General features: G+C 44.1%; 1 protein-coding gene, 1 long non-coding RNA gene and 1 other non-coding gene across 3 annotated transcripts; 1 reads left to right on the forward strand and 2 right to left on the reverse strand.

The window, feature by feature from the left end:
- Positions 1 to 10,166: 10,166 nt before the first annotated feature.
- LOC143804276 (calpain-8-like) lies at positions 10,167 to 93,800 on the reverse strand. Its single transcript, XM_077282211.1, has 21 exons — positions 93,507 to 93,800; positions 61,871 to 61,940; positions 55,755 to 55,873; positions 51,894 to 52,027; positions 51,387 to 51,555; positions 50,701 to 50,784; positions 50,323 to 50,408; positions 49,954 to 50,028; positions 41,273 to 41,433; positions 39,808 to 39,983; positions 38,828 to 38,839; positions 32,154 to 32,365; positions 31,245 to 31,281; positions 30,679 to 30,744; positions 30,493 to 30,550; positions 30,289 to 30,353; positions 14,949 to 15,017; positions 14,278 to 14,356; positions 13,780 to 13,896; positions 12,200 to 12,258; positions 10,167 to 10,792 (listed from the first exon to the last, which is right to left on the reverse strand). The coding sequence occupies exons 1-21, from the start codon at positions 93,741 to 93,743 to the stop codon at positions 10,769 to 10,771; spliced, it is 2,109 nt and encodes a 702-aa protein (XP_077138326.1). The 5' UTR covers positions 93,744 to 93,800; the 3' UTR covers positions 10,167 to 10,768.
- On the forward strand, positions 85,670 to 91,388 carry LOC143809050 (uncharacterized). The gene is made up of 3 exons (XR_013222046.1): positions 85,670 to 86,053; positions 86,222 to 86,333; positions 91,202 to 91,388. It is a non-coding gene; the product is annotated as an uncharacterized LOC143809050 (long non-coding RNA).
- Positions 93,801 to 130,570: 36,770 nt separating the features above from the next.
- TRNAS-GCU (transfer RNA serine (anticodon GCU)) lies at positions 130,571 to 130,652 on the reverse strand. The gene has a single exon. It is a non-coding gene; the product is annotated as a tRNA-Ser (tRNA).
- Positions 130,653 to 144,179: the final 13,527 nt, after the last annotated feature.

Genomic DNA, 144,179 nt, shown 5'->3' on the forward strand with positions numbered 1-144,179 from the left:
GGATACCGTCCGATACTTGGTGTTCCATTGACTTGTATTGGTATCGGGTATCGGTATCGGATTAGATCCGATACTTTGCCGGTATCGGCCGATACTTTCCGATACCGATACTTTCAAGTATTAGACGGTATCGCTCAACACTATCTGCCATACTTACCGACAAGGTGGACAGATTTTAACTTATTTGGCTCCCATGGGCGGAGTATGCTTGCCATACTCCCTTCGCTATTCCGGTATCTCGGCTGTCCAACTCTAGTCCTCAGGCTTCTAATTAAATTACCCAATTAGGTAAGGATTTAACATAATCTTTCCTCGGGTCTCCCATACCTTCCCTTCCCCCCAGACCCTCGACTCCCACCTTGATGTTTTTTTTTTCTTTCTTTCTCTCTGTTGTTCCTGTGTTAAGATTACTGTTAGTTTTCTGGAACATAATTGAAGGACAGTTACCCCTTCTTTATGGTGTAATGTAATTGACGAAAATATCATTGTTCCTTCTTTTTTCTGTACTGTATTTGTGAATTTCAATAAAAATGTATTGTTCAAAAAAAATAAAAATAAATAAAATCCAGAAAAATCACATAGTATAAATTATATAATTTTTTTTGCATTGAGAAATAAGTATTTGATCCCCTACCAACCATTAAGAGTTCTGGCTGCTATAGACCAGTTAGACGCTCCTAATCAACTCGTTACCTGCATTAAAGACAGCCGTCTTACATAGTCACGGTTATAAAAGACTCCTGTCCACAGACTCAATTAATCAGTCAGACTCTAACCTCTACAACATGGGCAAGACCAAAGAGGTTTCTAAGGATGTCAGGGACAAGATCATAGACCTGCACAGGGCTGGAATGGGCTACAAAACCATAAGTAAGACACTGGGTGAGAAGGAGACAACTGCTGGTGCAATAGTAAGAAAATGGAAGAAATACAAAATGACTGTCAATCGACATCGATCCGGGGCACCATGTAAAATTTCACCTCATGGGGTATCGTTGATCATGAGAAAGGTGAGAGATCAGCCTAAAACTACATGGGGGGAACTTGCTAATGATCTCAAAGCAGCTAGGACCACAGTCAATAAGAAAACCATTGGTAACACATTACGCAGTAAAGGTTTAAAATCCTGCATTGCCCGCAAGGTTCCCCTGCTCAAGAACGCACATGTGCAGCCTGTCTGAAGTTTTCCAATGAACACATGGATGATACTGTGAGTGATTGGGAGAAGGTGCTGTGGTCAGATGAGACAATTGAAATCTTTGGCATTAACTCAACTTGCCAAGTTTGGAGGAAGAGAAATGCTGCCTATGACACAAAGAACACCATCCCTACTGTCAAGCATGGAGGTGGAAACATTATGTTTTGGATGTTTTTCTCTGCTAAGGGCACAGGACTACTTTATCGCATCAATATGAGAATGGTTGGAGCCATGTACTGTAAAATCCTGAATGACAACCTCCTTCCCTCTGCCAGCACATTAAAAATGGGTCTTGGTTGGGTCTTCCAGCAAGACAATGACCCAAAACATACAGCCAAGGCAACAAAGGAGTGGCTCAAAAAGTAGCACATTAAGGTCATGGAGTGGCCTAGCCAGTCTCCAGACCTTAATCCCATAGAAAACTTATGGAAGGAGTTGAAGCTCCAAGTTGCCAAGCGACAGCCTCAAAATCTTAATGATTTAGAGATGATCTGCAAAAAGGAGTGGACCAAAATTCCTCCTGACATGTGCGCAAACTTCATCGTCAACTACAAAAAACGTCTGACTACTGTGCTTGCCAACAAGGGTTTTGCCACCAATTACTAAGTCTTGTTTGCCAGAGGGATCAAATACTTATTTCTCACTACAAAATGCAAGTAAGTGTATGCAATGTGATTTTCTGGATTTTATTTTTGATATTCTATCTCTCAATGTTAAAATTAACCTACCCTTACAAATTATAGACTGTTCATGTCTTTGTCAGTGGGCAAAGTTACAAAATCAGCAAGGGATCAAATACTTATTTCCCCCACTGTATATATTTATTGTTGGCTTTCAGAAAATGTAGCATTACAAAGTGTTAATTGACATTACTAGTCTGTCATTGTAATGTATAGACAAGCCGGGTCCTCCAAATTTAGAGATGTTTTTTGGAGTCATTCCCAAAGTATATGGAGCTTGAGGCATATAAGTCACTTTTAGGGCAAATTGAGACTGAATTGTAATTAGTAAATGTCTAACATTGTGAATTTCTGCTTCATTTTAATGCTCTCAGAAGTAGGGTTGAGCGACCTTTACTTTTATAGGATCGGGTCGGGTTTCACGAAACACAACTTTTTCAAAAGTCGGGTCGAGTGAAATCGGCCGATCCTATAAAAAAGTCGGGGTCGGGGTCGGCCGAAACTCGAAACCCAATGCAGTGCATTGGGTTTCCAATGGTTCCCAGGGTCTGAAGGAGCGGAAACTCTCCTACAGGCCCTGGGATCCATATTTAAGTGTAAAATAAAGAATTAAAATAAAAAATATCGCTATACTTACCCTCTGACGGGCCCTGGTACTAACCGGGAACCTTCCTTCCTTAGAATCAGCCTTCCAGGACCTTGCGGTGACGTCGCGGCTTGTGATTGGTCGCGCGGCCGCCCATGTGACCGCTCGCGCGACCAATCACAAGCCGCGACGTCACCGTGACGTCACCGAAGGTCCTGGAAGGGCTGATTCTTAGGAAGGAAGGCTGCCGGAAAGAAGCAGGGCGTGTCCGAGGGTGAGTATATACCTAATAGGAATATACTCACCCTCGGCTTCGTTCCGGCAGCCTTCCTTCCTAAGAATCAGCCCTTCCAGGACCTTCGGTGACGTCACGATGACGTCGCGGCTTGTGATTGGTCGCGCGAGCGGTCACATGGGCGGCCGCGCGACCAATCACAAGCCGCGACGTCACCGCAAGGTCCTGGAAGGCTGATTCTAAGGAAGGAAGGTTCCCGGTTAGTACCAGGGCCCGTCAGAGGGTAAGTATAGCGATATTTTTTATTTTAATTCTTTATTTTACACTTAAATCTGAATTCCGATACCAATTCCCGATATCTTAAACATATCGGGAATCGGTATCGGAATTCCGATTCCAGATTCAGAAGATCGCCGACTTCATGGCCAACCCCACACAGGGGTCGGGTTTCATGAAACCCGACTTTGCCAAAAGTCGGCGACTTCTGAAAATTGCCGACCCGTTTCGCTCAACCCTACTCAGAAGCATTTCCAATTTGTCATCCACTTCTGACTCATCCTTTCAGAAAATGTCACATGTGAATATCAGTTGACAATTTGTCTGCAAGACATTTAGACTTTAATTTCTGTTTAGTTTAATCTTTAATTGCCCTATTCCCATGATAAACACTGAAGACAAGAAGAAAATAATAGTCTTACGCCCTTAACAACCAGAGGTATTTTTGTTTTTGTGTTTTCGTTGTTTGCTCCCCTTCTTCCCAGAGCCATAACTTTTTTGACTATGTGAGGGCTTGTTTTTTGCAGGATAAGTTGTACTTTTGCGCGACACCATTGGCTTTCACATATCGTGTACTGGAAAACGGGAAAAAAATTCCAAGTGCGGTGAAATTGCAAAAATAAAACAATGCAATTCCACAGTTGTTTTTGTTTTGCTTTTTAACATGTTCACTAAACGCTAAAACTGACCTGCCATTATGATTCTCCAGGTCATTACCAGTTCATAGACACCAAACATGTCTAGGTTCTATTTTATTTAAGTGGTGAAAAATAAATCCAAACTTTGGTTAAAAAAAGTGCCATTTTCCGAGACCTGTAGCGTCTCCATTTTTCATGATGTGGGGCTGGGTAAGGGCCTTTTTTTTTGCACGCCGAGCTGAAGTTTTTATTGATACCATTTTGGTGTAGATACGATCTTTTGATCACCTGTTATTGCATTTTATTGCAATGTAGTGGTGACCAAAAAAATGTAATTCTGACGCTTTGAATTTTTTTCTCGTTATGCTGGGTTAAGTCTTTTTTTATATTGATCGGGCGATTCTGAATGCAGCAATACCAAATATGTGTATATTTGATTTTTTTATTCTTTTATTTTGAAGGTGGCGAAAGGGGGGTGTGATTTGAACTCTTACAGTATATTTTTTTAGTTTTTTAATATTTTTAAAAACTTTTTTTTTTACTTTTTACATGCTTCAAAAGTCTCAATCAGAGACTAGAAGCTGCACTACTTTGATCGGCCCTGCTACATACAGGTGATAATCAGATCGCCTGTGTGTAGCAAAACTGCTCACTTGCTATGACAGCGGGCTATGACAACCATAGAGGTTTGCTGGAGACCTCTGGTTGTCATGTCCACCCATCGGTGACCCGCGATCACATGACAGGGTCACCGATGGGCGGAATTTCCGGTGCTCTTCTGGAAAGCGCGAGTTAAATGTCGTTGTCAGAGATTGACAGCGGCATTCAACTAGTTAACAGTGATCGCGATTTTCACCCATGGCTGTTAGAGGCACATGTCAGCTGATCAAAACAGCTGACATGTGCCGGGAAAGATGTGGGTTACCGCCGGAGCCCATATCAAAGGGAGGGGGTCCGACATGAATGTACTATTACGCCCAACGTCTGATAGGGGTTAAAGACATATTGGTTGTTTAACAATGTACCACCCTCCATCATCTCCATGGAGCCAAGATGAAGTATAGAAACAAGTAGTAGATAGCCTGATAAAAAAAGAACCCCAGCGATCATCCGTGATCTGTGGTTCAAATTCCTAGCAGCGCTATCACAGAGGAAATAAAGAATTACACAATGCTCCTTGACGTTAAAGAGAACCTGAAAAAAGCTTGATGCTGCCTGAACCCTGGGGCCCATGAACAGATACTGGCTGCATCAATACCTCTGTGTATGTCTTACTCGGAAATGCTACAAAGTTTCAGACAAAACATGGTTTGCAAATCCGGCGGGGAACAGTACGTCTTAGATGAATATCATAGAATCATAGAATGTTAGCGTTGTAAGGGATCTCCAGGGTCATTGTATCCAACCCCCTGCTCAAAGCAGGAGTCACTAAACCATCTCAGACAGATGTCGGGCCAGCCTCTGTTTGAAGGCTTCCATTGAAGGAGAACTCACCACCTCTCGTGGCAGCCTATGTCAGTCGATGGGAGAAGCCAATGGCGACAGATACAACTCCATCCAACAGCATCGCACATTGTATTGCACAGAGACTGCGCTTGTCTCCTGGTGTGCAAGAGTAGACAAAAATGTAGTTGCTTTTATGACACTTAAGGTACCTTCACACTAAGCGACGCTGCAGCGATACAGACAACGATGCCGATCGCTGCAGCGTCGCTGTTTAGTCGCTGTGTGGTCGCTGGAGAGCTGTCACACAGACGGCTCTCCAGCGACCAACGATGCCGAAGTCCCCTGGTAACCAGGGTAAACATCGGGTTACTAAGCGCAGGGCCGCGCTTAGTAACCCGATGTTTACCCTGGTTACCAGCGTAAATGTAAAAAAAACAAACAGTACATACTCACCGTCTGATGTCTGTCACACGTCCCTCGCCGTCTCCTTCCCGCACTGACTGACTGCTGGCCGTAAAGTAAAAGCAGAGCGCAGCGGTGACGTCACCGCTGTGCTCTGTACGGCCGGCACTCACAGTCAGTGCGGGAAGGAGACGGCGAGGGACGTGTGACAGACAGCAGAAGGTGAGTATGTACTGTTTGGTTTTTTTACATTTACGCTGGCAACCAGGGTAAACATCGGGTTACTAAGTGCGGCCCTGCGCTTAGTAACCCGATGTTTACCCTGGTTACCACTGTAAAACATCGCTGGCATCGTTGCTTTGGCTGTCAAACACGACGATACACGCCGATCTGACGACCAAATAAAGTTCTGAACTTTCAGCAACGACCAGCGATATCACAGCAGGATCCTGATCGCTGCTGCGTGTCAAACACCGATATCGCTATCCAGGACGCTGCAACGTCACGGATCGCTATCGTTATCGTTGCAAAGTCGTTTAGTGTGAAGGTACCTTTACACGACATTAAAGGAGAAGACACTGACAGACAGCAAAATTATTTTTACAATTGGGCTTTAGTTAAAATTTTGTCTTCTATAGCTTCTGCGTTGCATTATCTATTGCTGGCTGCAGAATAATTAACTGAGAGTCCGTGAGCGATCTTAGTCATAGTTATTAAGGTTGAAGGAAGACTGTAAGTCCATCTAGTTCAACCCATAGCCTAACCTAACATGCCCTAACATGTTGATCCAGAGGAAGGCAAAAAAAACCCATGTGGCAAAGAGTAACTCCACCATGGGGAAAAAAATTCCTTCCCGACTCCACATACGGCAATCAGACTAGTTCCCTGGATCAACGCCTTATCAAGGAATCTAATATATATACCCTGTAATATTATACTTTTCCAGAAAGGTATCCAGTCCCCTCTTAAATTTAAGTAATGAATCACTCATTACAACATCATATGGCAGAGAGTTCCATAGTCTCACTGCTCTTACAGTAAAGAATCCGCGTCTGTTATTATGCTTAAACCTTCTTTCCTCCAGACGTAGAGGATGCCCCCTTGTCCCTGTCTCAGGTCTATGATTAAAAAGCTCATCAGAAAGGTCTTTGTACTGTCCCCTCATATATTTATACATTAACATAAGATCACCCCTTAGCCTTCGTTTTTCCAAACTAAACAGCCCCAAGTGTAATAACCTATCTTGGTATTGCAGACCCCCCAGTCCTCTAATAACCTTGGTCGCTCTTCTCTGCACCCGCTCTAGTTCAGCTATGTCTTTCTTATACACCGGAGACCAGAACTGTGCACAGTATTCTAAGTGTGGTCGCACTAGTGACTTGTATAGAGGTAAAATTATGTTCTCCTCATGAGCATCTATGCCTCTTTTACTGCATCCCATTATTTTATTTGCCTCAGTAGCAGCTGTATGACACTGGCCACTGAATATGAGTTTGTCATCCACCCATACACCCAGGTCCTTTTCATTGAAGGTTTTACCCAGAGTTTTAGAATTAAGCACATAGTTATACATCTTATTACTTCTACCCAAGTGCATGACCTTACATTTATCCCCATTAAAGCTCTTGTTCTGATGGGATAGTTTACAACCCTTATCTCTCTTCTGACTGTCCTGACTTATTGCCATAAAGTTCAACTCAACTTTCGCCTTGCGATTTATCAGCTGAAAGGATCTCAGAAGTAGGAAGATAAGAGCTACAAAAACTCTCGTCAGAATGAGCTCCCTAAGGGTACCGTCACACAGTGCCATTTTCATCGCTACGACGGTACGATTCGTGACGTTCTAGCGATATCCATACGATATCGTTGTGTCTGACACGCAGCAGCGATCAGGGACCCTGCTGAGAATCGTACGTCGTAGCAGATCGTTTGGAACTTTCTTTCGTCGCTTGATCACCCGCTGACATCGCTGGATCGTTGTGTGTGACACCGATCCAGCGATGTGTTCGCTTGTAACCAGGGTAAACATCGGGTAACTAAGCGCAGGGCCGCGCTTAGTAACCCGATGTTTACCCTGGTTACCAGCGTAAACGTAAAAAAAACAAACAGTACATACTCACATTCCGGTGTCTGTCTTCCGGCGTCTCAGCTTCTCTGCACTGTGAGCGCCGGCCAGCCGGAAAGCGAGCACAGCGGTGACGTCTGACGTCACCGCTCTGCTTTCCGGCTATGGTGCTTACACAGTGGAGAGAAGCAGAACGCCGGGGGACAGACACCGGAATGTGAGTATGTACTGTTTGTTTTTTTTACGTTTACGCTGGTAACCAGGGTAAACATCGGCTCTGCGCTTAGTAACCCGATGTTTACCCTGGTTACCCGGGGACTTCGGCATCGCTCCAGCGCCGTGATTGCACACTGTGACTGCAGTCTACGACGCTGGAGCGATAATCTTACGACGCTGCGACGTCACGAATCGTGCCGTCGTAGCGATCAAAATTGCACTGTTTGACAGTACCCTAAGGAATGATTCTGCAGCCACAGAGAGTGGAACACAGAGACTATAGAAGGCAGACTGTGCAAACTTTTTAATAAAAACCAATTGTAAAAAATTATTTAAAAAAAATCTATATATATAATTGTCTAAGGGTCACTTCCGCCTGTCTGTCCTGTCTTTCTGTCTGTCTGTCTGTCACGGATATTCATTGGTCGTGGCCTCTGTCTGTCATGGAATCCAAGTCACTGATTGGTCGTGGCAAAACAGCCTCGACCAATCAGCGACGGGCACAGTCCGGAAGAAAATGGGCGCTCCTTCCTCCCCACAGTCAGTGCCCGCTCCGTACTCCCCTCCGGTCACAGCACCCGCTCCGTACTCCCCTCCGGTGTCAGCGCCCGCTCCGTACTCCTCTCCGGTCACAGTGCCCGCTCCGTACTCCCCTCCGGTCACAGCACCCGCTCCGTACTCCCCTCCGGTCACAGCGCCCGCTCCGTACTCCCCTCCGGTCACAGCACCCGCTCCGTACTCCCCTCCGGTCACAGCGCCTGCTCCGTACTCCCCTCCGGTCAGCGCTCACACAGGGTTAATGGCAGCGTTGACCGCGGTGTAACACACTCGGTTAACGCTGCTATTAACCCTGTGTGACCAACTTTTTACTATTGATGCTTTCTATGCAGCATGAATAGCAAAAATATCTAATGTTAAAAATAATAAAAAAAATAAATAATAGTTACATACTCACCGTCCGGTGGCCCCCCGGAGCGAAGCAGCCGGTTACCGATGCTCCTCGCGACGCCCCGGTGACCGCTGCATGCAGTGCGGTCTCACAAGATGATGACGTGCGGTCTCGCGAGACCGCTACATCATCAGCTCGCGAGACCGCAATGCAATCTTCAGACCGGAGAGCGCGAGGAGCATCGGTAACCGGACGCTTCGATCTGGAGGCTCCAGAAGGTGAGTATGTAACTATTTTTTATTTTAATTATTTTTTTTTTACAGGGACATGGTGCATACTATGTGACTGGCCAATATACTACGTGACTGGGCAGTATACTACGTGGCTCTGTGCTGTATACTACGTGACTGGGCAATATACTATGTGGCTGGGCAATATACTATGTGGCTGGGCAATATACTACGTGACTGGGCAATATACTACGTCACTGGGCAATATACTACGTCGCTGGGCAATATACTATGTGGCTGGGCAATATACTACGTGGCTAGGCAATATACTATGTGGCTGGGCAATATACTATGTGGCTAGGCAATATACTACGTGGCTGGGCAATATACTACGTGACTGTGCAATATACTACGTGGGCTGTGCAATATACTACGTGGGCTGCGCAATATACTACGTGGGCTGCGCAATATACAACGGGCTGTGCAATATACTACGTGGGCTGTGCAATATACTACGTGGGCTGCGCAATATACAACGTGGGCTGGGCAATGTACAACGTGGGCTGGGCAATATACTACGTGGGCTGCGCAATATACAACGTGGGTTGCGCAATATATAACGTGAGCTGCGCAATATACTACATGGGCTGCGCAATATACAACATGCGCTGCGCAATGTACTATGTGGACTGGGCAATATACTACGTGGGCTGCGCAATATACTACGTGGGCTGGGCAATATACTACATGGGCTGGGCAATATACAACGTGGGCTGCGCAATATACAACGTGGGCTGGGCAATATACTATGTGGGCTGCGCAATATACAACGTGGGCTGCGCAATATACAATGTGAGCTGCGCAATATACTACGTGGGCTGCGCAATATACAACGTGCGCTGCGCAATGTACTATGTGGACTGGGCAATATACTACATGGGCTGCGCAATATACACCGTGTACTGTGTGGGCTGTGCAATGTACTATGTGGGCTGCGCAATGTACTGCGTGGGCTGTGCTATACACTACGCATACATATTCTAGAACACCCGATGCGTTAGAATCGGGCCACCATCTAGTAAATAAATAAACACATTTACAGTAAGTAAAAGTGCCCTGGAAGCAGGCGATATCCTTGAAAAATTAAAATCGTTCTGAACAAACAGTTACATTTTAAAAAATGAAAAAACTTAAAGGGCATCTGCCAGAGGCAGCATGAATCGGAGCCTGGCTACACAATGGCAGCCCGGTATTAAATGTTTAATTATTACTTAAGAGATACATATAATTTGCACATGTCGAGTTGGCTTGATATCGAGGCAATTTATTTATTGGTGAATGTGGGATTGTGATTGCTCATATTTTTTGGTTACAGAATTCTTAAAGGCGTTTCTAACTACACGGAGCTTACAATTTATTTATACACAGCCTGGTAAAAAAATATGGCAGCATAGTAATTTCCATTCTTTGTGTTACAACTCGAGCTGGCCTCCCACTGTAAACACCTTATTTCATCAATAACTTTATACAGGTTAAAAGTTTTATTTTTATTATATCTGAATCTCAATTCTTGACTTCAAAGACAGATTTATACAGATCTGTCTTCAATATGCTCCTGAGCTCCCCCTAGTGGTAATTGAAAATAACCAACATTTTATAATTTACTTTTTTTTTTAAATACTATACATTTTTGTTTAGTGCACCCTAAATACTCATTATCAGACTATGCAGATATTATTGAATCATCTGAACGGTTCCTCAGAGTTTGTCACCCAATTAGTAGTTGGCACAGCAATACCATCATTGCAACAGCTTACATTACCCAGAACAGCCCTATAAAATACATTTTTATTTGTAAAATATTAAACATAATGAGGGTGAATCATTGTCATCAGTGCCTTCATCTTCTAGACTAGCGTAGCGGACAGCCACTGTAAAATAAAATAAAAAAATAATAATAAATCCAAAATCAACAAAAAGAAAAAATGTATATAAGAACCTCAAAAATTCTGTAAAGGCTATGCTCAACCGGAAAAGTGATCAATTATCCACAGGATAGGTAATAGCTTACTGATCAATGGTGGTCTAACTGTTGGAAACACCATCGAAATGAAAACAGGGTTGCAAAATATCCCATTAGAATGGAGTTCCATTCATTATGTATGAGACTGCACTTGCCTATGTCCAGCATTCCCATAGGTATATCAGTGTTTGTTGGTGTCCCAGAGGTCGAATCTCTAGCAATTTTAAAGTTATCATTTGTCTTGTTATAAAGAGGTTTCCCATAATATCATAGTTAGGTCCAAAAGGGAAAACATAAATAATAAACTCTTACACATGCTCAACAACAAGTGGGGGAGCTAACAGCCAAGAGACCAACCAAAGGGAAAGAGGACACTCCAAATATTGAATCCTTACACCGAAAGAATGAACATGAGTACAAGTCCAAATTAATTAAAAAGATACAAGTTTATTACATATTTTGTTACGCACAAAAAAATATTTGAAATGTAGTATCAAAGTTATTACATGTTCAGCAAGGAAAATCAAGGTAGACCAAAACAGTGTGGCATCCCAAAACTATCACAATTGTATAATATAAAGTGCTTAGTAGTCAATGGGAGAAAACACCAGGATAGGGTGGTAAGTGCACCGCCCCCTGACGAAGCCAACGCAAAACGTACGTTGGGGCTGCAGGATGTGGATCCTGCTATACCACAAAAATGGGTAAGGAACCCAGGGTTTGGGAGGCCTTTATATTGATGGGCTATCTGAATGCAGGCTTATAGGACTTTCTTATTAGCTGCACTTACCACCCAATCCTGGTGTTTTCTCCCATTGACTACTAAGCACTAAGCACTTTATTTTATACGATTGTGATATTTTTGGGATGCCACACTGTTTTGGTCTCTCTTGATTTTCCTTGTTGAACATGTAATAAATTTGATACTATGTCTCATATATTTTTAGTGTGTAACAAAATATGTAATAAACTTTTGTCTTTTTAATTACTTTGGACTTGTACTCCATGTTCATTCTTTGGGTGTAGGGAAGCGCTCAGTTGTCAGTTTCCCTCAGTCCCATAGATCTGGTAAAAGCAGTCAAGTGTTCATCTTAGAAGTCGATTTCAGGTCCATGGAGTTGGCAGAGACAGATAAGTGCTCTACTTAGATGTCTCCCTCAGGCCATGGAGCTGGCAAAAAAAACAGATTAGTGTTCTACTTGGCAGTCTCCCTCAGTCCCATAGACTATGAATGTCTCAGCAGTGTATATGCAATCTCATGAGCGGTGGTTCAGGGCAATAATGTTCTTAATAGGAAAAGAAATCATCGATGTACCTCCGGTAGGGAAAGTTCAATTCTTCCACGATGTTCCTTATCCAACAAAATAAACATTTCTGCAAAGAATAATAAAATGTACAAATTAAAATGGTGTATTTTTAAATTATTCACATCATCTACCAGTTTATCCCATTAAAAACACAGCAACATTTTTCATTTTTGACTTTGAATTGTGACGGTTGATATAGATTTACGATCTTATTATGCAGGACATGATTTACTTTTTTTTTAACCATATTGGGTACACTTTTTTTTTTTTTACAGAATTTTTTTTTTTTCTTAAATGCATGTTCTCTCTTTCCATGCCCATCCATTTAGTCTTTGGTAGCTGCAAATCTATCAAATCAATTCTGTTTTTTTCCCCTATCACATCCTACAATCTCACAGACGCAAAGAGAACATACGGTTTTAGGGTATGTGCACACGTCCGGATTACTTGCAGAAATTTCCTGAAGAAAACCGGAAATTTTCTGCAAGAAATCCGCATTTTTTTTGCGTTTTTTTTCCCATTTTTTTCGCGTTTTTTTTAGCATTCTGCAAGCGTAATTAGCTTGCAGAATGCTAAAGTTTTCCAAGCGATCTGTAGCATCGCTTGGAAAACTGACTGACAGGTTGGTCACACTTGTCAAACATAGCGTTTGACAAGTGTGACCATCTTTTTACTATAGATGCTGCCTATGCCGCATCTATAGTAAAAGATAGAATGTTTTAAAATAATAAAAAAAATAAAAAAATGGTTATACTCACCCAGACATCTCCTCAGCGGCGTCCGTTCCTCTTCCTATAGCTGGTGTGTGCGTGCAGGACCTTCCATGACGTCGCGGTCATGTGAGCGGTCATATGACCGCTCACGACCAATCACAAGACAGTGACGTCATCACAGGTCCTTCACTGCACACCAGCTATAGGAACCGAAGCGGCAGCGTGCAGCGGAGAGGCGGGAAGACATCGAAGGTGAGTATAGGACTATTTTTTATTTTAATTCTTTTATTTTTTACCAATTATATGGTGCCCAGTCCGTGGAGGAGAGTCTCCTCTCCTCCACCCTGGGTACCAACCGCATATAATCTGCTTACTTCCCGCATGGTGTGCACAGCCCCGTGCGGGAAGTAAGCAGATCAATGGCCTCCTAGGTGTGCGGAATCCCCGCAATTCCGCATTTTTAATGAACATGTTGCTTTTTTTTCCGCGATGCGATTTTTTCGCGGAAAAAAATGCAACATTTGCACAAGAAATGCGGAATACACTGGAAATAATAGGAGGCATATGTTAGCGTTTTTTTCACGTTTTAATAGCGAAAAAACGCGAAAAAAACACGAAAAATACTGAAGGTGTGCACATGGCCTTACAGTAGATTTTATTTTAGTGACTGAGGAGGTTCCTAAACACATGAGCAGGGCCTGATATGAGTAGTGCACTGCAACATATGGTCATATTTTGCAAGGGGCAGACAAATATTTTAAAGCCATACATTTTAAGGTGTAGCTTACCGGATGGCGCCGTCTAAATAAAATCGGCTCCCAAGATTTATATCCAATATTGAGTCGATTGAGTATGAGCTGTAGAACTACACTTACTGAATAAGGTTTCCAGACGTATCATGCATGATATGAAAGAGTCAAAGTTGATAGTCAGGTCACTGGAGGCGTAGCGATGGGCAATGCTATGCTGGATAGTATTGTTCAGGCTAAAACCTGAGAAGATAAACGTAAGGTAAATAGAGAGTCAAATACTCCTATCTAGTTATAGGAAAACCAAAATTACATTTATTTAATCTTTTACCTATAAACATTGATTAACTTCAATGTCTGAAGTCCCAACACCTGAACTCATACTATAGGTCTCTATCTGCTTAAAGGAAAAAAATGGTGATGAGTGCATATGGGTGCTACAGAAGGAATGTAGCACTACATGTGGCCATTCAAAGGACTGGGACCATCATATCTACTATTGTCAGTTGCTCCACACTGTGTGACCTTTAACCAGTCATCAAGAATTATGTAAATAGTCATCTACTGGTCTGGTGAATGTAAGATTAAAATATGTATATATATTTATTAGAGAAAAAAAATCACCTCCATCCTGTAAAGCGCCCCTCATTTCGTGGGCGTCCATTGTTCCTGATTTATCATTGTCAGCTTTTACAAAAATGTCCTATTGGATACAGAAAATTAAATTAGAGCTTCAACTTCCCTAAAACCTAACAGACATATTTTGATAAGCCCCACTCATTTAAAGTCTAATTTGTGGGATATTTAGGCGTTCTAGCTAATGTAGGTGACCACGCGAGTCATTTTTTAGTGACTTAATGTCATGACATTATGACAACCCCCTTTAATAGATTAATTAATTATTTAGTTAACCCCTGGATCAGTTTATCAGGGTGGATCTGACAATAACATTTGAAAACTCTTGAAGGATAAACATAGAGTGCATAAAAAAATGCCCGACTGTAAAACATGGATATGCTAGGTTTGCCCAATGGCTCTAGTACTGGTTGACTCATCCACATAGCTATGTAGTTCGCATGTAGCTGCTGCTTCGGGGCAATGGAAGTTAAGGCAAACTTTTAATTATTACTTATGTAATTTCGATTCGACTATGTGGGAGGTTAATTTCCAGAACTATGGACAGCCCCTTTATGTGATACTTATTACAGCCTTCCAGCTTCTCTTTCAAACTATTGGCTATATTAATTGAACATTAATCATGGAATAGGGAATTTGCGTTGAGGAATTGGCCGTACCATGTATTTCTGTATCTTCATCCACAGAGTTTTGAATTCTACAAGATTCAGAGTTCCGGTTCCGTCCATCTGGTCAGGTTTTAGTTAAGAATACAATTTATAAATGCTTCTTTATTTTTATATTGACAATAAATAATACTGCCATATTGAAAGGAAAGGAATGCCTACAGAGGGTGAAATAAATATTGAACACGTCACCAATTTTCTAAGTAAATATATTTCTAAAGGTGCTACTGACATATAATTCTCAGATGTCGGTAACAACCCATGTAATCGACACAGACAAAGAAATCAGACCACAGATTCCACAAATTAAGATATATGTAATGAGAGATAACACAGAAAAAGTATTGAACACTGTGGAGACAAGAGAGGTCAGTGGGTGCTCTAGTCCGCTAGCCGAAACCGCATGGACCAGGCATCATCCCACTGAACGCCCGCTCTCCTTTTACCGTGGGCGTAACGCTACTCACAACACACGGTGAGGGTAAAACAGTGTGGCAATGCTTTATTGAACCACAGAATTGGCAAATAACACATAGAACAGTCCCAGGAAAATATCCAAGATGGTGCACATTACAGAGTCTCAACCTTCTGCTGACTCTTCGGGATAAGATCAGCTATGACTTCAGAGCTTCCAGGGCTGACTACCCCACCTGTGGCATGCACACAGAGAGGAGATAATGACAAGCTTAGGAAGATGACAGGCCATTGAGGTGCAAGGCCAGTTAACCGGAGGGTCACAACCCAGCTTCTCCGAACATCTCTCTGGAGCCAGGCAACCGGCGGGTCCCATTCCCATACCCCACAAATGTATCAATGGCACTAAGGCAACCGGTGGGTCCAAATCATGACTACCCCAAATGTATCCATGTATTCACAATGCTCAATGGAGCTGATCTGTATTCTTCCAGCCAGGGCCGTGGTCCCCTAAACTGGCATCCTGTAGAATGACAAATCTGTGTCCCTCGTGATGGAGCCATAATGTCTTGGCTGCTATCCTGTAGTGAATCTCTGGTTCTTTGGATGTATCTCTGTATCTAGAGGTATATCTAGACTTGTTATAGTTAACAACTGTCCTTCATCCAGCATTCACAGGTAAAGATGAAGAATGGTGATTAGACCAACTCGCACGGTTTGATTATGTAATCTATTTGCATAGTTTTTCCTCCTCTGTTTTGCAAGTCAACAAACTAGCTGACCTGGACAATGTGTAATCAACTTATCAGCAAACATCATTATTCAATGATCCTGAATGAAAACAGAGTCAACATTTCAGACTCTTGACCAACTGAAGAAAAAAACGCATAAATTCAAAAGTCAACATATACACTATCGTTCAAAAGTTTAGGGTCGCTTAGAAATTTCCTTATTTTTTAAAGAAAAGCACAGTTTTTTCCAATAAAGCTGATATTAAATTATTCAGAAATACACTCTATACATTGTTATTGTTGTAAATTACTATTCTAGCTGCAAACGTCTGGTTTGTAATGCAATATCTTCATAGGTGTATAGAGGCCCATTTCCAATAACCAAAACTCCAGTGTTCTTATGGTACTTTGTTTGCTAACTGTGCAAGAAGGCTAATGGATGATTAGAATACCCTGGAAAACCCTTGTGCAAGTATGTTAGTGCAGCGCCCCCACTGCCGCAGGGCCGAGGGGTACCCGGTACCGGGCCTCTGAGTCTCTGCTTCTGGGGTTGTCACGGCGGCTAGGCCCCGGTCCGTGACCCTGCCGTGGGGCGCACAGTGAATGATAGGTGTGGATGTTGGTGGTGCAGTTGTGGGGGTGCAGGTCGCGGTAAATAACGAGGACACCAGGTTGCAGTCTCTTTACCTCTTTACTGGAGATCTCTGAGTCCTCAGTCCAGAATACGGTTCACCAGGCTGCGCAAGTCCGACCGGTCCAATGGCACCTCCAGAGTTCTCCTCACAGGTGGAAATCAGTGCCCTCCTTCTAGCGCTGTGTGTTGTAGTCCTTCCCTGCTGTGCTCACGGAAAGTACCCCACAACGGTTGTGTCTGTTTCTTAAGTTCCCTCACAACTCGATTACTTGATGTTCTTCTCGTATTCCATCCCACCCTGTTATTCAGGTTGGAACGGCACCCGTTTGTCAGGTAGGCCTGGAGTTCTTCCGGGACCCTAGAGACGCCCCTCTCCCGCAATTGCCCCCCAAGACTTCATAGGTGATATGTGTTAGACAGCCCGCCTTAAACTGACTGCCCTGCCGCTGTTTGGAGTATGGCTTGAAGCTGTATGCTATTCCACTCCCTCGGCGTTCCGGCCACCGGTAGTGCGCCTCAGTAGGATGTTGCTCCGGTCTTACAGCATGACCCCTACTGGTATTCTCCTTTCGCTTGATCTCGTTTCTCACTCAGCACAATCTATCTCGCTTCTAGTCCTTTCTTAGGGCACCGCCGCTATGCTGAGCAGGCACGGTCCCGTTACGTTCTTTCCAATGCCAAGCCTCTGTCAGGATCCCACCCCTGACAGAGGCCCTACTGTCTCTTCCTCCACAACACCCTCTGCCACAAGGTGTTGCTTCGCTCAATCCAGTCAGCTTTCTCCTCTCACTTCCTGCCTGACCCCCAGTTTACCCACTATGGTGGGGAGTGGCCTAATGAATAGAACCCTTAGCTCCCCCCGGAGGCCCAGCTGTGAAACATATTGGTGTCTGTGATACCTGCTCAGAGGAACTCCTTCAGTGCCATCGAACGCACCATGGCTCCCCATAGTGGCGGATCCACAGTACTGCAACGACCAGGACTCTAGGGCGCTGCACTCCCCCCTGGTTAAACACAGTACTCCGGGACTGGGAAGAAAACAACAATACAGGTTAGCAAAAAGACATACAATTTTGTTGAGTGCAAAACAATAAGTATACTTGAACAGGCTTCCCTTTATGGGAGGTGAGGACACTTTTAACGTTACAAACATAATTAAATATCATAGCAACACAGGCTCCAATTAACTCTCATTACCCAACCGGGTATTCTACTAAGTGCAAATTTTGTGAACAATAATTTAACATTGCCTTTAAGGATTCACACTCTAAATCCACTAAAGACCTTCCTATAATCACATTATAAGGTATTCTAACTTTTCATTCGCCTTCTTTGGAATCTGCAGGACCGCCTGTCCTATCGGCGCCAGACCTACTGCCTCTCCTTTCTGTTACAGGACCGCCCCGTTCAGCCAGGGCCTACTGCCTTTTCAACTTCTATACACAGTATAGAACATAACTTTACTTTCAATTTGAGAACACTGAGCCGGCTCTACTTGGCTCCTATAAGGACTCGCTCCCTAACCCCTACGGGTTCACTCTCTGTCCTTAGTAATGAACTAACTTTCTATGGGGACTCAGGGTTTACCTTCTATCCTCACCTTCGTTATTACTTCCTTTCTTTCAACTATGCAGGACTCTAATTCTTCCCCTACGGGCTCTCTGCATCTTTCCTTTTAAAGAACATTATCTAGGTTTCACATTTCAAACAGATTAAACACACATAACTTTTCTTTATGCATAACAGTTACATTTCTTCCAGAGCATCATCATATTACGGTTCTAAAACAGTATCACTTTCAAGTTTAGGTCACACATCCCCCTTAAGAGGGGATCAAGTCTTTCTGAGGTAGCTCGTCTTCTCAGCCTACCAGTCTTTGCTCAGCAAAGGTTCCAGAACGGTATCTTCGCAAAGAGTCTTTAAGTAAAACCAGTAGAAAGCGCCTTTAAGAAGGTGCAAACTATTTACACGAAAGTTTGGATCATGCACTGTTCATGATTTCTCAGTTTGTAAAACTTATGCAAAAACTGGTAGGAAAAACAAACAATAGGGATCCCGGGTCAACTAAGGGATCCATAAAGAGTTAACCCTGAACGGGTTTTAGCAGCAAAATAGCAAGGAAATAAACAGTTAACTATTTACAGTTTCAGGTTTCCGAGGCTTAGTTGGACGGCTTCCAGGGCTGCACCTGGCACTTAACCCTTCTTGGCCTGGGCAAAGTGAGGTCCAGGGTTACACCCAGTGCTGGACAAACGCCGTTAATCCGTCTTTCATGTACGATTAAATCATGCGCAGCGATGGAGGTCTGCGCAGCTTGAGTATGGGCATCTGCTGCAGCAGAGGTAGCGGCTGCTGCAAGATCAGTCACTGGAACGGAGTCAGCAGCTGTGGTACTAGCAGTCACTGGAGTGGTGTCGGTCGTCAGGGCAGGGTGGCTCTTCCTACCTGCTTCAGATGCGGTTCCTCCGGTGCTGGTCTGCTCCGTCTCCGCTGGGGTCTGGAACGCTGGCTGCGGGGCCTTGTGCTGCGACGCTGTCATCTCTGCTTGCAGCACCTCGCTTTCCGGCAGGGCCTTGCTTTCTGGCTTCGGAGCGCTGGAACTCCTTTCTTGCTCCGGACCAGACGAGGCTGCCGACAGACGTCTGGCGAGGCTCCCGATGATGGTCTTCTTCCACCCGGCCTCAGTGCTCAGCTGCATCCGCCGGGGTTGATGGATCAGCCCGTCCGCTCCGGTCTGCAGGAGGTCAGCGTCAACTGTGGAGGTCTGGCTGCGGTGCCTCTCCGGGTAGCTGGGGGAATCCTCGGCTCCGACCCCACGCTCCGGCTCCGGGCGGCTGGCCATGGCGGCCTCCATGTTGCTCGCTCCTTCTTCCTGGTCCTTTTCCCGCTCTCTTCTTCGTGGGCGGTTTCGTTTTCGTTGTCTCTGCCCACCATTAAGGATCAGGAGGCGGATCTCGGCTGCTGACGGACACGTCCTCAAGGGGCCGAGATATTTAGACTGGGCGGCCATTGTCTTTCGCGCTCTTCAGCTTGTTCACGCCCACTTCCACGCCCTTCTTCTTCTCCTGCGCTCTCCTTAGCGCTGTAATGGCGGTGGTTTTGGCGGGAACTTCTGGCGGCAAGTGGCAACACACAGTCCTTGTAATAAAGCACAGTCCAAGCACGATAAATCACAGTTCCAAGGCACACATGACCTGATTCTTCAGGCTTAAGTACATCCTGTTCGTGACGCCAAGTTGCAGCGCCCCCACTGCCGCAGGGCCGAGGGGTACCCGGTACCGGGCCTCTGAGTCTCTGCTTCTGGGGTTGTCACGGCGGCTAGGCCCCGGTCCGTGACCCTGCCGTGGGGCGCACAGTGAATGATAGGTGTGGATGTTGGTGGTGCAGTTGTGGGGGTGCAGGTCGCGGTAAATAACGAGGACACCAGGTTGCAGTCTCTTTACCTCTTTACTGGAGATCTCTGAGTCCTCAGTCCAGAATACGGTTCACCAGGCTGCGCAAGTCCGACCGGTCCAATGGCACCTCCAGAGTTCTCCTCACAGGTGGAAATCAGTGCCCTCCTTCTAGCGCTGTGTGTTGTAGTCCTTCCCTGCTGTGCTCACGGAAAGTACCCCACAACGGTTGTGTCTGTTTCTTAAGTTCCCTCACAACTCGATTACTTGATGTTCTTCTCGTATTCCATCCCACCCTGTTATTCAGGTTGGAACGGCACCCGTTTGTCAGGTAGGCCTGGAGTTCTTCCGGGACCCTAGAGACGCCCCTCTCCCGCAATTGCCCCCCAAGACTTCATAGGTGATATGTGTTAGACAGCCCGCCTTAAACTGACTGCCCTGCCGCTGTTTGGAGTATGGCTTGAAGCTGTATGCTATTCCACTCCCTCGGCGTTCCGGCCACCGGTAGTGCGCCTCAGTAGGATGTTGCTCCGGTCTTACAGCATGACCCCTACTGGTATTCTCCTTTCGCTTGATCTCGTTTCTCACTCAGCACAATCTATCTCGCTTCTAGTCCTTTCTTAGGGCACCGCCGCTATGCTGAGCAGGCACGGTCCCGTTACGTTCTTTCCAATGCCAAGCCTCTGTCAGGATCCCACCCCTGACAGAGGCCCTACTGTCTCTTCCTCCACAACACCCTCTGCCACAAGGTGTTGCTTCGCTCAATCCAGTCAGCTTTCTCCTCTCACTTCCTGCCTGACCCCCAGTTTACCCACTATGGTGGGGAGTGGCCTAATGAATAGAACCCTTAGCTCCCCCCGGAGGCCCAGCTGTGAAACATATTGGTGTCTGTGATACCTGCTCAGAGGAACTCCTTCAGTGCCATCGAACGCACCATGGCTCCCCATAGTGGCGGATCCACAGTACTGCAACGACCAGGACTCTGGGGCGCTGCACTAGCACAGCTGAAAACACTTTGGCTGATTAGAGAAGTTATAAACCTGACCTTCCTTTGAGCTAGTTGAGAATCTGGAGCATTACATTTGTTGGTTCCATTAAACTCTCAAAATGACCAGAAAAAAAAGAAATTTCATGTGAAACTCGACAGTCTATTCTTGTTCTTAGAAATGAAGGCTATTCCATGGGAGAAATTGCCAAGAAATTGAAGATTTCCTACAACGGTGTGTACTACTCCCTTCAGAGGAGAGCACAAACAGGCTCTAACCAGAGTAGAAAGAGAAGTGTGAGGCCCCATTGCACAACTGAGCAACAAGACAAGTACATTAGAGTCTGTAGTTTGAGAAATTGACGCCTTACAGGTCCTCAACTGGCAGCTTCATTAAACAGTACACGCAAAACGCCAGTGTCAACGTCTACAGGAAAGAGGCGACTCCGGGATGCTGGCCTTCAGGGCAGAGTGGCAAAGAAAAAGCCATATCTGAGACTGGCTAATAAAAGGAAAAGTTTAATATGGGCAAAACAGCATTGGACAGAGGAAGATTGGAAAAAAGTGTAATGGACAGATGAATCCAAGAAGAACATTTGTGAGACGCAGAACAACTGAAAAGATGCTGGAAGAGTGTCTGACGCTACCTGTCAAGCATGGTGGAGGTCAGTGTCGGACAGGAGTGCCAAGGGCCCACCAGTAACAGCGAGTTTGAGGGCCCACTTTTCACCTGCATACAAATATTACACTACCCTCGCTCACAAATTTACCTATATCTCTATATACTAATAAACTAGGTCATTTGGTTAATGAATGATGAGATGCTGCTTTTTTCTGCACAGAGTAAATCATGTGAATTATGCCAAGTACTACCCATATAGTGGGGTGGGGGCCCGTATCTGCACAGAATTCCCCTGTTCCCCTATGGGCCAGTCCGAGCCTGGTGGAGGTAATGTGATGGTCTGGGGTTGCTTTGGTGCTGGTAAAGTGTGAGATTTGTACAAGGTAAAAGGGATTTTGAATAAGGAAGGCTATCACTCCATTTTGCATTTCCATGCCCATACCCTGCAGACAGCGCTTGATTGGAGCCAATTTCATCCTACAACAGGACAATGACTCTAAGCACACCTCCAAATTATGCAAGAACTATTTAGGGAAGAAGCCGGCAGCTGGTATTCTATCTGTAATGGAGTGGCCAGCGCAGTCACCAGATCTCAGCCCCATTGAGCTGTTGTGGGAGCAGCTTGACCGTATGGTGCAAAAGGTGCCCATCAAGTCAAACCAACTGTGATGCTGTAAGAATCAGGCTGCACTCAGATGTCATCCGAGTGCAGTCCCATTTGAGAGAGTGGATTCAAACAGGGACAACGGAGAGTGGACCCACTGGACCGTGACGACGAACCCCTCTCGGACGAGCTGACCAGGTGGACCGCCCCCTATACAGGGAGCGTTAGGGGCAGGCCCGTGAGGGACTATCGCCACGGAAGCTGGAGGGTCGACTGAGATAAGAAGGGTACACTGCAGGAACACAGGGACCGAAGGAAACAGCGGAGGAAACAGAGGGAATGGCAAGGAACTACTGAGACGAGGGAGAAGATGGGAATACTACAGAGACACGGAGGCTGACGAGACAATATGGAGACACAGAGGCTGACGGGAGCAAGGAAATGGTAAAGGAGCCGGGCAGGTACCGCAGAGAAACAGGAACTGAAGGAACAAAGCAGGAACACAGGAAAATCAGGCAGGTACTGCAGAGGAAGGAGGAGTCCCAAGGTCAGAAAGCTAGGAATGCACAGAGACCACAGGTGACCAGAAGCACTTGTAAACACAAATGATCATCAGGCACAGAGGAGCAGCAGGAAGCAGCTTATATACCAGCATGAGAGCTACTTCCGGGTTACAGTCCTCCAGGATGACGGAGAGGACAGGAAGGAGTGCCAACAGAGGAATCAGATGTGCGCACGCGCAGAGCTGAATGCGCCGTGCGCGCGCACCCGGCGAGCTGCAGAAGCCGGGGGCGAGCGCTGCATGACAGTACCCCCGTCTTTACGCCCCTCCTTTTTAAGACTTGAAAGAAACCGGGACAAAATGCGAGGGGCCTGAATGTTCTCACGAGGCTCCAGGACCTCTCCTCAGGACCAAAACCTTTCCAGTCAACCAAAAACAAAGTTCTCCCTCTAAGTTTTTTCATGGCTAAAATGTCCCTAACTTCAAAGACATCATCCTCGGAAACAGGCGAAGGAGAACAAAGGTTAGAAGAATGAAACTGATTAAAAACTACGGGTTTAAGGAGAGACACATGAAAAGAATTAGAAATACGCAGAGAGGCAGGCAACTTAAGTTTGTAAGAAACGTCATTAATACGAGACAAAACTTCGAATGGACCGATATAGCGAGGACCCAGCTTATGTGAAGGAATTTTGAGACGGATAAATTTAGAAGAAACCCAAACCTTGTCCCCAGGATGGAATATAGGAGAATCGAGGCGTCTTTTGTCCGCATGTCTCTTCATCCTGACTTGAGCCAACTCAAGGGCAGACTTGGTCTCCTGCCAGACCCTGGAGAACTCTCTAGACAGAAGATCAGCCGCTGGTACAGTAGAGACAGGAGGAACCGGAAGAGGAAGACCAGGATGTTGACCGTAGACGATAAAAAATGGAGATTTGTTAGTAGCTTCGCTGGAATGGTTATTGTAAGAAAACTCAGCCCATGGCAGCAAGTCAGACCAATCATTCTGATGGGAATTGGAAAAATGACGGAGATAAGTTACCAAGGTCTGATTAGTACGTTCCACCTGGCCATTGGACTGCGGATGGTAGGCTGAAGAAAAGTCAAGCGAAATGTTCATAGATTTGCAGAGGGATTTCCAGAAGCGGGCGGTGAATTGAACACCTCGGTCAGAAACAATATGTAAAGGAAGACCATGAAGACAAAAAATATGGTGAACAAAAATCTTTGCCAATTCGGGAGCAGAAGGCAAACCAGGTAGTGCAATGAAATGAGCCATCTTGGAGAAACGATCCATGACCACGAAGATGACGGTACAACCAGATGAAGAAGGCAGGTCAGTGATGAAGTCCATCGATAAATGTTGCCACGGAGTGGAGGGTACCGGTAAAGGATGCAAAAGCCCGGAAGGTAGTTGCCTGGGAATTTTATTCTTGGCACAGGAGGGACAAGAGGCGACAAAACTTTGGACGTCCTTGGACAACGTAGGCCACCAGTAATAGCGAGAGATCAGACGGAGGGTTTTTTTGAGACCAACATGTCCAGCTAATTTGGAGGCATGACCCCAAAGTAAGACGCGTTCTCTGTTCTCTTCAGCAACTAAGGTCTTACCCGGAGGCAACGAGGAAAGAGAGAGAGGAGCAACTGTGATGACTCTTGCAGGATCGATGATGTGCGCAGGTTCTTCCTCCATATCCACCGCCTGGAATGACCTAGACAGAGCATCGGCTCTGGAGTTTTTATCTCCTGGCAGGAAACGAAGTTCAAAGTCAAACCTGGCGAAAAACAAGGCCCACCTGGCCTGCCGAGGATTTAGTCTTTGCGCAGAGCGGATATATGCCAGATTCTTGTGATCTGTGTAAATTACAAAACGATGTAAAGCCCCCTCCAAGAGGTACCGCCACTCCTCCAATGCCAACCTGATTGCCAAAAGTTCTTTATCACCGATAGAATAATTCTTTTCAGAGGAGGAGAAGATCTTAGAGAAAAAACCACAGGGCACAAGACGACCAGAAGAGGATTTCTGCGAGAGCACAGCTCCAGCTCCAATTGCAGAAGCATCTACTTCAAGGATGAAGGGTCTATTGGCCACAGGACGATGAAGAATAGGAGCGGAGGCGAAGGCCTGCTTGATGGACCGGAAAGCCTCTTCGGCCTCAGACGACCATAGATGAGGATTGGCACCCTTCCGAATCATGGAGGAGATTGGAGCAGAAAGGGAGGAAAAGTGAGGGATAAACTGCCGATAGTAGTTAGCAAATCCAAGAAATCGCTGAATTGCTTTCACTCCAAGAGGACGTGGCCAGTTGAGCACGGCAGAAACTTTTCCTGGATCCATACACAAACCAGCGTCGGAAATGATGAAACCCAAGAAGGGAAGAGATGACTGTTCGAAGACACATTTTTCCAGTTTTGCGTACAGCCGATTCTCTCTCAAATGCTGAAGTACTTGCCGTACATCTCTTCTGTGAGTAGACAGATCTGGAGAGAACACAAGGATATCGTCCAAGTACACTACAACACAGGTGTAAAGTAGATCCCGAAAAACATCATTTACAAACTCCTGGAAGACTGCGGGTGCGTTGCATAAACCGAATGGCATAACCAAATATTCATAATGACCATCTCTGGTATTAAACGCAGTCTTCCACTCGTCACCGGAACGGATACGGACCAAATTATAAGCTCCTCTGAGATCCAATTTGGTAAAGATTCGTGCTCCACGTAGACGATCAAAGAGTTCAGGTATGAGAGGAAGTGGGTACTTGTTCTTGATCGTGATAGTGTTGAGACCCCGATAGTCTATACATGGGCGAAGAGAACCGTCCTTCTTCTTGACGAAGAAGAACCCAGCTCCTGCAGGTGAGGAGGACTTTCGAATGAAGCCTCTGGCCAGATTCTCTTGGATATATTCGGACATGGCTTGAGTTTCGGTAGGAGACAATGGGTAAATACGTCCTCGAGGTGGAGTAGAACCAGGAACAAGGTCTATCGGGCAGTCATAAGAGCGGTGCGGCGGCAAGATCTCCGCCTCCTTCTTGTTAAAGACATCCGAGAAGGCGCAATAGGCTGGAGGAATTCCCGTGGATTCCGAAGCAGACCGAAAGGAGGACGCAGGCTTGACAGGAAGCAGGCACCTGTTCAGACAAGACTGTCCCCACCGTAGAACATCTCCAGTGCGCCAGTCCAGAGTGGGTTCGTGATCTCTCAGCCAAGGAAGACCCAAAAGGAAAGAATGAGACAATGAAGGTAAAACATAAAAGGCCAGTTTCTCACGATGAAGAGCTCCAATCTGAAGTTCAACTTCCTCCGTAACTAAGTTGACGGTCTCCCGCAAAGGCTGACCATCGACGGAAGCTATTTGTCTAGGAGTTTCCAAGGGTCTAACAGGTATCCCAAGCCTGTTTACAACCTCAAGCTGAACAAAGTTCCCAGCCGCTCCTGAATCAACATAAGCCTCCAGAGAAAAGTGACGGGAACCTAAATGTAGAATAACAGACAAAACCAGAGGTGGAGAGGAGTCATAACCACCTAGGAAGGCCTCTCTTACCTGTCCTAGGCGGAGGCGTTTCCCGACCTCTGAGGACAGGCGTGTAAGAGATGAGAGGCACTACCGCAGTAAAAACAGAGACCTTGTGCGAGTCTCTCCTTGCGGCGCTGCTCGGAAGACTCATAGCGATCGACCTGCATGGGTTCAGGAGAAGATGAAGAAACCACCGGGGCTGTTTGAGAAAAAGAAGTCCCTCGAGCAATAGTGGTCTGGCGAAGAGGTCTCTTTTCTCTGGCAAGCTCGCGAGTGCGCTCCTGAAAGCGCAGATCAATGCGTATGGCCAAGGAGATAAGATCATCCAAAGAGGTGGGAGTGTCCCGTACTGCCAGCTCATCCTTAATCCGTGAAGACAAACCACGCCAAAACGCTCCAACCAAAGCCTCATTATTCCACCCAAGGTCTGAAGACAAAGTCCGGAAACGGATGGCGTACTGAGCTACAGAGAGAGTGGCCTGGCTAAGGTTAAAGAGGGACTCTGTGGTAGAGACCAGACGTCCAGGTTCATCAAAAACCTTGCGGAAGGTATCCAGGAACGGATTGAGTTGGGAGACCAAAGGATCATTACGCTCCCAGAGGGGATTAACCCACGCCAAAGCCTCACCCTCCAAATGGGATACTATAAAAACAACCTTAGCTCGATCGGTGGGATAAAGTAGCGGAGACAATTCAAAATGCAACTGGCATTGAATAAGAAAGCCGCGGCATGCTTTAGGATCCCCACCATACCGAGGAGGTCTAGCAAGTCGGGGCGAGGGTTGTGGCGCTGAGACAGGAGTGGAGACAGAGGCCACATTCTGGAGGGCGAGAAGCCGATCATTAATAGAGGCCAAAAAATTCGAAATATGGGACTGAGTGTCCCATTGTAGACCTAGCTCCAGCTGAAGGGCAACCAACTGCGGAGCAATACCAGGATCAGAAGGCTGTAAAGCCGCTAGGCGAGACTCCATATTTTTTAAAAACGACATGATCCTAGTTTGGTTTTCACGCAAAAAGAGTAAGTCTTTTTGAGTAGCGGAAGCTCCAGCGGGGTCCATGGCCTGATGATACTGTGATGCTGTAAGAATCAGGCTGCACTCAGATGTCATCCGAGTGCAGTCCCATTTGAGAGAGTGGATTCAAACAGGGACAACGGAGAGTGGACCCACTGGACCGTGACGACGAACCCCTCTCGGACGAGCTGACCAGGTGGACCGCCCCCTATACAGGGAGCGTTAGGGGCAGGCCCGTGAGGGACTATCGCCACGGAAGCTGGAGGGTCGACTGAGATAAGAAGGGTACACTGCAGGAACACAGGGACCGAAGGAAACAGCGGAGGAAACAGAGGGAATGGCAAGGAACTACTGAGACGAGGGAGAAGATGGGAATACTACAGAGACACGGAGGCTGACGAGACAATATGGAGACACAGAGGCTGACGGGAGCAAGGAAATGGTAAAGGAGCCGGGCAGGTACCGCAGAGAAACAGGAACTGAAGGAACAAAGCAGGAACACAGGAAAATCAGGCAGGTACTGCAGAGGAAGGAGGAGTCCCAAGGTCAGAAAGCTAGGAATGCACAGAGACCACAGGTGACCAGAAGCACTTGTAAACACAAATGATCATCAGGCACAGAGGAGCAGCAGGAAGCAGCTTATATACCAGCATGAGAGCTACTTCCGGGTTACAGTCCTCCAGGATGACGGAGAGGACAGGAAGGAGTGCCAACAGAGGAATCAGATGTGCGCACGCGCAGAGCTGAATGCGCCGTGCGCGCGCACCCGGCGAGCTGCAGAAGCCGGGGGCGAGCGCTGCATGACACCAACTTGTGGGATGGGCTTCTGGAAGCATGGGGGGAAATTTCTCCAGATTACCTCCACAAATTAACTGCTAGAATGCCAAAGGTCTGCAATGCTGGAATTGCTGCAAAGGAGCATTCTGTGACGAAAGCAAAGTTTGAAGGAGAAAATTATTATTTCAAATAAAAATCTTTTATTCGAACCTTGTCAATGTCTGAACTAGATTTTACATGTATTTGGCAATTCATTTGATTAATAAAAGTATGAGTTTTCATGGAAAACACAAAATTGTCTGGGTGACCCTAAACTTTTGAACGGTAGTGTATATAACAGTCTATTCCTCCTGGCTTGCTGGAAATAGACATCTGGGTTATTAAGATAAAATGCTGTGTCATCAGAAACACTCTTACTAAAATTGAACTAATACTTCGTACAAAAGCCTTTGTTAGCGATGACAGCTTCAAGATGCCTCCTATATGGAGAAACTAGTTGCAGGTATTGCTCCAGTATGATTTTGGCCTATTCCTCCACACAAACATTCTTCATATCCTGAAGGTCCCGTGTGCTCCGTCTATGAACTCTGACCTTTAGTTCCCTCCATACATTTTCTATTGGCTTCAGGTCTGGTGATCAGCAGGGTCATTCTAGCAGCTTTCTTTCTCTGAAACCAATTGAGAGATTCCTTGGTTTTGTGTCTGGGATCATTGTCTTCGTGAAATGTCCACCCTTTTTTCATCTTCATTATCCTGGTAGATGGCAACAAATGTTTATCAATAATATCTGAGTATATTTGTCCATTCATCCTTCCTTCAATCATATGACATTTGCCAGCACTGTATGCTGAAAAACAGCCCCAAACCATGATGTTCCCACGTGCTAACTACAATGTTAGTGTGGTGTTTATGGGGTGATATGCATTGCCTTTTGGCATCCAAGCATGTTGTGTATTATGGCATCCAAAGAGTTCAATTTTGGTCTCACCTGACCAGGCTACATTCTTCCAGTATGTCACAGGCTTGTCTAAATGTTGTTAAGAAAACTTTAAACTTGCTTGAACATGCTTTTTTGCTAAACAATGGAGTCTTCCATGGTGAGCATACAAGACCTGGAGGTTGAGTGCATTGTTTATTGTTTTGTGTTTTTTAAACAATTGTATCTGCTGATTCCAGTTCTTTCTGAAGCTCTCCGCAGGAGGTCCTTGGCTCTTGGACAACTCTTCTCATAATTATTTTCTCTTCTTGGTCTGAAGTCTTGTTGCGAGCACCTGTTCATGGCCGTTTTATGTGGAAATTATGTTCTTTCCATTTTGGCCCCAACAGTGCTCACTAGAACCCTTCAGAACTTTAGAAATTCTTCTGTAACCAATCTGTGGATTGGATGGGTTGTTACCAACATCTGGTGAGAACTTCATGTCGAAAGCGCCATTCGAAATATATTTACTTAGAAAATTGGTGAAGTTTTCAGTTTTCACTACTTATTTCACCCACTGTATGTAATCAATAGTTTTATTGATCCAGTGGATAGAAAAAAAAATTAAAGGGGATTTCCACAATAGAATATAATATTGAGAGAAGCAAGAAAGTTGCTCACGAAAAGTAAGAAAGAAATGCTTGAAAGTTTATTTTCAAAGGATTAAAAACTCCACATGTTTAGCACAAAAAACTCTTATGCATTTCTGGCACTAGGGTGCCCGACTAACACATGATGTGAAAGACCCTTTTGGTTTTTCCTGGAAATAAGCCACTGTAAATCGGGCCGATCGCTCCTGTGTATGAGAGCATCGGGAGGCATATGTGCGTGCCGAAGAATTTGTTGAGAAGACAGCTGTCTAATCTGTACAGGGGTCTTTACTCTCTTCTGCTCCCATTTTTCTCATGTCTATAGGTTTGAAAAAACAAATGGGCAGAGAGTGTGGAACAAAATGTGACTGTGGGATCCGACTACACAGGTTTTTTGTTTGTAGTCTGTAACCATGGAAACTCATGAGTCAGCAGTAGAAGAGGTCAGCATTGGAATATTTTTTTTCCCCTAAAGACCAGGCACAAATCCAGAGCTGACTGTGCACTAATAAGTTCTAGTTTTATCTTTAGTATACAATCTTTGCTTCCGCTGTTCCGTAAAGGATACATCCATGAGGGAGATCATCTCCCTGCATGTACCTAGGGTAAACCCAGTGGATTTCAAGTCTGTTCCTTTAAAACAAAATGTTTTAATGTATTAAAGAACACTTGGTAACACTTCCAAAAGTGACTGAGATCCCCCCACCCCACCTTAAAGAAAAAGGTCTATAAACCCCTCTCCTTCCGACCTCCTCTTATTTTCAGCACTTACTCTTGGACAGAAGTCTGTTTAGGATAGCCTGAATATCCTTCGCTGTGACTTCACCTTTCTGCAACAGAAAACAGGAATTAGTAAATTGTGCATAAGAAAATGTAAACTCTTAAAGGGTCGGTGAGCCTAATATCATCTGTTTATATTGGCGCACTATTATTAAGGGATTTAGAGGAATTTTCTTACATCTCCCGCCAGTTTGTGGAAGATGTTCTTGAAGTCATGGTTGATGTCCTTATCTGATACTTTAGGCTGAGAACAGAGAAGATAAAAACTTTAAGTTAACTTCTTAAACTGCGATTTTGGCAAAGTATCATATACACGAGGGCCTTTAAGGCAGCAAATGGATCCCCTTTGAAAAATGGACACATTGGTTATTGGTTGACTTGTTCCACCCACTGGTTTTGCATGCCCTGTTGATTGACAGCGCTGACTTGCATCAGTTTTTTCTGAAGACAGTGCTCACTCCAGGCAAGTCAGTGCCATCAATCACCAGTGAGGGGGCGGGACATGCAAAATCAGTGGGTGGGACCATGCGCTAAGCCTCTTGACCACACCCAGGAGGCACCAAGCAGCATAATTAGCATATTCTATTGATCTTCAGCTTCTGTAGATCAGAGCCAGGACACGAAAAATGGGATTTTTATAGGATCTTTATCCCTTTCAAGACTTTTTAAATAGTTTATCCTGTTTGCTTGGGCAGACATGCTCCCTTTAAAAAAAATAAAGTATAAAGCTGAACCGTATCTCACCTCATAGGGATCAGCTTTTGCCACATCACCAATTTCCCTGGTAGAAGCAAAATAGAAGATAAAATGACAAAGGTTGCAAAATAAATACGCGTGAGCAGCCGATACAAGTGTGCGTGGAACATTAGGTGGCGGTCTAATGCAAATGGCCGGCAGGATGGCAAAACATGGCTGCTGTCTACCAAAAACAGCCCCATATCTATCAATAGGTTGCGCATGGTACGGAAGTTCAGTCCTACCCACTTTACAGAGAATGTGTCATCAGTAGAGAGGAAGCTATCATTTCGTAGGACCCTGGTTGAGCGGCCGCGTCAGAGGGGCCCTGAGAACCTTCTCCTGCCTCCTCAGATTTGTAGGGCTTACTAATCAGGAGAGGGGACAGGGATGTCGGCAGGCAGAAGACGGGTCACAGGCAGATCGCTGAACAAGGGTTTAGTCAAACAATTCGTTCATCTCTAGTGATCAGAAAATGACCAATTGTTTAAATCAGGTTTTTATTTTACATGCAATTTTTTTGTTTAATTTTTGGCAATTTTTTTTTTTTATATCACTGTTTGTATTGAAAAAAAATAATAATAATTTTTGCAATTTTCACGCACGCCACTGAGGGTTATATTAGGCTCAAACTTCCTGTGCTTTCAGGAAGAGGTTTCAGCATGCTCATTATCATCAGAGGCAGGATTACAATGAGGCAAACACCTCTATAAACAGCTGATAACAGGATAGTTTTCATATGATCGTCTGCAGCCGGCCTTACCCAGGCGATTTTCTATTTTCTCCTTTTCTTCTCTAGATCCTATGGACAGGTGTCACCCTGTTTCTCTTTAACGCAATTGGACCCCTAAATGTGATTCCTAATTTATCCATAAAGCTGAAGGATCTACACAGGACACGTGCAGTCACCATACGTACAAAGATTTGGCGGCTTTCTCCGAAAAGATTCTCAGGCAGAAATCCCCAGGTTTAAATTGCTCGAAGGTGGATGGTACAACCAGATAATCTCCAACAGGTAACTTCATACGTTTAGAAACTTCCCTCGTGTTGATGAAAGTGTCGGAGCGGCCGGCTGACGGGGTTTTCTGGAAAAATTCTCTGTTGACATGGACATCTGTTTGGTTTTGTAACTATATGACAAAAGACAAAAGATGTGACCACCTATCTCTTTATAGAGCTCCAAATCCCTTACTATAGTAATATACTGTGTCTGCAGCCACCACTAGGGGGAGCTCCCTGCATACAGAGATACATGATAAGATCCTGTCTGCAGCCACCACTAGGGGGAGCTCCCTGTATATAGAGATACATGATAAGATCCTGTCAGCAGTCACCACTAGGGGGAGCTCCCTGTATACACAAATACATGATAAGATCCTGTCTGCAGTCACCACTAGGGGGAGCTCACTGTATACAGAGATACATGATAAGATTCTGTCTGCAGTCACCACTAGGGGGAGCTCCCTGTATACAGAGATACATGATAAGATCCTGTCTGCAGCCACCACTAGGGGGAGCTCCCTGTATACAGAGATACATGATAAGATTCTGTCTGCAGCCACCACTAGGGGGAGCTCCCTGTATACAGAGATACATGATAAGATTCTGTCTACAGCCACCACTATTGAGAGCTCCCTGTGTACAGAGATACATGATAAGATCCTGTCTGCAGCCACCACTAGGGGGAGCTCCCTGCATACAGAGATACATGATAAGATCCTGTCTGCAGCCACCACTAGCGGGAGCTCCCTGTATACAGAAATACATGATAAGATCCTGTCTGCAGTCACCACTAGGGGGAGCTTCCTGTATACAGAGATACATGATAAGATCCTGTCTGCAGCCACCACTAGGGAGAGCTCCCTGTATACAGAGATACATGATAAGATCCTGTCTGCAGCCACCACTAGGGGGAGCCCCCTGTATACAGAGATACATGATAAGATTCTGTCTACAGTCACCACTAGGGGGAGCTCCCTGTATACAGAGATACATGATAAGATCCTGTCTGCAGCCACCACTAGGGGGAGCTCCCTGTATACAGAGATACATGATAAGATCCTGTCTGCAGCCACCACTAGGGGGAGCTCCCTGTATACAGAGATACATGATAAGATTCTGTCTGCAGCCACCACTAGGGGGAGCTCCCTGTATACAGAGATACATGATAAGATCCTGTCTGCAGCCACCACTAGCGGGAGCTCCCTGTATACAGAAATACATGATAAGATCCTGTCTGCAGTCACCACTAGGGGGAGCTTCCTGTATACAGAGATACATGATAAGATCCTGTCTGCAGCCACCACTAGGGAGAGCTCCCTGTATACAGAGATACATGATAAGATCCTGTCTGCAGCCACCACTAGGGGGAGCTCCCTGCATACAGAGATACATGATAAGATCCTGTCTGCAGCCACCACTAGGGGGAGCTCCCTGTATATAGAGATACATGATAAGATCCTGTCAGCAGTCACCACTAGGGGGAGCTCCCTGTATACACAAATACATGATAAGATCCTGTCTGCAGTCACCACTAGGGGGAGCTCACTGTATACAGAGATACATGATAAGATTCTGTCTGCAGTCACCACTAGGGGGAGCTCCCTGTATACAGAGATACATGATAAGATCCTGTCTGCAGCCACCACTAGGGGGAGCTCCCTGTATACAGAGATACATGATAAGATTCTGTCTGCAGCCACCACTAGGGGGAGCTCCCTGTATACAGAGATACATGATAAGATTCTGTCTACAGCCACCACTATTGAGAGCTCCCTGTGTACAGAGATACATGATAAGATCCTGTCTGCAGCCACCACTAGGGGGAGCTCCCTGCATACAGAGATACATAATAAGATCCTGTCTGCAGCCACCACTAGCGGGAGCTCCCTGTATACAGAAATACATGATAAGATCCTGTCTGCAGTCACCACTAGGGGGAGCTTCCTGTATACAGAGATACATGATAAGATCCTGTCTGCAGCCACCACTAGGGAGAGCTCCCTGTATACAGAGATACATGATAAGATTCTGTCTACAGTCACCACTAGGGGGAGCTCCCTGTATACAGAGATACATGATAAGATCCTGTCTGCAGCCACCACTAGGGGGAGCTCCCTGTATACAGACATATATGATAATACTCTGTCTGCAGTCACCACTAGGGGGGAGCTCCCTGTATACAGAGATACATGATAAGATTCTGTCTGCAGCCACCACTAGGGGGAGCTCCCTGTATACAGAGATATATGATAATATTCTGTCTGCATTGACCACTAGGGGGAGCTCCCTGTATACAGAGATACATGATATGATCCTGTCTGCAGTCACCACTAGGGGGGAGCTCCCTGTATACAGAGATACATGATAAGATTCTGTCTGCAGTCACCACTAGGGGGAGCTCCCTGTATACAGAGATACATGATAAGATCCTGTCTGCAGCCACCACTAGGGGGAGCTCCCTGTATACAGAGATACATGATAATGTTCTGTCTGAAGCCACCACTAGGGGGAGCTCCCTGTATACAGAGATACATGATAAGATCCTGTCTGCAGCCACCACTAGGGGGAGCTCCCTGTATACAGAGATACATGATAAGATCCTGTCTGCAGTGACCACTAGGGGGAGCTCCCTGTATACAGAGATACATGATAAGACCCTGTCTGCAGCCACCACTAGGGGGAGCTCTCTGTATACAAAGATACATGATAAGATCCTGTCTGCAGCCACCAGTAGGGGGAGCTCCCTGTATACAGAGATACATGGTAAGATCCTGTCTGCAGCCACCACTAGGGGGAGCTCCCTGTATACAGAGATATATGATACGATTCTGTCTGCAGTCACCACTAGGTGGAGCTCCCTGTATACAGAGATACATGATAAGATCCTGTCTGCAGTGACCACTAGGGGGATGTTGTGAAATTGGATTTTGGGCTCCCCCGGTGGCCACTGGTGGAATTGAACTTGTGTGCATCATCCCCTCTGTTCACCTGTTCCCATCAGGATGTGGGAGTCGCTATTTAACCTTGCTCCTCTGTCACTTCCATGCCGGTCAACATTGTAATCAGAAGCCTTTCTGTGCATGTTCCTGCTACCAGACAACTTCCAGCTAAGTCGGACTTTTGTCCTTGTTTGTTTTTTGCATTTTGTTCCAGTTCACAGCTGCAGTTTCGTTTCTGTGTCTGGAAAGCTCTTGTGATCTGAAATTGCCACTCTGATGTTATGAGTTAATACTAGAGTCTTAAAGTAATTTCAGGATGGTGTATTGATAGGGTTTTCAGCTGACCATGAAAGTGCCCTTTCTGTCTTCCTGCTATCTAGTAAGCGGACCTCGATTTTGCTAAACCTATTTTCATACTACGTTTGTCATTTTCATCTTAAATCACCGCCAATATATGTGGGGGCCTCTGTCTGCCTTTCGGGGAAATTTCTCTAGAGGTGAGCCAGGACTATATTTTCCTCTGCCAGGATTAGTTAGTCCTCCGGCCGGCGCTGGGCGTCTAGGGATAAAACGCAGGCTACGCTACCCGGCTACTGTTAGTTGTGCGGCAGGTTTAGTTCATGGTCAGTTTAAGTTTCCATCCTTCCAAGAGCTAGTTCCTATGTATGCTGGGCTATGTTCTCTTGCCATTGAGAACCATAACAGGGGGAGCTCCCTGTATACAGAGATACATGATAAGACCCTGTCTGCAGCCACCACTAGGGGGAGCTCCCTGTATACAAAGATACATGATAAGATCCTGTCTGCAGCCACCAGTAGGGGGAGCTCCCTGTATACAGAGATACATGGTATGATCCTGTCTGCAGCCACCACTAGGGGGAGCTCCCTGTATACAGAGATATATGATACGATTCTGTCTGCAGTCACCACTAGGTGGAGCTCCCTGTATACAGAGATACATGATAAGGTTCTCTCTGCAGTCACCACTAGGGGGAGCTCCCTGTATACAGAGATACATGATAAGATCCTCTCTGCAGCCACCACTCGGGGGAGCTCCCTGTATACAGAGATACATGATAATGTTCTGTCTGCAGCCACCACTAGGGGGAGCTCCCTGTATACAGAGATACATGATAAGATCCTGCCTGCAGTCACCACTAGGTGGAGATCCCTGTATACAGAGATACATGATAAGGTCCTCTCTGCAGTCACCACTAGGGGGAGCTCCCTGTATACAGAGATATATGATAAGATCCTCTCTGCAGCCACCACTAGGGGGAGCTCCCTGTATACAGAGGTACATGATAAGATCCTGTCTGCAGCCACCACTAGGGGGAGCTCCCTGTATACAGAGATACATGATAAGATCCTGTCTGCAGCCACCACTAGGGGGAGCTCCCTGTATACAGAGATACATGATAAGATCCTCTCTGCAGCCACCACTCGGGGGAGCTCCCTGTATACAGTGATACATGATAATGTTCTGTCTGCAGCCACCACTAGGGGGAGCTCCCTGTATACAGAGATACATGATAAGATCCTCTCTGCAGCCACCACTCGGGGGAGCTCCCTGTATACAGTGATACATGATAATGTTCTCTCTGCAGTCACCACTAGGGGGAGCTCCCTGTATACAGAGATACATGATAAGATCCTCTCTGCAGCCACCACTCGGGGGAGCTCCCTGTATACAGTGATACATGATAATGTTCTGTCTGCAGCCACCACTAGGGGGAGCTCCCTGTATACAGAGATACATGATAAGATCCTGTCTGCAGTCACCACTAGGGGGAGCTCCCTGTATACAGAGATACATGATAAGATCCTGTCTGCAGCCACCACTAGGGGGAGCTCCCTGTATACAGAGATACATGATAAGGTCCTGTCTGCAGCCACCACTAAGGGGAGCTCCCTGTATACAGAGATACATAAGATCCTGTCTGCAGCCACCACTAGGGGGAGCTCCCTGTATACAGAGATACATGATAAGATTCTGTCTGCAGTCACCACTAGGGGGAGCTCCCTGTATACAGATATACATGGTAAGATCCTGTCTGCAGCCACCACTAAGGGGAGCTCCCTGTATACAGAGATATATAAGATCCTGTCTGCAGCCACCACTAGGGGGAGCTCCCTGTATACAGAGATACATGATAAGATTCTGTCTGCAGCCACCACTAGGGGGAGCTCCCTGTATACAGAGATACATGATAAGATCCTGTCTGCAGTCACCACTAGGGGGAGCTCCCTGTATACAGAGATACATGATAAGATCCTGCCTGCAGTCACCACTAGGGGGAGCGCCCTGTATACAGAGATACATGATAAGATCCTGTCTACAGTCACCACTAGGGGGAGCTCCCTGTATACAGAGATACATGATAAGATTCTGACTGCAGCCACCACTAGGGGGAGCTCCCTGTATACAGAGATACATGATAAGATCCTGTCTGCAGTCACCACTAGGGGGAGCTCCCTGTATACAGAGATACATGATAAGGTCCTCTCTGCAGTCACCACTAGGGGGAGCTCCCTGTATACAGAGATACATGATAAGGTCCTCTCTGCAGTCACCACTAGGGGGAGCTCCCTGTATACAGAGATACATGATAAGATCCTGTCTGCAGCCACCACTAGGGGGAGCTCCCTGTATACAGAGATACATGATAAGATTCTGACTGCAGCCACCACTAGGGGGAGCTCCCTGTATACAGAGATACATGATAAGATCCTGCCTGCAGTCACCACTAGGGGGAGCTCCCTGTATACAGAGATACATGATAAGGTCCTCTCTGCAGTCACCACTAGGGGGAGCTCCCTGTATACAGAGATATATGATAAGATCCTGTCTGCAGCCACCACTCGGGGGAGCTCCCTGTATACAGAGATATATGATAAGATTCTGTCTGCAGTCACCACTAGGGGGAGCTCCCTGTATACAGAGATACATGATAAGATTCTGTCTGCAGCCACCACTAGGGGGAGCTCCCTGTATACAGAGATACATGATAAGATTCTGTCTGCAGCCACCACTAGGGGGAGCGCCCTGTATACAGAGAAACATGATAAGATCATGTCTCCTACCACCACTATGGGGAGATTAGGACTTTGCGGATTTGGATTGCTGCTGTCAATATGCATTGAGCTCCCCTAATTGTGGCTGCTGGAGGTCTGGTTCTATCATTTATATCTATGACTGTGTAAAGAAAAGCGTGGATTTGGAGCTGCAGTACCAACCACCACCATATGTACAGAGCTGTGCAAGAAGATGAGGCAGCCCTTTCAGTCAAGACTGTTAGGGACCCCATCAATCTGATAGTAATGTACCAATTTTATTTAAGCCCCCACAAAATCCCTTTAGAAACCTTATTAACATTTAAAGAAATTCTAAGTGATTAGAGATTTTCTCTTTACGGACGGAGCACGTCTTACGGCTGCATATATAGCACTAGCCACGGTCTATGAAGAACATTGGCACCATTTCTGAAACAGGATTTTGCACCATCTCTTACAACTTCTATAATATAGAATTATTTCATGGACCAAATCAGCAGGTTTTTTTTATATAATAAAACAATAATGCAAAAGTCCTCCACCAATGAGTATCACAAATGACCCAACATCCAGATTGAGTAACGGAAATCACATTACCTCTTTGGGAACCTGCAAAACAAAAATGTAATTTTTAGAATATTAATTTAGTATTAATTAACATTAAATGTATAAATTATATAAATAAATAAATATAATAATCTTCATTAAAAAAAATCTCTACAAATTTGCTGTGGTACAGTCTGTGCAACTCCTCCACATTGCTGATTGTCCTGCTGCTTGTGACTCCTACCTTACTCTATTCAAAGAGATATGGGAAGGGAGGGAAGGAATTTCTAGACAGCAAATTAAACTTTTAGGGGCCCCTTTCTTCAGCTAGATGAAGGTCCTGTTAGTAGGGCCGATACGGCATATCCTGTGGATAAACCAAAAAATATCCAAGACAACTAAACCCTTCATGGCAATCACTAACATATATGCTTTAAGACAGTGCTCCCCACTCTGGTCCTCAAGAGCCACCAACAGGTCATGTATTCAGGATTTCCATAGTATTGCACAGGTAATGCAATTATCACCTCGGCAATACTAAGGAAATCCTGAAAATATGACCTGTTGTGGCTATCGAGGACTGGAGTTGGGGAACACTGCTTCAAAACAATCACCATTTCAGGGAACATAACTGGTGATGCCATTTGGCTGATGCACTTGGACATGATCTGTGTCTCAACTGACAGAGGAGCTTTATCGTAACCATACATGCCGGAGATGTTGTAGACAGGCTGTGATAGGATAAGGAATAAATCTACTTAGCTGACTGTGCATGGAGAACTAAGGCTGGAGAAAAAAGTTTTTTGTGCTCAGTCAATGATAAGATGTATTTCTTCTCCTGTCACAGCCCTTCTCTGGTAGCTCACTTGTACATGAGCTAACAGAGCTCCTCTGTCAGTGGAGACACAGGTCTCAGTAGCTGTGTTGCTTCAGACTGTAGCCTGTCATGATAGATGAATAGATGGGATGTCATTTAAATGATGTGACAGGGTGATTTTATTACATCCTTTAATTTACCAGATTTTACTTACCCTGTACAAGGCATAGCCTATAGACAGCAAGTCCTCTCCTAATTTTCTCTGACGTCTCCGATTCTTCTGCATTAGGCCAACAATTACTGTGCAGCAAGGTTCATGTGAAGCTCCATCATGGTCATCATCTGGTTCTTCAAGCTTAATATGAAACTGGGGGTTTGTCCAAAACGTGGCTGTACATTAAGAAATTGTGAATAATTTATACTCATGATTCATTTGTGTCATGTAATTTCTAATTAAAAAATGCACTAATCTGCTGGTTCAGTCACTGTGCACATGTATTACATTACTGATCCTGAGTTACATCCTGTATTATACCCCAGAGCTGCACTCACTATTCTGCTGGTGCAGTCACTGTGTACATACATTACATTACTGATCCTGAGTTACATCCTGTATTATACTCCAGAGCTGCACTCACTATTCTGCTGGTGCAGTCACTGTGTACATACATTACATTACTGATCCTGAGTTACATCCTGTATTATACTCCAGAGCTGCACTCACTATTCTGCTGGTGCAGTCACTGTGTACATACAGTACATTACTGATCCTGAGTTACATCCCGTATTATACCCCAGAGCTGCACTCACTATTCTGCTGGTGCAGTCACTGTGTACATATATTACATTACTGATCCTGAGTTACGTCCTGTATTATACCCCAGAGCTGCACTCACTGTTCTGCTGGTGCAGTCACTGTGTACATACATTACTGACCTGAGTTACATCCTGTATTATACCCCAGAGCTGCACTCACTATTCTGCTGGTGCAGTCACTGTGTACATACATTACATTACTGATCCTGAGTTACATCCTGTATTATACCCCAGAGCTGCACTCACTGTTCTGCTGGTGCAGTCACTGTGTACATACATTACTGATCCTGAGTTACATCCTGTATTATACCCCAGAGCTGCACTCACTATTCTGCTGGTGCAGTCACTGTGTACATACATTACATTACTGATCCTGAGTTACATCCTGTATTATACCCCAGAGCTGCACTCACTATTCTGCTGGTGCAGTCACTGTGTACACACATTACATTACTGATCCTGAGTTACGTCCTGTATTATACCCCAGAGCTGCACTCACTATTCTGCTGGTGCAGTCACTGTGTACATACATTACATTACTGATCCTGAGTTACATCCTGTATTATACTCCAGAGCTGCACTCACTATTCTGCTGGTGCAGTCACTGTGTACATACATTACATTACTGATCCTGAGTTACATCCTGTATTATACCTCAGAGCTGCGCTCACTATTCTGCTGGTGCAGTCGCTGTGTACATACATTACTGATCCTGAGTTACATCCTGTATTATACCCCAGAGCTGCACTCACTATTCTGCTGGTGCAGTCACTGTCTACATACATTACATTACTGATCCTGAGTTACACTCTGTATTATACCCCAGAGCTGCACTCCCTGATCACCTGTAGGACATATGTTACCTGGGTAATTCTGACATCCGCCTGCTGTAGACCCCCGGATCCAGCTACCGTTGAATAGCGTTATATTCCACTTCTGCTGATCATTACCAGTCAGGGTGTCAGGAGTTAAGTTACAGATCTCCAGACGAGAATATTGCACCACCCAATCTGTATACGCCATCCTGCAACCGTGACAGACAGAATCACACTCAGATTAATTGGAGCTAAAGCGATCCTAGCTCAAGTTGCTGTCAATGTAAGAGACTCACAGCATATATAATCATTATGCACATAAATCATATAAGTGATGCAGTGAACGTTCCGTATATTCAACGTATAGGTTCCTAAATGGATACCAAAAGGAGTTCCAAGCAAATGGGAGAAATAAATCAGCAAGACAGAGACCGGTTCCAGAGCCAAAGCCGACTATGATTTTACATATGCTGTTATGAGGGCCCCCCCTACTGGACACTTTTGTTTCTTTATCTTTTTTGGCTCAAATATTTTAACGATTTTCAATAAAGTCTAGTGCTTTTAATACTCATGATTCGCTTCTTGGAACTACGTTTTTGGTAAGTCCGCTATTGGTAGTATATTGTCTGAAGTGCCATACCTGTTGAGATACAGTACAGACCAAAAGTTTGGACACACCTTCTCATTTAAAGATTTTTCAGTATTTTCATGACTATGAAAATTGTAAATTCACACTGAAGGCATCAAAACTATGAATTATCACATGTGGAATTATATACTTAACAAAAAACTGTGAAACAACTGAAATTATGTCTTACATTCTAGGTTCTTCAAAGTAGCCACCTTTTGCTTTGATGACTGCTTTGCACACTCTTGGCATTCTCTTGATGAGCTTCAAGAGGTAGTCACCGGGAATGGTCTTCCAACAATCTTGAAGGAGTTCCCAGAGATGCTTAGCACTTCTTGGCCCTTTTGCCTTCACTCTGCGGTCCAGCTCACCCCAAACCATCTCGATTGGGTTCAGGTCTGGTGACTGTGGAGGCCAGGTCATCTGGGATAGCACCCCATCACTCTCGTTCTTGGTCAAATAGCCCTTACACAGCCTGGAGGTGTGTTTGGGGTCATTGTCCTGTTGAAAAATAAATTATGGTCCAACTAAACGCAAACCAGATGGAATAGCATGCCGCTGCAAGATGCTGTGGTAGCCATGCTGGTTCAGTATGCATTCAATGTTGAATAAATCCCCAACAGTGTCACCAGCAAAGCACCCCCACACCATCACACCTCCTCCTCCATGCTTCACGGTGGGAACCAGGCATGTAGAGTCCATCCGTTCACCTTTTCTGCGTCACACAAAGACACGGTGGTTGGAACCAAAGATCTCAAATTTGGACTCATCAGACCAAAGCACAGTTTTCCACTGGTCTAATGTCCATTCCTTGTGTTCTTTAGCCCAAACAAGTCTCTTCTGCTTGTTGCCTGTCCTTAGCAGTGGTTTCCTAGCAGCTATTTTACCATGAAGGCCTGCTGCACAAAGTCTCGGATAAACTTATCCTAGAAGCAGAGGTGACTCTTGGTCTTCCTTTCCTGGGGCGGTCCTCATGTGATCCAGTTTCTTTGTAGCCCTTGATGGTTTTGATGCACTTGGAGACACTTTCAAAGTTTTCCCAATTTTTCGGACTGACTGACCTTCATTTCTTAAAGTAATGATGACCACTCGCTTTTCTTTACTTAGCTGCTTTTTTCTTGCCATAATACAAATTCTAACAGTCTATTCAGTAGGACTATCAGCTGTGTATCCACCAGACTTCTGCGCAACACAACTGATGGTCCCAACCCCATTTATAAGGCAAGAAATCCCACTTATTAAACCTGACAAGGCACACCTGTGAAGTGAAAACCATTCCCGGTGACTACCTCTTGAAGCTCATCAAGAGAATGCCAAGAGTGTGCAAAGCAGTCATCAAAGCAAAAGGTGGCTACTTTGAAGAACCGAGAATATAAGACATATTTTCAGTTGTTTCACACATTTTTGTTTAGTATATAATTTCCCATGTGTTAATTCATAGTTTTGATGCCTTCAGTGTGAATGTACAATTTTCATAGTCATGAAAATACAGAAAAATCTTTAAATGAGAAGGTGTGTCCAAACTTTTGGTCTGTACTGTACATAGGGACATATCTTGATGTAACTAGCTCACATTTTAACGCAGTGACATTCCCAGACTAAGGCTTGGTGATCACGCATGTGCCGGTTCATGCATGTAGTAGTCAAATTATTGCAATTCTTGCCTCCACCAAGTCTTGTTTTGCAAATTTAGCATATAACGTGAACTGGGTCATCCTTTGCGGTCCCAAAAAAGGCCCAGGCTACGCAACCCTTGCCACCCCTGCGAGCTGCAGACTAGTGACCGGTGCTGAGCACAGCCACAGTTGTGGCTGAGGATGCAGTGCTTGTTGTGGTTGCATCACTCCATATTTGTGCAGCAATCTGCAACGTAACCTCCTTGTTTACCTCCTCCTTAATCTCCACTGCTAAGCAACTCAGCTGCGTGCCTCTGGGTTCACACCAAGTAGAATCTACAACCTCATTGTCATCCTCTCTGTTCTCCTACTCCTTGCCCTTAGAGTCACCCTCCTCCTCTTCCCGCCTTGATGCCACAGTACAGTCTGCATGCTCCTCTGGTATCTGAGTCTCACCAGGATCACCTCCACCCCCGGTGGTTAACATCTGGCGATGATGGTCTGGATTCTGCTCAGGCCTTACTTCATCCAGCCCCAGATCCAACTTGAAAAAAATTTGTGCATCAATGCAGGTACTTTCCTCCTCTGGATTCTGTGAAACTTTGGATCAGACCTCTGATGGCCATGGAATAGAATGTGTGAACAGCTCTGCAGAATGGCCCATCTGTGGTTCCCCACAGTCAATTGGGCATTTGGAAATTTGAGGCATGGGGAGAAACAAGGGTGATTGGGGTGCCACCTCTGAGGATTGTACAGTGTGTGATGTTAAGGTGGAGAGGCTACATGATGCAGCGCTGGCCATCTACTGGAGCCCATGCTCTTTCTGACTCTCATCTACAAGGCGTACCGCTTTGCGACAAAGAAAGGAGTCAAGTAGCCCATCCAGTAACAGTTGTTGTTAGTGGTCTTTGCATAGGACAAGACGGTGTTTGTTTAGTTGAGCTTTCATTAACATTAATACTTAACCTACATAAACGTCGAACACCAAGACTTTTCTCCCTTCCACCACGACCTCGCTTTTTCCCCACTCATGTTGTATGTACCCTTCCCCTCTTTAACCAGCTGTTTCACAACCTTAGGCCAACACCTGTCAGTCACCTGTCACTAAATGAACAATCACTATTTATTTTCTCAGATAGTGTGACTGCACAACACTCTTAGATGTAACAATTAGGGCTAACGATTTTGATGAGCAAATTGGGCATTCTGATTCCTCAATGCAACACAGTTTTAGCCCAAATGATTTGGATGTGAAGCGATGGCCATGGATTAATGACTAATGGACCAATGCCAATAGAGCACCGGCATTTTCCCATGGTCTTGAGGTCACCGCAGTTCAGCCCGGCCTCAATGATATCACTGCTGGTGAAGGATGCTGCACTCTCAGCATCTCGTTCACCAGTGGTTTTCAGCCGGTACGCTCGCATCTTGGCAACGTCTAGGTTGAAAACTATTTAGCCTCCAAACATGGATTACAGCGTGGGACACAACGACGGACAGGTATGGTATATTGTTGGTTTATTATTTTACTTTTATTACAGGAGATCGAGGGCGTCGGGGAATTAGGTGTTGCAGTAAGTATGGTTTAATTTAGAACATTAAAGGTGTCTGTGTAATTTTTTCAAATAAAGGAATTTATTCTGGCTGTGTCTTTATTTAGCATATAACTATAGGATTAGTAATGGATAGGTGTCTTATAGACGCCTCTCTATTACTAAGCCGTGGGCTTGTTGTCACCTGACATTACAGAGGTGACATCAACCCCACAAATATTACCCCACCTGCCACCGCTACAGGGCAAGTGGGAAGAGCTGGGCAAAGCGCCAAAATTGGTGCATCTAATAGATGCTCCTTTTCTGGGCAGCTGCAGACTGCTGTTTTTAGGCTGAGGGGGGGCCTATAACAATGGCCCCTTACCAGCCTGAGAATAGCAGCCCCCAGCTGTGAGCTTTAGCAAGGCTGGTTGTCAAAAATGGAAGGGACCCCACGTTGTTTTTATGCAAATAATTTAAAAACCAGCATGGGGACCCCTCTATTCTTGATAAGCAACCTTGCAGCAGCTGACAGCTGAGGGTTGCAGCCCCCAGCTGTGAGTTTTATCTGGTTGGTTCAAGAAAATAGGGGGTCACCAACATTGGGTTTTTCATTCATTTATTACCTTAGATCACAGCCGGCTGCTATGAAATACCTCGATCATCCGCACCTACTGTCACTGTTATTAGTGGCAGCAGGTGTCGGATGATGGGGGTAAGAGTCCCAAAAGCCCCCACCTGCTGTCATTCGGACTTTAATATAACGCTCATCATTCTCCTCTGCTCACCGGCAGAGCAGGGGAGAATGATGACAGCCGGCTTCAGAGCACCAGCCGCCGGGGAACAGCGCTTACTGTAGCGCTTCTTCCCCGGCGGCCGTCCTGTTATAATCTGGTGACCTTGGAGCCGCATGGACTTTCTCTGGAGTAGGTGGAACCTATACTGACCGCAATCCCTAAACTGACACCGCAACTAGAAGTAGCCGTGGGGTGTGCCTAACACATCCTAGACACCTCGACACAGCCGGAGGACTAAATACCCCTATAGATGGAAATGGGAATTCTATCTTGCCTCAGAGCAGACCCCCAAAGGATAGGCAGCCCCCCACAAATATTGATGGTGAGTATAAGAGGAAAAACACACACAGGCAGAAAAACAGGATTTAGCAAAAGAGGCCACTCTAGCTAAATAAAAAAGGATAGGACAGAATACTAAGCGGTCAGTATTAAAACCCTAAAAAATATCCACAGCAGATAATACAAAATTCCACCATCTAACTAAAGACATGGAATGTATATCTGCATCTCCAGAGAATCCAACTAGACTGAATAAATCCAAACACAGTCAAAGTTGGACTAAGAAAAACAATAAATAGCACTGAATTGTAAGCACACTACATGTGTGCTGCAGAAACAAAACCAGAGACTTATCTTTGCTGATTTTGGCAGCAGGGCAGGAGGAACCAGACAGAGATGTAAACCCTCCAAGAACAATGGACAACTGGCAATGACTAATGAATCCTGCACACCTAAATAGCCCAGTCAGAGCTACAATCAGCAGAAACACCTGCCCAGGGCTGCAATTCAGGGACAACTGCATTACCACCAACAACCACCGGAGGGAACCCAAGAGCAGAATTCACAACACCGTCCGTGTCGTACTACTGATGCATCACACAGTTGTCACACGTCTGCCACACGTAGTACACACACGGACACTGGGACACGAATATCTCCGGTACCGGAAATAAACGGACGTGTGAAAGCGGCCTAAGTGTCTCCCCTTGAGTGATTTATCTGGAAAGGTAACAGGTTATTTTTTTACTTCTGACCTGAGCTTTTAATCTCGCTTGGCTAATGATGCGATATACTGTAATGCTATTTACGGAGTATTCTCTGATTACTGACTGATATAAGAGGCATTAAATTGCACTAACTTTTAATAATTAATGGTGTATAAAGAAACTAATTACCAGGATTTTATTCCCAATTAAGAATCCCCTCCCCCCCTTTCAATTCTCCTTTTTTGTTTTATTTGTTTCTTGTTACTTTTTCTTTGGTTTTCAGGTGTTCTTTGGTATAAACCATAATGACCGTTACCCCCCTGTGTGGGGAAATCGTTAAGCACTGAAGTCTATTTTCCATGTTGTCAAAATTTCAATAAAACAATTTTGAAACTAACCTGTATATAATTGTAACAAACCCTCAGCTGTGAGAAAATTTAGGTCTCTACCAGTTTTCAGCCTAATGGATCGGAATTGAAACACAGAGGCCCCAAATCACCATTTCCAGTGACTTTCCTTGTGTTGTCTTATGATATTCGCTGCTGTTTTCTCGGTGATTTTTTTTTTGTCCTTTATCTTTGTTTGCGCCTTTATGGAACAGAAAGTCTCATAACCCTTTAAAATGTTGCACGTTAGTCTTCAATTGAGCAAAAATAAGAGATCTGGTGCTTCTTTAGACTACTGGGGCAAAACTGTGCAAAAGTTTTGCTACATTTCGTACAGTCGCAAATGAATTAGGCTAAAACATGTTGATAAGGGAACCATATCCACAGCGTCAAAAAGAACAAAAAGCAAATAAAGTTAATTTTAAAGATGGCATAAATTAAATAATGAAGAAGCTGCACATGAAAGACTCACAATTAGGCCGGCGTCACACTCGGCGTAAGACAATACAGTCCGTATTTTACGGCCGTAATACGGAGAAAAGTTCCCAAAATATTGATCCGTAGTCAGGGTGTGTCAGCGCATGGCATCCTCCGTATGTAATCCGTATGGCATCCGTACTGCGAGATTTTCTCGCAGGCTTGCAAAACCGACATCTAATGGATTTATGTGCTCAAATGTTCGGGAAAACATATATACAGTATATATATATATATATATATATGTCATTGAGACACACATACCGTATATATATATTCTGTATTTATATTTAATTCAGCGCGATGTATGTGAAAAACCGGTAATTCAATTGCCGGCTTTTCATTTCTCCTTCACAAACCCGACAGGATATGAGACATGATTACATACAGTAAACCAGCTCATATCCCCTTTTTTTGCATATTCCACACTACTAATGTTAGTAGTGTGTATGTGCAAAATTTGGGCGCTGTAGCTTGTAAAATAAAGGGTTAAATCGCGGAAAAAATTGGCGTGGGCTCCCGCGCAATTTTCTCCGCCAGAATGGTAAAGCCAGTGACTGAGGGCAGATATTAATAGCCAGGAGAGGGTCCATGGTTATTGGCCCCCCCGTGGCTAAAAACATCTGCCCCCAGCCACCCCAGAAAAGGCACATCTGGAAGATGCGCCTATTCTGGCACTTGGCCACTCTCTTCCCACTCCCTGTAGCGGTGGGATATGGGGTAATGAAGGGTTAATGCCACCTTGCTATTGTAAGGTGACATTAAGCCAGATTAATAATGGAGAGGCGTCAATTATGTCACCTATCCATTATTAATTCAATTGTATGAAAGGGTTAATAAAACACACACACATGATTTAAAAGTATTTTAATGAAATAAACACAGCGGAGTAATCCATCTGAAGGGGTTAAAATAATTTACAAGCAGGAGCCCTGCTAATGCAGCTGTGCTCGTGCTTGTAAGCCCCGGCGAATGAATGAAATGTAGGTCAATGACCTGTAGTTACCTTCAGTTGCGGTGATGCGCCCCTGCTGGATGTTCTCATGAACTGCAGCCTGGGAACTTTTTCCCACGCTCCAGGTCATATGAGGACATCCACCAGGGGGCGCATCACCGCGACTGAAGGAAATGTAGGTCATTGACCTACATTTCCTTCATTCTCCGGGGAATTACAAGCACGAGCACAGCTGCATTAGCAGGGCTCCTGCTTGTAAATTATTTTAACCCCTTCAGATGGATTACCTCGTGGGACGTGACAGTTCAGCTGAGGGTATGTATCTTGTGCGTTTATTATTTTGCCAAGCGAGGGTTTCCTAATGGATTGAGAGAACAATAAATTATTAAAACAACCGCTGTGTTTATTTCATTAAAATACTTTTAAATCATGTGTGTGTGTGTGTTTTTTAACCCTTTCAAACAATTGGATTAATAATGGATAGGTGACATAATTGATGCCTCTCCATTATTAATCTGGCTTAATGTCACCTTACAATAGCAAGGTGACATTAACCCTTCATTACCCCATATCCCACCGCTACAGGGAGTGGGAAGAGAGTGGCCAAGTGCCAGAATAGGCGCATCTTCCAGATGTGCCTTTTCTGGGGTGGCTGGGGGCAGATGTTTTTAGCCTCGGGGGGGCCAATAACCATGGACCCTCTCCTGGCTATTAATATCTGCCCTCAGTCACTGGCTTTACCGCTCTGGCGGAGAAAATTGCGCGGGAGCCCACGCCAATTTTTTCCGCCATTTAACCCTTTATTTTAGCAGCTACAGCGCCCAAATTTTGCACATACACACTACTAACATTAGTAGTGTGGAATATGCAAAAAAAAGGGGATATGAGATGGTTTGCTGTATGTAAACCATGTCTCATATCCTGTCGGGTTTGTGAAGGAGAAATGAAAAGCCGGCAATTGAATTAGCGGCTTTTCACTAACACCGCTGCGTATTTCTCGCAAGTCACACTGCTGGTCCGTGTGGAATCCGTATTTTTCTCGCCCCCATAGACTTTCCTTGGCGATTTTTTTGCGCAATACGCTGACAAACGCAGCATGCTGCGATTTTGTACGGCCGTAGAAAGCCGTATAATACTGAACCGTAATATACGGCTGATAGGAGCAGCCCCATTGAGAATAATTGTGCCGTATGTAATGCGAGTTTTACGGACGTAGTTTCTGCGCTCTTACATCCATAAAACTCGCCAGTGTGACGCCGGCCTTAGAGCCATTTTTACACCGGAAAAAGGTGCAAACACAGTGATGCATCGGGGGACGGGGCTAATGTTTATTAGAAAGTTGCAATTCTCACCAAAATTCTCCATCTTCTGCCCTCTTGTCCAGAGCTGCTCTTACTTCTGGATCAACGGAATTCCACTCTGGGGAGCTAGAAAAATGAAGAAAAAAAAATGGATATTTTTAATGTTTTCTTATTTCAAATATTCCTTTTCCTCTATATCAGAGATGTTAGTTATTAAATTATTCAGCTAATCTGTAATTCTTGATAAAATATCTGTCTTGCGTTGATTCACACTGCTTGCATCAGCTGCTTGGAATTTTCTAAAATAAAGACTTGTCAATCCTGCAGTACCTACAGTGCACCACAAGGTGGCAGTCACACCTTACATTATTTTCCTATGAGCTATGTGTTCTATAAACTATATATGAATTTATTACATACTCATCACTCCAGGCTCCCGTCCATTCCACTTCTCCCCATGGATTCCTCACTCTGATCAGCTGCACTGTTTTTCCCCGGTATTGAACCTAAAGTATAGAGAGAATGGTAAATGTTATATATGAGGATCCTGTAAAATATAGGATTAAAGATGGAGTATAGTTTGGAATGACTACGTGTCTGTAATATGTCTGTCTCGAACAAGTCACTAAGTAATGCAAACCTACATGATCGCTATATGCTGCCATACTGAGTCTGTGCATGCAGCAATGAGACATGCATCCGTAATTTCCCCAGGGATCAATAAAGTGTATCGTATCGTATAAAGAGTCCCTATAACAGAATAATACATAAAAAAATTATTATTTGTCTGTACATTACCTCCTCAGCTCCGGTCACTGAATATGCATGTCCTTTAACCAGTTTCCTGCTTGTAATGCCTTCAGTTTCATAAGCATTTGTAATCTATTTGGAAAAAAAATTGTACATTTCAAAAAATATAGTTTAAAAAATGTAAAAAATAAAAGATTTTATTAGCTGCTTATTATTTTTTTTTTCAATTGGGGTATCTGAGCTGACAATTACATTACAAACTGCAGCTCACAGTTTGTCCATGTGAGGGCACCAATGCTGTGATTATTAGATTGTGGCTGCATTTTTCACTTTGACCACATGAGGGAGACAATGACCCATCCTAACTTCTTCATAGACCTGTATGATGGCTGCAGTTTTATAGTTTGTCCAGTTGCAGGAGCCAATGAAGCAAAGTTGTATTGACTTTATATAGGTTGTAATTCCAAGCTTTTCCACAAGAGGGCGGTAATGAGCGGCTATTTGAATAATAACTGCAGGTCATACTAGAACTAGTCATTAAAGGGCCAGATATTGAGTTACATGTTAACCACCTCCACTAGGTGGTAGTAGAGAGACATTTTATTTCCTTCTTGAAGAGAGCTAATTTGCATATTTTTTTCCCAAGATCCACTGCCTGCATAACTTTAGCTGGATCTGCTTAGTGAGAACCAACACCTCCTAAACCTATTATACATGATATATTTCCTTCTTACATCAATTGAGCATCCGAGCAAAGATTCCGCCTTAAGGGCTTTCTTAATAATCTGGTAAAGGTCTGCAGGAGCCTTCTTCAAGTCGTATTGCTCAGAGATTCCTCCAGTGAAGTCTTCCATACCCTCGATTGTGCTGCCTCCTGTCAGAGCTTCATATGAACCGTTCAACCTGTCAGCACAAGTCAAGAATAGAATTAATGGAAATGAGTAGAGCAATTTTTTTTTATTATTATTATTTTACCCTCCTGTGTTTTAATTTCAGGTTGCAGTACCTCCAATTCCCCACTAGATGTAGCCATTGAGCTAAATTAAATTCCAGCTTTTTGCAGCCACCACTAGGGGGAGCTAAATGCATGTTAAAATCATAAATTTGTCTTTAGTAAGCTCATAAGCTCCCCCTACTGGTGGCCACAGGCAGCCACAATTTTACCATTTTCTTCTATGGCTGTAAGAAGAATATCCCATATCTGCACTGGTTGTAATTGGTGGCATGATTATAGAACTTACTTGGCGTAGGCCTTCTCCAGTAGCGCACTCCAGAACTCATCCCCTTCTGCTGAGTGGACAAACACCAGTTGTCCATCTTTTGTGGGCAGTCGATCATCCACGACAACATCCAGCCACTCGCCGTACTGCCAGAACTAAAATCGTGGAGGAAATGAGAACAGAATCTTAAATCTTCATCCATGCTTTATTCATCTTATATAAAACTATCCACTTCCGCGGTTCTATTTTCACATTCACATCCACAGCTGCATTCAAAATTCTGCCCCATTTACATCAGCTTTCAGGCTATAGGGTCTGACGTTCTCTGCTGCACCCTGGGGGTCCCTGACTATGCAGCCCGGCCACAGAGACCTTAGGCCTTAGCCTTGAGGTTCAGTATGTGCAAGAAATAAAAAGCAGCCTAAAGGAGATTGAGTGAGCTCAACAGGATGGTCTGTGGTCATTACTGTACTATCGTCAAACACAGTGGCGTAACTACAAAGTTATGGGCCCCGGTGCGAACTTCCAAATGGGGCCCCCCCCCTACCCCCCCCCCACCTTCCCCCGCCCCCACAACCCCCCCCACCTTCCCCTGCCCTGCTTCCCCTAGATACGCCTCGGACTGTTGCAGGAATCTCCTGCACTGCAACATGGTTTTGGGTGCCAGCACAGCCCGCACAGTGGTATATCCAGCACAGCCCGCACAGTGGTATATCCAGCACAGCCCGCACAGTGGTATATCCAGCACAGACCGCACAGTGGTATATCCAGCACAGACCGCACAGTGGTATATCCAGCACAGCCCGCACAGTGGTATATCCAGCACAGCCCGCACAGTGGTATATCCAGCACAGCCCGCACATTGGTATATCCAGCACAGACCGCACAGTGGTATATCCAGCACAGCCCACACATTGGTATATCCAGCACAGACCGCACAGTGGTATGTCCAGCACAGCCCTCACAGTGGTATATCCAGCACAGCCCGCACAGGGGTATATACAGCACAGCCCGCACAGGGGTATATACAGCACAGCCCGCACAGGGGTATATACAGCACAGCCAGCACAGGGGGTATATAGAGCACAGCCCTCACAGTGGTATATCCAGCACAGACCGCACAGTGGTATATCCAGCACAGACCGCACAGTGGTATATCCAGCACAGCCCTCACAGTGGTATATCCAGCACAGCCCGCACAGGGGTATATACAGCACAGCCCGCACAGGGGTATATACAGCACAGCCCGCACAGGGGTATATACAGCACAGCCAGCACAGGGGGTATATAGAGCACAGCCCTCACAGTGGTATATCCAGCACAGACCGCACAGTGGTATATCCAGCACAGCCCGCACAGTGGTATATACAGCAGAGCCCGCACAGTGGTATATCCAGCACAGCCCTCACAGTGGTATATCCAGCACAGACCGCACAGTGGTATATACAGCACAGCCCGCACAGGGGTATATCCAGCACAGCCCGCACAGTGGTATATCCAGCACAGCCCGCACAGTGGTATATCCAGCACAGCCCTCACAGTGGTATATCCAGCACAGACCGCACAGTGGTATATACAGCACAGCCCGCACAGGGGTATATACAGCACAGCCCTCACAGTGGTATATAGAGCACAGCCCGCACAGTGTTATATACAGCAGAGCCCGCACAGGGGTATATCCAGCACAGACCGCACAGTGGTATATCCAGCACAGACCGCACAGTGGTATATCCAGCACAGACCGCACAGTGGTATATCCAGCACAGCCCTCACAGTGGTATATCCAGCACAGCCCGCACAGGGGTATATACAGCACAGCCCGCACAGGGGTATATACAGCACAGCCCGCACAGGGGTATATACAGCACAGCCCGCACAGGGGTATATACAGCACAGCCAGCACAGGGGGTATATAGAGCACAGCCCTCACAGTGGTATATCCAGCACAGCCCGCACAGTGGTATATCCAGCACAGACCGCACAGTGGTATATCCAGCACAGACCGCACAGTGGTATATCCAGCACAGACCGCACAGTGGTATATCCAGCACAGCCCTCACAGTGGTATATCCAGCACAGACCGCACAGTGGTATATCCAGCACAGACCGCACAGTGGTATATCCAGCACAGACCGCACAGTGGTATATCCAGCACAGACCGCACAGTGGTATATCCAGCACAGACCGCACAGTGGTATATCCAGCACAGACCGCACAGTGGTATATCCAGCACAGCCCGCACAGTGGTATATACAGCAGAGCCCGCACAGGGATTTATACAGCAGAGCCCGCACAGGGATATATACAGCACAGCCCCCACAGGGGTATATACAGCAGAGCCCGCACAGGGATATATAGAGCACAGCCCACATCTCATCCCCCCCCCCCCGATAATGGCCCCACAGTCCGGTTAAAAAGAAAAAAAAAAAAAAACTCTCCTCACCTTTCCTTTTGCCCGCGCTGCGGCTGCAGTCTGCCCAGGACACTGCAGGTGCGCGATGATATGACGTCATCGCGCACCCGCAGTGTACTGTCAGAGGCAGAGCGGGGAATGATGGGAGAGGAAGCGTCAGGTGACGCTCTCTCCTCCCATCATTGCATTGAACTATACCGGTGTCATAGACGCCGGTATAGTTAAATGCGGCGGCGGCGGCGGCACTGGGGGGGGTTCCGGGGGAGGAACAGTGCAGCGGCCCACTACTGGCATCGGCTCTTCTGGCATTTGCCAGAAGTGCCCGATGGCCAGCCTGGCCCTGCTCAGACCTGCCGGCCCGGGGCCCCTGACCTGCGGGGCCCGGTCGCAATGGCGACCGCTGCGACCGCGGTAGTTACGCCCCTGGTCAGACATATTCTGCCTGAAGTAATATCAGACCTCACAATAAGGTTTGCCCGCCAGGCAGACCATCTCTCATGTGCAAAGATTAGCCAGCATTACTGTGAATCATTGAATTCCTTGACTGCCACTAGGTGGAGCAGGTGAGCTTAGGCTGGTTTCACATTTGCGTTTTTTGCGGCTGCGTTTTAGCGCAAAAAACTCATGCGGTTTTTTTGCATGCATTTTGCCGCGTTTGTCGACGCATGCGTCTTTTCTATGCTTGCATTTGGTTGCAGAAATGCAACATGTAGTAATTTCTAGAGGCGTTTTTTTGCCGCAAAAAAAAAGCATGCTTTTTTTGCGGCAAAAAAACGTATTGCTGTCTATGTACACGAATGCGTTTTTAAGCACATGCGTTTGTTTGCGTTTAAAACGCATGCATTTTTATAGAAAAAAACAAGAATACACACTGCTGAGCCACCCCCCACCATCAAGGTGATAAAGGGATCCAAACCCTAACCCTACCCCTAACCCTAGGGATCCTAACCCTACCCCTACCCCTAACCCTAGGGATCCTAACCCTACCCCTAACCCTAGGGACCCTAACCCTAACCCTAGGGATCCTAACCCTAACCCTACCCCTTACCCTAGGGTTCCTAACCCTAACCCTAGCTATTTCTATTTATAGTGGGTTTTCTTGTTGATTTTGATGATTGGCAGCTGTCACACACTTCTCAGCATGCGTTTCAAAAACGCAAACGCAGGAAAAAACGCATGTAAACGCGGCAAAACGCCGTGTTTTTTTACAGCATGCAAAAACGCATGCGTCTAAAAAACGCAGCGTTTGCACGCGTTTACATGCGTTTTTTCACCACCTGCGTTTGCGTTTACAACGCTGCGTTTTTAAACGCAAATGTGAAACTAGCCTTACTGAATACAGAGTTATAATTGGTAGCAATGACTGATCAGTATGCAGTGAGCTCCCCCTAGTGGTTGTTGTTATTGAAGAGCAATTCGAGATGTAGTGCAAGACCTTTAGAAAATCTTCTTGAGCATGACCCTGTTACCTGGAAGTGAAAGATGCCGGTGTAGCCCTTTTGAAAACTTTGGTTCTCTGGAACAACTCTTGCCAAGATGTCCGGGTCCAAAGTGAGGCAGGCAACGGCAGCCAGGAGCCAGCAGTCCCCTGTATAGTGTAGACATAGTATTTAATGTATTATGACCACATTCTCAATGCCAGGAAGGTGCATAAAGCTGCAAACATTTACGTGAATCTGTTACATAGAGCCAAGTGGTGGTACAGGATCGGAAAAGCTTCTTTATCCTATACAATCCCTTTTAAAGGGGTTGTCCTCGTTCAGAAAATCCCAACTCCCCAGGCGCAGTTCCTTATTGAAAAACAAATCGCACTTTACACACGATCCCAGGATCCCCCAGTGAGTCTCCGCCACTGCTCTCGATGTCTTGTATTAGCTGTAGCACGGACGTCACCTGAACAGCATGGCAGTCAATCACTGAGCTCAGCGGCTCCATCTACACGGGCAGAGCTTCTAAACTCAGTGATTGACTGCAGTGTTGTCAGCGTAACAGCTGCACCGCAGCCAACACCAGACACCTACACTCACCAGTGGACCTGGGGATGGTGAGTAATGCACGGTTTATTTATTCATAACAAATTACAACAAATAATCAGTATTTTGTGAAAAGGGACAAGCCCTTTAAGTACGGTACTTAATTGAAGATGAACTGGAAGCTGCTTTGGTGCCAGCTGGTCCCTGGACCATAGTTGCCAATAGTCCAGAGTTTGCCAGGACGGTCACAATTCGAGGATATGCTCTAGATAAAAGAAGACAGAGTGATTTATACAAACCATGCCCACAAGTAGGGTGTTCCTATATGGACCCAGGGGATGGGATGGAAAAGAATGTTGGCTAATGCTTGAGAATGCTGGAGAACCTTTGAAAATGCTGGAGAACCTTTGAAAATGCTGGAGAACCTTTGAGAATGCTGGAGAACATTTGAGAATACTGGAGAACCTTGGGGAGTGCTGGAGAACCTTGGAGAATGCTGGAGAACCTTGGAGAATGCTGGAGAACATTTGAGAATGCTGGAGAACCTTGGAGAATGCTGGAGAACCTTGGAGAATGCTGGAGAACCTTGGAGAATGCTGGAGAACCTTGGAGAATGCTGGAGAACCTTGGGGAGTGCTGGAGAACCTTGGAGAATGCTGGAGAACCTTGGGGAGTGCTGGAGAACCTTGGGGAGTGCTGGAGAACCTTGGAGAATGCTGGAGAACCTTGGAGAATGCTGGAGAACCTTGGAGAATGTTTCTCAAACCAAGAAAAATTCTCAGGATGAAGTGACTCTGGTGACAAATTTTAGGCCAAACATAGTTTGGATCTTCACATCATGTCTCTAATCCCGTAATAAATGATCTCTCATGTGTGATCTTTATTGATACATCCCATCTACTAAGTTCCCCCATGCTGATTGTTGTCCGTGCATTAGCAGTCCGTGTTCGGACTTATCGGGGGACGTCTGAATGAGCCTTTAGAGACCATTCCTTTCCCACAAAATACACCAAGACTCCAACAGTGTCTCTTTTTATTTTACTATTGAACCACCATTCAGAAGCAAAGTCTGGTTCTCATTAGTTGATATTCTTTTAATTTAACCTGAAAATTACTTTTGTTGTCACGTTCAAGTTATTTCAGCGACCACTGTGCATTTTTCTTACTTTAACAGAAGGTCCTGTTATGGTAAATATTTATACTTTGCTTTGATTATTATTATCTACCAATATATCTTTGCTAATTCTGTATTTTAGCTTTGTAAGTGTTACTCATAAAACCAATAACACAGGGTGTTCTCTCTGATATAGAGGTGTCTTTGTGTTAAACATTTCTTTTGTCTCTGAAAGTATAGTAACCTGGGTAGAAGCGGTTTGAAAATAATTTGACAGAATCCATAATTTATGATTTTGTTTTTCCCAACTAAAATATCTTCTCTCTTAGGTAATGTAATGTAAGAAGCCATTCCCACTTTCTTATCGCTGTAGTTGTAATAAAGACTTGTGACTGGGGATCTGAGAACCAGACAAGAATTGTATCTCAACCGAAATTAGCCCTCTAATGTTTTACATATGAACAGTGGGTACGGAAAGTATTCAGACCCCTTTACAGTTTTCACTTTTTGTTTCATGGCAGCCATTTGGTAAATTCAAAACAGTACATTTTTTTCTCATTAATGTTCACTCTGCACCCCATCTTGACTGAAAAAACAAGATATGTAGACATTTTTGCAAATGTATTAAAAAAGAAAAACTGAAATATCACATGGCCATAAGTATTCAGACCCTTTGCTCAGACACTCATATTTAAGTCACATGCTGTCCATTTCCTTGTGATCCTCCTTGAGATGGTTCTACTCCTTCATTGGAGTCCAGCTGTGTGTAATTAAACTGATAGGATTTGATTTGGAAAGGCGCATACCTGTCTATATAAGACCTCACAGCTCACAGTGCAAGTCAGACCAAATGAGAATCATGAGGTCAAAGGAACTGGCCAAGTAATTGTGGCAAAGCACAGATCTGGCCAAGCTTACAACAGAATTTCTGCAGTACTCAAGGTCCCGAAGAGCACGGTGGCCTCCATAATCCTTAAATGGAAGAAGTTTGGGACCACCAGAAGTCTTCCTAGACCTGGCCGTCCAGCCAAACTGAGCAATCGTGGGAGAAGAGCCTTGGTGAGAGAGGTAAAGAAGAACCCCAAGATCACTGTGCTCTAGAGATGCAGTAGGGAGATGGGAGAAAGTTCCACTAACCCAGCTATCACTGCAGCCCTCCACCAGTCGGGCCTTTATGGCCCGACAGAAGCCTCTCCCCAGTGCAAGACATATGAAAGCCCGGATAGAGTTTACTAAAAACCACATGAAGGACTCCCAGACTATGAGAAATAAGATTCTCTGGTCTGATGAGACGAAGATAGACCTTTTTGGTGATAATTCTAAGCGGTATGTGTGGAGAAAACCAGGCACTGCTCATCACCTGCCCAAAACTGAAACGTGGTGGCAGCATCATGCTATGGGGGTGTTTTTCAGCTGCAGGGACAAGATGACTGGTTGTCATTGAAGGAAACATGAATGTGGCCAAGTACAGAGATATCCCGGATGAAAACCTCTTCTAGAGTGCTCTGGACCTCAGACTTGGCCGAAGGTTCACCTTCCAACAAGACAACGACCCTAAGCACACAGCAAAAATAACAAAGGAGTGGCTTTAGAACAACTCTGTGACCATTCTTGACTGGCCCAGCCAGAGCCCTGACCTAAACCCAACTGAGCTTCTCTGGAGAGACATGAAAATGGCTGTCCACCAACGTTCACCATCCAACCTGAGGGCCGGCAGTGGTAGAGTGGTGCCACAGGAGACATGGTCCCTTCCACAGGAAGCCGGCGGTGGCAGAAGTGGGACAATGCTGCAGTCCTGGGGTATCCCAGCGGTGCGATGCTGCGGGTCTGGTGTCGGCGGTGAGGCAGAGCATGGAGCAGTGTCTCTTCCTCAGGATGCCGGCGGCAGATATGTGGCAACGCCGCAGCCCAGTGTCCATGGCGAGCAGAGCCGAGAGCATCACCGATGTCTCGGCGCCCATCTTTCTGAGGCCGCGCGTGTGCAGATTGAGATCTGGGAGGCTCTCGGCTTCAGGAAAATGGCCGCCAAGATATCAATCTGTGCACGTACTGCCTCCAGCGGCCCACAGCTTCAGGAAGATGGCCACAGGGAAACCAACGATGCACTCTGCATCACCCACCGCCGACACCGAGCCTCAGCATCGCCACACCTCTGCCGTCGCCAATTCCCTGAGGATGGGACGCTGCTACACCACTGCCGCAACCCCCCGTTAAACCTGCATTTGGACTATAAGATGCACCCCCCATTTGTTTTTGGGGTAAAAAGTGTGTCTTATAGTCCAAAAAATGTGGTATAATATATATATATATATATATATATATATATATATATATATATATATATATATATATATACACATATATATATATATATATATATATACATATAACCTTGTGTCACTAATCAACATGTAAGTGCTACACGACAGCTAATCTCCTGAATGGTATTATACACCTTTATTAAACAAGAGGAGATTCTCCACCTCACTTCATCAGTGTTTGATTTGTGACTAACTCGGCTCTTGCTCCTTCCCCTGCAATGTCAGAGAAGAAAGTTGGAACAGTACATGTGCATTATATAATAAATAGACCTATATATGACAGAGGCACGGGGGTGCAGAGGTAAGAGTCACACTGGGGCACTGTTGCTTAAAATATCACAAAGGTCCATCATCTGGCCTTATACATGAGAAAACCACCGGCTGATCGCTCGCTCAGCAGACAGCTAGCTCATTTGACTCCCCCTTACAAATGAATTCTTGACTAGCTTGAGCATTCATGAATTTTTAACAGAGAGAGGAAAAAGCTGCAGCCATGTAGCTCTGGCAGCGGCCTATCTTCCCTAAAAACTGCCCGATCCTTCTCTCCCTGACATCACATGCATGGGGCAGGTGGATGACCTCCATACACATCAAATGGTTGGCCGGTCCTGCCATCATTTATGTGATTTATGAGGGTCATTACGCCAGCCCAGATCTAAACTCACTTTTGGCCATAGACATGTAATAGCCGCTTCGTAGTGGATATAAAATCACATAAGGCCACTCTGCTGTCAGAAAGCCGCAACAATATGTTTCGTATGATGGCTGGATCACCATTTTTCTGCCCATTTTGTGGGATACTCCAGTTATTTCAGCCATTTTGAGCCTCAGGAATGTGTAAGGGGGTTACATTCTCTGCTCTGTGCCTGGAACCACTTAGCTGTGCAGCAGGTTTCCCTGGGGTCAGACTTAGAGACCGGGACAGGAAGGAAGCTGGGCTGAGGGAGAAAAAGGGCGCGCGTTCCAGGGCTCGAGCAGCGTGTACTGGAGAGAGAGCAGAGTATGCAGCAGAGAGAGCAGCTTCGGGGAAGAGAGAGCTCCTGTTCGAAGGACTGATACAGGGAGATTGTCCAGAAAGACTGCATCTTGTGAGTACGTGAAAATAGACTCTGCTGTGACTGGAGAGGTGCACCCTGATGCCCGTGCAGAGACAGTGACCCGTGCAGAGACAGTGACCCGTACAGAGACAGTGGCCCCTAGTACCCACCGTACTAGTGCAGAGCCCCTGATTCCTGTTGAGAGACCCAATAATAGACTGAGCATCGTTCTCCCGGGATAGGCTGAACTGTTGAAGCAAAAGACTCAGAGCACAGGGGACCCCGTTTGCCTAGCATCCCCTCTGCCCACCTCAGTATCCCCCTAAACCTCAGGTTGCGGGTTCCTAGAGACTACACAGCCCACAGATAACAGAGGGAAGACAAGTGCCACTGTTTCTCGGCGCCCACGTTGGAGAAGACAACCCTACAAGCAAGTTCTCATCAGAAGTGCTTTCCCAAGAAATTCCGTTTACTACTGTTATACTGTTTGACTGTCTGGGAACTTATACTGCTTCCCATATGTTTGCACAGTTATTTTATCAGTTTATATTCTACTGTTTTCTCCTTGCGAGGAGAATATTGCTCCTGTTAATAAACCCCCCTCAACAGTTGGTCTGTCTGTTCTGTGGTGACATACTCTACCCTGCACTCTATTACAAATGCAGACCTGTGAGAACTGTAGTGTTCACAGAGACATTTCTAAGTTTTGCTCCTTTTGGGGTGAGGGGAGGGAGTGGAGATGGAAAACAATGTTATTCTACTGCTATACGGAAGATGTTGCCAAGGAATTACAAGAACATTCAAAATTAATACCATGAAGGTTCCGAGGGGGCGGAGCATGACACGCTGATTCTTATTGCTGCTCCGCTCAAACATTACAGTTTTGCCTGGAACGTTCTTCTTATTGGCTTTCAATAAAATTGTCGTTAATATGATTAGAAAATGAGAATGTTTAACCCCCACAAGGCACACGGATGGACCGATGAACGGCAAACATTTCCGTAAAGTGGAGATTAATATTTTAGTGATAAATCAGCAGCGGATGATAAGTACCATATATGAGCAGTCCTTAATTGGGAAACTTAGATAAAATACAAAAGGATTCACAATTTATCAGAGGTATCTATTCTATATACTTACCAAGAGCTCCTTGACGGATGTCTCCACGTGTCGCTCCATCTACAATGAAGTTGGGGTTCTCACATATTTCCTATAAAATTATAAAGAAAATGGTCTGTACGTATAAAAACATAATAATCACAATAATAATCAGATACAGTAGAAAAAACTGACACAAACAATCTAGAATTAATAACAATAAATTTAAGAGTACAAGAGGATAACTAATAAATTAACTAGTATAAATTTCATTTTATAAAAAAATCCCCTAAACTCTCCAAACATTAAATATATTGCTGAAAAAATATTGTGCATGTAGGAAGGAAAATCATGTGCAAACACACAAATTATACATAAAAAACATTAGCTGGTCATTGGAACCAAAAACGATTGCAGAAGTATAATATTTTTCATATAGTAAACGAGCTGCATATAGAGATTTACAAAATAGGTGACTTTAGTGTTTGAGCCGCTAAAATCTAAAATAGCCACCAACTATGCAAAAAAAAAATCATGCAAATTATATACGGGAATGCAGAGCAAGCTGCTTAAATGCAAATATTAGGTGACTGCTGTGAATATCCAAATGGGCAATCAGAAAGTTCAAACAAGTCTGGAAGTGAGGAAAAATGTTTTTCACAGAACTAGTAATCCCATTTATTAGTATTTAGTCATTGTATTGTGTTTTTGGTGTTATTTGTACTGGATTGTTTGTGTCCTTTTTTCTACTAATATGTTGTTTACCAAGAAAGGATCCAAATAATTTACTATTTTAGATATTTTGAACTGCTCGTATTTCCTTAGGCGTCGCCCTTATTTTTTTTCAGTTTTTTTTCTAGTTTGTGTGTATAATCACATATAGGGCTGAACAAAATCAGACTCCTTAGCTGTAGGCTATCGAGGGAGGAATCTACAGAATATCTTATTAAAGGAGTAATTTGATTCTGCTCACTTCAGCATCGGCAGGTGAGCGGTGCTGGAAACGTCACCTCTAGAGATAATAGGACAGGTGCATGATGCTGCCGCTTCTACATGTGACCCAACAGGTATTTATAGACGTGACATTACCAGCCCTGCTCACCTTACATAGAGAGAAAGGAAGAAGGAAAAGAGGGAGGAAAGAGAAAAGGAAGAAAGGGGGAAAGAGTGAGGAAGTAGGGGAAGAAGGGGGGGAGAAACAAAAAAGAAAGGAGGAAGAAAGGGAGGGAGGAAACTGGGAGGAAAGAAGGTAGAAAGGAATGGAGAAACGAACAGAGAAATGAAGGGCGAAAGAAAGGTAGAAATAAGGAAAGAAAGGAAGTGAGGATAGAAGGGAAGGAAGGGAAGGAATTGAGATGTGATGGCAAACAGGAGGAAGTAAGGGAGAAAAGAAGGGAGGAGAAAAGGAAGAAAGGGGGAAAAAGAGAGGAAGTAAGGGAAGGAGGGGAGAAACAAAGAAGGATTGAGGGAGGAAGGAAGGGAGGGAGAAAGCTGGAAGGAATGAAGGTAGAAAGGAATAAAGGAATGGAGAAACGAATACAGAAATGAAGGAAGAAAGAAAGGTAGAAATAAGGAAAGAAAGGAAGTGAGGAAAGAACGGAAGGAAGGGAGATGTGATGGCAAAAAGGAAGTGAGGGATTAAGGGAGAAAAGAAGGATAAAAGTAAGAAAGGAGGCAAGAAAGAAGGGAGAAAGTAAGGGAGAAATTAAAGAAGGAAGCAAGGAATGGAGAATGTATGGAAGAAAGGAAGAGAGGAAGGAAAAACGAAGGCTTCATACTTTGCCAACGGTCCAAATTTTGCTAGTACAGTCCCGCCGACACTGGACTTAACTTATATAAATCGCACCTAGTAGTGGGCACTTTAAGGGCTGTTCCTGGTGGACGTGGATTCACTGATGGTCAGGCCAGAGGTTAGGACTTAGCCATTGCATAGATGTGTGGATATGGGGGTGTCACACTTCTACCTCCCATATACTGTATATTTGGAATCTAATTAAAAAAAAACAAGATAAAAAAACAAAACAGGATTATCTCCTTTCTGGAAGAGACTGGTCTCTGGTGTTATCTGGCAGTAGTGTGACTGATGCAGGGCGCACCCAGATTCCACATTTATGGTAAAGCATTGTGTGATTACGGCCAGTAACAACCCTTGGAAGATATTTCTGGATATGAAATTTCCAAATGTAATTCTTATGTGATTAAAGGGTTTATAAACTTTTCAACCAACTGTTTTATTATTATTTGTTCCAAAACATCTAAAATTTAGGAAAAAGCAACCTTGGAGGTCTTCTGATTAGTTTTGATACAATTTCGCTCAAATTTTGACTTTTCCAACATCTCACAAAAGCATGAATTTACCAAGTAATTGCTAAATCTCCACCAAAGTGTCTACAATACATATTAAATTTATCATCAATTTTTGGGCACAAATTTGGGAAAGAATTCTGCACATTTTTGATAAGTAAATATCAAAATTTATAAGTATAAGTAAAAAATATAAGTAAAAGGACTGCTGTTTACACCGAACAATAAATTTACCTTTAGGGGATCAAATTTCACATTTTCAATTCAAAATTTGCAACACTTTTTTTCTTATCACTGGTGGTTTATCATAAAGTTGTGTGCTCACACGGGTCCTTATTATGAAAGGAGAACCAGCATGTACTAAATATGCTGTGAAAGGATATATTTGGTGTAAGATGGCCCAATAATTGGAAATGAGGGTTTGTTAGAACACTTGATTGACAATTTTTGCCTTGTCTAAACATGCTGTCAATCACCCAATGAACAAGTGATTTGCGAAACGCTCGTTCATCATGGGATTGGATCGTTAATGCCGGCAGTAAAGTCACCGTATTCCTCAGCACATTGTACTGTGTAACTGCCGACGATGACAATATTTTATGCACACACAACAATCTTTTTTGTTTTTTTTTTTGTTTTTTTTATTAATTCCACCCTGCAGCTCCATAGATATAGGCCTTTTAATTTAGTGCTAATTTTAATGGTCTTTACCGATTGGGCGTGACTCACAGGGTTCCTTGGGGGCGTGACTTTAGCTTCCTCTGCAATATTAGCCTGTGAGTCACACCCACTTGTACAGACCATAAAAATTAGCTTTATATAAAAAAAGTCCATATCTCCGGGACCATCAAGTCAGCAGCTGCTACATACTGTATGTTGTACTGAAAATACCCCCACCAAGTAGTGCATAATTATATCCACTATATAGTACGGTGCCAAAATAAGAATTTTATACATAATATTATCACCTTTCCTCCCCAGGACTTAATATTCCTGCCGCAGACCCCATTGCTGCCATTTTGATACTCCCAATATTAGCCAGTGTGGGCTTCACAGGAGACTGATTGTTACTATATAGTACAGTACTGTAGTATTACAGCATATAGTACAAGAGACCAAGCAATCACAGGTTCAAGTCGCCTAGAGTAACTAAACAAAAAAATGAAAAGTAAAAAAAAAAAAGAAAAATTAAAGTTTTTAAAACAATAAGAAAATATCAAAGTTTCAGTCCCACTTTGGCCACACCATTAAAGGGTTAGTAAATGGTATAGGCGCAATAAATAATACCGTACAGAGCTTAAATAATACCAATATACAGCAACCAAATAAAATCCATCCAATGACAGTACCATACGATGTCCAAAAAAAACTGCTATCCCTTTTATATTTCTGCACGGAGCTCATGATCTATGGGTGCCAGGCTCTGCCTCCATCAGTGGTGGCGCCTATGCCCCAGGGTGTGACCATTATGGATTCACACTCTTATGGCCGACACTACGTTTCTTCAAAAACAAAAAAGGAACATTACCAGAGGGGCTGTAGTGAATAACAGCAAGGCGTAGCGTACTTAACCCTATCATTACCGGCAGGGGCGTAACTACAACAGGTGCAGGGGTTGCAATCGCAGCCAGGCCCTGGAGCCTAGGGGGCCCTAAAAGTCCCTTTGACCTATAGAAAAAGACTATTGCTAATAAAGATTTAAAATATTTGGGGGCCCCGTTGGAGCTTTCGCATCGGGGCCCATGAGTTTCAAGTTACGCCACTGATTACCAGACTGCTATGGAAATCCACTATATTTCCCTGGCTCATTCCTTTCCCTGAGTCATTGCTGTATTATAAGAGCAGACAATGGCCGATTCCCTTTGATGCACAGACACCACCAGCACTCGTTACCTTTACTGCACTAATCCCCCCACAATGTCTTTGATCTGTCCTTCCAGAATGATATCCTGAGTGGTGGGACACAGGAGGCTATTACAATCCTATACCATACCAATAAAACTGTCCAATGTACCGTGCCTGAAATACCCGACCATAAAACGACTATACATAGAGCAGCCATATATCCCGTGTCCATGCACAGAAAGTAATACCTGGTATAAATAGATGAAGGAGAACGTTTCCCGATTTAAAGGGCCATTACTCACAAATCCTGTATGACCGGATCTGCTATTCCCCGTGCAGCTTTACATGTGTTTAAGGTCTAGAATTGCAGAGACTTAAAGGGGACCTCTGGCAGTGTTGTGGTGTCCCTGAGCCCAGATCTTGTGGATCTTACTGATTACTCCTTTGGCCGACACCAGACACCTCCAGTGAGAAGAAAAGATCCAGCATGATGAAATCCAACACGCTCAATCAAAAATGTGCCATTTTGGGATATTCACTACGCCTTCACCTACATTCGAGGATTGCCGGCCATTCCTGCCAAACTGCGTTTATGCACCTAAGGGCGTATAAATCGGAAATATACAGATTGGTCGTCAGCTCTCCCCACCTGAGCATGACAGCGGCATAGAAATACATGAAACTGTCACCCTCAGGTGGGCTGAGCCTCCGGTCAGTCCGTACACTGTGCTCCAATGTCGGTCTGATTGATACAGACGTCTGACTGCACTCTAAGGTACATTTCCACTATGTGTATTTGGTGAGTTTTTGATGTTGCAGAAACACCTATCACATAATTTAGGTGATTTGTGTTTTTTATCAAATTTTTTTACACTTGTTAAAAACAAGCATTTTTGTCTCTTTTTGGCTTGTCCTATTTTAAATAAAGCTGCTTTGTATTTGATACTTCCTGGTTTTTGGCTTTGACAAAAAACTTTATTGATACAGTCATGTGCGGATTACATGCGTGTTTTACCAGCAAGTTTTCCACATTTGATGACATTTTAATTTATGGGGGAAATTGTTGTGATCCTAATGGCAGAGGATCTCAGTGTCTTCAGCAAAGTCTGCAAACATAAAAACTAGCTCTTAGGGAGGTGGTAACTGAGCTGACCACATACCTGATCCTAGCCCACAAATAATAGCAGCCGGGGAACGTGCCTACGTTGGTTCTAGACGTCTCGCGCCAGCCGGAGATCTAACTAACCCTTTCAGAGAAAATACAGACCTCACTTGCCTCCAGAGAAAGATACCCCAAAGTAGATACAGGCCCCCAACAAATAATAACGGTGAGGTAAGAGGAAAGGACAAATGTAAGTATGAACTAGATTCAGCAAAGAGAGGCCCACTAAATAATAGCAGAAATATAGAAAGCGGACTTATGTGGTCAGCGAAAAACCCTACTAAAATATCCACGCTGAATATCCAAGAACCCCCGTACCGACTAACGGTATGGGGGGAGAATATCAGGCCCCTAAGAGCTTCCAGCAAAATCAGGAATCACATTATGAACAAGCTGGACAAAAAACAGAATAATACAAATAAACAAAAAACAAGAAAGCAGGACTTAGCTTATGTTGCAAAAATCAGGACCAGTAGACAAGAGCAACCAGACAAGGACTGATTACATGGATGCCAGGCAATGGACTAAGACTCCAGGAAGTTTAAATAGAAACACCCAGAGTCTTAACGAACAGGTGACTAAAAACCTGAGGAAAGAGAATCCAAGAACCATACCGCGAGTGACCACAAGAGGGAGCCCAAAAGTATAGTTCATAACAGTACCCCCCCTTTAAGGAGGGGTCACCGAACCCTCACTACGACCACCAGGGTGATCAGGATGGGCAGCGTGAAAAGCACGAACCAAATCGGCCGCATGAACATCAGAGGCGACCACCCAGGAATTATCCTCCTGTCCATAGCCCTTCCATTTGACCAGATACTGAAGCCTCCGTCTAGAGAGACGAGAATCTAAGATCTTCTCCACCACATACTCCAACTCGCCCTCAACCAAGACCGGAGCAGGAGGGTCAACAGCAGGAACCACAGGCACAATGTACCGCCGCAACAAAGACCTATGGAACACATTGTGAATGGCACAGGAAGATCCAAACGAAAAGACACCGGATTAAGGACCTCCAAAATTCTATAAGGACCAATAAAGCGAGGCTTAAACTTAGGAGAGGAAACCTTCAGAGGGACAAACCGAGAAGACAACCAAACCAAATCCCCAACACGAAGTCGGGGACCCACACCGCGGCGGCGGTTGGCAAAACGCTGAGCCTTCTCCTGTGACAACTTCAAGTTGTCCACCACATGATTCCAAGTCCGCTGCAACCTATCAACCACAGAATCCACCCCAGGACAGTCAGAAGGCTCAACATGACCCGAGGAGAAACGAGGATGAAAACCAGAGTTGAAGAAAAATGGCGAAACCAAAGTAGCGGAACTAGCCCGATTATTGAGGGCAAACTCAGCCAATGGCAAGAAGGTCACCCAATCATCCTGATCCGCAGAAACAAAACATCTCAAATAAGCCTCCAGCGTCTGATTAGTTCGCTCCGTTTGGCCATTAGTCTGAGGATGAAAGGCAGACGAGAACGACAGATCAATGCCCATCTTAGCACAAAAAGATCGCCAGAATCTGGACACAAACTGGGATCCTCTGTCAGACACGATATTCTCAGGAATGCCGTGCAAACGAACCACATTCTGAAAAAACAAAGGAACCAGATCAGAAGAGGAAGGCAACTTAGGCAAAGGCACCAAATGGACCATCTTGGAAAAACGATCACACACCACCCAGATGACAGACATTCCGTGAGACACCGGAAGATCTGAAATGAAATCCATGGAAATGTGTGTCCAAGGCCTCTTCAGGACGGGCAAGGGCAAAAGCAACCCGCTGGCACAAGAACAGCAAGGCTTAGCCCGAGCACAAGTCCCACAGGACTGCACAAAAGCACGCACATCCCGTGACAAGGAAGGCCACCAAAAGGACCTAGCCACCAAATCTCTGGTACCAAAAATCCCAGGATGCCCAGCCAACACCGAGGAATGAACCTCGGAAATAACTCTGCTGGTCCATTTATCAGGAACAAACAGTCTATCAGGTGGACAAGAGTCAGGTCTACCAGCCTGAAATCTCTGCAACACATGTCGCAAATCAGGAGAAATGGCCGACAAGATTACTCCCTCTTTAAGAATACCAGCCGGCTCTGAGACTCCAGGAGAATCAGGCACAAAGCTCCTGGAAAGAGCATCAGCCTTCACATTTTTCGAACCAGGCAGGTATGAGACCACAAAGTCAAAACGGGAGAAAAACAACGACCAACGAGCCTGTCTAGGATTCAGGCGTTTAGCAGACTCGAGATACATCAGGTTCTTGTGATCAGTCAAGACCACCACACGATGCTTAGCTCCCTCGAGCCAATGACACCACTCCTCAAATGCCCACTTCATGGCCAACAACTCCCGATTACCAACATCATAGTTAAGCTCAGCCGGCGAAAACTTCCTGGAAAAGAAAGCACATGGTTTCATCATAGAGCAACCAGAGCCTCTCTGCGACAAAACAGCTCCTGCACCAATCTCAGAAGCATCCACTTCAACCTGAAAGGGAAGTGAGACATCAGGCTGGCACAAAACAGGCGCCGAAGTAAACCGGCGCTTCAGCTCCCGGAAGGCCTCAATGGCCGCAGGAGCCCAATTAGTGACATCAGAACCTTTCTTGGTCATATCCGTCAGAGGTTTAACAACGCTAGAAAAGTTAGCAATAAAACGACGGTAGAAATTAGCAAAACCCAAAAACTTCTGAAGACTCTTAACAGACGTGGGTTGAGTCCAATCATGAATAGCTCGGACCTTGACTGGGTCCATCTCCACAGCAGAAGGGGAAAAGATAAAACCTAAAAAGGAAACCTTCTGCACTCCAAAGAGACACTTTGAGCCCTTCACAAACAAAGCATTATCACGCAAAACCTGAAACACCATCCTGACCTGCTTTACATGAGAATCCCAATCATCAGAAAAAACTAAAATGTCATCCAGATAAACAATCACAAATTTATCTAGATACTTCCGGAAGATGTCATGCATAAAGGATTGAAACACTGAAGGAGCATTAGAGAGCCCAAAAGGCATCACCAAGTACTCAAAATGACCTTCGGGCGTATTAAATGCAGTTTTCCATTCATCTCCCTGCCTAATGCGCACAAGGTTGTACGCACCACAAAGATCTATCTTGGTGAACCAACAGGCACCCTTAATCCGAGCAAACAAGTCCGACAATAGTGGCAGAGGGTACTGAAATTTAACCGTGATTTTATTCAGAAGCCGATAGTCTATACAAGGTCTCAAAGATCCGTCTTTCTTGGCCACAAAAAAGAATCCCGCACCAAGAGGGGAAGAGGATGGACGAATATGTCCTTTCTCCAAAGACTCCTTTATATAAGAACGCATCGCGGCATGCTCAGGTACCGACAGATTAACCCCTTCCTGACATCTGACGTACTATCCCGTCGAGGTGGGGTGGGCCCGTATGACCACCGACGGGATAGTACGTCATACGCGATCGGCCGCGCTCACGGGGGGAGCGCGGCCGATCGCGGCCGGGTGTCAGCTGCATATCGCAGCTGACATCCGGCACTATATGCCAGGAGCGGTCACGGACCGCCCCCGGCACATTAACCCCCGGCACACCGCGATCAAACATGATCGCGATGTGCCGGCGGTGCAGGGAAGGATCGCGCAGGGAGGGGGCTCCCTGCGGGCTTCCCTGAGCCCCCCGCAGCAACGCGATGTGATCGCGTTGCTGCGAGGGTCTTACCTCCCTCCCTGCCTGCTCCAGACCCGGATCCAAGATGGCCGCGGATCCGGGTCCTGCAGGGAGGGAGGTGGCTTCACAGAAGCCTGCTCAGAGCAGGCACTGTGAAGCAGCGTGCACTTCTCTCAGATCGGTGATCTGTCAGAGTGCTATGCAAACTGGCAGATCACCGATCTGTATTGTCCCCCCCTGGGGCAAAGTAAAAAAGTAAAAAAAAAAATTTCCAAATGTGTAAAAAAAAAAAAAAAAAATATTCCAAAATAATGAAAAAAATATATATATTATTCCCATAAATACATTTCTTTATCTAAATAATAAAAAAAAACACAATAAAACTACACATATTTAGTATCGCCGCGTCCGTAACGACCCGACCTATAAAACTGGCCCACTAGTTAACCCCTTCAGTAAACACCGTAAGAAAAAAAAAAAAAAAAAACAGGCAAAAAACAACGCTTTATTATCATACTGCCGAACAAAAAGTGGAATAACACGCGATCAAAAAGACTGATATAAATAACCATGGTACCGCTGAAAACGTCATCTTGTCCCGCAAAAAACGAGCCACCATACAGCATCATCAGCAAAAAAATAAAAAAGTTATAGTCCTGAGAATAAAGCGATACCAAAATAATTATTTTTTCTATAAAATAGTTTTTATCATATAAAAGCGCCAAAACATAAAAAAAATGATATAAATGAGGTATCGCTGTAATCGTACTGACCCGACGAATAAAACTGCTTTATCAATTTTACCAAACGCGGAACGGTATAAACGCCTCCCCAAAAAGAAATTCATGAATAGCTGGTTTTTGATCACTCTGCCTCACAAAAATCGGAATAAAAAGCGATCAAAAAATGTCACGTGTCCGAAAATGTTACCAATAAAAACGTCAACGCGTCCCGCAAAAAACAAGATCTCACATGACTCTGTGGACTCAAATATGGAAAAATTACAGCTCTCAAAATGTGGTAACGCAAAAAATATTTTTTGCAATGAAAAGTGTCTTTCAGTGTGTGACGGCTGCCAATCATAAAAATCTGCTAAAAAACCCGCTATAAAAGTAAATCAAACCCCCCTTCATCACCCCCTTAGTTAGGGAAAAATAAAAAAATTAAAAAATGTATTTATTTCCATTTTCCCATTAGGGTTAGGGTTAGGGCTAGAGTTAGGACTAGAGTTAGGGCTAGGGTTAGGGTTAGGGCAAGGGTTAGGGTTAGGGTTGGGGCTAGGGTTGGGGCTAGGGTTGGGGCTAGGGTTGGGGCTAGGGTTAGGGCTAGGGTTACGGCTAGGGTTACGGCTAGTGTTAGGGCTAGTGATAGGGCTAGGGCTAGGGTTGGGGCTACAGTTAGGGTTGGGGCTAAAGATAGGGTTAGGGTTTGGATTACATTTACGGTTGGGAATAGGGTTGGGTGTGTCTGGGTTAGAGGAGTGGTTAGGGTTACTGTTGGGATTAGGGTAAGGGGTGTGTTTGGATTAGGGTTTCAGTTATCATTGGGGGGTTTCCACTGTTCAGGCACATCAGGGGCTTTCCAAACGGGATATGGCATCCGATCTGAATTCCAGCCAATTCTGCGTTGAAAAAGGAAAACAGTGCTCCTTCCCTTCCGAGCTCTCCCGTGTGCCCAAACAGGGGTTTACCCCAACATATGGGGTATCAGCGTACTCAGGACAAATTGGACATCATCTTTTAGGGTCCAATTTCTCCTGCTACCCTTGGGAAAATTTAAAACTGGGGGCCAAAAAATAAGTTTTGTGGAAAAAAAAGATTTTTTATTTTCACGGCTCTGCGTTGTAAACTGTAGTGAAACACTTGGGGGTTCAAAGTTCTCACAACACATCTAGATAAGTTCCTTGGGGGGTCTAGTTTCCAATATGGGGTCACTTGTGGGGGGTTTGTACTGTTTGGGTACATCAGGGGCTCTGCAAATGCAATGTGACGCCTGCAGACCAATCCATTTAAGTCTGCATTCCAAATGGCGCTCCTTCCCTTCCGAGCTCTGTCATGCGCCCAAACAGTGGTTCCCCCCCACATATGGGGTATCAGCATACTCAGGACAAATTGGACAACAACTTTTGGGGTCCAATTTATCCTGATACCCTTGTAAAAATACAAAACTGGGGGCTAAAAAATCATTTTTGTGAAAAAAAAAAAGAATTTTTATTTTCACGGCTCTGCGTTATAAACTGTAGTGAAACACTTGGGGGTTCAAAGTTCTCACAACACATCTAGATAAGTTCCTTGGGGGGTCTACTTTCCAATATGGGGTCACTTGTGGGGGGTTTGTACTGTTTGGGTACATCAGGGGCTCTGCAAATGCAACGTGACGCCTGCAGACCAATCCATTTAAGTCTGCATTCTGTCATGATCTCAATGGCAAGAGAACATAGCATCAGCATATATAGGAACTAGCTCTTGGAAGATGGGAACTGAGCTGACCATGAACTAAACCTAACACACAACTAGCAGTGGCCGGGTAGCATGCCTACGTTGATTCTAGATGCCCAGCACCAGCCGGAGGACTAAATAATGCTAGCAGAGGAAAATATTAGTCCTAGCTCACCTCTAGAGAAATACCCCGAAAGGAGACAGAGGCCCCCCACATGTATTGGCGGTGAATAAAGATGAAATAACAAAACGTAGTATGAAAATAGGTTTAGCAAATTTGAGGTCCACTTACTACATAGCAGAAGACAGAAAGAACACTTTCATGGTCAGCTGAAAACCCTATCAAAACACCATCCAGAAATTACTTTAAAACTCTGGCATTAACTCATAACACCAGAGTGGCAATTCCTGTTCACAAGAGCTTTCCAGACACAGTAACGAAACTACAGCTGTGAACTGGAACAAAAATGCAAAAACAAACATGGACAAGAGTCCAACTTATCTAGTAGTTGTCTAGGAGCAGGAACAAGCACAGAGAGGCTTCTGATAACATTGTTGACCGGCAAGCAACTAACAAAGCAGCAAGGTTATATAGCGACTCCCACATCTTGATGGGAACAGGTGAACAGAGAAGATGAAGACACCAGTTCAATTCCACCAGTAGCCACCGGGGGAGCCCAGAATCCAAATTCACAACAGTACCCCCCCCTCAAGGAGGGGGCACCGAACCCTCACCAGAACCACCAGGGCGATCAGGATGGGCCCTATGAAAGGCACGAACCAGATCAGAGGCATGAACATCAGATGCATTCACCCAAGAATTATCCTCCTGGCCGTATCCCTTCCACTTGACCAGATACTGGAGTCTCCGTCTGGAAACACGAGAGTCTAAGATTTTCTCCACAACGTACTCCAACTCACCCTCAACCAACACCGGAGCAGGAGGCTCAACGGAAGGCACAACCGGTACCTCATACCTGCGCAACAATGACCGATGAAAAACGTTATGAATAGAAAAGGATGCTGGGAGGTCCAAACGGAAGGAAACAGGGTTAAGAATCTCCAATATCTTATACGGGCCGATGAACCGAGGCTTAAACTTAGGAGAAGAGACCCTCATAGGGACAAAACGAGAAGACAACCACACCAAATCCCCAACACAAAGCCGAGGACCAACACGACGGTGGCGGTTGGCAAAAAGCTGAGTCTTCTCCTGGGACAACCTCAAATTGTCCACCACCTGCCCCCAGATCTGATGCAATCTCTCCACCACAGCATCCACTCCAGGACAATCCGAAGATTCCACCTGACCAGAGGAAAATCGAGGATGAAACCCCGAATTACAGAAAAACGGGGACACCAAAGTGGCAGAGCTGGCCCGATTATTGAGAGCGAACTCCGCCAATGGCAAAAAAGCAACCCAATCATCCTGGTCAGCAGACACAAAACACCTCAGATATGTCTCCAGGGTCTGATTAATCCGCTCGGTCTGGCCATTCGTCTGAGGATGGAAAGCGGACGAAAAAGATAAATCTATGCCCATCCTAGCACAGAATGCCCGCCAAAATCTAGACACGAATTGAGTCCCTCTGTCAGAAACGATATTCTCAGGAATACCATGCAAACGAACAACATTTTGAAAAAACAGAGGAACCAACTCGGAAGAAGAAGGCAACTTGGGCAGAGGAACCAAATGGACCATCTTAGAGAAACGGTCACACACCACCCAGATGACAGACATCTTCTGAGAAACAGGCAGATCTGAAATAAAATCCATCGAGATGTGCGTCCAAGGCCTCTTAGGAATAGGCAAGGGCAACAATAATCCACTAGCCCGAGAACAACAAGGCTTAGCCCGAGCACAAACGTCACAAGACTGCACAAAGCCTCGCACATCTCGTGACAGGGAAGGCCACCAGAAGGACCTTGCCACCAAATCCCTGGTACCAAAAATGCCAGGATGACCTGCCAACGCAGAAGAATGAACCTCAGAGATTACTCTACTGGTCCAATCATCAGGAACAAACAGTCTACCAGGTGGGCAACGATCAGGTCTATCCGCCTGAAACTCCTGCAAGGCCCGCCGCAGGTCTGGAGAAACGGCTGACAATACCACTCCATCCTTAAGGATACCTGTGGGCTCAGAGTTACCAGGCGAGTCAGGCTCAAAACTCCTAGAAAGGGCATCCGCCTTAACATTCTTAGAACCCGGTAGGTATGACACCACAAAATTAAACCGAGAGAAAAATAATGACCAGCGCGCCTGTCTAGGATTCAGGCGCCTGGCGGTCTCAAGATAAATCAAATTTTTGTGGTCCGTCAATACCACCACCTGATGTCTGGCCCCCTCAAGCCAATGGCGCCACTCCTCAAAAGCCCACTTCATGGCCAAAAGCTCCCGATTCCCAACATCATAATTCCGCTCAGCGGGCGAAAATTTACGGGAAAAGAAGGCACAAGGCCTCATCACGGAGCAGTCAGAACTTTTCTGCGACAACACTGCCCCAGCTCCGATCTCAGAAGCGTCGACCTCAACCTGAAAAGGTAGAGCAACATCAGGCTGACGCAACACAGGGGCAGAGGAAAAACGGCGCTTAAGCTCCCGAAAGGCCTCCACAGCATCAGGGGACCAATCAGCAACATCAGCACCCTTCTTAGTCAAATCGGTCAATGGCTTAGCAATATCCGAAAAACCAGCAATAAATCGACGATAAAAGTTAGCAAAGCCCAAAAATTTCTGAAGACTCTTAAGAGAAGAGGGCTGCGTCCAATCACAAATAGCTTGAACCTTGACAGGATCCATTTCAATGGAAGAGGGGGAAAAAATATATCCCAAAAAGGAAATCCTCTGTACCCCAAAAACACACTTAGAACCCTTCACACACAAAGAATTAGACCGCAAAACCTGAAAAACCCTCCTGACTTGCTGGACATGAGAGTCCCAGTCATCCGAAAAAATCAGAATATCATCCAGATACACAATCATAAATTTATCCAAATAATCGCGAAAAATATCATGCATAAAGGACTGGAAAACTGACGGAGCATTTGAAAGACCAAAAGGCATCACTAAATACTCAAAGTGGCCCTCGGGCGTATTAAATGCGGTTTTCCACTCATCCCCCTGCCTGATTCGCACCAAATTATACGCCCCACGAAGGTCAATCTTAGAGAACCACTTGGCCCCCTTTATGCGAGCAAACAAATCAGTCAGCAACGGCAATGGGTATTGATATTTAACAGTGATTTTATTCAAAAGCCGATAATCAATACATGGTCTCAAAGAGCCGTCTTTTTTTGACACAAAGAAAAAACCGGCTCCTAAGGGAGATGACGATGGACGAATATGTCCCTTTTCCAAGGACTCCTTTATATATTCTCGCATAGCAGCATGTTCAGGCACAGACAGATTAAATAAACGACCCTTTGGGTATTTACTACCCGGGATTAAATCTATGGCACAATCGCACTCTCGGTGCGGAGGTAACGAACCAAGCTTGGATTCTTCAAAGACGTCACGATAGTCAGACAGGAACTCCGGAATTTCAGAGGGAATAGATGATGAAATGGAAACCACAGGTACATCCCCATGAGCCCCCTTACATCCCCAGCTCAACACAGACATAGCTCTCCAGTCGAGGACTGGGTTGTGAGATTGCAGCCAAGGCAATCCTAGCACCAAATCATCATGTAGATTATACAGCACCAGAAAGCGAATAATCTCCTGGTGATCCGGATTAGTACGCATAGTTACTTGTGTCCAGTATTGTGGTTTATTATTAGCCAATGGGGTGGAGTCAATCCCCTTCAGAGGAATAGGAGTCTCCAAAGGCTCTAAATCATACCCACAGCGTTTGGCAAAGGACCAATCCATAAGACTCAAAGCGGCGCCAGAGTCGACATAGGCGTCCGTGGTAATAGATGACAAAGAGCAAATCAGGGTCACAGATAGAATAAACTTAGACGGTGAGGTGCAAATGGAAACAGATTTACCAAGCTTTTTAGTGCGTTTAGAGCATGCTGATATAACATGAGTAGAATCACCACAATAGAAACACAACCCATTTTTCCGTCTAAAATTCTGCCGCTCGCTTCGGGACAGAATTCTATCACACTGCATACTCTCTGGCGACTTCTCAGTGGACACCGCCAGATGGTGCACTGGTTTGCGCTCCCGCAAACGCCTATCGATCTGAATAGCCATTGTCATGGACTCATTCAGACCCGCAGGCACAGGGAACCCCACCATAATATCCTTAATGGCATCAGAGAGACCCTCTCTGAAAGTCGCCGCCAGGGCGCACTCATTCCACTGAGTAAGCACGGACCATTTACGGAATCTTTGGCAGTAAATTTCCGCTTCATCTTGCCCCTGAGATAGGGACATCAAAGTTTTTTCTGCCTGAAGCTCCAAATGAGGTTCGTCATAAAGCAACCCCAAGGCCAGAAAAAACGCATCCACATTGAGCAACGCAGGATCCCCTGGTGTCAATGAAAAAGCCCAGTCTTGAGGGTCGCCCCGGAGCAAGGAAATCACAATCCTGACCTGCTGTGCAGGGTCTCCGGCAGAGCGAGATTTCAGGGACAAAAATAATTTGCAATTATTTCGAAAATTCTGAAACCCAGATCTATTCCCCGAGAAAAATTCCGGCAAAGGAATTCTCGGCTCAGATACAGGTGCATAACAAACAAAATCTTGCAAATTTTGTACCTTCGTGGCGAGATTATTCAAACCTGCAGTTACACTCTGAAGATCCATTACAAACAGGTGGACACAGAGCCATTCAAGGGTTAAGAGGAGGTAAGAAGCAGCTAGACAGCAATTAAGGGCTAGGCAGCAAAACTCTGAAGGGAAAAAAAAAAAAAAAATTTCCCTTAAACACTTCTCTATCTCCTGCTTCAGCCCAAACAATTAACACTTTGTGGGCCGGTCAAACTGTCATGATCTCAATGGCAAGAGAACATAGCATCAGCATATATAGGAACTAGCTCTTGGAAGATGGGAACTGAGCTGACCATGAACTAAACCTAACACACAACTAGCAGTGGCCGGGTAGCATGCCTACGTTGATTCTAGATGCCCAGCACCAGCCGGAGGACTAAATAATGCTAGCAGAGGAAAATATTAGTCCTAGCTCACCTCTAGAGAAATACCCCGAAAGGAGACAGAGGCCCCCCACATGTATTGGCGGTGAATAAAGATGAAATAACAAAACGTAGTATGAAAATAGGTTTAGCAAATTTGAGGTCCACTTACTACATAGCAGAAGACAGAAAGAACACTTTCATGGTCAGCTGAAAACCCTATCAAAACACCATCCAGAAATTACTTTAAAACTCTGGCATTAACTCATAACACCAGAGTGGCAATTCCTGTTCACAAGAGCTTTCCAGACACAGTAACGAAACTACAGCTGTGAACTGGAACAAAAATGCAAAAACAAACATGGACAAGAGTCCAACTTATCTAGTAGTTGTCTAGGAGCAGGAACAAGCACAGAGAGGCTTCTGATAACATTGTTGACTGGCAAGCAACTAACAAAGCAGCAAGGTTATATAGCGACTCCCACATCTTGATGGGAACAGGTGAACAGAGAAGATGAAGACACCAGTTCAATTCCACCAGTAGCCACCGGGGGAGCCCAGAATCCAAATTCACAACAGCATTCCAAATGGCGCTCCTTCCCTTCCGAGCTCTGTCATGCGCCCAAACAGTGGTTTCCCCCACATATGGGGTATCAGCATACTCAGGACAAATTGGACAACAACTTTTGAGGTCCAATTTATCCTGATACCCTTGTGAAAATACAAAACTGGGGGCTAAAAAATCATTTTTGTGAAAAAAAAAAAAAAATTATTTTCACGGCTCTGCGTTATAAACTGTAGTGAAACACTTGGGGGTTCAAAGCTCTCAAAACACATCTAGATAAGTTCCTTAGGGGGTCTACTTTCCAAAATGGTGTCACTTGTGGGGGGTTTTAATGTTTAGGCACATCAGGGGCTCTGCAAACGCAACATGGCATCCCATCTTAATTCCAGTCAATTTTGCATTGAAAAGTAAAATAGCGCTCCTTCCCTTCCGAGCTCTGCTATGCGCCTAAACAGTGGTTTACCCCCACATATGGGGTATCGTCGTACTCAGGACAAATTGTACAACAACTTTTGTGGTCTAATTTCTTCTCTTACCCTTGGGGAAATAAAAAAATGGGGGCGAAAAGATCATTTTTGTGAAAAAATATGATTTTTTATTTTTACGGCTCTGCATTATAAACTTCTGTGAAGCACTTGTTGGGTCAAAGTGCTCACCACACATCTAGATAAGTTCCTTAGGGGGTCTACTTTCCAAAATGGTGTCACTTGTGGGGGGTTTCAATGTTTAGGCACATCAGGGGCTCTCCAAATGCAACATGGCGTCCCATCTCAATTCCAGTCAATTTTGCATTGAAAAGTCAAATGGCGCTCCTTTCCTTCCGAGCTCTGCCATGCGCCCAAACAGTGGACTACCCCAACATATGGGGTATCAGCGTACTCAGGACAAATTGTACAACAAATTTTGGGGTCTATTTTCTCCTGTTACCCTTGGTAAAATAAAACAAATTGGATCTGAAATAAATTTTGTGTGAAAAAAAGTTAAATGTTCATTTTTATTTAAACATTCCAAAAATTCCTGTGAAACACCTGAAGGGTTAATAAACTTCTTGAAAGTGGTTTTGAGTACCTTGAGGGGTGCAGTTTTTAGAATGGTGTCACACTTGGGTATTTTCTATCATATAGACCCCTCAAAATGACTTCAAATGAGATGTGGTCCCTAAAAAAAAATGGTGTTGTAAAAATGAGAAATTGCTGGTCAACTTTTAACCCTTATAACTCCGTCACAAAAAAAAATTTTGGTTCCAAAATTGTGCTGATGTAAAGTAGACATGTGGGAAATGTTACTTATTAATTATTTTGCGTGACATATGTCTGTGATTTAAGGGCATAAAAATTAAAAGTTGGAAAATTGCGAAATTTTCAAAATTTTCGCCAAATATTCGTTTTTTTTCACAAATAAACGCAAGTTATATCGAAGAAATTTTACCACTATCATGAAGTACAATATGTCACGAGAAAACAATGTCAGAATCGCCAAGATCCGTTGAAGCGTTCCAGAGTTATAACCTCATAAAGGGACAGTGGTCAGAATTGTAAAAATTGGCCCGGTCATTAACGTGCAAACCACCCTTGGGGGTGAAGGGGTTAAATAATCGTCCCTTAGGAAACTTACTACCAGGAATCAAATCTATAGCGCAGTCACAGTCCCTATGAGGAGGAAGAGCACTGGACCTGGACTCACTGAACACATCCTGATAGTCAAGCAAATACTCAGGAACTTCTGAAGGAGTGGAGGAAGCAATAGACACTGACGGGGAATCACAATGAATTCCCTGACAGCCCCAACTTGACACAGACATTGCCTTCCAATCCAGAACAGGATTATGAGCCTGTAACCATGGCAGACCCAAAACGACCAAATCATGCATTTTATGCAGAACAAGAAAACGAATCACCTCCCGATGTTCAGGAGTCATGCACATGGTCACTTGTGTCCAATAGTGCGGTTTATTCTCCGCCAATGGCGTAGCATCAATTCCTCTAAGAGGAATAGGATTTTCTAAAGGCTCCAGGACAAAACCACAGCGCCTGGCAAACGACAAGTCCATAAGACTCAGGGCAGCGCCTGAATCCACAAACGCCATAACAGGGTAGGAAGACAATGAGCAAATTAAAGTCACAGACAAAATAAATTTAGGCTGTAAGTTACCAACGGTGACAGGACTAACAAACTTTGTTAGGCGTTTAGAGCATGCTGATATAACATGTGTAGGATCACCACAGTAAAAACACAACCCATTCTGACGTCTATGATTTTGCCGTTCAGTTCTAGTCTGAATTCTATCACATTGCATTAAATCAGGCGTCTGTTCAGACAACACCGCCAAAGGATTAGCGGATTTGCGCTCCCGCAAACGCCGATCAATCTGAATGGCCAGCGTCATAGAATCATTCAGACTTGTAGGAATGGGAAAGCCCACCATCACATTCTTAATAGTTTCAGAAAGGCCATTTCTGAAATTTGCGGCCAGAGCACACTCATTCCACTGAGTAAGCACGGACCATTTCCGAAATTTTTGGCAATACACTTCAGCTTCATCCTGGCCCTGAGAAATAGCCAGCAAAGCCTTCTCTGCCTGAATTTCAAGATTGGGCTCCTCATAAAGCAATCCGAGCGCCAGAAAAAACGCATCAATATTCGCCAATGCCGGATCTCCTGGTGCCAATGAGAAAGCCCAATCCTGAGGGTCGCCCCGCAAGAAGGAGATAACAATTTTAACTTGCTGAGCTGAGTCTCCAGACGAACGAGGTCTCAAAGAAAGAAACAATTTACAATTATTCCTAAAATTCCCAAATTTAAATCGATCTCCAGAGAACAGCTCAGGAATAGGAATCTTAGGCTCTGACATAGGACTGCCAATAACAAAATCCTGAATGCTCTGCACACGAGCAGCAAGCTGATCCACACTAGTAATCAGAGTTTGCACATTCATGTCTGCAGCAGAGTTTCAAGCCATTCAGAGGTAAAGGGGAAGGAAGAAAAAAAAACAAAAACTCAGAACTTCTCTTTTCTTTTAATCCCACTTCTGCAATGCATTAACTATTCAGTGGCCTGGCATACTGTTGTGATCCTAATGGCAGAGGATCTCAGTGTCTTCAGCAAAGTCTGCAAACATAAAAACTAGCTCTTAGGGAGGTGGTAACTGAGCTGACCACATACCTGATCCTAGCCCACAAATAATAGCAGCCGGGGAACGTGCCTACGTTGGTTCTAGACGTCTCGCGCCAGCCGGAGATCTAACTAACCCTTTCAGAGAAAATACAGACCTCACTTGCCTCCAGAGAAAGATACCCCAAAGTAGATACAGGCCCCCAACAAATAATAACGGTGAGGTAAGAGGAAAGGACAAACGTAAGTATGAACTAGATTCAGCAAAGAGAGGCCCACTAAATAATAGCAGAAATATAGAAAGCGGACTTATGTGGTCAGCGAAAAACCCTACTAAAATATCCACGCTGAATATCCAAGAACCCCCGTACCGACTAACGGTATGGGGGGAGAATATCAGGCCCCTAAGAGCTTCCAGCAAAATCAGGAATCACATTATGAACAAGCTGGACAAAAAACAGAATAATACAAATAAACAAAAAACAAGAAAGCAGGACTTAGCTTATGTTGCAGAAATCAGGACCAGTAGACAAGAGCAACCAGACAAGGACTGATTACATGGATGCCAGGCAATGGACTAAGACTCCAGGAAGTTTAAATAGAAACACCCAGAGTCTTAACGAACAGGTGACTAAAAACCTGAGGAAAGAGAATCCAAGAACCATACCGCGAGTGACCACAAGAGGGAGCCCAAAAGTATAGTTCATAACAGGAAATATACCCGTAAAACTCAGCGTAGACACAAGAGAAATTGACATGTTGTGGATTTGGAACTCGCACCGCAGATCAATTTACGCTGAGTAACATAAAAGCCCAGTGGGCAGGACATTTCTATAAATCCCATCCACTTTGCTGGAACTGAAAGGTGCTGTGTTTTTGATGCAGTGAAAATACTCAGTGTCGATTAAAAAAAAAAAAAAAAAATTCATCGTGGGGACGTTGCCTAAAGGTCATTTTGCTCAGACATACTGTATAAGCAGGGCTTTCCCCAGGTTCATGTGGAGCTTTGGGGAACAAAGTCTCAGTGGGCCCCTCTTCACTTTAGATTTTTCCTCCTTTCCCCCAAAAGCTCCAACTTTTTTTTATCTGTCTGTATTAGGACTTGTTTTGTTTTTGCTTTTTTTGCGCTGTACGAGCTGTAGTTTTATCATCACTTATTTGGGGGTTTGTATGATTTTTTAATCTCTTTTAATCCCAATAAATTGAAAGCCGAAATGACCCAATTCTTACATTTAGTTTTTTTTCCGTTTGATATGGTGTTCACTATATTGGATAAGTATTATATGTTATTAGCTTGTACCGTTCAGCGTATGGTCAGAACAAGCTTGTTATATTGTTTGATTTTTTACATTTTAATGACATTCTGAGAAAAGCACAGTGATATGAAATTGCACTTTTTTTGTGTTTTTTTTCCTATCTTTCATTGCGTTCTATATTTTTTGTTAGTTTCCTAAGAGACGTGAACCTGAGGTCTTCTGTGATTATATACCGTAATATTGTGATGCATTGGTAAATATGGCAGTCTGGGCTCCAGGATCTAAAATAGCCATGTCATCCTGTTTACAGCCTCTTCAATGTTGCTGTCACTAATGACAGCTAGCTACGATCGCAGCAGTTAAACTTAGGTGCCGGCTGTACAAGACAGCCAGCACCCACACTGAATGGAGTAGGATCAGCTCCTGAGCCTGCTTATACATGGTGTCAGCCAAACAAGCGCTTGTTTTCTGGATGTTTCAAATCAAACTAGCCCAACCTTATGTCTCTCGGGGCCAAATCCATCTTGGATGTTCGTCCTGATAAAATTGGTCGGCTGAATTTAGTGTGTTTTTAAAGGGTTATTCCCATTTTTATCAATCATCATTTTTTGGATAGAGCTTTTAGAAACAAGCAATTTTGCATCTTACTGCTTATTAAAAAGTTTCAGCCGTTCTTGAAATATTAACACTTTGCTTTTGTTTACAGGTTGTTGCCTTGGAGACCGACCACCGCTGCTTCCCAGCCGAACGTGCACAATGCTTACAAGCTCTTTTCTACGTGCGGAGTGCTTACAAGCTCTTTTCTATGGAAGCTATTTTGCAGTTGGTCAAGATCGCTACCTCCTAATTCAACCAGCTTCTGCGCAATGTTTACAAACTAGCCAGCAGCGGTGGTCGGTCTCCTAGGCAATGAGTTGGAAACAAAAGAAAAGTGTTAATATCTCTAGAACGGCTGAAAATTTGTATTAGCAGTAAATTGCAAAAGTGTATATTTTTAGGAGCTCTATCTGAAAATACACATGCATGAAGATGGGAATAAACCCTTTAAGTAAGGCTACTGATGGGGCTAATGTGATTAGTTGCTATATCAAAACCCTGAAGTTATGGAAATCTCCCACCAGTCTCAAAAGGTTTATCCAAATTACTGAGCCCCCTGTCCTTTTGATCTGAAAATCTATGAAAGGATCTAACCACAATATACACCGGTCATAAAAGTAAAAGCAGGAGGAGAACCTTCCAGCCTGTCTGCATGTCTCCACTGTAGTGTTTGCTGCTGCCAAGAAATATTCCTTATCAAGTTACTGGATGCAGGAAATCTGTGCTATCAACCACACCCCAAAAACACCCTATCATTCAGTCTCATACTTCGCTCTATTATCTGCATCCTGTACCTGGCACATAATCATCGCAGACACCGCCTGAAACTGCTATAGCAAAATATTCAGATGTGTCCTTCCTTCCCTTACTCTTGGTTCAACAGATCCCGAGATGATTGGAAACAAGATGGCCAGCTTTTAAGAAAAGCATGATTTTACAATACTCTGTCAGGAGATGTTTATGCTATATGTGTCCACCCGCTGGTTGTGATGTGAATTGCAGCCTGTCAAATGTTTTGGTAGCGTATCACAATAAAATATATTGACTTTGTTTTGTGACTGTGAAGTAGTCGAAAACCCTTCTCCTGCCTTGTCAAGAGTTTTGACTTCCTGCTCAATCCTTTACACTGCAGCAAGGCTCGTTGGGGTTGATCAAATAAGATGGGACTCTCAAATATTCATGAAATCATCCACCAAAAAATCTGCACTCTGGAGGTAAATTTACATATGGAGGACAATAACGAGTAAAGGAAGCGGCCTTAGAAATCCACCAGATGTCACCAATTCCTATCGTAGTGGATATTGGAGCAGCAGTTGATTGGAGTATGGTGACACTTTGCTCTGGCAAAGCTTGAAAAGTCGTGGAAAAGTTCACACAGAGATTTATTCAAGCGGAAACTGCATTAGGATACGTTCCTTCTTCGGGGAGTTTTTTGATGGGTTTTTCAGAATTTGAAAGAATTTTGCTTTCCTGGAGGTTTCTGAAGCCTTACTGTTGGACAGTGCCGTGTTGGGAGTATTTTCCATTAGGATCCGCATTAGAGAGGTGACGTGCACTTTTTGTTGCATCGAAAGTTTCAAAAAAATGAAGCGGAAAAGCAAAAACGTTCAAAACACTGAACATATGAGCAGTAGAAGTGGTTATACAATAGAAATGAATAGAAAGATATTTTTCAAGAATTTTTAAGTGATTATTTTAGGCTTTTTTTGTGTGCAGAACAAAAATCTCTTTAAAAAAATCCAGTTCATGCAGTGGGTGATCTGAGCTTAACGGCATCAAAAGTTTTTTTTAAAATTGTGCATTTATGATACTTAAAATAAACTTATTTTTGTAGATGATTTTTTTTTTATCCAGTTTTTAAGGCACATTGAAATCTATGAAACATCCATTCCAGATGCAAAGAGATAGACTAACAACAAATTTGTGGTTGCAAAATTAAAAAAAAAAAATGTGCAAAGATCGGTCCTGTATCTATTTAGTCTACATAAGAAAAAAAATATTGTGGTATGGCTGTACAGAATCTCGTTCCACTATAAAAATTAAAGCTTTTTTTGCAGAGGTTCAATGTATCAATAATCAGAATTCTAAGGCAGAGTCAATGCATGTGGACAGCTTCTGACACCCCCCCAGTGCACTTCCATTCTGATTTGCATATGGCTTCTACTCCTGATACCTCATGACTGGCACATCTGATCTCTACTAAAAAAGGTATTATTTTTATTGAGAGACAAGAGTCAAACCACTATCACCATTTGTAAAAATATTTTGTCCGGTTCCTTTTACCATCTGCCCAGCTTTCCTCCAGTTTTTCGAAAAAAAAAAGTTTTTTTAAATCCAACTATTTGCTTTGTACTGTACTAAGTTGCTTATTCTTAGGTGCAGAATCCACACCAAAAAGAAATCTACCACATCTGAACATGGCCTAAGGGGGAAGGATGACGTGAGGAATTGAGGCTGAAGCTCAATGTAAGAGGGTGTGATGCTAATGGTAAGTATGGGGGGATTAGAATCTAAATTCATGGGACACATTGGACAATTTGTATGCTTTTTTTAGGGGATCTTAAAAGGAAGAAGTAACAGACTGGCAGTGTTTACTGAAGCTAATTAATGCAGGGTTTTTTTTCAGCCAAAGCCAGAATTATGGCTTATGGCTTTGTCTCCAAAAGAAATAAAAAAAATCTAAAACTGCAAAAGAGTTTTTCCAAAAACCTGTAGGCTTGTGATGAGGGTGTCACATTCCCCTGAAAGACTTGGAGTTAGTCGGTCATGTTGGGTAATGAATTGCAGATCTTCTTTAGAGATGGTGTGATTTGTATCCCATATTAAATGAATTTAGTTTCCTCTGGTGCTGAAGAGGATAACGACCCTTTCTATGCTGATTAGAGACATGTAGCTCCATTTCAGCTGCTTCTGATCTGGTCATTACCTCTTCCTATATAAACTGGCCAGACCTTGTCCCTGCTGGTGAAAAATTTGTCTTCCTGTGCTGTGTGCTAAAGCTAAATGGTTAAAGTGGAGTTGTTGTAGTAGTGTTCTGTGGTACATGTGTGTTTATCTACTGGTCCCTATTCCCATTTAGTTTATTCCTCCCTGTCCCTATCCTCCTCCCTATTGTTGGTTAGTAATTTTGTATTATAGGGGTTTTCTGTTAACCCTGGTTTGTCTTTGTGTCTTGTTTACGTTACATTTCTGTCCCAGGCCTTATGGGGTGGAGGAGGGGACAGATCAGGGCTTAACAGGAGCATAGTAAGGTCGGAGACTTTGGCCTCTCTACCTTCAAGTGTACCCCCCTGGGACAAGGACAGTTATGGTCCCAGCTCCAGGGTTAGCTTGAGGCTCCCCTTCCGTAGCAAAGACAGTCACAGCATGACAAGGATATGTGCATACGACACCTTTTAAACTCAGGCAAAAGTTTTTCAAGGAAAAGATGTGAACCCAGCTTCCTGAATGCTAAAAATTGCCACCAAATCTAATATGGAACAATACAAAGTAAATCCAGATTATAATAGTTCCATACAAAGAATAGAACATAATACGGTATATCTAAATTGGAGGATATTATTATGATCCATAAGAAATTCAAGTTTTACCGAGATACCAATACTAATAAACACGTTTATGAATGGTGCAGATGGTCTAAATCATCGAAAACACCTAAATCTATATTATAGCACAATAGACCACATACTCCCATTCCATCTGGCATGCATGTCAGCTTTAGCTCATCCAACCAGAACTCTTCTGATGGCAACGCCATTGATACAGATTTTCACGGTGATCTTAGTTATTTCCACAAAACTAAAAATTTTAGAAATTCAAAAAACATAAGAGACACGGCAGACACAAACATTTCAAGCGCCATAGGCATGGCGACTCGCCGCAGAAGGAATGTTTAACCACAAAAACTTTTTCAAATGTTTTAAATTTATCACAGCACATATTGACAGACCCACAAACAGAACTATTGGCCTTGGGATTGAACTTTGTTCCAGACAGAAATTTCGATTTATTTAACACTCTAATGGACATTAATCGGTTTATACGTAACTTCACAGTTAGGAAACATTTTTTTTGCATTTGATGAGTTGACTGTTAACGCCTCAGACAATAATAACATTGTGAATGAATTTCAGGGTCTTTCCTTTTCAGAATAGATGGTGTTAATGGATCTACAAAATCTGCAACCAACCGGCTCTTTGGTTGAAAAGAACATCACTCAAGGAACATATTTTAATACATAAAAAAAACTTTTTCTATCCCGTACAGTCATGAGCAGACTATATGGAACGTTTCCAAAATGTCATTGTGAGAGAGAGAGCAAAAATGTGGATATCCATACCAAATCTCAAAAACATCAAGCTAATTTATCTTCTAAATAATCACATGCATTGCAGGATCTTAAAAAATTAACAGACATCACCATAAGAATGGCGGATAAAGGAGATGTGGTGGTAGTATTGGAAACCAGCATTTATCTTTCTCAAATTAAACTTCTATCGGAGAATATATCTGTCTACGAAAAACTTACGCATGGTCCAACGCCCAATGTCCAAAAAGACATCACTGAAATCATCCAGGATGGTATCTCTTTGGGAGCTCTTGCTCCTTTGCAGGGAGATCTTATGGTGGATCATCCAATTATTCCAATAATGCACGCCCTCCATTAAGTGCATAAACAAACGGACTCACCACCACTGAGACCAATCATTTCGGGCATCGAAACACCTCAGTGAGTGGTTAGATTCTCCTCTTCAACCTTTATCACAAAAAAACCTGGGTTTTTAAAGGACTCTAGAGATATATTGAACCAATTTGCCAACTTAATTTGTACAAATGATTTCTCATGGCTAAGTTGCGACATGGTTGCATTATACCTAAATACCGCAGGACATCGCATTAGAAGCCCTGGGATATCATCTAACCAAACACGGTGATTATTCAGAAGACTTGTGCATGTACGTGATTCAAGCTACCCAATTTCTCATAACTTGCAATTATTTTTCTTTTGATGACAATTTTTTTTACAACACAGGGGAAATTCTATGGGCGCTAAATATTTGCCCTCTTTAGCCAATCTAGTTATGGCTTATTAGTAGGATTTTTTTTTTGTAGAGTCACAATAACCCTTTTCTTCCTTCTATATTCTGGTATGGCAGATATGTAGATGATATACTTCTAATATGGAGGGGGGATGTATCCGGCATACCAGAATTTGTCCAACACCTTAATAACAAACATAACAAATATTCTGCTAATGCAACTTCTATTTCTTTTTTAGACCAACAGTTGGAGGGTATATGTGATCAGTTTGTTTCTACAGCCATCTTTGTCTTTGTTAAACCTTTATCAGGTAACACCATTTTACATGCTAGCAGTAGCCATTCCCGACATACAGGGAACTCGATTCCAGTAGGTGAATTTACACGTATCACAAAAAAATTGTAATAATAAACTCTATTTGGCTACGGAACTAAAACACTCTCGTCATAAATTGTTACGTAGGGGGTTATTCAAACTGGGTACTACATTGGGCTAATAACATTGCAAAAAAACAAAAAAAAAGCCAAAATCTAATTGAATACAACAATTCACACAGGAAATCAGTTGTTTCCAACGAGAAACAACCTGTTTTATCTTTGACATTGAGTCCACGAGTTAACCAGATAAAGCATATTGTTCTCAAACATATTCCCATGAGGATTCAGATCTATCCAATATCTTACGTTCTGGTTGTTCGGTTGCTGCAAAAAGAGCAATTACTCTAGGTAATATATTATCCCCCAGTCTCCTGAATCCTACCCAACAGGGTAAACGTGGCAAGACCACTCAGGTTTTGCAAATGTGTCAGTAACAAATGTCGCACATGCAGTCATTCAACTCCCACACGTATATTTACCAATTATGATTCGGGATGGGCGAACACATAGTGTTACAGTTCGGGTCCAGTTCGGGCTGTTAAAAAACCCTGAAAATTAATAATAAACATTAGAATTATACTTACCTGTCCAGCGACCTGTCCTCCTGTCCCGCTGTCTCCCGGCCACATCTGCTTCCGGGGCCGCTCATTACCCTCTGCCGGTATTCACTGCACTCGGCAGTCTTTGGCTTTTTCCGGCAGTGTTTGTGCGGTGATGTCACTGCCGGAAAAAGCCAAAGACTGCCGAGTGCAGTGAATACTGCCGGCAGTTAATGAGCGGCCCCGGAAGCAGATGCGGCAGGGAGACAGCGGGACAGGAGGACGGGTCGCTGGACAGGTAAGTATAATTCTAATGTTTATTATTAATTTTCCCATATATTTAAAGTCCAAGTTCGGTGTTCGGACGCAAGTTCGTGTCATCTCTGGCCCCAAATTCGAACTTTACAAAAAACTCGGGCGAACTGTTGTGAATTCTGCTCTTGGGTTCCCCCCGGTGGTTGCTGATGGTAATGCAGTTGTCCCTGGGTTGCAATCCTGGGCAGGTGTTCCTGCTGATTGCAGCTCTGACTGGGGTATTTAGGTGTGCAGGATTCATTAGCCCTTGCCAGTTGTCCATTGTTCTTGGAGGCTATGCATCTGTCTGGTTCCTCCTGCCCTGCTGCCAAATCAGCCAAGATAAGTGTCTGGTTTTGTTTCTGCTGCACACATGCTGTGTGCTTAACAATTCAGTGCTATTCATTGTTTTTTTTTGTCCAGCTTAGACTGTGTTTGGATATTTTCTGTCAAGTTGGATTCTCAGGAGATGCAGAGATACATTTCCTGTCTTTAGTTAGATGGTGGAATTTTTGTATTATCTGCTGTGGATATTTTTAGGGTTTTTTACTGACCGCTTAGTATTCTGTCCTATCCTTTCCTATTTAGCTAGCATGGCCTCTTTTGCTAAATCCTGATTTCTGCCTGCGTTTGTCTTTCCTCTTATACTCACAGTCAATATTTGTGGGGAGCTGCCTATCCTTTGGGGCTCTGCTCTGAGGCAAGATAGAATTCCCATTTCCATCTATAGGGGTATTTAGTCCTCTGGCTGTGTCGAGGTGTCTAGGATGTGTTAGGTACACCCCACGGCTACTTCTAGTTGCGGTGTCAGTTTAGGGTTTGCGGTCAGTACAGGTTCCACCTTCTCCTGAGAAAGTCTCATGCGGCTCCAAGGTCACCGGTTCATAACAGCGAACCCGCCAATCTCGAACATCGGGGGGCTCTCCCATCACTAATTATGATGAATCACAACAATTTAAAATCAAGCAATGTATTAATTGTAACAAACAGAATGTGGTTTATGTGATCCAATGCACTACGTGTGATCTTGCTTACATAGGATGCACTACTAGGAAGCTTAAAATCCATATATCAGAACATCTAACCGATATTCTTTCTCCCTCCAGTTTCAACTGCTCAGTATCGAGTGACTCAAAGCACTTCATTATCCACCATAGTCGCTCCACTGCATTCCTGAAAGTGGTCGGCATTGAAAGAGTGCAAACGCTATCCAGAGGTGGATACTTAAAAAGACGCCTGCTGACCAGGGAAGCGTTTTGGATCTACAACATGGGGACATGTATCATTATTAACTCTTAACATGTCAGTCTGTTTCCTTTGTCAGATGTGTGCACTCTATTTTGTGATAATTTGTTGAAATAACTTTTTTTTATACATTTCACACGTTTCTATTGTCACATGTTTTGCTTAAAGGGAATCTGTCACCTCAAATTGTCGGGCTATGTAAATGCCCTGTGTTCGGTCAGATGGGCGGTGTTTCGTCTCCTTTCCTCCACCCCATCCTTCCCCGCTGTCCGTAATATTTTCGGGAATTTGAGTAGGTGTCCTCCATAGTTCGTGCGTGCGCAATGCAATCTTGCCTCGCGCACGAGCAGTATGCTTTGTCCATCTGCGGGCAAAGCCAAAAAGCATTACTGCGCATGCAGCGGCATACTATGTCCTGGAAGTATTTCACTGTATTCTGGGACATAGTGCGCCGGCGCATGCGCAGTAATGCTTTTCGGCTTTGCCCGCGAATGGACAAAGCATACTGCGCGTGCGCGAGGCAAGATTGCATTGCGCACGCGCGAACTATAGAGGACACCTACTCAAATTCACAAAAATATTGCGGACAGCGGGGAAGGATGGGGTGGAGGAATGAAGACGAAACACCGCCCATCTGACCGAACACAGGGCATTTACATAGCTCGTCAATTTGAGGTGACAGATTCCCTTTAAAGGGAACCTGTCAGCAGGATTGTGCACAGTGACCTACAGACAGTGTCAGGTCTGCGCCGTTATACTGATGACAATGATACCTGGTGATGAAATCCGTCTTGTGGTTGTTGTTTAATCTTTATTTTTAGTTTTGAGTTAATCATATGCACGTGCCTCGGGGCGGCCTGTGGGGGTCTTCATGTGGTGCTCTGATTAGGTGTTCATGTGTCATGGCTTCTGACAGGTCACTGATCCCTCACTAACATTTTTTTGCATGCAAGAACTTGAATTCACATATTTCTTTTCTGCTATTTCCACGTGTGGCCGCACGTTTCATTGCTTCTATGTGCCATTGGCTGTTCAGGTGAGCTAATTTACTACTTTTTACTATGAGCGTAAAAGATTTTCAAGCAGATGACGCTTCAGGACACTCTGGGTTGATTTTTTTAGAGACGTCTTTTGTGTCTGTTCCTGAGTGTTTTTCCTTTGGGTTTGGCCGCCGCAGGTTTTTCTGGATGGTTTTCCCATAGCTTTTGTGAAGTATTTTTTTATTATTGTTTCCTGGTTATTTTTTTATGATTCCATTAAATAATGAAGAAAACATTAACAATTTTTAAAGCAAAACACTACAGCAAAATGCTCTAAACAAAAAGGTCAGGTTTTCTTCTGGGCATCTTTTGAGCTTTCTAACTGATTCGTATTGTAAAGTCCAGGGCCTTTTCCGAGCAGAAAACTCCAGAAGGATGGACACATCACTTCTTTTAACCGCTTTTTAGAAACCTGAAGTTGTTAAAAGACGTTCAAAAGCCTAAATAGCAAGTCGTGTTTTTTTTAATAGAAATGCATATATTCATTCTTTGAATGTTTTTTGATGATCAGCGTGAACTTTCTCTTAGGCTATGTGCACACGTCAGGATTTTCAGCAGAATTTTCCTGAACAAATCCGGACTTTTTCTGCAGGAAATCCGCATGTGTTTTTTTGCGCGTTTTTGACGCGTTTTTGCACGTTTTTTTTCCAGAGCTTCCCAAGGCATTAAATAGCGGGAAAAACGCGATAAAACTGCAAAATTAATGAACATGCTGCGTTTTTTACCACGATGCGTTTTTGTCGCGGAAAAAAACGCATCGTGCACAAAAATTGCAGAATGCATTAAAAATGATGGGATGCTTATGTATGTTTTTTTAAGCGTTTTTCCCCACCGAAAACAGCCGAAAAAACACAAAAAAAAGTGAAAAATCCTGAACGTGTGCACATAGCTTTACAGTACTGATAATTATCTGGAAACAGGTGTCTGGTGAAAGGCCTGTGAAATGTACCATACTGTATGTAGTAAAAAAAAAAAATGTCACGCACATATTTTCTACTATTTTTGTATCTTTTCACAATAAAATTCCCATGTACAGTTTCATCTGTAAGGACGGCGCTAACATACAACATGTAAATGTATATATTACATGTATATATATGTATACATGACATTTGTGCTTTCTTACCGTTGGTCTCTTCCACACAATTCCTTTAGTTTTTGCAGAGTTTGGTCCTAATTCATTGTAGCCTAGGGCAGATACACATGCGGGAAACTGGTCGTCTTTGAAAAGAGTCTTGGATGCCAGGCACTGCGCCCGCAGCTCCTCGTAGTCCTGATGTAAATACTTGACCGGGTTCTGGTTTGTACCGAGTCCGTCGGCTACCGCCCTGTTTTTGGCAACTTTTGCTGCAGCCCCTGACATGTTGCCTTCACTCCTGAGGGTCAAGTCTATAGAATGTGACTTGCTGTTAGCAGCAGGCGGAGGTATAAATAAGGGACCAGGTGCCTGTCAATCCGGCTCCTCTACTGCTGGGAGGAGACTGCAAATCTGTGAGCTTAATCACAAGAGTGTAAATATGTGCACAAGACTACCGAGCTGGAAAAAAGGTCACTATCATGGGAGCTACAGGTACAGTAGTAAGTTATACACCCAAAAGAGATGGAAAATCTGCTGAGGCCAGGACCACCAGACTGTGCCAAATATAAAAAAATATATATCTGTGTCTGGTCAATACTAGAGGTACTTTTAAGGTTGGTTCGATTTGCCGAACATATTCTCCGCACAGCTCGAAGATCGTACTCGAACCACATTAAGTTAAACAGGAGGCAAAACCAAATGTATAGACAACACCTTAAGGGGTGACAAAAGGCTTCCCAAACAGCTAAAATTAGGGGCAGATGGAGTGCCCGCCAGGTTCGTGGGGTACTCGGGCCGGGTCCCACGGTTCTTAAGGGGATGTGTCACGGCAGCAGTTACCCGCCCTGGGCATCCAATAAAAGTAATGAAATTAAAGGGGAATAAAGTTTATGGGGAGATTGTTCGTGACTCCACCTGTGGTGTTCGGCAATGGATGGCCGACGCTGCGGTTCAGGTCCACTGGGGCAGTTGGTTGACGGAGCAGAGTTGGTACAGCTCTCCACGGGTAGAGCTAGGCCCCAGGGCAGTTATGGTGTTAAATGTGATGGTGGTGGTCGTAGTGCAGGGCAGGTGGTGCAGCAATAATTCAGAGGACACAGCAGGGTGCAATTTCCACACTTTACTCACAGTTCTTTATGCAATCCCCAGCCGGGTGCTGTGTTCTCCAGGTCTGTGGTCCAGTCAGCTCTCAGGTAATTCGGGGTACACTTTGCCAGAACCCCCTTCTTATGCCCCTTCCCTGGATGTCTCACTGCCCTGTGCCATCACACACAGTGTCCCAAGCCAGCAGCCTTGGGTCTTGTCGGGCAACGTATTCCTGGTCTCTTTGATCCTATGCAGCTGCCTTTTCTGTGAATGTGTGTGGTTGTGGCTGTGGCACATCTAATTACCTCAGCCTCCTGTTTGCTAGCTGAGTCCTCAGTTTCTCCTCTAGTCTAGGGCCGGTCCCCTAGTGTGACCTGGCACTTCCACCCAACTATGACTGGCATGGATTCAGGCACCACGGGTGGATTCCTCACTACCCGTGCCCCTAGGACCCCTTCTTCCTCTCTCACTCTCTGGAACTTCTCTCTCTCTCTGTCCTCTGATGCTGGGATGAGCTCCTCACTCCTCAAGTCCCCAGCTCCAACTTCCCCACTGACTGACTAACTCCTCCCTCTTGTTTCCATGACAACTCCTCACAACTGACACTCTCTCCACCCACACCATCTGCCTAGTTCCTCCCTGGCCTGGAGAGGACTAGTGTTGGATCTAGTGTGTGGGTACTGGGTAGTTGTCATGGTTCCCAATGGCAGGGACTTAGGCAAAAACGGACTAGCTCTAGGAAGATGGTAACTCAGATGACCGCGATGCTGAACCTAACACACAAATAACAGTAGCCGGGGGGCGTGCCTACGTTTTTATCCCTAGACGTCTCGCACCAGCCGGAGATCTAGCTACCCCTAGTAGAGGAATACACAGACCTGACTTGCCTCCAGGGAAACCCCAAAAGTGATAGTAGCCCCCCACATATAATAACGGTTAGGTAAGAGGAAAACACGTACGCAGTATGAATATAGGTTCAGCAAAGAGAGGCCCTCTGACTAGATAGCAAAAAATACAAAAGAGGACTTCGCGGTCACCTCAAAACCCTAATCAGCCATCCTGAAATTACTTTAACTCCGATATCAACTTATGACACCGGAGTAGTAATTTCAGATCACTAGAGCTTCCAGCAGCAAGAGTGTATAAATGCGTGCTGGACAAAACAAACACAAAAATACAAAAGATCCAACTTAGCTGAATTGCAGACTTGGAGCAGGTAGCAAGCAACAGAGGTGCTCTGATAACATTGATTGCCGGCACTAGAATGACTGAGAAGCCAAACTAAATAGGAAACTCCCAAACCCTGATGGGAACAGGTGCACTGGAAACAAAAGACAAAAGTAAGCCAGTACCACCAGTAGCCACCAGAGGGAGCCAAAAACAGAATTCACAACAGGTAGTGTCCCCTCCTTAGCTGAGAGTGGGGTACCACACCTCTGGGTGAGGTGCAGTACCTCTATGGCGATTGGACCCTCAGGGGCACCACACAGACACCATGAAAAGTGGCATCTATTGACCCACAGTAGAAATTTGCAAATGGCACAGAATCAGTCAGCCATGGGCCATGCATGAGGTATCAGGGTCCAAATCAGCATTTACAGCTTGGAACTGAATTTTCAATGAGGACCTGGTGGTTTAGGGAGCTGCGTAAGCCTTCTTGGCTAGGAGCTCTGATGCCTCATGCAACACTCAGCCACACTCAGATGGCACAAACATCGGTTTCATACATTACTATTGGTAGAAAAATGTAAGGAAAATAACACAGGTAGTTAAGTGAAATGAAGTGCAGGCCTGTCTGTCTGGGAGCCCTATTTACACAGGCAACACACCAGATGGAGACCCAACTTGTAGTGGTCACAATTCAAAAATTATTGTCACACAGCACTAAAGTGGCATCAATTTCCACAGATTAGAAACAGTATAATAGGCCTCTGACACACCTTTCACTGTAGGCAACCCACCACATGGAGACACAACTTGGAGTCTCCACATTTGAAAAGATTATTGTCACACACCGGAAAAGTGGCATCAATTTCCACAGATTAGAAACAGTATAATAGGCCTCTTACACACCTTCCATTACAGGCAACCCACCAGATGGAGACCCAACTTCGAGTCTCTACATTTCAATAAACTGTTTGTAACATCAGCAGCAGTAGCCACAGCAGGCACAGAAACCACGACAAAGGTATCACAAACTGCAACAATGCAAGACCAATTCATGAAACTAAAAATGACACCATCGCCTAGTCTGGCCAGTCTGCAAAAGTCATTGGAGATCCATGACTTGTTCATTTTGATGAAAGTTACGTTACACTTTCAGGGGACAGCCAAATGAGCTTATACGTCAGAACACCACCAGCAGCACTGAAGACACGTTCTGAAAGAATGCTCGCTGTCGGGCATGACAAAATCTCCAAGGCGTGACAGGCGTGACAAGTGAGCTCAGGTCACTCTTCCATTTTTGAAGACCAAAATGCAAAAGGGTCCAAATTCCCTCTGATGGCATTGATATTGAGCTCCAGATACTCCTGTACCATCCTCTCCAGTCGTTCACAACATGTCAGACTTATATACTCTGTTCTGCTGGTGCACAGACTGGTCTAAAAAATGTGTGAAACAACTCACAGAAATTGCTTATGCCACTTACGCTGCTGCTGCTAATGTTTTTGTGATGATGCCTTGACATTCCGGGGGTTAGATTTCCAGAGCTGCGATGCACACTGCGTACCTCACTGCTGTCTTGGGGAAAACCACTCTTAAGATCGTAAGATTGTCTACAAGCATGTTTTCGATGGTGACAGAGGAGGAAGAAGCAGCAGATGTAGTTGGTGAGGCCCGGTAGGCTGCATTTTAGCGCTGTGAGATTCAAAGACTAAGGTATGTTGATCGCGCATGTGCCGGTTCATACATATAGTAGTCAAATTATTGCAATTTTTGCCTTTACTGAGTCTTTTTTTTTGCAAATTTGGCATATAACATGAGTTGGGTCATTCTTTGCAGTCTCAAAAAAGGCCCAGGCTAGGCAACTCACGCCCCTGCGAACTGCAGACTTGCGACTGGTGCTACCCAAAGCTACACTGTTGGCTGAGGATGCAGTGCTTGTCATGATTCCATCACTCCATGTGCCGCAACATAACCTCATCGTCTTCCTCCACCTCCACTGCTGAGCTACTCAGCTGCGTACCTCTGAGTTCACACCAGGTGTGATCTATAACCTCATCATCATCCTCTCTGTTTGCACACTCCTCACCCTGAGAGTCACCCTCCTCCTCTTTCTGCCATGACACTACAGTACAGTTCGTGTGTGCCTCTGGTATCTGAATCTCATCAGGATCACCTCCACCCCAAGTGGTTAACATCCGGTGATGGGGAGTACAATAAAATGTCCAGATACATGCCAAGTAAGGATATTTACTTGAATTCAAATGGCCATAAGCAAAAGAGGGAATCAAGGGGGAATCACCAGACCACCCACTTTTACCTATGGCCATTTGAATTCAGGTAAATATCCTTACTTGGCATGTATCTGGTTACACTATTTTATAGAAAAACCAAAAACAAAAAATATAGGGGTATACTCAGTCTATAAAAAGAAAAACAACCCTTAAAAATATATCTTTAACTAACCATATTAAAATTCTATATATAAATAGTAATAACCAACACCAAAACCTAAGATCAGAGCGGGGTATTGATACAGTAATAAATACACCAGGGAGTCCTGATATGGAACAAACAGTCCTAATTTTATCCCTAATTGCTTCCTATTGGACTGTACCTTCCTGGCAGTGGAGGTTGGCACCCTAAACTCGGCATGGCGCCCCCACTCCGCGTTGGCTGTCCCTTCTGGCCCTTTACGGACCCTCACCACTACCCACACCCAAATCCCAACACCATACACACAACCACAAATACTTGGTACGACTAAAAAGACTAATTAAGTAGGCTTGCACAAGATACAATGATATTGCACTGAAACCTATTGCACTTGTGTCTGCTTTTTATCCAGGACTGTTCCCTTAGCTCGCCCTTTATTCAAATCAGGATGTATATATAGTCACCTAGGTTGTCAGGGGCATAGAGAGGGAGCAAATAGGCCTCCAAAATTCAACTTTTTGGGAAAAGAAATAAAGTGCTCTTGTGCTCATAAGCTATTTACATTCTACTGCCATAATTGGCTGCATAGTTAAGTCACCACGACCAAGTAGTATATTTATAGCAAGCTAGAAGGAAACATCACGTATATATAGTTTCACTAGTCTCTCATGGCCACAGCACAACGTATTGTCATATTATAGATATCACTGCCATAGAGAAACAAAAGCATGCTACTCGAACCATAATAAGTTACTTATCTGAATGATATGACATGATTTGTCCAATGTCTACGTCCAACATTGGGAGGGTACAGTCCAATAGGGAGCAATTAGGGATAAAGTTAGGACTGTTTGTTCCATATCAGGACTCCCTGGCGTATTTATTGCTGTATCAATACCCCGCTCTGATCTTAGGTTTTGGTGTTGGTTATTACTATTTATATATAGAATTTTAATATGGTTAATTAAAGATATATTTTTAAGGGTTATTTTACACTATTTTATGCAGGGTCACCATTGGTATTGTGATATGAGGGTCTTTTGTTTTCGTTTGATACTGCATTGACCCATCTTCATATATACATTTGATCCTTATTGATGTGATCCCTTTCCATTTATAAGCAGTACCTCATCTTGCCAGTATATATATTATAGAGATAAGTACCAATCTATTTAATTAATATCAATTCTTTATTGAGAAAGTAATTTATTTTAGATTGTTGGCCTGGGTTGGTATCTTGGTGCCCTCTGCGGGGTATTTTTGTGGAAATCTGTTCTGTACCTGTCTTCTAACTATTCATAATAAAAGTTCATATTTTATTGGAATTTAATGGTTCTCTTCAGTTTGCCCACTGTCTAATCACAGTGGACATTTTGTTGTACTGATTATTTTGAAGTGCCATTACATAATTTTAGGACTAACTTCTTGGTAGCTATATCTGGTGATGGGGGTCTGGATTCTGCTCGGACCCTACTTTGTCCAGCCCCAGATCCAACATGAAAAAATGTTGTGCATCAGTGCAGATGCTTTCCTCCTCTGAATCATGTGAATGTTTGAAGCAGACCTCTGATGTCCATGGAATAGAAAGTGTAAACAGCTCTGCAGAATGGCCCATCTGTGGTTCCCCACAGTAAGTTGGGCGTTTGGAAACTTGTGAAGCGGGGGAAACAAGGGTGATTGGAGTGCCACCTCCAGGAGGAGAGGCCACTTGATGCAGCACTTGCTATTCACTGGAGCACATGCTCTTTCTGGCCCTAATCCACAAGGCGTACTGCTGTGCGGCTGCTAAAGAAAATGGGTGAAGTAGCCCGGCCAGTAACAAATGTTGTCAGTGGTTTTTGGATTGGAAGAGTTTGTTCAGTTGAGCTTTTATTAACATTAACACCTAACCCACATACATGTCGAACCCCTAACCTAGTCCCCTTCAACCTTGACCTCGCTTTTTCCCACTCATGTTGTATGTACCCTTCCCTTCAACCTTGACCTCGCTTTTTCCCACTCATGTTGTATGTACCCTTCCCTTCAACCTTGACCTCGCTTTTTCCCACTCATGTTGTATGTACCCTTCCCCTCTTGTAACCTGCTGTTTCACAACCTTAGGCCCACACCTATCAGTGACCTGTCACTTAATGAACAATCAGTATTTCTTTTCTTAGGTAGCGTGACTGCACAACATTGTTATTCCTAACGATTTTTAAGAGGAAATGTGTCCTTCTGATTTTTCACTGCAACACCGTTTTATCCCAAACAATTTAGATTAGCAAATTGGGCCTCCTGAGACTGCAACACAGTTTTAGCACAATCTAGTTAGATACTGGAAAATCTATTTCACGCAGGACAGGATCCTATCTAGCTAACTGACAAATTCAGCAGCAGCACCACCTATTCAAAGTAATAGCAAAAGCATTAGTGGTGATTTGCCGACTGATTAAAAATGCTCGGGAAACCAGACATGAATCCGAATGTACTACGTTTGTGCCGAATTTGAGATTGGCAAACGTTTTCCGATCAAGTTCACCGATCTCTAGTCAATACAAAGGCCCATTTACGCTGTAAGATTATTGTGAACATGCATTCCTAGGATAATTGTGTAGTGCAAACTGTCTGACAATCAACAATAATAAGTGAGCAAAATGCATGTTCTTAAGGTGAAATGCTCTTTGGTTTGCACAAAATAAATATAATTCTCAGCAGTGAATCATCTTGTGTAAACAGGGCTGCAATAAGGTCATTACTGCCCTTACTGGCATATGGGACCCGGTGAGCAGAAGTAAGAAGGGGGGCCTGGTCCTAGCTTCCCTATTTTTTCTTCTGCTCAACTGTTCAATTAAAATCTAGCCAGTTGCTTCCTGCACGGCAGTAGCTAACAGTCGCCAGCCAATCAGAGGTGGGCAGTTGACGTCAGCACGCACGTCGCTGGCGTATGATGTCACTACCATGCATCAACTCAGATGGCCATGTAAGGAGAGACTTTTTTTAATCTTTTGTATGGGGCCAGGATGGGAGATCATATGGGGACTGGGGGCAAGATTGAGAACATATGGGGTCTAGGTGCAGGATGGAAGAACATATGGGGCCTGGGGGCAGGATAGGAAGACATATGGGTCCTGGGGGTAAGATAGGAGGACATATGGGGTCTGGAGCCAAGAAGAGAGAACACATGGGGCCTGGGGACAGCATGGAATGACATATGGGGCCTATGGTAGGAAGGGAAGACATATGGGGTCATAATGGGAAATCATAAGTAGGCAGGATGGAGACACATGGGGCCAGGATAGAACATATGGGGCCTGGGGTCAGGATGGAGACATATGGGGCCTTATGGCAAACTTATGAGGCCAGGATGGGAAAACATATGGGGCAGGATGGAAACACATAGTTGGAGCGCTCCCATGGGGCCGCGGCGTACTCGGTACCGGGTCCTGCGATTCACAGGGGGATGTCACGGTGGCTGACCTGATCCGTGACCCTGGGACATCTGTTTAAAAGGGGAAAGGTCTTTAAGGGGAATGTTCGTGACGCCACCTGTGGTATTCAGTCAGGGTGACCGACGCTGCTTTAAGGGGTACGCTGGGGTGATGTTAAGGCAGCTAGATGGTATACCTTCCCACAGGTGAAGTATGTCCCCAGGGCTTCACAGTGTGTAGATAGTGAATGATGAATGGCGCAGTGAAGAACGAGGACACAGGGTTGCAGTCTCTTTACCTTTACTGAAGACTTCAGCATCCACAGTCCAGAGCACCAGATCACAGGGCAGACAGAGTCCGGCCGGTTTGGAGGCAAGTCCAGAGTTCCCTTGTCCAGGTGGAAATCAGTAGCCTTCCTCTAGCGCTGTATTGTTGTAGTCCCTTACTGCTAAGCTTCTCATAAGGTTCTCACAACTTGTAGATGTTATGTCTCTCTCTCTGTCCCCCAGATGGCTAGGACAAACCCGTATGACCGGTGGCTTGAGGCGGTTTATAGGGACTCTATCATGCCCCAGCCTCTCGTGGGTGCCACCTTGCCTCCTGGGTGTAGGGGCGGACAGGTAACGTGAAATTAGCTGTCCTGCCGGTCTCTGGAGCAAGGCATAAAGGATCATTGCTCCCTCGGTGTTCCGGCTACCATGATCCTGCGCCTCAGACAGAGGCAGCCTGTGTAGGGCTGATCTCCTCCTGGTATCCACTCCTTTGCTACGACTTCTTTCACCCTCTCTGCAATAAAGTTCTTGTTCAGTGTCTCTTTCTAGAAGCTGCAGCTCTCAGGGCATGCACAGCTCCGTGTCCTTCTGTCTCGATCTCTGACAGGATCCCACCCCTGCCAGGGACTAACTACCTGAGCAAAGCTCAGCCAGCAACTCACTAACTTTCCCTACAGGTCACGAGTTTTACCAAAGTGTGGGGAGTGACCTAATAAATAGGAGCATAGCTCCCCCTGGTGGCCTGGAGTGTGAAATGTGTTGCATGTTTGTGATACCTGGATGAAGTTGTCCTTCTTTGCCTCCAAACATAATATCACTCTCCCCTAGAGGAAAATGACATTACTGCCACGACCAGGACCCTGGGGCGCTGCACTAGGGCAAGGATGGGAGGACATATGGGGCAGGATGGAGACACTTGGAGCCAGGATGGGAGGATACATGGGGGCAGGATGGATACACATGGGGTCAGTATGGGAGAACATATAGTGCCAGGATAGGAGGACATATGAGGGCAGAATGGAGACACATGGTGCCAGGATGGGAGAACATATGGGGCCAGGAATGAGACACAAGTGGGTCAGGAATGAGACACAAGGGGGCCACGAATAAGACACAAGGGGACAAGGAATGAGACACAAGGGGAACAGGAATGAGACAAAAGGGGGCAAGGATTGAAAATGTTATTACAGGAAGGGGCTAGGATGTGTAAAAAAGAGTATTGAATATTTTAAGAATTTTTGGTAGTAGGCTTAAAACCCTGCTGTTATGTTCGGTCAAAAACGACCGATTTTGAACTTTAATATTTTTTAAAATATTCAAGATGCGGTCCTGAAACTTGTGGTTGATTGACTTTTCCTCATTTGAGGGGTTCTTACTATGGGTACTTTTTTTTTGTTTACTTTTTGCTACACAATTTTTTATACACTTGTACTGTTCGGTCAAAAATGACCAATAGCCTTTTATAGTGATCTCCAGCCATTTTATGAGTAAAATAAAGGAGCTATAATCTCATTTTAGACTATATATTACATCTACTACTATTTATCAATTTATTTAGGTCCTTTTGGTCCATGCAGATTTACACATACATACATTTTCTCATTACAATACTGCTGATGGATTACCTTCCAGTACAGTTAAGTGCCAAATATTTTTACCCTGCTGTTCATGTGGGTAGAAATGGGTAGAAATTCTACCAATATTTTATAATCCTGGTGACAATGTGACTATAGATGAGCAATTGGTCTTGTTCAGAGGTAGGTGTCCGTTCAGGCAGTATATTCCAAGTAAGCCTGCAAAGTACGGCATCAAAATATGGACTCTGTGTGACAGCAAAAGTGCGTACGCTGTAAATGCCCAGGTATACATAGGAAAACGAGCTGGAGAAAGAGCCGAAAAAAATCAAGGTATACAAGTAGCCTTGGATTTGACCCAGGGACTCAAAGGATAAAATGTCACATGCGACAATTTTTTTTACATCATATCAATTAGGGCAGATGTTGATGAAAAGAAAAATGACCATGTTGGGTACTATTAGAAAAAATAAGCCAGAACTGCTGCAAGGTATTCTCAGTAAGAGAGACATTTAGGGTAGGTGCACACGTTCAGGATTTTTTGCATTTTTTTCGTGTTTTTTCGCTATAAAAACGTGAAAAAAACGCTTACATATGCCTCCCATTATTTTCAGTGTATTCCGTATATCTTGTGCAAATGTTGCATTTTTTTCCGCAAAAAAATCACATCGCAGAAAAAAAAGCAACATGTTCATTAAAAATGCGGACTTGCGGGGATTCCGCGCACCTAGGAATGCATTGATCTGCTTACTTCCCGCATGGGGCTATGCCCACCATGCAGGAAGTAAGCAGATCATGTGCGGTTGGTACCCAGGGTGGAGGAGAGGAGACTCTCCTCCACGGACTGGGCACAGTATAATTGGTAAAAAAAAAGAATTAAAATAAAAAATAGTGATATTCTCACCTTCGATGGCCCCCGCAGTCTTTCCGCCTCTCATCAGTGCATGCTGCCGCTTCCGTTCCTATAGATGCTCTGTGTGAAGGACCTGCGATGACGTCGCGGTCATGTGACCGTGACGTTGCGGTCATGTGACTGCGACGTCATCGCAGGTCCTACACACAAACCAACAGCTGAGGAGATCGGGGGCCATCAGAAGGTGAGTATAACCTTTTTTTTAATTTTTTTATTATTTTTAACATGCATAGGCTGCATCTATAGTAAAAAAGTTGGTCACACTAGTCACGCACTATGTTTGACAAGTGAGAACCACAATTTAAGCGGGCACCATCCACTAACAAAATATATCACGGGGATCACCGGATGCATATGCAATTGACTAAACACTCTATGAGAAAAAAAGACTGCATCATAGAAATGGGATCACCACAACACAATTAACAAAAGTATAACAAATTTTATTAGAACCACACCACAACAACAACTGTAGTAAAAACAATTAAAAACACCCATAAACAATGGGAAATGAGGGTCCATATGATGCACAATACAATACCATAACAGCATGTTAGGGTCTCATCATTCTGATTAATACCGGCTCTTATAGTAGTGGGAGAAAGAGGCAAGTGTCAATGGAACACAGGTCCTAGGTGCTAATCCACAAATGTAACCTATTTATACATTCCAAATAGTAGGAGAAAGGCACATATTAATATAGATTACAGCCCCTATGTGCATGCTGTGTCACCTACAACACTCTGCTTGACCACTTATCCTAATCAACATAAATATAAAGCAAAAATAATTTATGCAAGCCGGTGACAAAATGCTGAACACTACCTAGGGGAAATAGCTGGGATCGGCTAAGAGATGGAAAAGGGCCACCCAGCATAGACCCCCCTTCCCACACAAAGAGCAAATAAGCGGCTGAATAAAGACCCGACCCTACAGCTGCACGACCCACGCGTATCGACGCTGGAGGCGTCTTCCTCAAGGTCCACAGTCACCCAGTGGTGTGGACCTCCGTTATATACCATACAAAAAACTAAATAATGCATACCAGGTGAGCAGCGCGGTTGCAGCCATAGTCAGCAGGAAGTCCCAGTGGCGTGCACCAGACCCAAGAGCGCAGGCGCAGAGAGCCATGCACCCAGTGTACTGCGCAAGCGCTTCATCTGTGTGATGAGTTGCCCAGGTAACCATCAGACACATAGAGGTCTCGGACGCCATGCGCAAGATTGTACTGCGCAGGCGCCATCTAAACACCCATAACGCTGGCGCCGACCGATACTAGAAGTTGCCTAGGCAACCCGTATCAACCAGAAAGCGCATCGATATTACAGGTCCCAGACCCAATCAATGTGCCCAGTCACTGCACTGTGCTAGTACCAAACCATACAGAAGGAATGAAGCTACACAAGCGTCCACCCATCAGATAAGCAACCCATTTGGTTGGTGGACCGCTAGATATTGCGGGTGCGTGAGGGTTAGAAAAATTCTCAATTAGTAATCATACATAGAAGAAATAGACCCATTTGTAGGGCCCCTATAGTGCCCATGCAAAAGGGTCTTCAGTGATAGCCCGGGATATCACAGAACATATACGCAAGCGCAGTTCAAAAGTCAATAAAGAAACTATATTCATTAGCAACAAACTGTACCATAACAGATGTATGATGTTATAAAATCCATCTAGCACAAAAAGACTTGATATGTGATTAGGCAAGTAGAAATGGAAACCATTTTATTTGGTTCCAACACAAGAAAAGGAACATACTTGTACAGCGTAAAGCTTGGCAGATGGTGATAAATAACACAGGAGACCCTTATTTTTATACACTATCACCTGAAATAGGTGGGTCCAAGAATGGGACATGAGCCAGCCTTATGTAAATGCAAATTGGCCATACATAGACCATAATATGTGATATTGGGACACACAAAGGCCAAAGCTTATTGTCTCTTCAAGAGACATACGGAGACATACGGAGAGAGGAGCTCAAACTGGCAGATGATATGTATAATAGGTGAAGCAGCATGCACAGAAGGGGGGGGGGGGAAATAATTAAAAAAAAAAAAAAAAAATCAAAACAAAATAAATTAAAAAGGTCCATAACATGTATTTGATCCATTGGAGTGTCAGAGTCCATGGGCATAGCCCCATCACCGCTTGATCTTAAGGTATAAGCAGGTCCGTGTCCAGGATCAAATCTATCCAAATGTGGCAGGTACCGTAGTCCACTCCAATACATGTAGATCCCGACATAAGATTTGATAGCTGTCTTTGTTCCTTGATGTACCAACTAAAAAAAGAATTTATAAAAAAAAAAAAAAAAAAAAAAAGAAGAAATATAAAAATATAAAAATATTCCTGTAAAGAAAAATAGAAAAAATGATATCCCCCTCTCCTCCTGTCCTGTCAAACAAGACTAAAACTTCTTATAAAAGCCTGTATAAAGCAACTCTTCATTCAGGCCACAGGGTGCCAAGCTGTTCAATTTATATATCCATCGGGATTCCCTCCTCAATAGTTCATCCGTCACTCTCCCCCCCCCTAATACTGAGGGATATACTCTCCAGCCCCATGACCCTAAGAGTTCTAGGGGTGCCATTGTGCTTATCCAAAAAATGGGCTGCCACTGAGGTAATTTGCTTACCTTTGCTCTTGTCCGTCCTGGCCATACAGATGTTAGACACATGTTGCTGAATCCTGCGGCGCAGCTCCTGGGTAGTTTGTCAAACATAGACTTTGTTGCATCCGCAGATCAAAGCGTAAACTAAGTTACGAGTGCGGCAATTGAAGAATGACTTGGGAGACACCTGAAAGGGTAAAGATGGTAACGACACACCCTTCTCAGCTATCATGTACATGCAGATTGAGCATCCCCCACAAGGGTACGAGCCCAAGGTCGGACAATTCACCCGAATCCTCTCTGTAGGACGTCTAAAATGGCTGTTTGATAAATAATCTTTAAGATTCCTTGCCCTCCGGGCCACAATCCTAGGTTTATCCGGGATGATCTGTCTGAGCTTACCATCACTCAGCAAAATTCCCCAATTATCCTCCATAACTCTACGTACGTCCCCCCATTGGTTGTTGAATTGGGTAATCAGACTGGAAAAAAATACATTATTTCTCACCCTTGGCTTCAAAGCCTCTTCCCTCGATTTCTGACGAGAATGTTCATAGGCATCGGCAATAATCCTCTTGGGATACCCTCGTTCTCGAAATCGATCTGTGAGTAGTCTAGATTCCGCTTGGAAGTCCGGTTGCTGACTACAATTCCTTTTGAGGCGTAAAAATTGCCCCTTCGGAATGCTGTCACGCAGATGGCGAGGGTGAAAACTGGAGTAGTGCAGGAGGTTATTTGTAGCCGTGTTCTTCCGAAACAAGGTCGTATGGATACGTTTCTCCTGGAGCATGATCCTCAGGTCAAGGAAATCCACAGCACTGGTAGAAAAGTGAGAAGTCAGTCGGATATTCACATGATTGCTGTTTAGCTCTTCCCCAAAAGTCTCTAGGTCCACAGCAGGACCTGTCCATAAGACAACAATGTCGTCGATGAAACGGTACCACTTCAACACGTTGTGGCAAAACAATGGGTTACTTTTGACCTGGGTCTCCTCCCACCACCCCATAAATAAATTCGCATATGACGGTGCGCATCTAGCCCCCATGGCAGTACCTGACACTTGTTTGTATGTTTGACAAGTGTGACCAACCTGTCAATCAGTTTTCCACGCGATGCTACAGATCGCTTGGAAAACTTTAGCATTCTGCAAGCTAATTACGCTTGCAAAATGCTAAAAAAAAAGCGGAAAAAACGGGAAAAAAACGCGAAAAGAAGCATGCGGATTTCTTGCAGAAAATGTCTGGTTTTCTTCAGGAAATTTCTTCAAGAAATCCTGACGTGTGCACATACCCTTATAGTTCTGTGTTTTATTTTACTAAGGATACCACAGTAGTTTCTTTACGTTACATAGAAACACAAGCAGGTAATTCTGATGAGCGCAATTCATCATGATAGTGAAATCAGTAATAGATACGACAGAAAACCAGACATCGTTTTACATTATAATGCTACAAAAGGGGCTGTTGATACTCTAGATCAACTGATAGGCACAGTTTGGAACAAAAATAAACTATATAAGAGAAGACTTTTTATAGAGGAGTTGGGAAAATCACTGGTTAGCCCATATATTGAAGAATGAAAGGTAACACCCAGAGCTGATGGAGCGGCAGCCATTGTCCACAGGATCCAGCAGCAAGATAAAGAAAGTGAACCAACAGCTTCCACCAGCACTGCTACAATACCCACGGACGCCACCAGCAACGCAACCAGCCTAAAACGGAAACAATGCGACTTCTCTACAACATCAAGCAATCACAAATCAAATGTGATATGTTACAGATGTGAAAAATATTTATGCAAAAGACATGTCAATTATACCTGTGACAATTGCAAAGAGTAAATTTTGCACCGTGTGACTTATTTATCATTTTACAGAAAAAAAAAACTGAACTGTTAATTTTTTGGGGGGTTGGAAAATATTATAATTACATTTAGTTTATTGTTATTAGTTATAGTTTACAGTTGGATAAATAATTATTTTTGTATGTGCAAATATGCAATATGCATAAATATTCCAATAAAGCCATGTTAAATGTTTTGACACGAACAAAATAAAAAGTAAGTTTTTCTTTCCATTTTTCATTTGTTTATAAACAACTAGGTTCACATACAATATAATACTGCAAAAATTATTCAATTAAAACACTTAAATTAGCTAAAAATCAAGACTTTATTAGGTCCGGTCAAAAATGACCAGAACATAACAAGCGTATAGTGGTAACGAACAGAATAGCAGGGAAAATCGAATTGATTGTATGTGAACTGAACTTGAAGTCGAATTATATTAAATTCGCAGGTCCAGTGATTTTCAACAATTTGTCATGTAATGAGTAAGAATTGCCAAAAAATGCCCCCCGCCTTTTCATACACTGCCGAAAATTGCATCAGTAGCATATGGCGGACTTGACCTCAGGCGTAACCGCATCACATGGTATAGTGCAGCCAATCAGGAAGGACTATCACAACCTATATAAATGCTGAAGCAAGGAGTGCAGCAGCCATTTTAAGGTAATTTTAGTTTAGTGAGACTTTGTCTGAGTTCACAGCTCAGCAATAGCAGCAGTAAGAGAAAGCCCTAAAATATGCAGCAAAACTGCAGCACTGAAGATCATGAGTGTAATAGTCTGTGAATGAGATTCGATTGGAAGAGGGACCTTATTGCTTCAGGGGCTAATAAGAGATATTATTACTGCTGTGATGTATTTTATTTTTGAAGATACTGTTTTCAGTTGTGGGGTCCCGTTGTCTGTGCAGGGCGGCACTGTGTCTCTATTTTTTTTTCATCTGAGGTAGTGTAGAAGTTGGGGAAAAAGTGGGGAATGTACTAAGGAAGAGGTGCTCTAGATAACTATGTGTTATTTTCTACAGAGACAAGTCCTCGCTGGAAGAAGTGATGGAGGTCTGCTGTGGATGAAGAAGAAAAGCTAACATGAGTATCTTCAACTAGAGATGTCACTGGTGAGTCAATGTTACCTGTACACTTCCATTATACACTATATAGAGCTCCTTTGTATAATGTCACTGGTGATCATTGCATTACCTTACACTGACACTATATACAGAGTTCCTGTATATGATGTCATCAGTGATCACTGTATTACTTGTACACGGACATTATATACAGAACTCCTGTGTATAATGTCACCAGTGATCATTGTATTACCTGTACACTATATTATTATTATTATTTATTGTTATAGCGCCATTTTTTCCATGGCGCTTTACATGTGAGGAGGGGTGTACATAATAAAAACAAGTACAATAATCTTGAACAATACAAGTCACAACTGGAACAGGAGGAGAGAGGACCCTGCCCACGAGGGCTCACAATCTACAAGGGATGGGTGAGGATACAGTAGGCGAGGATAGAGCTCCTGTATACACTGTCACTGGTGATCACTGCATTACCTGTACACTTATGCTATACACTGTATACTATGTACAGAGCTCCTATGCATAACAACACTTATGGTAATATTAGTATTCTGTTTTTTTTCTTAATGATCAGTATTGTAGTATTCGGTCTCTATGTGGTGGTAATATGTTTTATGGTCATGGTGTGGTGGTATTTTTCCCTTATATGTGGTATTATTCGGTCACTATGTGGTGGTAATATGTGATTTGGTCGTAGTGTGGCAGCATTTGTTTTTTGTATGTGGTATTATTCAGTTGTTATGTGGTGGTAATATGTGGTCCAGCCATGTTGTGGTTTTATTTGTTCCTGTATGTGGTGGTATTCGGTCACTATGTGGTAGGAAATATGTGATCTGGTCATGATGTGGCAGTATTGTTTCTTGTATGTAGTAGTATTTGGTCACTATGTGGTGGTAATATGTGGTTTGGTCATGGTGTGATGGTATTTCTCCCCTGTATGTGGTATTATTTGGTCACTATGTGTGGTAATATGTGGTATTGGTCATGGTGTGTCAGAATTTGTTCCTTGTATGTGGTATTATTTCTTCACTATCTGGTGGTAATATGTGATTTGGTCATGGTGTGATGGTATTTGTCCCTTGTATGTGTTATTTTTGGTCATTTTAAAAAATGTATGTGGCTCATTACCTTAAAGAAAAATAAATAAAATAGACCTGAAAATAAAGTATTGAATATTTTAAGAATTTTAAAAAAGTTAGAGTAGAGTCCTGCCAAGAGAGTCTACCTTGTTGTGGTGGCAAGCTTAAAAAATCTTTTGGCCAAAACATAAGCTGATAGCTATGCATATAATATGGTGTTTAATGGGAACTGTTAAAGTGTGATTGGTGAGGACATGGTGCAGAAGTGGAGTTTTTCCAAGAGTGGGTGGTGGAACTGTGGAAGATTTTGGTGGGTGGAGGCTAGGTGTAGTCTCAAAGGGGCCTGAAAAATGTTCATAGTATGGGGTCCCGAAATTCCTGGTGGCACGCTAGTGTGTAAACAACTCATAAAAGCTGAGGCAGGGAGTGCAGCAGCCGTTTTAAGGTAATTTTAGTTTAGTGAGAGTTTGTCTGAGTCCACAGCTCAGCAATAGCAGTAGAAAGAGAAAGCCCTAAATTATGCAGCAAAACTGCAGCACTGAAGAACGTATGTGAAATAGTCTGTGAATACTACAGAGATTCGATTGGAAGGGGGAAAGAGAGATACAGTAGGGGTAGTAACAGCAGCAGCAGCAAGGTGATTAATTAGTGATATGGTATTGCTGGCATCTGTTCTGCAGCATTTCAATTGCAATTACATGTCTTTCTTCAAACTTAATGTACTAGAAAGCAGCAGTATGCCAGCAAGTTTTTATAGAATCCCTCAATGTCTGTCCACTACAGTATTTCATCCTTCTTCTCCGCTAGATTTCTAAAACTTAATATGGACAAAACAGAATTCATCATCGTTCCCCCATCTCACGCAAGCCCCCCCAACGAACCTATCCATTACAGTAAATAGCTGCCCACTCTCCCCAGTCCCACAAGCTCGCTGCCTCGGGGTAATCCTTGACGCTGATCTCTCCTTCAAACCACATATCCAAGCCCTTTCCACTTCCTGCTGACTTCAACTCAAAAATATTTCATGGATCCGTACATTCCTCAACCAAGAATCTGCAAAAACCCTAGTCCATGCCCTCATCATCTCCCGCCTCGACTACTGCAACCTCCTGCTCTGTGGCCTCCCCTCTAACACTCTCGCACCCCTCCAACCTATTCTTAACTCTGCTGCCCGACTAATCCACCTGTACCCCCGCTATTCCCCTGCCTCTCCCCTCTGTCAATCCCTCCACTGGCTCCCCAATACCCAGAGACTCCAGTACAAAACCCTAACCATGACGTACAAAGCCATCCACCACCTGTCTCCTCCTTACATCTATGACCTTGTCTCCCGGTACTTTCCTACACGCAACCTCTGATCCTCACAAGATCTCTTTCTCTACTCCCCTCTTATCTCCTCTTCCCACAATCGCATACAAGATTTCTCTTGCGCATCCCCCTACTCTGGAACTCTCTACCCTAACACATCAGACTCTCGACTACCATCGAAACCTTCAAAAAGAACCTGAAGACTCACCTCTTCCGACAAGCCTACAGCCTGCAGTAACCACCGATCGACCAAACCGCTGCACGGCCAACTCTACCCTCACCTACTGTATCCTCACCCATCCCTTGTAGATTGTGAGCCCTCGCGGGCAGGGTCCTCTCTCCTCCTGTACCAGTCGTCACTTGTATTGTTCAAGATTATTGTATTTGTTTTTATTATGTATACCCCTCCTCACATGTAAAGCGCCATGGAATAAATGGCTCTATAATAATAAATAATAATAATAATAATAATAATAGAAAAACTGAAAAAACTGAAATCAGTGTCAGTCAGAAACAGTTTTTTGCATTTCTTGTGGAATAGATTTTGTGAAGCGAAGATTAATTGTTTTTTGAAAATAGATAATCAATTTCTCCAAAAATCCAGGCATTTGACTGAGATTGTTAAATCGCATAGTATGCATGTCTCAAACAATTTTTTTTTACTAGTCAAATTTTATTATCCATATAGCAGTCTATTGCAGGTGCTGGCTTTTTGGTTGTATACCTAACTAGCATTTCTTATATTGTCAATCATGGGGAGGAGTAGAATTTTGCTGAAAAAAAATAGGGAAATTTGTTTAAAAAAACCTAGTCCTTAGGTTATGTTCATACTGTGTTTTACCATCACATAAATGGTGCTTACGTTTGAAGACCTGTAAAACAGGTTACAAGCGGATGCGCTGAAGGGGCCATTGACTGCAATGATCCAGATGAAGCCACTGTGTTCTCTGTCTGACAACATTTTTGCCCATACTCGCCTTTTTGAGGCAGGTCTCTAGGACATAGGTGAATGACAGAAATGATGTCAGTGAGAGCACACAGTAACTCGGGATCATTATTATAGTCAATGACCCTGTCAGCTCATACACCTGAAACCTGTTTTCCAGAGCTTCAGACGTAAGCCCCGTCAAAGCCACTGACATGAGAGTAAAGCACAGTATGAACACAGCCTTGTCTGCGCATGTCTCTTTTTGCACACCTGTTTTACTAGTCCAATTTAACAAACATTCATACCTCACCTATACTGTGACCTGCTGCCAGTTTTTGTTTTCTGTATGTGTACCTACCTAGCAATTCTTATTTTGACCTATTTGTCAGGGATTGAGTAATTTGGATAGACTAGATTGTCAGACGTTAATTATAAAGTGGTACAAAATGTATGGTAAAAGAAAAAGTAACAATGGATGGGGCAGTTTAAAAGAAACAAAACCCCATACCACCAAGGGTGCAATGATTTCAATCACAGAGGTAACAACCATGACCAGGCCCATGCGGATGAGGGGCCTGCCGACGCCAGCACAAACTTCAACTGAGTGTGCATCCTTAAGTATATTGTGGTGCAGAGACCAGCTGTGTCTGTGCGCTGCAATACATGTTGCTGGCCAATCAGAGACCAGCAGCCGATGTCGGTGTGCATGTGACTGGGGCACATGCTCCTGTCGCTTGCATGCTGAAGTCAGCTGCCAGCTTTAGCAGAGGATGCCGCACAGTGGGGGAAACGGAGCGAAGGTGAGAAGAATCATTTTTTTCCTATGTATTAAAGAACAGCGGCAGTATGGGGGACATACGTGGCAGGATGGAGAACATACATACCAGGATGGGAGATACATATACCAGGAAAAGGGACATATATACCAGGATGGGGGATAAATATATACCAGGATGGGGCCCAGGATAACAGACATATATATCAGTATGGGGAACAACTACACCAGAATGGAGGACATATTTATGTATACCAGGATGGAGCCAGAATGAGGAACATGTATACCAGGATGGAAGACATATATATGTACTAGCATGGGTTCAGGATAGGGGACATATCTACTAGGAAGGAGCCCAAGATAGGGGATATTAATACATAATGGGGGAGGGGTGCAGCTTGCATGTATTTGTAAGGTGGCCAGGGTGGTAGTCGTGGCAACCGGCTGTTCTGTTCCCACACCCTGGCATCCTACAGGTAAAAGACAGTGTCCCTTCTGCTGCACATGCAGCATGCGCAGCAGCGCACCTACGGCCACAGTCAGGATCCCCTCACGCTCTGTTACTCCAGCTCCGCGTTCCTGAGCTCCACAAAACATCTCAGAATCACAGTTCCCTTCCAACAAATCAAGTTCACTATTCGACACATTGGCAGCACAGGATAAACACAGAGACATTGTTAGGTTGAACAATTAAGAAATGTTCACTCCAGTTGTCTACTCCTGGCCTAATGGATATCGATCAGGTGCGCACCAAAGAAATAACATCAGACAACACACAGTCAGATGTAAACTCTCCTTGATCAATCTATGGCTCAGCTCCAAGCGCTTTATTTAGTCAGAACACAGGTTTATATAACCCCTGTAAGGGGGCTCGGTTTGCTCTGAGATGGGAGTGCTCGGATGTATTCCATTGGTTAGTGGATTGGGCAATGAGCAAGTCTGTGGGCGGATCCATGAGGTCATCAGGGTGGGTTGGTCCATGAGGTCATCAAGGTGGGCATCACTGTTGGTGGATCCATGAGGTCATCAGGGTGGGTTGGTCCATGAGGTCATCAAAGTGGGCGTTACTGTGGGTGGATCCATGAGGTCATGAGGGTGGGCGTCATCTTGGATACCAGCACATGGTGTGGTGAAACAGGAAATGGCAGCCATCTTTAGTGTCCCAATGGTCATCATGGATATCAGCCCATGGTGTGGTGAAACAGGAAATGGCAGCCATCTTTAGTGTCTCACTTTGATCTGAGAAAGCTTATGTAAGGTTAAACAATACACGTTATGGGTTGCTTCTCTCAATCTCTTATGTCTTCAGGTTAATTAAGTATTTGATCTTATGGCTCTCCTCAACAACATCATCTTATCTTTCCCTGCCGTCTGGGCAGCCTCCATCTTCTCTCGCAGCTCTGCCTTCCTTCTCTGGACAATCCATGTCCCATCCATGCTTCTAGTGTTACCAGCTCCCTGTCAGCCCCTCATCCTGTTCCAGTAGGGAAAGGTGCTGGGAACGCCATCCCAGCAGCTCACGCCCCAGTTGTATACCCCGGATCCTTCCCGGGGATGGTCCCCTCAAGCTGGTGCCTGACTGCAATATTCTCCACCTGGAGCCCCTTACTGCCGCATTTCTACGGCCAGCTGCAGGCTTCTTCTACTGCTCACATCTTGCCCTGGACAAGGCTGCTCGGGCTCTGCTGCCAATACAGGAAATGCTTCTCCTATATCCCTGTGGCTCTGCACTGCCCTGCCCTGTAACTCCTCCCAGCTATTAAACCCCTATGCTAATCAACCCTCTTATCTATTCTATTCTCTATGATGCCCCCCTCTACTCTAATCCCCTATGCACAGTACAAGACAAATATATTTACATTGCAGTACACAAACATCAGTAAACATACATAAACGTTATATTTCACATTAATACACCATGGGGTGCCACATGTCACCATGTGAACAGCGTCTATGGGAGAGGAGGCACGGAAGGGTCCCCGCCACCTCCTTACACTCTTATGGGATTACAGGATTTAAAATGCTACAAGGGCCCATACATCTGACCAACATGCGGGGGGGGGGGGAGCAGGTCCATCAGACTCTAGTTATGCCACTGCATACCACGTCTAATATATTTGGAACTGCTGGCAGTAGCAAAAACACCACTGTCACTAGCCAACCGTGCAGTAGTACCACCAAAAACAGGCCATAATTGGCCTCCTTTCTTTCTGGAAAGTGTACTAGTAAGTAAGGAACCAAGGATGTTATGGAATATACACTCACCGGCCACTTTATTAGGTACACCTGTCCAACTTCTTGTTAACACTTAATTTCTAATCAGCCAATCACATGGCGGCAACTCAGTGCATTTAGGCATGTAGACATGGTCAAGACAATCTCCTGCAGTTCAAACCGAGCATCAGTATGGGGAAGAAAGGTGATTTGAGTGCCTTTGAACGTGGCATGGTTGTTGGTGCCAGAAGGGCTGGTCTGAGTATTTCAGAAACTGCTGATCTACTGGGATTTTCACGCACAACCATCTCTAGGGTTTACAGAGAATGGTCCGAAAAAGAAAAAAAATCCAGTGAGCGGCAGTTCTGTGGGCGGAAATGCCTTGTTGATGCCAGAGGTCAGAGGAGAATGGGCAGACTGGTTCGAGCAGATAGAAAGGCAACAGTGACTCAAATCGCCACCCGTTACAACCAAGGTAGGCCTAAGAGCATCTCTGAACGCACAGTGCGTCGAACTTTGAGGCAGATGGGCTACAGCAGCAGAAGACCACACCGGGTACCACTCCTTTCAGCTAAGAACAGGAAACTGAGGCTACAATTTGTACAAGCTCATCGAAATTGGACAGTAGAAGATTGGAAAAACGTTGCTTGGTCTGATGAGTCTCGATTTCTGCTGCGACATTCGGATGGTAGGGTCAGAACTTGGCGTAAACAACATGAAAGCATGGATCCATCCTGCCTTGTATGGAGCATCTTTGGGATGTGCAGCCGACAAATCTGCGGCAACTGTGTGATGCCATCATGTCAATATGGACCAAAATCTCTGAGGAATGCTTCCAGCACCTTGTTGAATCTATGCCACGAAGAATTGAGGCAGTTCTGAAGGCAAAAGGGGGTCCAACCCGTTACTAGCATGGTGTACCTAATAAAGTGGCCGGTGAGTGTATGTCACATCACTCGTCTCAGTTACAGCAGGATGATGTTACCTCTGACAGTGACACTGTCAGTTTGAGTTAGTGTTCTGCATAGAACATTCTGTCTAATTTTAAATCACTGAGGGATCATTTTTGTACTTTTTTCTAACAAAAAAAAACATGAAAAAATTTGTCAGTGCACTGTGCTATTAAATGGACTATTGATTACTACGTGATACAATCCGTTTGTATGGTGAGGTCACTTTGACACTACTAAGGCTTAGTAAGGGTTTGGATACAGTCCTAGGAAACCTCAGAGTGTTGTGCACATATATTAAACTTAAAGCCAGTTATAGTACCTGCAAATTCATTTATTGCAAATCGAATTTTTGCCAAGCCTGGTGAATGCGAATTTCAAAAGATTTGAACATCTCTAGATAGAACGATACAAAGGATTTTTGTGGATATTGTTCGCGCTGTTGAACAAATGGAGATCCAGACGTATTGATGATTTTCGAAGTCTATATATGACTTCTTCCTCAGGAAGTACCACACACACCATTCCTTTTTTATCAACATGTCTGGATCTCCAGACATGGAGTTCAGAAGCGCAGACAATATCCTCAAAAATCCTTTGTATGGTTCCTGATATGGTCAATCTTTGACCCGTGGATCTGCGGCAGCTGACATTTATATGCCCTATCAAAGGGGCACCAGGTGAGCAGTTTTCTGATTAACAGATTCTGAAATTGTCGGATAACACCCTATGGGCGCTTCTCTCCTATAGTTTCTTTGTTAGATAGAAACATTGTATATGATTGATCTGTCCCCATACTGTTTTGCTGACCTGTGTAAACTGGGCCATAAACAAGCACTCAATGAATTGTACATGCATGTGCAAAGAGGGGAGTTTGAGCTTAATGCCACATTAATTCGTTCAGACAAAGAATGGGCAAGAAATAAATGAATCCATAATCAGAGAGGCTAGGGTCACACAACTGATTTCTCCACAAACGTGAAAAACGAGTCAGTTATTCTGATCAGACTTTCATTAGCGTGTGGTCCAAGTGTTATCATTTTTTCTCGTACATGGAGAGAATAAAAAAAAGGTTTTCCACCTTGTCCTTTCTGTCAGTCCATGAAATTTGGACCACACTTGAATATCATCCTAGAGTGATCCGATTTTTTTTCACGGACTCATAGTCTTGAATCTAAGAAAAAATCGGACATTTGCATAGCCCTGTAGAATACCATCGGTGTGAGTGCTATCCATGAAAACCACGGATAGCATTCGTCCAAGAAAATTGGTTGTATGCACAAGCCCAGAGCATAATAGTCATTTTGTGCAGGAATATAGGTAGATGCCACTGCCCTGAGGAAATAGGGGGACTTTACCACTCACCCTCCAAGATGAACCTTGAGTGACACTATCCAACCCAGAATTGGTCTCATTGTAGTTTTTAACGTTAAAGGTACAGTAGACTCAAGTCCATCATTTTCAAGCTATAACCTAACATGTTGATCCAGAGGAAGACAAAAAGCCCAGGAGGCCGATGCTAATAGCTCTGTAGTAGGGAAAAAATTTGTTCGAGACGCCACATACGGCAACCAGATGAGTCTCTTGGATCAACGTCCATCACATAATCAAGAACCCATGATCTGTAATATTACATTTTTCAAGAAAGGCATCCAGGCCTCTCTTGGAGGTGGAGCAGTGATCATGGAGGCTGGTGGATGTTTGCTATAACTTTTAATGGATTTGTAGAATTTTTTGCTTTTTTACATAAACTTCATTGTAGAGGCCAGGGCATTTGTGTCCACCTCTCCTATATGTTGAGGGCGTCATATAGGGTCCATGTCCTAAAGAGAGGGTGAGGGTTACCACCAAAGGCTCAGAGATCACCAGTGACGATAATCTGGTCTATATTTATGAGCTTAGCAGTTGCCTCACCATCTTATACCTAAATACCCTGACCATGACAAAGTGGCGCACAGCACCCCGGGTACATACCCTTATTGTCACACGTATCAGCTATGGACATGGTTTACTTTCCCCTACTTTATTAGCACTCCAATATTTCTCATTTTTGACATACTAATGGGAAAGTATAATTAGGATGATTTCCTATCATTGGAAACTGGAGCACTGGCCCATAAACTCTGGTAAATCATATATATCTGTCAAGATGCCAAGTATATTTCCCTTCCAAGAACAGTTAGTGATAGTGACAATCCCGGGGATGGAGGCCCTCATATATTATACTCCAGATGCCATAGGTTAATCCTTCTAGTCTCAGCTTTCATTATCAGTAGAAATCTATGGATTAACTGTCCCCGGACCATTATACAACTAATATTCTTGGAAAAGAGTCCTCCTTGACAGATGAAAGCAGAAAGCCGCAGCTGATTTAGAAACCCATGCAAGCAAATAGGACTCCCCATACGCAACACCTGTTGATAGGTGCATCAATTTTGCACTTTTTGCATATTTTTTTTTTTAGGCTGCTATTGATGGGACCTCTGACCCTTAATAAGTGCATGATGGCTATGTACACTATAATATATATACATAGCATTTACTAGAAAATCTTTGTTGCAATTCTTGATTATGAAAAATTACAACAAATATGTATAAGAGATTTCTCAACGGTTACCAGTCACATAGTCAGTGAAAATGGATGATCTGAACAATCTATCAATTTAGTCAACCGATGACAAACTGTCATCATCTGGAAAGATGCCAGCCATTTAATTTTAAACTAATGGATACAGGTAGATGACAGTAGATGGGTCATGCCACCAATACATGAGCAAAGCTTGTATAACATTGTTAGTTATTCTTCAATTCATTTTTCAGTAATATATCGAATAGTGGTAAACCAATTCCAAATGTTCCTTGTACCCTAGATAGCGGTGGGATGAACAGGTATCTTCTACTCCCCAAACACTTGTATGTACAAATAGAGAAAAGTGTTAGGACTCACGTCTTAATCACTTGTTTCACTCAGTCCCATTGCCCCCAGTTTATTATATCTGGCCCCAGGGCCGGTTTTAGACAAAGTGGGGCCCTAGGCAAAATTCAAAGTGGGGCCCCAAATTTTGAAACATTGCACTAACAACCGCACTACAGTCAATTCAGTGCATTAAAGTGAATTTTTAACTAGTAGCAACATATTTAACCCCCAAGAAGCCACTAAATAACAAAGACAAAATTTCTGTCCAAGGAGTAAAACATATCACAAGGTTAGGTTGGGTTTGTTCTTTGTTGACTACAACTAGTTAAGTCACTAAAAACACATTTTCTCGGGTATCCTCACTCTAGTTGTATCCTACAAAGAACACAGCTTTGTAATATGTTTTAAATTCAGTACAAGAAAATGGATATGTGGAAAATATGTAAATTAAACAATATTATTACACCATTGAAATTTGCATTCTAGGTTTATTTATCACTTATTTCTCGCAAATGAGTATGAGCCCTAAGAATGGATAGAGTTGTTTTGCACCTGATCAATCTCTGCTCCACCATTCAGCTGGGGCTCTGAAGCCCTGATTCTTGGGAATAATGGGGGGGTCTTGGCAGTCAGACCGCAGGGATCTGAAAATTATCCCGTGGATGAGTGACATCTTCTAACCTTGAGAACCCCCTTGAACAGTGATGTCTGAGCTAAATATAATATTGCATGGCAGCGTTAATTCACTAGAAATAATGAAATGAATGATACCTGCGGTCACTGATCAGGATCCTGCACAGGCTGCTCTGTGGTGTGCACTAGCACCAAGAGTGATGATGTCACTGATCGCTAGTGCCAGGACCCTGGGCAGAATGGAGACATATGGTCTATGTGTCTCCATCCTGCCGGCGAAACATATTGCATCTTGCTGCTTTCAATAAATATAATTAAAAAAAAAAAAAACTTTCTCCTTACCTGGCTGCGCTCCTGTGGCGATGACCCCTCCAAGCGTTTCAAGCTCGCACTCGCCGGCCAATGACAATGTTGTAATACGCCGGTGGCGTGTGTGCTGACGTCAGCTGTCAGCCTCCAATTGGCTGGCGCTTTATTGCCGTGCGGGCCCGCACAGCGATAGAGTAACTGAACCTGTGTCCCACTGGGGCCGGGAGCAGAAGAGATGGGGCTCAATGTGGTGTCATTAGGATAATCATCGCAATTATCTTGGATGAGAGAATATACACTAGTGTGAGCGACCCCTATAAGGATATATGCACACGTTGTGGATTTGGCTGCGGATCTGCAGCGGACTTGGCCCTGCGGATTCGCAGCAGTTTTCCATGTGGTGTACAGTACTATGTAAACCTATGGAAAACCAAATCCGCTGTGCCCATGCTGTGGAAAATTCCACACGGAAACGCTGCGGTTTATTTTCCGCAGCATGTCAATTCTTTGTGCGGATTCTGCAGCGTTTTACACGTATTCCATAATAGGAATACAAAGGTGTAAAAACGCAGGTGGAATCCGAACAAAATCTGCATAAAATCCGCAGATAATCCACGGTGAATCTGCAGGTAAAACGCAAGGGTTTTACCTGCCGATTCTTCAGAATCCACGCGGAAAAATCCGCAGTGGAATCCGCAAAGTGTGCACATATAGCCTCACAGAACAAAGTGGTCCCGTGGCTAGCGATAAGTAACATCATCACTCCTGGTGCCAGCGCACACTGCAGAGCGGCCTGTGCAGGATGCTAACGAGTGACAGACAGTAGGAGGTATCATTCATTTTTTTATCACTTTTTTTTTCATTTCTTTTTTACGTTAATTACATTGGAGTTTTGGTTGCTGACTGCGCAGACTGTGTGACTGGTGTGGTAGTGCAGTGTGCAGTTGAAAAAAACTCACCAGTAAGCACCTAAGCAGTGAAGTGTCTTCTATATGGGAACACTTCTTCTGGGTGGCCGCACAGCTCCTGCATTGTGTCCCTGACAGGGGCTGCTGACTGCTGTGCAGCATTAGGACAACGTCGGAGGTCACTGGTCAGGTGACCGTGTCACATACGAAGGTCCTGCCGCTGAACAGCAGCTGCCAGCCCAGGACCCAGTATAAATTATAACCTGGAGCCTGCTGCAGAGTGAGGATGGACGGCCACAGAGGAAGAACAGGAGAACATGCAGAGCGCAGGTCAGGTCAGTATAACACGCCTGACTGCTTCAGCCTCTGGGATTGCAGCCGCTGAGCCGACATAGATAACACAGACAAGGCAGTGCAGCGCCGCCAGGAAACAACTCACAATTGCAGAACAGATAAGAGACAGATGCACTTATGTCTGCCTCTTCTGCAAAGCAAAGCACTGCCTTGTCCTATTTTAATTGTAAGCAAGCTCCATTGTGGTCATGGAACCAGCAGGGGGCCCTTGGAGGAGCGGGGGCCCCAGGCAGCTGCCTGGTCTGCCTGTGCTTAACGCCGGCCCTGTCTGGCCCCATGCCCCTTGTCTATAACATCTGGCCTTATTGCCCCCAGTGTATAACATCCAGCCCCATTGCCCCTTGTGCATAACATTTGGCCCCTCACCCCCGGTGTGTTACATTTGGCCCCTTGACCCCAGTGTATTACAACTGACACCTCGCCCCTGATTTATAACATCCGGTCTCTTACTCCCGGTGTATAATATCAGGCCCCTCGCCCAAGGCGGTGAAGGCGGAGCGATTATGTCACCACCACTCAATGTACTGAGAACACGGCTGTACTCACACTCAGACACATTGATGGGCAGCCCGCCTACAGCATGTGTATGCAGAGTGAGCTGTCACTCCACGTCACTGGGCATGATTACAGTGGGGCTTCCATGATACTGAATGGTGACTGCCCTGAACCACCCTAGTGACTCAGAGTTGTTACCCGTTATAACATGATTAATACTTCCAGTTAACCTTCTACACAGGGTTTGAATGCTGATTACCTGCAGATTGACCCTATATCTGCAGGTATATAGCGTTTCTGGTGACGACCGGTTCCCTTCATTAAATGTTAGATCATTTATCTGCATCCCAAATGGTGCCACTAACAACTACAACTCATTCCTCAAAAACCAGTTCATTCATCCACAAAAAAAAAAAATTAGGGCTATTGGAATGCCACAATGAAGAAAAGCAAAAAACAAATGTTTGGTGAATATGGCCAAAATTCATCTTTTGATCACATTTTGAATCTGGCTTCTGACCCCAACACTCTAGTGAAACCACCTTAAACGATTGGGAAAGCAAAGAAAATCCAGGAAAGAGTCCTAAAACCCCAACATGCATTTTGGAAACTACAGACGTGTTTCTGACATACGTCCTACTTATACACGTGCAATGAGTAAGGACATGTGTTAGAAATGCGTCTTTTGGATTTTAATATACTCTTAATAAAGATGGATTTTTTAGGACCCTTTGCTGGATTTTCTTCTTCTATAAGGCTTTAGTCGTGCAACAGGGATCCTTTATTTTCTTGAGTGAGCTGAATTCCTTATGGTTTAAAACGTAAAAAAATTATTACAAACACTGAAATTGATCATCTGTGAACCGATCCAAAGAACAGAGTTTGGAAATTCCCCAACGTATTTGCTCTTCTCCATTTATTCTCTAACGGAATTAAAATTTGGTATGGAGCTTTCATTTCCGCCATTATAATGATAACATTAAAATTTACCTCTCTGGTAGATGTATCACCTCTCCGCTGTCCAGAATTTCACAGTGTCTCTCAGCCATATTCTCTTCTTTCTGTCCAGCGTTCTAAAACTCAACATTTCTACCACAATCTCCAATCTTCTCCCAACATTTAAAGAGGACTTATCACCAGGTCAAAATTGTCCAATTTTTGCTCTTATTTTATTCCCTCTGCTCCCTTGAGTTTTCCATTTTTTTGCCTCTTATAAATACACCACACGGTTCCAGAGATAGGGGCCTTTTTTTCTGGTGCTTCTTTTTATGCTTTTCACCAAAGGAGTGAGTCATGAGGCTACCATGCAGTATTATGCTGTGAGCCACACTCCTTTGGTAAAAAATTTGCTCTAAATGAAAAGGCATATATCTCTTGAAACAGACGACAAAAAAATAAATAAATCCAAAACTCAGGAAAGAAACGGGAATAAAATAATTTCAAAAACTGGCCACTTTTGACAGGGTGTCAGGTCCTCTTTACTATCCAGCCCATAACATGTCCACTCAACACATTTCTGATCTAATCTCCTTCTACTTCTCCACACATAATCTCTGATTCACAAACTGTTCCATCCATACATCTGAGACCTAACCTGATGATATTTCTACACACGTAATCTTCAGTTCTCAACCTGTCCCTTCCTTACATCTATGACCTAATCTCCCATCTCCCCTGCACACATACTCTCTAGTCCGCATGTTCATACATGTTTGACCAAATCTCCCGATACCTCCTCACACGTAATCTTTGATCTTCGCAAGACCTCCATCTTTGCTCTGCTCCTTATAAAGCGTGCTTCCCCATGCTCTGGAATGCACTGCCCCAATTGATCAGGCTCTTCTCCACCCTAGAAGACTTGAAAAGTAACCTGAAAACCCATCTATTCTGAGAAGCCTAAAACCTAGAATATCCCCGCTGCCACCACTCTCCTGCCATACGAGTAGCTTCCGCAATAACCCGCTCTGTCCTTCATCTTCCTTGGCAGATTGTACCACACTTTTTTACATTTATTTCTGTCAGTCAACTTCATTTCTAACCAGATGTTTCTTCTCCATCCTTTGTTAAAATTGTCACATCCTTAGGAAACGATTTGCTCTACTCACCAACAAGTTTCCGATATATCTAAGATGCTTGGAATGACAGGCGCCACGGATCTGTCAGCTTTTCTATTTAGGAAAGTCATGATTTTCATGCTGACAGATACAATACACATATAAACATAGTTAGGTTGTGCTTCTATAGGTAAAAAAAAAAAACGAAATAAAGAAATTACTCTCCTAAAAAAAGAACAGGCAAAGGAATCCTTCTACCCATATCCCAATCTTTGAGGTTCATGTAGAATGGAAGCAACCAAGGGCCAAAGATGTCCGACAAATTCCTCTCTGTCCCACAGGGGGTTTCCATGACCTCTGAGGAACAGATTATGAATTTTTTTTTTCAAAAAGTAGAAGAACATATAAAACCAATATACAAATAAAATATAAAAAAAACCCACACAAAATACTCATGCCAAGCAATAACTGAAACTCTTACCATGGCCAGCACAGGTATGTAATATAAAACAATAATTAAAGTGCACATTTCTTAAATATTGTCTGGACATCCTTCCTGAGCCTTAATGAGGGTTCCAAAATGAATGGTAGTGAAGACTTTAAAAAGTTACATCACAGGGATGGAAAACCCCATTTATGAAACAAGTGCACAACAATAAAAAAAACAAAAAATAGCACATTCACTTATCGATCCCAGCCGAACCTTCATACTGATGTTCGGGTTCACCCTGCTTTCTCTTCCAGTATTGTGTGTTATTATTTATTATATTTATAGTACACTTAGCCATAGGCTCCGAGGTATCCAGAACCACCAGTTATGCCACTAACACAGAAGACCAGTAGAAACCAGTATCACCATCATTCCCATCACTGCAAATGCTGCTTCTCCCCGCTGTCATCTAAATCTCACTTGAAGACACATGAATCAGGATCATCCGGCTCGTTCGTTGCACGGCAGAGCAGTAACACAACCCTCACATCTGTGCATCCAAAGCTAAGCACAAAGTACAGAGCGGGTCCCATGTCATCACCTATAACTCAGAGCTCAGCTAATAATTCACCGGTGACATTGGAAACGACACTCACTGTAACCAGATCTATGGAGCCAGTCACTTCTCATCAGATTCTGTACATACCCAGCTGCAGCTCATCTATCTATCTATCTATCTATCTATCTATCTATCTATCTATCTATCTATCTATCTATCTATCTATCATCTATCTAGCTCTACTGTTGTGCTCAAAAGTTTACATACCCCAGCAGAATCTTTGCTTTCTTGGCCTTTTTTCAGAGAATATGAATGATAACACCAAAACTTTTTCTCCACTCATGGTTAGTGGTTGGGTGAAGCAATTTATTGTCAAACTACTGTGTCTTCTCTTTATAAATCATAATGACATAGTGGTGCGGCCATAGCCTGCTTTACTATAATACCTTGCAGTGATGGTAGAACATCATAAGCTGTATAAAAGCAGAGGCAGGGAATGCAGCAGCCATTGTTGGTGAATCTGGATAGTGAGAGGACGTCACAGCTCTCAACTTAGCCATAGAGATAGTGAGAGAAAGCCATAGAACACTGAAAAAACTTTACCAATAGTATGTGACTGTACAGCAGGGAGGAAGATTAACGAGTGAGGAAAAAGAGAATAGTCTCAGACACATTTTAACCCCTGGTCCATTTTCCATTTTTGCAGTGTCGTTTTTTGCCTTCTTCCCAGAGCCATAACCTTTTTATTATTGGCCATTTGAGGGCTTGTTTTATGCAGGACAAGTTGTACTTTTAAATGACACTATTGGTTTCAACATATTGCATACTGGAAAATGAAAAAAAAAATTCCAAGTGCAGTGAAATTGCAAAAAAAGTGCAATTGCACAGTTTTTTTTACCATGTTCACTAAATGCCAAAACTGCGCTGCCATTATGATTCTCCAGGACATTATGAGTTCATAGACACCAAACATGTCTAGGTTCTTTTTTTTTTTAAGTAGTGAAAAAAAATCCAAACTTTGGTAAAAAAAAAAAGTGACGTCATTTTCCGAAACCTGTAGCGTCTCCATTTTTTGTGATTTGGGGCTTGAGGAGGGCTTATTTTTTGTGCGCCAAGCTGACGTTTTTATTGATACCAATTTGGTGCAGATGCAATCTTTTGATCGCCCGTTATTGCATTTTATTGCAATGTAGCGGCGACTAAAAAAATGTAATTCTAGCATTTTTCATTTTTTTTCTCGTTACGCCGTTTAGCGATCAGGGTACCGTAATTTTTTTTTTTTGTAATTATTAATCGGGCGATTCGGAACGCAGCGATACCAAATATGTGTAGGTTTGGTTTTTTTATTGTTTTATTTTGAATGTGGTGAAAGGGGGGTGATTTGAACGTTTATATTTTTTTATTTTTTTCATATTTTTAAAAACATTTTTTAAAAATTTTTGCATGCTTCAATAATCTCCATGGGAGACTAGAAGCTGCAGTTGTCCGATCGGCTCTGCTACATACAGGCGATGATCAGATCGCCTGTATGTAGCAGAAATGCTCAATTGCTATGAGCGGCGACCACCGGGCAGCGCTCATAGCAATCTGGCTATGACAACCATAGAGGTCTGTTGGAGACCTCTGGTTGTCATGCCAACCCATCGGTGACCCACAATGACGTGATGGGGTCACCGATGGGTGGGATTTCCGGCACGAGTGCTTCCCGGAAGCACAAGTTAAATGCCGTTGTCAGAGATTGACAATAGCATTTATCGGGTTAACAGCAGCGGGTGGATCGCACTGTTAGAGGCACATGTCAGCTGTTCAAAACAGGTGACATGTGCCGGGAAAGATGTGGACTTAGCGCCGGAGCCCACATCAAAGGGAGGGAGTCCAACGTGGGCGTAGTATTACGCCCAGCATCGGAAAGGGGTTCATGGGATATTTGAGGTTTTTGAGTACTTTGCATGCATGGTGAATCAAATTTTCTGGGAAAATTGAGAGAATCTGGTGAATTTGAATTTCAAAGCATTCTCTCAACTCTAGTCTTATACCTACCCTACCTATTTTATAATCTATAAAAAGAAAAATAAGCAGCACTCCAATTAAATATGAAAAAGTGGAGATGAGCTAAGAAAGAGTCCGCCACTTGTTTTCACATTAGGCTAATAAAGAGTCCTCCACTTTTTTCCCATTTAATTGGTGTGCTGCTTATTTTTCTTTTTCTAATTTACTGGACCTTTGGGTACGTTTCTAAAAAGCTTTGCACCCGCCCCACAACTTTTTATTGCTGCTTTATTTGTTCTATCTTAGTATCTAACAACATCTTCTTCTGATTTATCAAGATTCCAAATTTTCTTATTGTTCTATAGTGGAACAAAACTCAGCAAATTATGCTTGGGGTCTCCATAGTTGGTGAGCACTGTCATTAGTCAAAAGATGGTAGAATTTTTATGTAAAAATCATATGCAGAGCGATACGAATATTGTACATACACAGGACAGCAGACACCCACCGGAAGATGCGCTTGGCCTTGAGTAGACAATGATTTGGGAGGGGACCTCAGGGTCCTGGTTGTCACAGTAGCATTGCTTTCCTCTCGGGGGGGGGGGTGATGCTATGTTTGGAGGCAAGAAAGGATAACTGCAACCAGGTACCACACACATGCAACACATTCACACTCGAGGCCCCCTGGGGGGACTTTTTATCCTATTTACTAGGTGACGCCCCATATATATATATAATTGGTAGTCTGTAGGGAAAGTCAGTGAGTTCCAGACATCAGTCTGAGGAGGACAGAGGGTTTACGGAGCTGTGTAGGCCACAGTTCTACAGCTCCTGGACAGAGACTTTTAGAAAGCAGAATTGATTGCAGTGAGCGTGCAGGAGAGGAAGCACAGGAGAGGATACCAGAAGGGGAGCAGCCCCGAGCAGGCTGCCTCCTTCTGAGGCGCAGAAATCCGGTAGCCAGAACACCGAGGTTGTAAGGACCTCCACGCCTTACATCAGAGACCAGCAGGACAGCTAATTGCACGTTACCTGTCCGCACCCACACCCAGGAGGCACAGTGACACCCCACAGAGCCGGGTCATCTAAGAGATCCTATAAACAGGCTCAAGTCACCAGTCATATGGGTTTTGTCCTATCCTATCCAGGGGACAGAGAGAGAGAGATAATATCTGTGAGGACCTTATGTGAAGCTTAGCAGTAAGGGACTACACCACTAAAGCGCAAAGGAAGGCTTCTACTTTCCACCTGGAGAAGGGGACACTGGACTTGCCTCCAAACCGGCCGGACCCTACTTGCCCTGTGATCCAGTGCCCTGGACTGTGGCTGCTGAAATCAACAGTAAACAAGGTAAAGAGACTGCAACCTTGTGTCTTCGTTCTTCTCTGCACCTCTCACCATACCACCATCTACACACCGGGAGCCCTGGGGATATACTTCACCTGTGGGAAGATATCCCATCTAGCTGCCATAACATCACCCCAGCGGACCCCTTAAAGCAGCGTCGGTCACCCTGACCGAATACCACAGGTGGCGTCACGAACATAAACTTTAGCCCTTTAAAGACCTTTCCCTTTTACATGGGCGCCCAGGGCCACGGACTGGGTCGCAGCCACCGTGACATCCCCCTGTGAACTCAGGACCCGGGAGCGACTACCCCACGGCCCTGGCAGGGCGACTCATATACACATTTATCTGTTCCTCCAGTTCGCACCTGGATCTCATCGTACCTCCCTAACTGCACATTTAGCGTCTCCCATTCCCACACTACCTCCTCACCCCACCCTTTTTCCTTTGGTGTCCCTCAAAGCTCTATCCCAGGACCCCTACTCTTCTCCAGCTATATCTTTGGCTTGTAACAATTCATAAAGTCCCATTGCTTGCAATTAGTGATGGGTAAACCCGAACACTAAAGTTCGGGGTCCTTGCCGAACTCCTGTTTGAGCACAGACCCCGAACACAGACTTCTCCAGGAAGTCTGTGTTACTGTTTGGGTTCGGCACCCCGAACGTCGAGTGTTTCCCATGCTGTCATCTGCATGACAGCACAAGAAACACCAGCAGCTCTGATCGGTGGTAGGTCAGAGTGCTGCAGTTCCCACGCTGTCAGATGACAGCGTGAGTCAGCAGCTGTGACCGGCAGTAAAAAGTTTACCGCTGGTCACAGAGGCGTAGGTTGATGTGAGTACTACTCCCATAAGCCTATGCCTGTTGTCGCTGAAGATGCCGTTGATGGGTGTATTCATCAGCCGGCACCTGCGCTATACATAAATTAATTTAAATAAAAAATGACGTGCTGTCTGTTCTGTTTTTGGATGTTACCCTTAGTAGCCATTCAAGCCCATTTGTGTCACCTTCTGTGCACATTATCAGGCCAAAATCACCAGGGTATGTGAACTTTTCATCAGGGTCATTTGGATGTTTTGGGTTGTCATTATGATTTAAAAAGAGAAAACACAATAAATGGCTTCACCCAACCACTAACCGTGAGTGGAGAAAAAGTTTTGGTGTTATCAGTCATATTCTCTGAAAAAAGGCCAAGAAAGCAAAAATTCTGCAGGGGTATGTAAACTTTTGAGCACAACTATAGCTTTTCATAGATGTTCCTTAGTATTCCATTAATATTTTGTAGATCACTTTTGCTTTGTCTGGGTTTTCATTTCAATTTTATTTTATGTTGTTCTCAAAGAAACACCTTTATTACCTTAGGGCTTCTTTTCTCCCAGTTTTTAGCTTCAATTTTTATTTTATCCTATGTTAGTTAATTTAATGTAAAATAAACTTAAAAAAAAACAAAAAAAAACTTGCGACGAGGATGGGATTCGAACCCACGCGTGCAGAGCACAATGGATTAGCAGTCCATCGCCTTAACCACTCGGCCACCTCGTCATCTGTTTCCCCTCCCCCTTGCAGCATGCTCACAGACATACAGTTGGGTGAGCCATGTTGGCACACAAACTGTATGTGTTGCCATAGGTTTTCCTACTGATCACAGTGCGATTGTAATATACAATATATAGAAATAAATAAATTACTAAAAATCTAATTCCTCTCTCAATATCTTTTATTTTTATATAACATACAGTAGTTGTATTGGCCATTGAATCTTATTGTTCCACCAGGTGGCAGTATCTCCTAATTCTCTTATGGTCTAAGTGCTACAATGAACTTTAGCACAGTGTGAACCACTAGATGGCAGTGCAGGAAAACAATACTCTATCGAAAACTATCAATGCAGTGCTGGACACTGAATGTAAAGGAATTATGCAGTGAAGGTAAGTCGTCATCACCTATCCACAGGATAAGTTAAAATATAAGTTATAATATTGTGGATCAGTAGGGTCCACACTATTAGGCAGAATGAGGCACTTTATCCCCATTAGAATTGCTCAATGAGCACATTCTCGACCGCTGCTCCATTCATTCCCTCTGGTGCTTTCTATCCTGAATGCAGCAACCAGGGGCGTATTTCTGTCCAGCCAGTACACCGATGACTCCACCTTTTGCCAGTCATTGCACTGGTAACCCATCTGCTATAAAATACATCGTAAACGTATCACTCTCACAAAATCCTCCACAGTTTTACACTGTCCTACTTCTAATAATAATAATCTTTATTTTTATAAAGATTATTTATTTCTCCTCACTCATCTCTGTCTACAACCCTTCTCACCTTCTCCACCAATCTGCACTGCCATAAATCTCTTCCTCATCTATGTCTACCATCCTACCTGTCCTTTCGACAGATCTGCACTGCCATACATCTCCTCCTCATCTATGTCTACCATCCTACCTGTCCTTTCCACAGATCTGCACTGCCATACATCTCCTCCTCATCTATGTCTACCATCCTACCTGTCCTTTCCACAGATCTGCACTGCCATGCATCTTCTCCTCATCACTGTCTACCACCTACCCATCCTCTTCACAGATCTGCACTGCCAGACTTATCCTCCTCATCACTGTCTATCACTCTATTCAACCTCTCCACTGTTCTTCACCACCCTACATCTCCTCATCCATGTCTACCATCCTACCCTTTCTCTCCACAGTTCAGTACCTCCATTCATCTCTCTCTTTATCTCTTTATATCAGTCTAACCATGCTCTCCGATCCGCAACTGATCTAAGACTAACATCTTTTAATCCAAACTTCTCACTCCTGTCTTCAAGACTCCTCTCGTGCTGCGCCAGTTCTCTGGAATGCTCTACCTCAGACAATCTAGTTCATTCTCATTGCCCACAGTTTTAAGTGCGCCCTAAAAACACATTTAATTACACAGTCCTATTACCTCACCTCACTAATGTAACTGTTCCCTGTTCTCCCTTCCTAATTTTTTTCCAGAATCTGCTCCCTTTTATTGTAAGCAGGTGGACTGAATGCAATAGCTGAGACACCAGGCGGAAAAAACAATTTGATTTATTCACTTAAGAGGATTATTAGGGAAAAACGGTTATTGCAAATCACACATGAACAATATTCATAGAATTACAGGCAAAAACAATTATATAGATAGAGATAGGTTGGTTAGTATACAAAACAGAATCTTGAGATTAGCTCAGGGTCTGCAGTCCAGCCTACTCTAGTTGGGAGGGGGACAAACACCATATTTAGTGGGAAAAGTCCGGGTACTGACAAGAGCCGCTGTTCCGTCTCACTAGCCCTAACCAAGTCTATCAGCGCTCTGGGCTGCTTCATCATCATCAGGCCAACATCTGGCCTGCAGCCTGCCCACGTCTGGTACCGTAAGTCCATGCTGAAAGTGATGGTCCGTTTTAAACATCTTCCCTGATCACCAGCCCAGGCTCGAGTCTCTGGCTGACTATCCTCAGGGCCTTTTCGGTACTTGACCGTCGACAAGTGTCTCCTTTGTCTATATCGATGGGGGCTGGTCCTTGACTGTTGACCATCTTCGTCTGGGTCGGGAACCTTGACCGGCGTCGTTCCAGTTTTCGTTGCTTGGCTGTCAACGGGTGAAGTCTGGACCTTGACTGGCCTTGCTCTGATCTTCGGTGCTTGACCATCGTCTGAGTCTGGGCTTTGCTGGCACACGTGGCCTTCGGCCAACTTTCTCGGCCACTGGATCTGAAGTGAGAGCATCTGCTTCGTCCCTTAGCGTCAAATCTCTTCTCTTGGCCTTTTATAGCAAACACTGACTTTGTCACCGTCACCTGACCTGGAGCACTAACTAATTCTATCCCTCCTGTAACTTTTCTCCTTCGGATCAGTTCCGCATGGTTTTATTCAGGACCGGGAGCCGCACGGCTTTGCAGCGTTTTATCTCCTGTGCTCCATTCTCCAACACGATCATCTGTTCCCACTCCCGCCATCAATAGCACTTGGCATTAATACTTATACAGATACTGGCCGGTGACCGGTTCACGCAACTTAATACCTTTAGTGATTATATTGATGGCTGGACCATCCACTACATGCACTTCTCACCTTTTGTGTCTCCCGCACTGACCTTGTAGGCTCTTGTGTGCAGTCCCCTCACTCCTCTGGTTTACTTGTTGAATTATGTGTAACTCTATAATGTCTGATATTGTTTGTACATGTCCCCTCTGAATTGTAAAGTGCTGCCGAATATATCAGCAATTTAGGAATAAAGATTAATTTTATTATCCAGATTGAAGGTCCAATCAGAAAGTCTCAATATTCAAGCCAGATAGGTTGTAGTTCTTTCAAGACCTGGCAATTTTTTTATTCTTATTTTCTTTTTTTCTTTCCTTTCTTCCAAAAGTCATAACTTTTATTTATCCCATGTACATTGCCGCATAAGGGTTTTATTTTGTGGGAGAAGTTGTAGTTTTTATTAACACCACAAATTTTACCATATAATGTACTAAAATCGAGGAACAAAATTCAAAGTGTCGTGAAATTGTTAAAAAAAATGTGGTTCCACCATTGCTTTTTGGTTTTTATTCATAGCGCTGTAAAAATGAGCTGGCAGCACGATTCATCATGTCAGTGCGATTACGCTGATACCAAACATACATTTTATTTTTTAGTGGTTAAAAAAAAAATCTAAATTTAGCAAAAGAAAAAAAAACCACTTCCTTTTGATCAACATTTTCAGAGTCCTTTAGGGTATGTGCACACGTTCAGGATTTCTTGCAGAACTTTCCTGACAAAAAACGGAGATTTCTGCCAGAAATCCACATGCGTTTTTTTTTGTGTTTTTTTATGCGTTTTTTGCGCGTTTTTTTTTATGCTTTTTTTGCGTGTTTTTCCCAATGCATTAAATAGCGGGAAAAACATGAAAAATCGGCAAAATTAATGAACATGCTGCTTTTTTTACCGCGATGCGTTTTTTTCGTGGAAAAAAACGCATCATGTGCACAAAAATTGCAGAATGCATTCTAAATGATAGGATGCATATGTATGCGTTTTTATCTCGTTTTATCACGAAAAACGCAAAAAGAAGCTAAAAAACCTGAACGTGTGCACATAGCCTTAACATTTTACTTCTCTCTATTGACCTGTGTTAGGGCCTGTTTTTTCTGAGCTGCATTTTTATTGATACCCTTTTGAGATATGTTTTGAGGTTTTGATTACTTTTTCTTACATTTTTTTGAGGGAAACACAACAACAACAAAAAATGACAATTTTGGTGTTTTCGTTTTTTTACTTTTCCACATTTATATTATTTACAATAGATTGTAACCCTATATTGATATCTCTGCACCCCATGTATTCCTGTTACATCTTCTCCCATGTACTCCTGCTACCTCTGCACCCCTGTAGATCTGCTCCCATGTACTCCTGATCCCTTTGCTCCCCTGTACTCCTGCTACCTCTGCACCTCTGTTCTTCTGCTCCCTTGTACCTCTGCTTCCCTGTACTCCTGTTACCTCTGCTCCCCTTTCCTCCTGCTACCTCTGCACCAGTGTACTCGTTACCTCTGCACCCCTGTACTCCTGTTACTTCTGCATCCCTATATTCCTGCTCCCTTGTACCTCTGCTCCCCTTTACTCCTGCTACCTCTGCACCCCTGTACTCCTATAACCCCTTTTCCCCTGTACTCCTACCTCTGCACCCCTGTACTTCTGTTAACTCTGCTCTCCTGTACTCATGTTACCTCTGCACCCCTCTCCTCCTGCTACTTCTGCACCCCTGTACTCCTGTTACCTCTGCACCCCTGTACTCCAGCTACCTCTGCACTCCTGCTACCTCTGCACCCCTGTACTCCTGCTACCTCTGCACCCCTGTACTCCTGCTACCTCTGCACCCCTGTACTCCTGCTACCTCTGCACCCCTGTACTCCTGTTACCTCTGCACCCCTGTACTCCTGCAACCTCTGCACCCCTGTACTCCTGGTACCTCTGCACCCCTGTACTCCTGCAACCTCTGCACCCCTGTACTCCTGTTACCTCTGAACCCCTATACTCCTGTTACCTCTGCACCCCTGTACTCCTGTTACCTCTGCACCCCTGTACTCCTGTTACCTCTGCACCCCTGTACTCCTGCTACCTCTGCACCCCTGTACTCCTGCTACCTCTGCACCCCTGTACTCCTCTACCTCTGCACCCCTGTACTCCTGTTACCTCTGCACCCCTGTACTCCTGCAACCTCTGCACCCCTGTACTCCTGGTACCTCTGCACCCCTGTACTCCTGCAACCTCTGCACCCCTATACTCCTGTTACCTCTGCACCACTGTACTCCTGTTACCTCTGCACCCCTGTACTCCTGTTACCTCTGCACCCCTGTACTCCTGTTACTTCTGCACCCCTGTACTCCTGTTACCTCTGCACCCCTGTACTCCTGTTACCTCTGCACCCCTGTACTCCTGTTACCTCTGCACCCCTATACTCCTGTTACCTCTGCACCCCTGTACTCATGTTACCTCTGTACCCCTGTACTCCTGTTACCTCTGCACCCCTGTACTCCTGTTACCTCTGCACCCTTGTACATTGCCGGGTTGTTATTTTTATTATCAATTACAACAATGAGACTAACAAGTTACAGAAGACGACTCGGTGCCTCCTAGTCCCAGGATCCCAAGGTTCCCCGCGCAGCCCACACACTTTATCTGAGCTTCCTTCCTGATCCAGACGGTTCTTCTTATTTTAAGAAGGGTCATCTGCTTTCTGTCTCTGGAATGGGCCGTCTCGTTCTGATCCCTCGGGAAGATGTCCATGAGTCTCAACAAAGAATATCAATTAGAAGAAGAGAGAAGAGAATTCTTGGGACTGACTAATAGCATCCAGAGACGGATCTCCCCGTCCTTCCTTCCCACATGGAAGTGAACTTGGATCTTGAGACTTGAAGGGTTTTTTATACATATGGTAGAGGTTTCTGTAAAGTATAAAAGTCTGTTTTTGTTTTGTTTTTTAACGGAACAGAACACCTTGAAAAAAATGTGAAAAACTTAAAGGGAACCTGTCCCGTGGTATATACTGCCGAAAACCTGGGCAGCGTCAAGCAGGGGTGATTATACCTACTAAACTGTCCCTTAGCAGATTCTAAAGGACCAGCAAGATCCGAGCTTGAACTTCCACTGGAAACCTGGCACCTTGAGCGACATCCTACAACTCTCTATAGCTGTCTTTAATGTAGAAAAAAATCATGTTAAAATAAAAAAATAACAATTGTTTATTATAGTAAAAAAAATCAGATTCCCTCCACAAAATACATAAGAAAGAAAAAAAAAAAAAAAAAAATGAAACCAGCTCACCTGCTAGGCATGTGCTGTGGGGAAGCTCGGATACCGTGCAGTCATCACATAAATAGTAGAGCAAAACAAGAAAAGAATCCAGCTTCCAAAAATAATCCAATTTATTGAGAGTAAAATGCAAAGTCCAAAAAACGTGGTGAACAAGAGAGTGAGTAGCAGCAGGCTACACGTTTCGAACAGTGTGCTTTGAAAAAGAACACACTGTTCGAAACGCGTAGCCTGCTGCTACTCACTCTCTTGTTCACCACGTTTTTTGGACTTTGCATTTTACTCTCAATAAATTGGATTATTTTTGGAAGCTGGATTCTTTTCTTGTTTTACAAAATACATAAACTTGGTATATTTGCACCTGTAATAACCTGCACTAAAAAAAACTATTTAATTATTTATCTTGGATAATGAATACTGAAAAAAGCCAGAATAGCTATTTTTTTCATCCTATCTAAAATTAAATAAGTAGAGATAAAAAAAAATCATGCTTCTTAAATAGTGCCAATAAAAATTATAGCTCTTTCCACTAAAGAATAAAGCAGGAGTTATGGCTCCTAAGCCTCTAAGCATTGAGACTAAGCAAAAATAATTTTTTGCAAAAAGTCAAACTTTTTAGCAACCTGTATATACGGTACATATATATATATATACATATACTGTATATACACAGGTACAGTAAGGGTATGTGCACACGTCAGGATGTCTTGCAGAAATTTCCTGAAGAAAACCGGAAATTTTCTGCAAGAAATCCGCATTTTTTTTTTTTGCGTTTTTTTCCCGTTTTTTTCGCGGTTTTTTTAGCATTTTGCAAGCTAAATTAGCTTGCAGAATGCTAAAGTTTTCCAAGCTATCTGTAGCATCGCTTGGAAAACTGACTGACAGGTTGGTCACACTTGTCAAACATAGTGTTTGACAAGTGTGACCAACTTTTTACTATAGATGCAGCCTATGCAGCATCAATAGTAAAAGATAGAATGTTTAAAAATAATAAAAAAATATAAAAAAATGGTTATACTCACCTGCAGACAGCCGATCTCCTCAGCGGCGTCCGTTCCTATAGATGGTGTGTGTGCGCAGGACCTTCCATGACGTCGCGGTCACGTGAGCGGTCACATGAGCGGTCACGCGACCAATCACAAGACCGCGACATCATCGCAGGTCCTTCACACACACCAGCTATAGGAACGGAAGGGGCGGCATGCACCGGAGAGGCGGGAAGACTGCGGGGGCCATTGAAGGTGAGTATATCACTATTTTTTAATTTAATTCTTTTGTTTTTTTTTACCAATTATATGGTGCCCAGTCCGTGGAGGAGAGTCTTCTCTCCTCCACCCTGGGTACCAACCGCACATAATCTGCTTACTTCTCGCATGGTGGGCACAGCCCCGTGCGGGAAGTAAGCAGATCAATGCATTCCTAGGTGTGCGGAATCCCCGCAATTCCGCAAATTTAATGAACATGTTGCTTTTTTTTCCGCGATGCGATTTTTTCGCGGAAAAAAATGCAACATTTGCACAAAAAATGCGGAATACCCTGAAAATAATGAGAGGCTTATGTTAGCATTTTTTTTCGCGTTTTTATCACGTTTTTATAGTGAAAAAACGCGAAAAAAACGCGAAAAATACTGAACGTGTGCACATGGCCTAAAAGTCTGATAGATAACAGTTTTACTTCCAGAACTCACTCCTTTTAGAGAATGGGGTCCACTTTTCTGTTCACACCTCAGATTGGGATTGCCTGTATATTCCTCCCTTTATCTCCCCCTTTACTCTAATCGTACTTTGTCTCATATTACAATTACAACTCAAGAGTCTCAGATTAGCCATGCCCCCCCCCTATCCATCTCATGGTGTGTGGATGTAAGGCCATATTCACACTTTACAAAACAACAGAACGGAGTATACAAGTCCCAATACGCATTTTATTTAAAAATTGTATAATTTTATTTATATTATCAAAATATATAATTCAAACTGAGTAATCAAATATAAATACAATACATATAAATAACAGGATTAGTGGAGGAGGAAACACTATAATAGTGGCGGAGCGGATGACAACACCTATCACATCATATCACAAGGACTGCTATTGTGGGAGCCATAGTATGAAAACAGTCTGTGGCAATAGCCCTAATCATCATAGCTATATTGCTCAAAAAGAAAAAAAAAAAAAAAAAAAAAAAAAAAAGTTGCAACAGTGCAGGTTATATCACTAGCTAAAGTGCCATAGTGCCTACAGGACTCATCACCTCATATCATATAAAGCAGCTTACCCATTAGGTCTGAGATGTCTCACCACGCTCCACACACCACCCCCTTGACGCACGTTTCGCGGTCGCTTTCTCAAAAAGGGGTTTTTTGAGAAAGCGACCGCGAAACGTGCGTCAAGGGGGTGGTGTGTGGAGCGTGGTGAGACATCTCAGACCTAATGGGTAAGCTGCTTTATATGATATGAGGTGATGAGTCCTGTAGGCACTATGGCACTTTAGCTAGTGATATAACCTGCACTGTTGCAACTTTTTTTTTTTTTTTTCTTTTTGAGCAATATAGCTATGATGATTAGGGCTATTGCCACAGACTGTTTTCATACTATGGCTCCCACAATAGCAGTCCTTGTGATATGATGTGATAGGTGTTGTCATCCGCTCCGCCACTATTATAGTGTTTCCTCCTCCACTAATCCTGTTATTTATATGTATTGTATTTATATTTAATTACTCAGTTTGAATTATATATTTTGATAATATAAATAAAATTATACAATTTTTAAATAAAATGCGTATTGGGACTTGTATACTCCGTTCTGTTGTTTTGTATTTATTGGGGAGTTTCCTAGACTGTCCTATTGTTTCGGACAGAAATATTGGGAGAGATATAACAATCCTTGTCTCTCGGCCACGCATATGTATTAATTTTTGTGAGTTTTGTATTGAGTCATATTCACACTTTGCGGTTTTTACCGCGGAACCGCCGCGATTTTGATGCTGCGGGTCCGCAGCAGTTTCCATAGCGTTTCCATTTGCATGTAAACCCTATGGAAACCGCAAACCGCTGTGCACATGCTGCGGGAAAAACCGTGCAGAAACGCAGCGGTTTAAAACCCGCAGCATGTCACTTCTTTGTGCAGAATCGCTGCGATTCTGCACCCATAGGAATGCATTGTTCCGCTTACTTCCCGCATGGGGCTGTGCCCACGTTGCGGGAAGTAAGTGGTTAATGTGCGGGTGGTACCCGGGGTGGAGGAGAGGAGACTCTCCTCCAGGCCCTGGGAACCATATTTGGGGTAAAAAAAAGAATAAAAATAAAAAATCATGTTATACTCACCTCTCAGCGCTGCACGCGGCCGGCCGGTCAGAGTTGCTGTGCGAACAGGACCTGCGGTGACGTCGTGGTCACATGACCGTGACGTCGCGGTCACATGACCGTGACGTCACGAAGGGTCCTTCTCGCACATCATCTTTGGAACCGGACCGCCGGGTGCAGCGCCGAGGAGATCAGGACATCAGAGGGTGAGTATAACCAATTTTTATTATTTTTAACATTACTATTGATGCTGCATATTGCTGCATATGCAGCATCAATAGTATAGGCGGAAACCCGCAGCGGAAACCGCGGAACAAAACGCGATAAATCTGCAGGGATAACCGCAGCGGTTTTGCCCTGCAGATTTATCAAATCCGCTGCGGGAGAACCCGCAGAGGTCACCCACAAAGTGTGAACATGGCCTAATACATCTGACTGCAGCAGGATCCTCCCCCCACACTGCTGTATCTGATTTAGTACAAAGGACAATTTAATCATTCATTTCAAACTTTAGTTTTCCTTTATCCTGCAAATATCAAGTTCCAGTTTTTTCAACATTGCTATACTACAATTTAGTAATTATACAATACTGCGCAGAAATTTTAGACAGCGGTGAAAAAAATTCAGCACAGTAAGAAGCTTTCAAAAATAGAGGTGTTAGTTTATTTTTATCAATTAGCAAAATGCAAAGTGAGTGAACACAAGAGAAATCAAAATTTCTGCAATGAAGTATTTGCTTGGGAGAGACCTTGCCAATGCAGTATAACTACCTTGATTTTTGTTGCTATGCTCAGTCTTGCCACGGTGTGTGACCTATGAAATAAGACTGTCTTCCACGACCTCACCTTTATAGTAGAGGTTGACTGTTCCTCACCCAGTTTAAAGCTTCCCACACATCTATTTCTGCTTCAGTTACTGACAGTTTCAACTTACGTATGAAAATGATGAAAAATCACCTGTCTGGTATAATTGGTTACTCACACACCTGGCAATAATCCTAAAAAATCTCTGATATTCTGCAAGTCTATCGAGAGAAAACAATGCTGTTTTGAAGACATAGAGCCGTCACCAATTATGATACGATTATGATTTCTCTTTTGTTAATTCGCTTTGCATTTTGGTAGCTGATAAAAATAAACTATTATCACTTCCCTTTTTGGAAGCATTTTTACTGAGCATTTTTCCCACTTATCTAGACCTTCTGCACAGTGCTGTTATTGTTTTTTTTCCATGTATTGCTTATTAACAGGAATGCGTCATAAGACAGTAACCTATTGTTTAAAACAGGTTTTTGTGTACATTACATTCTTTCTTTATTTTAGCAATTTTTTTATATCACAATCTGTAATAATAATAAAAAAACAATTAGTAATCTTGCAATTTTAATACTAGCCATTGGGGTTCTTTTAGATTCATACTTCCTGTTATTTCGAGAAACGTTCATCATCAGAGACAGGTTTACAAAGAGAAGTAACACTCCTGTACAAAGCTGATCACACAGGATCCACCATCCACAATAGGTGATGTCACAGCTCACCTCCTCCTCCTCCTGTATAATGACTGATAATACTGTGGCGCACCTGAGGGTCCTTTCGCCACAGAGGTACTGCACCTCACCCAGACGTGTGGTACTCTGCTCTCGGGTAAGGAGGGGACACTACCCAATACCTACACACTAGCATCCAACACCAGAACCCTCCAAGCCATTGAGGGACTAGGTAGAAGGTGTGGGTGGAGAGAGTGACAGTGAGAGGAGTTGTCATAAAAACAAGAGGGAGGAGTTAGTTGGGGAGTTGGATAGTTGGACCTGGGGACTTGAGCACTGAGGAGCTCGTCCCAGCACCAGAGGAGAGAGAGAGAACAAGGAAGATAGAGAGAAGCTCCTGACAGAAAGAAGAGAGAGCAGGGGTCCCAGGGGCACGGGTAGTGAGGAATCCACCCATGGGGCCCATATCCACGCCAACTGTAGTTGGGTGGAGGGACCAGATTGCTGTGGGGGAACCGGCTCCCAGACTAGTGGAGAACCACAAGGCTCAGCTAGCCAGATGGAGGCTGTGGTATCTGTATGTGCCACAGCCACAACCACACACACTCACGGAAAAGGCAGCCACATAGGATCAAGGGGACCAAGAGGACGTCGCCCAACAAAATCCAAGGCTGCTGGCTTGGGACACTGTGTATGAAGGCGCAGGACAGGAGAGGCAGGAGCCAGCGCAGTGAGATGGCCAGGGAAGGCACATAAGAAGGGGGTTCTGGCAAAGTGGACCCCAAATTACATGAGAGCTGGCTGGACCACAAACCCGGAGGACACAGGACCCCGGCTGGGGACTGCATCTAAAAACTGTGAGTAAAAGTGTGGAAACTGCACCCTGCTGTGTCCTCTGAATTATTACTGCGTCACCTGCCCTGCATCACCACATTCACCATCACTGACTTTAACTCTTTAACTGCCCTGGGGCTTAGCTCTACCCGTGGAGAGCTGAAACATCTCTGCTGCGTCACCATCTGCCCCAGTGGACCTGAACTGCAGCGTCGGCCATTTCCCTATTGCCGAGCACCACGGGTGGCATCACGAACAAATCCCCTATAGACTTTATTATTCCCTTCATTTCACTTTTATTGGATGCCCAGGGTCACGGACGGGGTCACTGCTGCCGGGACCACCCCCTTAAGAACCGTCAAACCCGGCCCAGTACCCCATGGCCCTGGTAGGCACTCCAATACCTCTATATACCGTAGATAGTACAGGATCCACCATTCACAATAGGTGATATCACAGCTCACCTCCTCTTCCTCCTGTACAATGACTGATAACACCTCTATATACAGTAGATAACACAGGATCCTCCATTCACAATAGGTGATATCACAGCTCACCTCCTCTTCCTCCTGTACAATGACTGATAACACCTCTATATACCGTAGATAACACAGGATCCATCATTCACAATAGGTGATAGTGCAGCGCCCCAGAGTCCTGGTCGTTGCAGTACTGTTGCTCCGCCACTAAGGGGGGCTATGGTACATCTGATGGCACTGAAGGAGTTCACCTGACCAGGTATCACAGACACCAATACACTTCACAGTCTGGCCTCCAGGGGGAGCTAAGGGTGCTATGTATTAGGCCACTCCTCACAGTCTGGTAAAACTGGGGGTTGGATAGGAAGTGAGACAGAAAGCTGACTGGGTTGGAACCAGGCAACATCCTGTGGCAGAGGGTGTTGCAGGGGAAGATTCAGGGGGGTCCCTGTCAGGGGTGGGATCCTGACAGAGGCCTAGCGAACAGAAAGAACGTTATGGGACCGCGCCTGCACTACATCGCGGCGGTACCTCAAGAAAGGACAAGAAGCGAGGTTTATTGTGAAGAGTGAGAAACGAGATCAAAGCAACAAGGAGAAAACACCAGTAGGAGTCGTGCTGTAAGACCGAAGCAACATCCTACTGAGGCACGCAGCCGGTGGCCGGAAACGCCGAGGAAGTACTGGCTCCAAGCCTTACTTCAAACCTACGGCAGGACAGTCAGTTATAGGCGGGCTGTCTCACCTAAATCACCTAAGCAGACATAGGGGGCAACAGTGGGAGAGGGGCGACTCTAGGGTCCCGGAAGAACTCCAGGCCTACCCCATCATACGGGGGCGTCCTATCCATAGCATCTGGGGGACGGAGAAGAACATCAGAATCAGTTGTGAGAGAACATCAGAAACAGACACAACAGTTGTGAGGACTATCCCGTGGTGCTCAGCAGGGAAGGACTACAACACACAAGCGCTAGTAGGAAGGCACAGATTTCCACCTGCAAAGGGAACTCTGGAGGTGCCATCGGACCGGCCGGTCTCAGCCAGCCCTGTTAGCAGTGCTCTGGATTGAGGATCCTGAAGCCTTCAGTAAAGAGGTAAAGAGACTGCAACCCTGTGTCCTCGTTATTCGTCGCACCCTGCACCACACATCATCACTCTCAACTTTTACTGGACAACCCCTTAGCAGGGTCACGGACCGGGTCTAGCCACCGTGACAATCCCAGAACCGAGACAGAGAGGCCCGGTACCGGGTACCCCTCGGCCCTGCGACAGTGGGGGCGCTCCAATGTCACAGCTCACCTCCTCTTCCTTCTGTGCAATGACTGATAACACCTCTATATACAGTAGATAACACAGGATCCACCATTCACAATAGGTGATGTCACAGCTCACCTCCTCCCCCTCCCTTCACAATGATCGTTGCTCAGATTAGATTATGCCCAGTTTATACATCCATACTAACAAATAGGGTCTGTTAATGTCCATGTGAAGGATTATAAATAGGTGACTAATATTAGATCTTGTGGCCAGCTGGAGTTTTTTTTAATCTTTTTTTTTATAGCTAAAATAAAAGAAAATGATAAAAAATACATTTACCATAAAAATCTGAAGGAAACAGTAGGTCATTTTCTTATTCCCTTTCAA

Source organism: Ranitomeya variabilis, chromosome 2, assembly GCF_051348905.1.
Source record: "Ranitomeya variabilis isolate aRanVar5 chromosome 2, aRanVar5.hap1, whole genome shotgun sequence".
NCBI classification, from domain to species: Eukaryota; Metazoa; Chordata; class Amphibia; order Anura; family Dendrobatidae; genus Ranitomeya; species Ranitomeya variabilis.

Bases quoted from the DNA above. Each gene is read 5' to 3' on its own strand.
- LOC143804276 (XM_077282211.1), bottom strand. From the start codon at position 93,743: ATGTCAGGGGCTGCAGCAAAAGTTGCCAAAAACAGGGCGGTAGCCGAC. The intron at 52,028-55,754 runs GTAACAGGGTCA...CCACGATTTTAG, and splicing joins CCGGCATCTTTCACTTCCAG to TTCTGGCAGTACGGCGAGTG. The intron at 13,897-14,277 runs GTGATTTTTTTT...TTATCTTCTCAG, and splicing joins GGGCGCTTTACAGGATGGAG to GTTTTAGCCTGAACAATACT.